This window comes from Schistocerca piceifrons, chromosome 2 (assembly GCF_021461385.2).
Source record: "Schistocerca piceifrons isolate TAMUIC-IGC-003096 chromosome 2, iqSchPice1.1, whole genome shotgun sequence".
NCBI classification, from domain to species: domain Eukaryota; kingdom Metazoa; phylum Arthropoda; class Insecta; order Orthoptera; family Acrididae; genus Schistocerca; species Schistocerca piceifrons.
The window spans coordinates 377,648,429-377,792,607 of NC_060139.1; the positions used below are offsets into that span (position 1 = coordinate 377,648,429).

A 144,179-nucleotide genomic window follows, 5' to 3' on the forward strand; every position below is an offset into this window, starting at 1 on the left:
TCAAATGGCTCTGAGCACTTAACTTCTGAGGTCATCAGTCGCCTAGAACTTAGAACTAATTAAACCTAACTAACCTAAGGACATCACACACATCCATGCTCGAGGCAGGATTCGAACCTGCGACCGTAGCGGTAGTGCGGTTCCAGACTGTAGCGCCTAGAACCGCTCAGCCAGTCCGGCCGGCTAGGAGTAGAGTCATCAAACACAATACATAGCGGTGCAGCCTAATATTTCACACAGCGTGATTATCGTCAATTGCCAGTATTGCTGCGTATTTATCGTACGACATTCAGTGCTCTTTCAGGTTCCCGATTTTACGGAAACGATCTGAGCGAGAATGAGCAGCTGATTATAATCGTGCATTGCACGTGTAGGAGGAAATGTGTCACTGTGTGCACAGTGGTTCGGGTAATACTGAGATAAAAGAAATTAATGGAGACAAAATTACACAAGGTGCGGTTTAATGTGGAGGCAGTGGGTGTCGCAGAGAACGTAGTACAATGCAGCAACGGAACTGTAGCATTGTTGACGAGGCTGATGCTTCATCGTTTTGAAAACAAAGCCATTATCTGGCAGCGATCCCGAATTTGCCCGGACAAGGACAGAGCAGTTACGGCAGTTAGCGAGCCACTAGCTGCGTGTAGCTGAGAACGACATGGCTTCCTGCCGGGAACAAAGCCACCGATCGCCATCTGCGGAAGCGCCGGGGAAACCCAGGCTGCTGCCACTGCGTCAGTCCGCTGTCCACAGTGTCCAGTCACTCTGCAGCCTACAGCAGCCCAACATGGCCAGCCACTGCCACGCCACCGTAGCCGCCGTGATTGTCGCTGCTGCCTTTGCCGCAGTGGTTGCTGAGTCTCCGCCGCATATGGTAACTACTCCCACAGTTTTTCATTTCTCTTGTGTATGCTACAACACGCTAAGGTGACGAAAGTTATGGGATAACTCCTAATATCATGTAGTATCTCCTCTTGAACAGTGTAGGGGTGCAACTCGACGTGGCATGGACTCCACAAATCGTTGGAAGCACTCTGCACAGATATTGAGCCATACTGTCTCTGTAGCCGTCCATAATTACGAAAATGTTGTTGGTGCAGTCTTTTTTGCGTGAACTGACCTCTCGATTATGTCTCATAAATTTTCGATGAGGTTCATGTCGGCCGATCTGGGTGCCTCTATCATTCGGTCGAATTGTCCAGAATGTTCTTCAATCCAGTCACGAACAATTGTGGGCCGATAACATAGCGCATTGTCACCCATAAAAACTCAATCGTTGTTTGGCAACATGAAGTCTATCAACGTCTGCAAATGGTCTCCAAGTAGCCAAACATAACTGTTTCCAGTCAATGATCGGTTCAGTTGAACTACAACACCCAGTCCATTTCATATGAACACAGCCCACAAGGGGCTTGTAGAGTGCCTTGTTGACCACTTGGGACTATGGCTTCCTGGGAGCTGCGCCACACTCGAACTGTACCATCAGCTCTTAGCGGCTGAAATCGGGACTCATCTGACTAGGTCACGGTTGTCCAGTCGTCTAGGGTCCAACCCATATGGTCACGAGCCCAGGAGAGCCGTGTCCTGCAGTTAGCAAAGGCAGTCGCGTCCGTCATCTTCTGCCATAGCCCATTAATGCCAACTTCGCCGCAATGTCCTAACGTTTACGTTACTCGTACGTACCACATTGATTTCTGCGGTCATTTAACGCTGTGTTGCTTCTCTGTTAGCACTGAGAACTCTACGGAAACGCCGCTCCTCTCTACATCTACATGATTAATCTGCTATTCACAATAAAGTGCCTGGCAGAGGGTTCAGTGAACCACCTTCAAGCTGTCTCTCTACCGTTTCACTCTCGAACGGCACGCGGGAAAACGAGCACTTAAATATTTCTGCGCGAGCCCTGATTTCTCTTGTTTTATCGTGATGATCATTTCTCTCTATGGTTCAAATGGTTCAAATGGCTCTGAGCACTATGGGACTTAACTACTGTGGTCATCAGTCCCCTAGAACTTAGAACTACTTAAACCTAACTAACCTAAGGACATCACACACATCCACGCCCGAGGCAGGATTCGAACCTGCGACCGTAGCAGTCGCGCGGTTCCGGACTGCGCGCCTAGAACCGCTAGACCACCGCGGCCGGCTTCTCTCTATGTAGGTGGGTGCCAACCGAATGGTGACTGAAATTTCGTGAGAAGAGCCCGTCGCAACGAAAAACGGGTTTGTTTTTAATGATTGCCACTCTTATTCACGTATCATGTCTGTGAAGTTATCTCCCCTATTTCTCGATAATGAAAAACGAGCTGCCCTTCTTTGTACTTTTTCGATGTCATCCGTCAGTCCCATCTGATGCGGATCCCACACCGCACAGCAATACTCCAGAATAGGGCGGACAAGCAGTCTCTTTAGTAGACCTGTTGCACCTTCTAAGTGTTCTGCCAATGAATTGCAGTCTTTGGTTTGGTCTACCCACAATATTATCTATGTGATCGTTCCAATTTAGGTTACTTGCAATTGTAATCCCTAACTATTTAGTTGAATTTACTGCCTTCTAATTTGTGTGACTTATCGCGTAATCGAAATTTAGCGGATTTCTTTTAGTACTCATGTGAATAACTTCACTCTTTTCCTTATTCATGGTCAATGGCCACTTTTCGCACCATACAGATATCATATCTAAATCATTTTGCAAATCGTTTTGATCATCTGATGACTTTACAAGATGGATAAATGACAGCATCATCCGCAAACAGTCTAAGACGGCTGCTCAGAGTGTCTCCTATGTCGTTAATATAGATCGGGAACAATAGAGGGCCTACAACACTTCCTTGGGGAACGCCGGATATTACTTCTGTTTTACTCGATGACTTTCCGTCTAGTACTACGAACTGTGACCTTTCTGACAGGAAATCACGAATCTAGTTGCACAACTGAGGCGATACTCCGTAGGCACGCAGTTTGAATAGAAGACGCATATGAGGAACGGTGTCGAAAGCCTTCTGGAAATCTAAAAATATGAAATCAATTTGACATCCCCTGTCGATAGCACTTATTACTTCATGAGTATAAAGAGCTAGTTGTGTTTCATAAGAACGATATTTTCTGAAACCGTGTTTACTGTGTGTCAATAAATCGTTTTCTTCGAGGTACTTCATAATGTTCGAATACAGTATATGTTTCAAAACCCTACTGCAAATCGACGTTACTGATATAGGCCTCTAGTTCAGCGGTTTACTCCTACTTCCCTTTTTGTGTATTGGTGTGACTTGAGTAGTTCTCCACTCTTTAGGTACGGATCTTTCTGTGAGGGAGTGGTTGTATATAACTACTAAATATGGAGTTATTTTATCTCGGTCGTCAAGTGAAGACTATCGGCCACTGCGTTGTCTGTGGTGAGAGGTAAACCTGAAATTTGGTATTCTCGGCACAATCTTGACGTTGTGGATCTCGGAATATGAAATTGCCTAACGGTTTCTGTAATGGAATGTCCCATGCGTCTAGCTCCAACTACCATTCCGTGTTCGAAGTCTGTTAACTACCGTCGTGCGGCCGTGATCAGGTCTGAAATTTTTTCACCTGAGCACAAATGACAGCTCCACCAATGCACTGCTCTTTTACACTCTGTGTACGCGATGCTACCGCCATCAGTATGTGTGCACATCGCTGCCCTATGATGTCTGTCACTTCAGTGCACAATGCGTTTGAAAAAAATATTTTCGCATTTCAAAAGCCTATGTTTTCTCTGCGAATAAAGAAAGGACCTTAGGGTGAATTTTTGCTTTTGCCCGTTCTAAGTCTCAGACCCATGTGGTTGCCGGCAGTGTTCTCATGTTATGGCTAGCTTATTATCTCAGTACAAACTTTTGTGATCACATCATGAGTTTTGCATTGACTAATGTTTCTACGCTGCGTTGCATTCGACCCCAAATTGATGGAATAGCAACTATCCCTATGAACGATCCGCCTCTGAGGCAGCTCATTGTTAATAAAAGATACGTCTGAAAACTTCGGTGAATGGTCTCATAAAGTAAATGGAGAAAGAGTTAAAACAAAATAACTTTATAGGCAGTCAAAATAATTACCATTAGTGACAACACACTTCTAACATCTGTTATAAAGTAGTTGGAAAGTGTCACTTAACCATTCTTGTGGAATCAGTCAAGTCACAGTAGTCGCTCGTTGTTGGATATCCACAACGTCTGCTTGCATGATGTTTTCGCCCAACGCAAGGTGACTGTTCTTCTATCTACACCCTACTTATTCTCCAGATTTGCTCCAGCAGATTCCCCCACCTTAATTTAGCCCTGAAAGGCTTACGCTTCGCAGACGCTGCGTGTGACCACGAAGCTTCGAGCAGTTCCACAACAATCGTTTTCTGACAATTTCCAGCAGCTTTATAATCGGTGTCGGAAGTATATTGTAGTTAATGATGATTACTTTGAAGAGCAGCAAATGCAGTTTGTGTGTAAGTCTTGGACCCCTGTTTCCTTTGTTTTGTGACATCATTCATCGAACGTTTCACACGCACTTCGTAAATGCTCTTATACGTAGATCTCAGATTGTTGCTGTCCCAGCCAGTTGAAAAATTACATTTTTGGCATATACCCTCATTTTCGGGAAATGGCATCATGCTGTCTTTCTACAAAAAAAGAATCCAGCGTAAATCTTACCACGTGAAAATGCGCCAACACATGATGCTTAGTAGAGCGTCGATGTTTCATAAGTAAAATGCCATTGTGATACTAAATGGATATTTCGGCCATAAATACGAATACCTGCAAATAATAATTTTTAATGTAAAAATTTTGATGTGAACTGTTTTCAGATCTGAAAGAACCGTCATTACGAATAAAAACAAAACTGTATTATTCCAGAGTACATCTCAAAATGCCGCATTGTACAATGCGAAATGCTTCTGGCACACAAATATAGGTTGCAGTTAGAAAAGCCATTTGAATTTATAATATGCATATTTATGTACATGTTGCGGATGATAGCCATGCCAAAAATTTTTTTAAACTTTTGATCTCACCAGCCTAAATGCTGCCTGACTGATTTTTCAACTCACACACCACAGTACTTTCGTTACCAGAGTGTAGGTCGGTTTTATTACTGAATTAACAAGTCAAAATATTAATATTATTAGGCTGTTATTCAGTTTATAAACTGACATTTTTCTTAACATCAAAAGCATTTTGGCTCTTTGTAAACAGTGGAGTTGCAAGTATTTCTTGCTCGTTTTCTGTTTTATTTCACTCATTCACAAATTTCTATTTAATTTCCTTATAGGAAACACTACAAATTTATCAGCTTCCATTGCATTCTGTTCACACCCTGATTAGAGTACACCAAATTAGGATAGCTGAAGTCGTTCAATCGATCGACTATTCTCAAAATTGAACCTGTCCTCCAAAGTGGCACCCACCAACGAACTCTGCTCGAATTTTACCTCCACAGTTGGAGGTAACTGCTGTACATTTTCAGTAAAAACGTAATTACCTTCTATTCCTGGTTGGTTGGTCATCGGTCTCATCGGATTAGGGAAGGATTGGGAAGGAAGTCGGCCGTGCCCTTTCAGAGGAACCATCCCGGCATTTGCCTGGAGTGATTTAGGGAAATCACGGAAAACCTAAATCAGGATGGCCGGACGCGGGATTGAACCGTCGTCCTCCCGAATGCGAGTCCAGTGTCTAACCACTGCACCACCCCGCTCGGTTTCTATTCCTGCTCCCTGTCTTTGTTCTGGGGTGTTAGTTTGACTTGCACCAACACTGAAACGTACCGCACCAACTCCCTACACAAGTACTAAATTATTATTAATTTCCATGCTAATAATTCTTGTAACACAAGAAAGCACCAAACGAAATATGTCGAACTGGTCCTTCGTCGTCTGTGGCAAATGCGAAGTGTCGTCACTGCGAGTCGGGAGATCATGCCGAGCGATGCTTGAAAACTGGCCTTGGCCCGCTTCGCCACGCGTCAGATCCACGCAAGCCAGGCGATCAGTTGTAAAATTTGCGGCTCCTGCCGCCTGCGGCTATGCAGTCTCATCTGTCGTGTGATTGACGTCTACCTGTGGCATCATGGTGTAGCAATCCAATTTCACCGTTCAGAACTTTTCCTCTTCTTGTTTGTCCCACGTATTTCACCCTATTTTTCACCTATTAATAAATAGTTTGGATTCCGTAGAAACACTGGAACACGTGAGGCAATACTGACCTTACGACTTATCTTAGAAGAAAGATTAAGGAAAGACAAACCTACGTTTCTAGCATTTGTAGACTTAAAGAAAGCTTTTGACAATGTTGACTGGAATACTCTCTTTCAAACTCTAAAGGTGGCAGGGACAAAATACAGGGAGCGGCAGGCTATTTACAATTTGTACAGAGACCAGATGGCAGTTATAAGAGTCGAGGGACATGAAAGGGAAGCTGTGGTTGGGAAGGGAGTAAGACAGGGTTGTAGTCTCTCCCAGGTGTTATTCAATCTGTATATTGAGCAAGCAGTAAAGGAAACAAAGGAAAAATTCGGAGTAGGTATTAAAATCCATGGAGAAGAAATAAAAACTTTGAGGTTCGCTGATGACATTGTAATTCTGTCAGAGACAGCAAAGGACTTGGGAGAGCAGTTGAATGGAATGGACAGTGTCTTGAATGGAGGATATAAGATGAACATCAACAAAAGCAAAACGAGGATAATGGAATGTAGTCGAATTAAGTCGGGTGATGCTGAGGGAATTAGATTAGGAAATGAGACACTTAAAGTAGTAAAGGAGGTTTGCTATTTGGGGAGCAAAATAACTGATGATGGTCGAAGTAGAGAGGATATAAAATGCAAACTGGCAATGGCAAGGAAAGCGTTTCTGAAGAAGAGAAATTTGTTAACATCGAGTATAGATTTAAGTGTCAGGAAGTCGTTTCTGAAAGTATTTGTATGGAGTGTAGCCATGTATGGAAGTGAAACATGGACGATAAATAGTTTGGACAAGAAGAGAATAGAAGCATTCGAAATGTGGTGCTACAGAAGAATGCTGAAGATTAGATGGGTAGATCACATAACTAATGAGGAAGTATTGAACAGGATTGGGGAGAAGAGACGTTTGTGGCACAACTTGACCAGAAGAAGGGATCGGTTGGTAGGACATGTTCTGAGGCATCAAGGGATCACCAATTTAGTATTGGAGGGCAGCGTGGAGGGTAAAAATCGTAGAGGGAGACCAAGAGATGAATACACTAAGCAGATTCAGAAGGATGTAGGTTGCAGTAGGTACTGGGAGATGAAGAGGCTTGCACAGGATAGAGTAGCATGGAGAGCTGCATCAAACCAGTCTCAGAACTGAAGACCACAACAACAACAACAACAATAAATAGTTGAGAAAAATATACGATGTTTTATAGTTTTGAATGCTCAATGCACATCATCACTTTTGCACTGTGAAAGTTCATGATAACGACTATACAGTACACCATGTTGAAACTGTACCCTCTGAAAGAAAGCCTCAATCACAGTAAAAAGTGAGGTCTACTTTACGTGACCTCTCATCACAGAGACCGACCAAGGAAATTCCTCTACAAGTACCAAAAGACGCAAAGTATCTCTTGTCTCAACACAGTAGTCAATCAGTTTCATATTGCATTTCATTTAACGTAAAAGTGTCCTCCTTTGGACTAATCCCCGCTCCGAAATCAATTTACTTCAAATAAAAAAAGAATCCAACCCCAAAAATCAGATAAATTCGAGTTGACCCCATTATTAAACGTCTGATGGACAGAGCTACGTTTTACATTTCTGAAATATCGAAAACCGCCTACTTTACAATTATAATTTGTCTCCCTTATCAAGATTACGCAGTTTGATCCCGACTCTGACTCACAGTTTCAGTGATTCATTTTTTACATATTCTCAAATCCACTTTGACAACAAAACAAATGAAAAGGTTGAAATTTCCTGGCAAATTAAAACTGTGTGCCGGGCCGAGACTCGAACTCGGGACCTTTGCCTTTCGCGGGCAAGCTCTCCTGCGAACCTTCTGTAAAGTTTTGAAGGTAGGAGACGAGTTACTGGCAGAAGTAAAGCTGTGAGGACGGAGCGTGAGTCGTGCTTGGGTAGTTCAGTTGGTAGAGCACTTGCCCGCGAAAGGCAAAGGTCCCGAGTTCGAGTGTCGGTCCGGCACACAGTTTTAATCTGCCAGGAAATTTCAAATCAGCGCACACCCCGCTGCTGAGTGAAAACTTCATTATGGAAATGAAAAGGATATCTCCGAATTTACACTCAAGCGGCAAAAAAACTGGTATAGGCATTTGTATTCAAATACATAGATATATAAAAAGACAGAACACGGCGCTGCGGTCGGCAACGCCTATATGAGACAACAAGTGTCTGGCGCAGTTGTTTGATCGGTTACTACCGCCACAATGTCGGGTTATCAAGACTTAAGTGTTACAATCGGCGCACTGGCTATAGGACACAGCACTTAATTGAGCATCAAATATATCGTTAATATTCTTCACTGCTCTACAAAATCACATCAACTTGCCGGAAAGGTATCAAGGAGAGTGATAAATTCTGTGTTTTAGGTAATTTTTTTGTGCACCGTAAGTTACTTCAGGCCAAACCTGGAATTCGTATTGTCGTAAATATTATCTTTACAAGAGGTTGTACAAAGTTACACAACTATTGGGTTATTAAAACTTTCTTTAAATTCATAGCAATTTTGCAACATTTGATGACTGTTCAGCGTATGCTCTTGAAGGGCCCGCGGAATCACATGCGAACATATGTTACTCTTAGCGCACGGAAGCATTCTCGGGGAATCATGAGTAACTGCATGTGCCATATTCCACACGGACTACTGAATGTACATTGCTGCGCCTCAGCCGACGGAGATGAAAATGTAAATAAAAATATGAAAAATTCTTGGTCAGTCTCTTGTAACCGTGTCTCGTCTTTACCGAATCAGGGTTTATTACCTACCTCCTGAACATGCGGCTTGTGCCATATACAAAATGTCTTGTATGTGAGTTTTTTCAGTGCCTATTCCACGTCATTCGACGTACGTAGTGTAGCCTGATTGCAACTGCATGTTTCTGGCGACATGATCGAATCATCTCTGCAAATACGTGTAGTACCATTACCCTTTGCTATTGCATCTGATGATACATTATGTGAGTTGCATTTCGCTAGAGTTCACCTCTTTTTGTCTTATTTCACACACACACACACACACACACACACACACACACACACACACACGTGCGCGCGCAAACACAAGCTTGCATGAGATGCAATAGCGTTGGCTGCACAGTGTTTAACACATGAACTCGTATTGGGGAAGAGCGAAGCTCATTCTACCATCCGGCCACTGAAGGCAAATACTGGAACAATACCTTAAACAACATCACGACTGACATCACTTCAATACGAAGTCGCGCTGTCCGTTTTCATCTACGCCGAACTCAATGGGACAGAGAACTCTAGTATTTCTTATTTTGGCAAATGAACAAATACATATACTCACATAAATTACATACGATTGCCCACTATTACTGTCCTGTAAAACCAAAATTAGATGTTTCACAATATCGGTAAGGGTTATGACTTGGCTCCTCTTCCTGGACTCAAGACTCTACGCCTTTTGGTGTAGTTGCGAGTGACAAATATATGTATGAAGTTGTGTTTGATCTGGTGTCGTTCAAGGGGTTGAGGGTAGGGGGGCGACCTCTGTGCCAGCGCGGCTGTCTACCCCACATCAGCAGCAGAAAGGAGGCCGCTGTCCATTGGACCGCTTGCGTGGTTTCAGTCCATAAGACACTGCGGGATTGACTGCAAGCCAATCCAGTATACGCGCGATATTCTAATGTTAAGAGGGTTATGTGCGACCACATTCCTTCACGTCACCCAAATGTACATTTCTTTCACCAACAGGATTCGAAACGACTGCACTGGAATGATGTCATGTACGTCGATCGATGGCGCAGACACGGAAACGGTAGACTAATATAAAAGAGAATGAAGGCCTTTACTGAAGTTACCACCATTTCCTAAATCATTACGTGTAAAAATTAGCACGATTCCTTCATACTTAGTATTTTATATATTATATAAGCGGAATATATATAAAGTAGTTTGAGAGTCAGGAACTGTACGTGCTAAAACTAGTATGCTTTCAGAATATACTGTTAGTTAAATACATTCGTATGAAATCGAACTGTCACAGCACCTGGAACTGAAAGGGACCATCAAATGAAATGTGCAGGAATGCTTTTTTCCTTGTCTCCTGTTTGCACATTACAGCAACCAGTTACTGCTTAAGCCATGTTCAATGCTTCATGATTCCGGAATACGGGGTAACTATTCTGTGGCGCTATACAATGGAACCTACCAATGTATGCGACTCAATCCTTCGTTATGAGAAACACAAATTGATAAGAAATATTCATGGAAATTATTATACACGTGGGCTAGATACATACTTCAGGTACTTAACTCAGGACTGCTAACTGCATAAAACTAGTGCTCTGTTCTTATCGCAGTTGACCATCTTGTTCCACATTTTGTGTTATGTGGTAGCCAATGTAATTTCGCTTTCTTAATGAAGCAACATAGTGAACTAGGTGATGGGCTGGATAAGAAACTAGATTCGCTTTCTGGGTGACCAGAATTATATCCCCATCTAACCGCCCATATTAAGGTTTTCCCACGGTGTCCCTCTATCACTCATTCGAAATATTGGGATGATTTCCTTCGCCGCTCTTGCCCTATACTACCTGTCCATCTCTAATCGTTTTTTTCTTCGATAGGACATTGAAACCCAAATAAAATTAGTGGTTCAAATTGCTCTGAGCACTATGGGACTTAACTCCTGAGGTCATCAGTCCCCTAGAACTGAGAACTACTTAAACCTTTGGTTAAGTTATAGGGGACTGATGACCTCAGATGTTAGGTCCCATAGCGCTCAGAGCCATTTGAATTTGAAATACTGCGTCCCTCCCTTAACGGGGTTAGGTTTTCGGTCTTGAATCCTTCTTGCCTACCTTGTGCCCCGAGCATTTATTTTCTGCTCAACCATTCTTATTGTTAAATTTTAGTCCTCACAAATTCACAAATAATGTACGTTACCCACCTTTCTCTCCATCGTATCAACCTTTTTTTTTTTGTTTTTTTTTTTTTTGAGGAGTTCAACCAACATGCACCATAAATTTTTACACATATTTCGTGTACCCATTTCTCTTCAACTCCAGTGAACTTGATATTGATTTCATTCCTAACTGATAAACGTTTTACTAGCTAATAAATCCGGTATTGCCCGAATATTTATTTTGCCAATTTTCTTCTACAAACGGACAGTTTCTGTATGCCTGGCGCAGCTGTTTCGCGTGTCTACAACACGTTTTCGTGAATGTCTCAAAGGCAAAGCCTGTTCGTAGCTCTGTACACGGCATTTGTTTTTGACTAAGCCATCTGCGCTTCGCAGTTGAAAGCTCACAAAAGCACTCAAAAAATGCCATGGATTTCCTTAATATGACTTCACTGAAGGACTGTCTTAGTAGCAAAGAATAAATGTATTAAGAATTCATCCATGATGCTGCATTTTTTCACGCATCTCAGTTCATGGCATCATTTCTCTTGAACTATGTGTGTTACCATGACATAATCCTGTAGGTAAATTCATCGCCATATGTGGATTCTGTGTGCAAAATGTATTGCGAGTAGAGTTAGTACCGAAGAAGTAATAAATTTAAACGTAATGCACATTGCGACAATTTTTCACGCATCTCATGCTGTATGACGTCAAACTACGTGTGGTACGGTAATATAATTTTCTAGGTGTATTTAACGGTGTATGTAGATACTGTATGCGAAATTTATTGCGAATAGAGTTAGCATCACAGAAGTAATAAACTTAAACGTCATACAATATGCGGCAGGTTTTTACTCATCTCATTGTTTAACGCCATACCTCCTGAACTATGATAGGGAGGTGATTCTTAGTGCAAGGGTGATTGTTGCCTGACAGTTACTGATATGTGTACCAAGTATGGTAGAAGTCGACTTGTCGGTTTAGGAGGATATGTGGAACGTACACATAGACGCACATACACACATACATTTTTATAATATGTTTGCATTCGTTTCGTTCCTTAAACATTATTGCGTTTCCTGCTTTCGCCCAGCTGAATTGTTTCTTATGTTACCACTCTTTTCTCTCTTCGTCTTTGTTATATATAAATTTCTCTGTTCAACACTTAAGTACTCTTGTTATCGATATTCACTACGGAATCAATCGTACCAGTTATTCTGATATATACTATCGAAATATCTACATGGCTAGGGAGCACTGAACACACTATTCCAGAACACATTGTTATACCACTTTCTTATACTTTAATTCTACCTCGTACACTTTAACCAATTCGTAATCAATTCTATGTTCTTATCAGAGTCTATATCTGTTACTGAACATCTTATCTCTAAATCTCTGTCTTACCATGACGTAATGAAGCAGGAGTAATCCGTGTCTCCTGGTCTCTTCGAATTATCCTTCCTCTTTAGTGACTATCATTCCCTGGCATTTACTGTAGAAATCGAGAAGACGAACACGTATCTTTCGTATCCTGCTACAGTGAGTCGTTTCCGCCTGACTGATAGATTTTCGTCTCCCTTGACATACTGTTACCTGCTAAAGTCCATCACACACCTTTCCCTCTCGTCTTTTGTTTGTCAAGAATGGATATTATGTCACAACTATAGCTGCTGGCGATGGTCTGGTTTCAATAGGAAAAGTGTAATTCTAACGCCAGACTCACTCTTTGGCCTTCCTTCGTATTGATAGTCTCACCCTTTTCCCATCAACACATTTGCTGTTACTCCTCATATTACCTTGTATTCTCCTGATCAGTGATTATCTCTCGCCATATTACTTCACTGTCCGCTACTACGTCGGGATACAGTCTCTGCATTTCAGGCTTCGTATTTTATAGTTTCCGTATCACATTCGTCTACTTACGGCGTTCCACGCTCCGGCTCGTTAGACTTTCATTGGTTATCTTTCTTTTTCTCATGGTCATCAAATCCTAGAAAGTCCTCTCCTGAAGATCCGAATGGCGTACTAATCCGTAGTCTTTTTAAGATGGAGTATCTTCATAACATTTTAATATCTATACCCCATATTTTCTGTGGATATACATTAAAAGTCTTTAATGTAGTGATTTCCATTAGTTTACGCAACCGTTTTCACCGTTAATCAAAGATAATTCGTCCATTTTTAGAGCCGTTTTTCCACCTGAACAGCAAGAAACTACACAGAAGCTCTATCCAGTCCTCCGCCCTCGTTGGAAAGGCAGTTGGTACAATTAGTGTGACTCGTTATACCGGAGGTATTAGCCCGACATTACCGTGATTTTTATCCAGTATGTAGGCAGTGGCAAGAAACCAGCCTGTGATCCACGACCTTTCGGTTCATAGTTTCAGATGCTGCCCTTAGAGCTTAATGATATATTCATTACATACTGACAAATTCAAGGAATGGCGGCGAATTTTATGCCACTGTGCACTCACAAGGGGAACCGCTTTATCATATTTGAAAACAATTCCCACCTCTATCTTTCTCACAGTCCTTATATTGGCTTGAGGAACTACCACGAAAGACAACCCTTACGTGTAGTCATCTCACAACGTGTACTGATGTACATTACTCGTAAATTATTACCATTGAAATAGCACCTGATGACATGCGCATTCCTAGAATATCTTTTTTGTTTCAGGCAGCTTTGAAGTTCACGAAAGAAATGGTGAGCAAATGTCAAGAGAAGTCGGAGATATCACAAGGTAAGAATATATTATTTCATGTAGTGTTATTAATGGCGAACCTATGTGAATAAAGCGATACTTCACTTAAGTCCAAAACACATACAAACTAAAAGATAAAATAATCTGCCGCGCGCTCTCTCTGTCTCTGTCTCTGTCTGTCTCTCTCTCCCTATCAATCTCTCTCTCTCTCTCTCTCTCTCTCTCTCTCTCTCTCTCTCTCTCTCACACACACACACACACACACACAGACAGACGATAGGTGAGAGAGGGCGACAGAGACGGAGAGAGGAAGAGAGAGGGAGTGACACAGGGAGAAGGAGGAAGAGTGGGAGGGGCAGTAACAGATGCTGAAGGAGACAAAGAAAAAAAGCAAGACGTACAAAACGTGGCTATAAAATAACGGGGCTATTGCTTAAAACATTTTATTTCAACAACATTCATACTTAGTTATTGTCATTCTACATATAGTCCACTCCTCTATCCCTGCAAATTTCACATTTATGGGTACAGTGTTGAATGTAATCCTCTGTGAGCCGCTTGAAAACCCGACCGTCTATCTTGCACTACTTCAACAGACTAAAATTTTCCTCTTAATGCAGATTTGATCTTGGGGAATAGATAAGCCACATAATACTAGATTAGCCGAATGTGGAGCATGGTCTAGCATTCACCACGTTTACATGCGATACATCTTCCGTAAGACGAAAATCGAATTTCGGGAACCGATTTTCGCTTTCATGTTTACATGTTAAGGTCTGAAACGGATTTCCTAGCGCAGTTAAATAGGTCGCCTGGAAAACAGCCGACACAGTTTAAGGTTTAGTCAACACAATCACTATTTCTTTTCAATTAGACGAGATGAAAACTTGTTTAGTCTAACATTTTTACTTATCCTTCACTGTAAAAAAAAGCCACTCAGTCCATATTAACCGGAAAATTTTTAATAACAAGATGAAACCTGACAGCCGAAGCACGTTTACATGAGAGCGGAAATCCATTGCGGAATTGGAAGCGGACTTGCAGAACCGATTTTGAGGTGTTTACATGACCAACCAGAAGCGGCATGGGATATCGGTTTACGAAATCCGGTTTTGGGACCCCCATGTAAACGCGGTGACTGGGAAGCTGTATTTCACTTCAAACCTCTTAAAAGGCTACGTAGTGTGAGCCGGTGCTTATCTTGATGCACAAACCATGACTTGTTCTTCCACAATTCGGGTCGTTTGTTTTCTTATTTTTTGACAGAGTTGAGCAAGAACCTCAAGATACTAATGTTAATTAATAGTTTGACCTTCAGGAACACAGTGAGGAGAGATAATTCCATTAATATCGAAGAAAACAATTGTCATCGCTTTGAACCTTGATTTGCTCATTCGGGCTTTTTTCGCTCTCGGTGAGGTAGCCACAAGTTGAAAAACAAGTTTCGTCACATGTCAGCACTCTTTCCAAAAAATTAAGATTATTTTCAATAATATTGAAAGTGTCTGTACAAATACTTTGACGATCTTCTTTTTGTACGAAAATGGGAATTTTCGGCATTAGTTTTGTACACACTTTTCTGGTGTTAAATAGATTGCGTAAGATTTTCCTCCCATTCTTTGTCAACTCCAGCAGTTTCTGCAATCGATCGAATACTCAACCGGCGGTCATATCGAATCACATTATCTACTTTTCCGATATTTTCATACGTTTTTGAATTTTGAAGAACATCCTGCGCATGAGTCCTCTTCAACGTATTTCTTGGAAACGCTTGAACCACTCACAGACTCGCGTACGTGATAAACAGTCTTCGCCATCACGTGAAAATTCATGACAATTCGTTGTTCTGTTATTACATTTATCATTATCCCGGCAAAACAAATTAACAGCTCTTATAGAAACGAAACCCTATGCTACAATGATTTCTCTACAGAAACCAGAGATGCCGCAGTCAAGCAGGCTTCACGTTTCACAGATACCGGGCGTTCATCTTTGGCACTTGCGTACTTTGTGACAGCATCAGCCCCTTTATTTTACAGCCACATCTGAGTACATTTATACCACTTATGCAACTCCTGACTGACACGAATTACCTTTTAGACAATTACTTCCTTTCCTTGCTGATCATAGTCATGATGAACATGAAGAATTGTACACTTTTACTTGAAATTGAATATAACAGGCTTTCAAAAGTTCAGGTGTGTGTGTGTGAAACACACACACCCATGCCCGAGGGAGGACTCGAACCTCCGCAGGGACCAGCCGCACAGCCCAGGACTGCAGCGCCTTAGACCGCTCGGCTAATCCCGCGCGGCAAATAACAAGCTAGAGATTTCATTTCCGTGGTTGCGCTGAGAGCATTCAGATAGTTTCTTTTTTCACTCTTCGTTATGTGAAGACAGTCCAGTTTATTCTTCGTTCTTGATTAGAATCTAAAAATATTTTTGTAACCATCAAACTCAAATGGATTATTGACGGAAGCTTTCATTGGCGATCCAATGTACTAGGCAATTACTTCTTTATTCTATGTTTACTATATTTACATACGTAAATCTCACACGTAAATCTACTGATTTTCACACAGTGAATACGTTTCGCATGACTGATGAGTTTCCCAAAACTATAGTCGTATATCATTTTAATAAATACAGAAACACCATTTTGTAAATACGGCAGTCGAATGAAAAAACAAAACAGAGGGACAAACGCTAAGTAAACGATATGTCATTACAAATGTAATTGCTCTAACACTTAATACATTTAGCTGGCCGCGGGTGGCCGAGCGGTTCTAGGCGCTTCAGTCTGGAACCGCGCGACCGCTACGGTCGCAGGTTCGAATCCTGCCTCGGGCATGGGTGTGTGTGATGTCCTTAGGTTAGTTAGGTTTAAGTAGTTCTAAGTTCTAGGGGACTGATGACCTCAGATGTTAAGTCCCATAGTGCTCAGAGCCATTTTTTGTGAATATATTTATCCCTCTGTGAGACAAGACGGTCAGTGCTTGCGTGGAAAAATGTTTTACGGTTGCCTACAGAACCACGATTGTACCCATGATTTGTACCCGAAACAAATCGACGGCAACCATTGTCTTTCTTCAGGACCCCAAACATACGGAATTCACAGGAGACGAGATCGAAGCCATGTATTGTCCACATCGTGTCGGCCACGCTGCTGAAGTTTCCCTGGAAGTCCTTACACGTCCTACATAACTCCAGATCTCTCCTCACGTGATTTCCATGTTGTTGGAGCCCTGAAGAAAGACAAAGGTAGCCGCCGATTTGTTTCGCCTACAATCATGAGTACAATCGTGGTTCTGTAGGCAACTGCAAACATTTTTCCTCGAAAGCACTGACCGTCTGGTCTCACAGTGGGGTAACTATCAAATGTTATGGTGACAACTTTTGAAATAACGAACAGTTACATTTCTACCATGTGTCTCATTTTCATCTCACTTCCTCTTATGTATGTATCTATTTCTGAAAGTCTTAATGGATGTAGCGCGAAGGGTTTTTTTTCATCAGTGTACACAGACGGTAACTTAGCACTTCTGGACAAACGAGATCTATTTGACATTGGAAAACTATTCAGTTTGTGATGCGCAAAACATGTACGTAATCCACACAAAAAATCAAATTTCGTTTCCTACTACGACGCTTCCTTGCTCCGTTCACAATAATACATTTACCATCTGTAGATCGAAATTTTGTTTCTCGAGTCACATAAAATGGAATATTAAAATACGCAAAGTAATAGAGGCAGTAGACCTATGATATAACTTTGCGTGATGTAGATTTTAATTTCTCCTTACGCAGATTATGTGCTGTTGTAACTCTACGTATCTTTCTTCGTAAATATTGTCTAAACGACGCATGTGCTGAACCATGTATAAACTAGAAATATAATTCCTCTAATTGAATATATTTACTGAGCCAGTCAAATGCTTTCACTTTCAGTAGATCCCAAGTGATAGTACTCAATTACTTATGTGCTCAGTGAACGTGGTTCAGTGGAGAGGTCCTTTCGAAATGCAGATAGTGACTGGCAAATATCTCACAATTACACAGGGGAGTGCAAACCCCTGGGTATGTTATCCTCTCAACAAGTTATCGAAATTACAAGAGTGAGACTGAAACGTACAGTGTGGCGTCTTTGGAGTCACCTTTCTTACACCGATGTCTAATTACCAAAGATTTTAATTTATCTGTACCGCATTAAAAACGTATTTATGGAATCGCCGTGTTGCACGGCCGAATAATAACTATCAGTAATCATGTGAGAACACTTTGTTTTCAGAGCCGCTATGATTTTCCTAATTTTGCTGGGAGATGTAAGAGACATTGTTGACTAAATTTTCTTTGCGTCTCTTCATCAATGTTAAGTCTTCTTTGCGTATGAGCTTTTATCACCTACTTTAAAGAATTAGTCATTAAAATATTTTTAACACAGAATTTGCCTTTAGTAATGTTCCCTGTCTCTTCAACAGCACTAGCATCATCAATAGCTTTCTCCCTTTTTTATTTGATCATCTGAGCTGCCAGTTTCAGGTAAGTTGAACTTACTCCTGAATATTTCTACATCCTTTATTAATATGTTAGAAAACTGTTTATAACACAGAGTAGTTTCAGGTCATTGCAGGTAATATCTCGGGACAAAAAATTATTTTCCATCCAAGGGTACCTACCGGCTGCCCTGTCGTGCTCCGCCAGTGACTCGTTGGATGCGGTACGGATGGGCGTGGGATCAGCAAGCCGTTTCAAAAACAGTTCATACATTCAGTTAACGTAGAACAGATTGTGTGAGCTGTTCATTATTGTCGCTAATTATTCACAAATTGTGAGCCAAACCTGTTAACTATTACGCCACTTTTGAACTCTGATATTCTATGTGAAACACTCTTCATTTTCATTCAATTTAGACTGTATATGTAATAAATGTTAATTGCATTGCTGACTCATGTCTGTATTCTACGGGGGATAATCGGAATGTAAGGAACGATCGGTCGCGAAATGGAAGCCACAGTGAAAATCCGATGAAGCTTTGTACATATATGTTGGGCAATGTAGCTAATAGGCCAGTAGATAGCGTCATGTCTCTTTGCTCAGTTCTGAGCGTACAGCGAGCGCGTAAAGACGCTTAGAAAACAATGCAATTTCGTAGGTTTCACAGAAGTACAGCCACTTCGTCGCTGGACTTCCAAGGCGTAAGGGGTGAAGGGCTAATTTTCTCTTTATTTCAGCATGAGAAGGACGTCGGGGACTAGGTTTTTTGGCCCTCCTAAGTTGTTGGTTATTCCATTAATTTTCTTAATGCTACACATTGTTCATTGGACTTTAAATTTCTATCACAAGACGTTACATTACTTTCTCTCCTTTTTTGTTTATAAACATTCTGAACCATGATTTATCTTCAAAGAATACTCTTAAGAATTATTTTATTTACTAGCGATTCATCAAGAACATTAACACATTTAATCACTCTATGTAAGCATGGAAGCAGTTGCCAGGGAGTAACTGATGAAATCATAACCAAATTCCTTTTAACAAATGGGAATTTTATTCACTTTAATAGTGCCTAAAAGCATTTTTTAAAAGAAACAGATTTAAAATTATAATCAGAATGCATCCTCTAAAAATCAAAGTTACAGTTTATTGAGAGGCAGAAACAAACAAGTTTTTATTGTATGAGCTTTCGGGCAGAGAACCTCGCCGCTCCCTTTTGACACGGCCGTAGTTAACGACCGCACACAACAGTCTCTGAAAGACTACACTGGTGCAAATCTTCAACACACCAGATAACTTTAAAGAGTTTTAACAATTTACACAAGCACACAAACTATGCACCTCCCGTAGGAGGGATGGAGATGGTACAAAACACTAACAATTAAAATATTAACCATGCCACCGAAGGTGCAACTTGATTTTAACTTCTAAGAAAAGTCTTACGCTGAAAGGGTGGCAACTTTATATACTAAAATGATCATTTAAATATAAGCCAATGAAATGCAATCTTATATAAAATTCTACAAGGTTGGCCAAACAATAGTTAAGATGCTCTACAGTATACAGATACCGCCCCTCAATATCATAGGCAATAATATCAAAGTTTCCAAAGATCAAAACATGTTTCAGGTATTAGGCCGTTACGCTCCAAGCAATAAATTCGTTAACACACCAAATCCGACAAACATGACAGAGGCAGATACTAACTTACGGTCGATTGATAGGAAGATTACCGAACAACCCGAACCGCAGGTTGCTCTAACCCGTCCCTACTCCACAAGGGAAAAACGGACTACCCAGTTTATAACCAACCACCTTCCCGTGGGTGAGCAAACGGAGAAGAATGGTGGGACGACCCCAAAGCAAAACGGCTGGTGACCTCACCAAGAAAACAAGTAGAATTTAACAAGAGTAAATCAGACAACATATCACCAATCACGTAACTTCTAATAAACTGCGATTTCTCGAGAAGACCTGGCGCAGCACCCCCAAATCGCTCTTCCGAACCGTCCGCTGCCAGGCGCTTCAACGGACGCAGGGAGGCACGCCGATCTCCCTTCTCACGGCGTCACAGCTCGCGCCGGCCAGACTGAAGTCGTGGGTTGACTCCTGTTGCTCTCGTGTCGACCGCGAAGTCACTACCCCTCGCTATACGCCGCGGCCCTCTGGACTCACGTGGCGACCTCACATGCGCCGACGCTCAAGATGGACAAGTCATCTTGTGTCTCAGTGCGTAACCGACCAACCGATCGATCCAATCGCCAATGACCGTTGCCTGAGCAAACTCGAGCAGACTCGCGGCCTAACGCGCAGACTCAGATGCAGGAACTAAGCGCCGACCGGGCGACCACTCGCTGGCGGAGTGGAAAGACTCATTTTGCCGGCTTGAAAGATTGATCCGAACGACAGACATATTAGCACTCCGAACGACCGACAGACGCTAACTGCCTAACAAATGCGGACAAGAGACAGACTAGCAAGCTGGGGACGAGATACTGGCCTAGGGTTTGCAGCAGTTTGAGATTGCTGTTACAGTTTATCCCCCAGGAGGAGCATCCATATCAGATTGACGGCGGGAGTGTTGTTAGGCAAAGGCTTTGTTTTGTCTTCACGTTCAGATATTGACACGACAGGGTACGATTGGTGAAACAGGTGCATAGTGCTGTTGCGTTTTCCCTGAACATCGTCCCTGAAGAGGAGATTCCGGCCCAGTATCACTCCCAGGCATTTCACCTGATGTATCCAAGGGAGTGCCATGTTGTGCGGTGTGAGACGGTCTCTGAGTTAGGGCCGACGTCGAATAAACACAATGGCCTGAGTCTTCTCCGAATTCAGGGTAATGCAGTTAGCTGCTGCCCTAGGAGAATAAGTCCAAGCTGACTTTGTAGGCACCTTATCGCCGCATCGACACTGCGGCAGCTGCTAAGGATCACCGTATCGTCAGCAATTTGCGCAAGGGCGACTTGTGAAGCAATAGCCGGTCATTCACGTACGAGACGAATAGAATCAAGGACAGAACGGAGCCCTGAGGGATGCCTTCCGGCTGTTTTTGAATGCTGGACCGCTGATCATGAGTTCGGATAAAGCAGCGCCTGTTCTGAAGATAGCTGTCAATCTTCGTGCAGTAGTCTGGAATGGTGGGGACGTCATGCAGTTTGGTGAGCTGCTTATTTTTCCGTACTCGACCGTATGCTTTTCCAACATCGAAAAAGGATGGTTCTCACGGTTCATATTATATGCTGTATACTCTGTAAGCCATAGGAGCTGGAGCTTGGTCGACAGGCGTGACTGGAGGGTGAACTGGTCTGGGCGTATCGCATCCCCTTCGGTGATTTCTGAGTGAAGTCGCTGGAGAATGATCCGTTCAAGTACTTTGAAGAGTGTTACCAGGAAGCTGATGGGACGATTGTATCACAGTTGGCCATGGTCCTTCAAATGTTCAAAATGTTCAAATGTGTGTGACATCTTATGGGACTTAACTGCCAAGGTTATCAGTCCCTAAGCTTACACACTACTTAACCTAAATTATCCTAAGGACAAACACACATACCCATGCCCGAGGGAGGACTTGGAGCATGGTCCTTCCTCAGCTTTGGTAGTAGTGCTAAGTGCCAATCAGATGGGAAGTATCCTAGCAGGTGGCAATTCTTAAAAATGCGAGTTATCAAGTTATCAACATCAGTGGTTCATTCCACGTCCGGTACGGTGGCTGAGTGGTTGTCGAAAATAATGTCTCTCGCCAAGTATGGGTGTTTATCCTGAGATTTCTCCTGATTTCGGGCAGCCCCACATAACGTAACTGTCATGCATTTCCTTCTTCATAAATGTTCTCAGCCACACACTTTATTGCCAACGGCTGCTACTGCAGTGTTTTCGACGGGAAATGTTTGATCACCCACCACAGAGCTCCGACTTGGCTCCCTCTGATTCTCATCTCTCGAAACTCATCAGTATGGAGAGTTCAAATAAGCTTATTATGTATTAATTAACTGTAGTTGTTATTGCTTGGTAGCGTTCGCATCCAACTGGCGAGCTCCCACGACAAATTGCTGGTACAGATACCTCGTTACTCCAGTGTCATGCAGAGGCTTGTGATTCGGAGGATGGCGACTGGGAGAGCGCGTACAGCGGGGGGTGAGTTTGGGGGAGGGGCGGGGGGGAGTAAACGAGCCCGGCGCTACGTGCCATGGGCTATCGGCTGGCGACGATGGGCTGCACAAAAGCTGCCAGCGGCCGTGGCATGGCACACAAAAGGCGTCCCCCATTAAATGGTCAACTGCCTCTACAGAGGAGCTTTAATCTAGGGTGTGCACTGACTGGAAGTAGGTGGCCCGCTGCTGAGTGCTGTGCGCCTCACGTAGCAAAGGATACGGGTCACAGTTTTCTCTGCGGCAACAAAGCGAAACGACTGCAATTGGATTTCTCGACTCGTGGCCACAAGGCATTATAAGAACTCTAAAAATAACAGTAGGATGGTAAAATATTTATCTACGTAGAAAAATATTACCGTATTTATGCTTCTTTTTACACTGACCCATGTATGAAGGCTATTCATAAGGTTTTCATTATTACCGAAAAAGAATCAAACTGCGGTCATGTAGCTGCTGACGGCGTTAGTCTCTGAAATATCCACCCTTCAACCTGACACGTTGTTCCCGAACTATGGATGAGTTGTTGAAGAATCGTTTCAACTCGAAAATCACCTCGTCGTCTTTCTGGAAATGCTTGCCATGCTATGATTTCTTCATCGAAGAAAGGGGTAGAAGTCACCGGGTATTATTTTAGAAGAATGTGGGGTATGAGGTACATTTCACAATAGTGCCTCATGTAAAAGTTCACCAGTGTGCTACAATGTGGTGCCCCGCAACCTTTTCACTTATATGGGTAGCAATCGTAACTAAATTAAATATATTAATTTTTTTAATACAAACTGAGCTCTTTAAATACATTTAAATTTATAACTAATTCCTTAACATTGAGAGGAATAGTATAAAATGAAAAGAAAAGTTAATATCAACAGGAATTGAAACCAAATTCATGAACTGACAGTCCATGTGCGCGATCGCTGTGCCATTGCGCCGTCAAGACAATGGCTCCTCAAAAATTCCTCATATTCGACACTTGCACAGTGTGCTACAAGCAGTTTCAAAGAAAAATACTGACCCGCTATGATTAATGTAGCACTCGTGGTGTTTGAAGGGACGACGACACATCAGAACATGCGCAGTCGAAAACAGACAGCTGTGTCTCCTCTCTGAGTTGACTGTAGCGAGGCTGCCCGTCATTGAAGCACGCGACACTGAATTCTAGTTATAGCGGCGAGAGTACCACGGAAGATGCTTCCGTACGTTTTACTTGCATACCAGCGCACATTTGAAGAGAAACATGTAATTTTAGCGCGATTTCTGGATCGCATTCGAAGAGAAATAGCGTAATATTGGTGCGACTTCTGACTCGCATTTGAAGATAAATGATATAGTTTTAGTGTGATATGTACAACCAGCTGTAGCACATTGGCACATGATAAGGACCACCACTGAAATTTACTAACCCAAAGAGCCAATATGCGTGAAAGTGTCCAGTGCGGAATGAATAAGGATGCTGCCGTGAAGCAAAAACGTCCCCTTGGACAGCTTTCCACAACGATGCGTCTTGTCTGCCTCCTGTAATCTCATCTGGAGATTTCGGTAATATGCTGCTATCACGATTCGACCCCTTAAAAGTGCACTACTGACCATTAAAATTGCTACACCAAGAAGAAATGCAGATGATAAACGGGTATTCATTGGACAAATATATTATACTGCAACTGACATGTGATTGCATTTACACGCAATTTGGGTGCATAGATCCTGAGAAATCAGTACACGACTGGGCATTGAGTCAAACAGAGCTTGGATGGCGTGTACAGGTACAGCTTCCCATGCAGCTTCAACCCGGTACCACAGTTCAACAAGAGTAGTGACTGGCGTATTGTGACGAGCCAGTTGCTCGTCCACCACTGACCAGACGTTTTCAATTGGTGAGAGATCTGGAGAATGTGCTGGCCAGGGCAGCAGTCGAACATTTTCTTTATCCAGAAAGGCCCGTACAGGACCTGCAACATGCGGTCGTGCATTATCCTGCTGAAATGTAGGGTTTCGCAGGGATCGATTGAAGGGTAGAGCCACGGGTCGTAACACATCTGAAATGTAACGTCCACTGTTCCAAGTGCTGTCAATGCAAAGTGACCGAGACGTGTAACCAATGGCACCCCATACCATCTAAGCTTACGAGCAGCTAAGTCACGTACTTTTTTCATTACAGATATATGAAACCGGTCACTTTCATCTTGGGCTTCAAACCATCGCAAGGCAGTATCTAAACAAGTGAACACGTCAGAAGCTGTTGGTATACTCTCATCTTCACTTCTGGAGCACTGATTGATGAGATGCTGGCGGCGTCATCTTTATCAGTGACGACGTTTACAATCTCGCTGTCCTACATGATTTGATGCCCTGGATCTGCATCATCGATATTCATCCATTCTGAACGTCTTCATCACATTCGTGACAATCTATTTCTTTTAGCATACCGAGAATTTCGGACATATCGTTCTGTTCGTCATTTTCAAACATACCTTGTGAATTTTCTTCTGTGTCCAAAATTTGATTCCAGGCTTTCTTCAAATTCTCTTCCTTTACACTATTCCATGCTGCGCTGATCATGTAGGACGCGTCTTTCAAGTCAATATTCTTATGATTTCTTAAGAGACTTTATTCTCCATCCTCTTCTCTTTCTAACAACAACTTACGCAACAATTCTTTCCTGTAATATCGTTTGAGAGTCTCTATAACGCCTTGATCCATGGGCTGTAATAAGGAGGTTACGTTAGGTGGAAGAAATATTACTTTTTTTATTTAATAAAATTGCAGCCAAATGGCCATATACAGTTACTGTGCTTAACATTTTACATTTACATTTTACATTTTTGCATATTCATTTATCGATTTCACTCTTTTACTGCACAGTTCTATGTGATATCGTTCACAGGCTTCGTTACACAGTTCACATACACATGTTGCGGTTGGGTCGTGATAAGTTTTGTTTTTGCAGATTAGATGATGAAAGCCGTGAATAGAAAGTCTAGTTACGACATGTCGCTGTTCGAAGTTTGGTGCTGTCCATGAGCGGTTCGTCATTGCTTCGGTGCTATAAAACTCCGGTCATATTTTTTCTCGTTTGTCCTTCATGATCTTCAGTTGCTTTCTGGAAGCCCTGGTGTGTGGCATCATATATCTAAGTCTGATGTCTTCAATTAGGAATGTCTCTCTCGCTAACAGGTACACTAGTCTTGATCTTGTTGTCTTTGAGAGACCTAGTGCTCTTTGGATAGGTCGATTTTACCTTTTCTAGTGTTTCTAGATTTTTTTCTGTCAGGTGGTCCCATATAACCTCCATCCCATAGGCCAGTATTGGCAATATTTTTGTGTTGAATAATTTCATGGCTGTTTCTAGACTGAGTAGGCGGATGTTTTTGATGTCCTGTATTGCTATTATTGCTTGGGCTGCACGTTCTGTTGTATGTTTTGTGAAGCATTTGGCTGTTGGTTGCAATGTCACTCCTAGGTATTTAAAGTTTGATGAGATTTTTATTTTTTGTCCTGTGATACTGATTTCCGCATTCTTGGATGTTTTGCCTCCTTTTCTGAAAATCACCATTTCTGTCTTTGTTATGTTTATGTGTAGTTCGTGTTCACTGCACCATCTGTCTATTTTCTCAATGATTCTCTGCAGCTTCGGTATATCTGTTGAACCTACGGCTATCTCGTCAGCGTATGCATATACATACACATCTTCTTCATTTTCTCCAATTCGGAGTACTTCTTCAGTTGCAAGAATGTAAAGCAAAGGGCTCATTGGGTCACCCTGTAAGACTCCGTTCGATTGCAGAATGGGGTTCGAAAAAGAGAGGTTGTCTGATATTGGAATTAAGTTGTATTCGAGGATTGACTTGATTATTCTTGCCCATACGCTATCTTCTCCCATTGTGTTTTCCAGTTTTCGGACTATGAGCTCCGTTTCCAATAGGTCAAAGGCTTTGGTAATGTCTATGAACACTGTGTAGAACATTTGTTTCTTTTGTAGCGCTTCATCGATGTTGTTTAGAAGAAGCCTGACTGCCGTAAGTGTTGATCTTCCAGATCTGAAGCCCATTTGTCGTTCTGGGAGATGACTGTCCACAGAGGCTTGGATTTTTTGTATTATCATCTTTGAAAACATCTTGAATTGAGTATTTTCCAGGGCTATGCCTCTGTACTTGTTTGGGTCCATTGGGTCTCCTCTACCTTTGTAGAGAACTTTTATTGTCGAGTGTCTCCATTGTGTCGGAATTCTTCCAAGTTCCAGGCATTTGTTAAACAGTTAGGTCCATATGTGTTGGAGGGCCTCTTTTGCATCTTTTGTATGTTCATTATATATATTATCAGGTCCTGCTGCTTTCTTGTTCTTCAGTGCTTTTATTACTTATTTATGAACTTTTATGAACTCGTCTTTTTCGTTTAAAATATCACATGACGGATGAGTTGGTGCATTGTCAAGGAGAAGTAGTGTTTTCTCCCTCTTCCCATTCTTTGGCTGATGAGCTTTTACATAGGGTACGAAAACGTCCAGAAACCTCTTCATAAAAATCGTACTATCCATCCAGACACTCTTTTCTGAGGTGTACACAACGTGCAAGGCTGACATATTAACGTGCTTCAAACAACGCGGTTTTTTACTTTTACCAATGACGAACATAGGCAGTCGGTAACTTCCAGTAGCATTAGCACACGCCAAAGCTGTAATACGGTCCTTCTACATATCTACATCTACATTTATATTCCGCAAGCCACCCAACGGTGTGTGGCGGAGGGCACTTTACGTGCCACTGTCATTAGCTCCCTTTTCTGTTCCAGTCGCGTATGGTTCGCGGGAAGAAAGACTGTCTGAAAGCCTCCGAGCGCGCTCGAATCTCTCTAATTTTACATTCGTGATCTTCTCGGGAGGTATAAGTAGGGGGAAGCAATATATTCGATACCTCATATAGAAACGCACCCTCTCGAAACCTGGACAGCAAGCTACACCGCGATGCAGAGCGCCTCTCTTGCAGAGTCTGCCACTTGAGTTTGCTAAACATCTCCGTAACGCTATCACGATTACCAAATAACCCTGTGACGAAACGCGCCGCTCTTCTTTGGATCTTCTCTATCTCCTCCGTCAACCCGATCTGGTACGGATCCCACACTGATGAGCAATACTCAAGTATAGGTCGAACGAGTGTTTTGTAAGCCACCTCCTTTGTTGATGCACTACATTTTCTAAGGACTCTCCCAATGAATCTCAATCTGGTACCCGCCTTACCAACAATTAATTTTATATGATCATTCCACATCAAATCGTTCCGCACGCATACTCCCAGATGTTTTACAGAAGTAACTGCTACCAGTGTTTGTTCCGCTATCATTTAATCATACAATAAAGGATCCTTCTTTCTATGTATTCGCAATACATTACCTTTGTCTATGTTAAGGGTCAGTTGCTACTCCCTGCACCAAGTGCCTATCCACTGCAGATCTTCCTGCATTTCGCTACAATTTTCTAATGCTGCAACTTCTCTGTATACTACAGCATCATCCGCGAAAAGCCGCATGGAACTTCCGACACTATCTACTAGGTCATTTATATATATTTTGAAAAGCAATGGTCCCATAACACTCCCCTGTGGCACGCCAGAGGTTACTTTAACGTCTGTAGACGTCTCTCTATTGATAACAACATGCTGTGTTCTGTTTGCTAAAAACTCTTCAATCCAGCCACACAGCTGGTCTGATATTCCGTAGGCTCTTACTTTGTTTATCAGGCGACAGCGCGGAACTGTATCGAACGCCTTCCGGAAGTCAAGAAAAACAGCATCTACCTGGGAGCCTGTATCTAATATTTTCTGGGTCTCATGAACAAATAAAGCGAGTTGGGTCTCACACGATCGCTGTTTCCGGAATCCATGTTGATTCCTACAGAGTAGATTCTGGGTTCTAAAATTCTACAACAGATCGACGACCCTTCTTGAAGACTGGGACTACCTGTGTTCTTTTCCAATCATTTGGAACCTTCCGTTCCTCTAGAGACTTGCGGTACACGGCTGTCAGAAGGGGGGCAAGTTCTTTCGCGTACTCTGTGTAGAAACGAATTGGTATCCCGTCAGGTCCAGTGGACTTTCCTCTGTTGAGCGAGTCCAGTTGCTTTTCTATTCCTTGGACACTTATTTCGATGTCAGCCATTCTTTCGTTTGTGCGAGGATTTAGAGAAGGAACTGCAGTGCGGTCTTCCTCTGTGAAACAGCTTTGGAAAAAGGTGTTAAGAATTTCAGCTTTACGCGTGTCATCCTCTGCTTCAATGCCATCATCATCCCGGAGTGTCTGGATATGCTGTTTCGAGCCACTTACTGATTTAACGTAAGACCAGAACGTCCTAGGATTTTCTGTTAAGTCGGTACATAGAATTTTACTTTCGAATTCACTGAACGCTTCACGCATAGCCCTCGTTACGCTGACTTTGACATCGTTTAGGTTCTGTTTGTCTGAGAGGTTTTGGCTGCGTTTACACTTGGAGTGAAGCTCTGTTTGCTTTCGCAGTAGCTTCCTAACTTTGTTGTTGAACCACGGTGGGTTTTTCCCGTCCCTCACAGTTTTACTCGGCACGTACCTGTCTAAAACACATTTTACAATTGCCTTGAACTTTTTCCATAAACACTCAACATTGTCAGTGTCGGAACAGAAATTTTCGTTTTGATCTGTTAGGTAGTCTGAAATCTGCCTTCTATTACTATTGCTAAACAGATAAACCTTCCTCCCTTTTTTTATATTCCTATTAACTTCCATATTCAGGGATGCTGCAACGGACTTATGATCACTGATTCCCTGTTCTGCACTTACAGAGTCGAAAAGTTCGGGTCTGTTTGTTATCTGCAAGTCCAAGATGTTATCTCCACGAGTCGGTTCTCTGTTTAATTGCTCGTGGTAATTTTCGGATGTGCACTCAGTATAATGTCACTCGATGCTCTGTCCCTACCACCCGTCCTAAACATCTGAGTGTCCCAGTCTATATCTAGTAAACTGAAATCTCCACCTAAGACTATAACATGCTGAGAAAACTTATGTGAAATGTATTCCAAATTTTCTCTCAGTTGTTCTGCAACTAATGCTGCTGAGTCGGGAGGTCGGTGAAAGGAGCCAATTATTAACCTAGCTCGGTTGTTGAGTGTAACCTCCACCCATAATATTTCACAGGAACTATCCACTTCTACTACACTACAGGATAAACTACTACTAACAGCGACAGCCACGCCACCACCGGTTGCATGCAATCTATCCTTTCTAAACACCGTCTGTACCTTTGTAAAAATTTCGGCAGAATTTATCTCTGGCTTCAGCCAGCTTTCTGTACCTATAACAATTTCAGCTTCGGTGCTTTCTATCAGCGCTTGAGGTTCCGGTACTTTACCAACGCAGCTTCGACAGTTTACAATTACAATACCGATTGCTGCTTGGTCCCCGCATGTCCTGACTTTGCCCCACACCCTTTGAGGCTGTTGCCCTTTCTGTACCTGCCCGAGGCCATCTAACCTAAAAAACCGCCCAGTCCACGCCACACAACCCCTGCTACCCGTGTAGCCGCTTGCTGCGTGTAGAGGACTCCTGACCTATCCAGCGGAACCCGAAACCCGACCACCCTATGGCGCAAGTCGAGGAATCTGCAGCCCACACGGTCGCAGAACCGTCTCAGCCTCTGATTCAGACCCTCCACTCGGCTCTGTACCATAGGTCCGCAGTCAGTCCTGTCGACGATGCTGCAGATGGTGAGCTCTGCTTTCATCCCGCTAGCGAGACTGGCATTCACCAAATCAAATAGCCGCCGGAAGCCAGAGGGGATTTCCTCCGATTCATAGCGACACACATCATTGGTGCCGACATGAGCGACCACCTGCAGATGGGTGCACCCTGTACCCTTCATGGCATCCAGAAGGACCCTTTCCACATCTGGAATGACTCCCCCCGGTATGCACACGGAGTGCACATTGGTTTTCTTCCCCTCTCTTGCTGCCATTTCCCTAAGGGGCCCCATTACGCGGCTGACGTTGGAGCTCCCAACTACCAGTAAGCTCACCCTCTGCGACCGCCCGGATCTTGCAGACTGAGGGGCAATCTCTGGAACAGGACAAGCAGCTATCTCCGGCCGAACATCAGTATCAGCCTGAGACAGAGCCTGAAACCGGTTCGTCAGACAAACTGGAGAGGCCTTCCGTTCAGCCCCCCGGAATGTATTTCGCCCCCTGCCACAACTCGAGATGACCTCCCACTCTACCACAAGTGCGGGATTAGCCTCAATGTGGTTGGTTGGTTGGTTGGTTGTTTGAGGTTAAAGGGACCAAACAGCAAGGTCATCAGTCCCTTGTTTCAAATAGACTCCATTCTGCTAACGGGACATCTCAGTATAGTCAGAAAAATAAAACGGATAAAGGGGAAACGTAAAAGGGCAGTCACGTTGTCATTAGTAAAAACAAATGAGGGAAGTTGGCAAGAGAACGAACCCAACACTATGCTGAAACAGCATAGGCAAGACCACCTGTGACTTAAAAGGTACAACTGCTATAATGCAGAAAGTACGTATGGGAATAGAAAAACTAACCAAGCCTTAAAAAGAAGGGGTAAAAACAGAGTAAAAGGGAAAGAAAAGAGGATTCCGGTCAGGGAGGTGAATCGGGAATCTCTGAACACTGCCTACAGTGGGAGACACCCAAACACTCACCGCCCTGCCCCAACACCAGAGGGAGATTAAAAACTTTAAAACTGAGAATAAAAACCACTCTCCCGGAGGAAACCTAGAACCAGAGAGACCATCCGGGAATCGTCAGCCAACATCAAAGGTAAAGTGCGGGGGAGTCTGTACTTAGCACGCAGAGCCAAAAGAAGGGGGCATTCAACCAAAATGTGGGCCACTGACTGGAAGGCTCCACAACCACATAGCGGGGGTGGCTCATCACGCAAAAGGAAACCATGGGTCAGCCTGGTATGGCCAATGCGGAGACGACACAGTGTGGTCGAGTCCTTGCGGGAGAGGCTAAAGGAAGAACGCCATGGGCCTGTATTCACCTTAATGGCACGAAGTTTATTAGACAGTGGAGTAGCCTCCCAAGAATTGGCCCATGACTGTGCAAAGTGGGATTTGATGTGAAGCCGTAAATCCGCTGCAGGAGGGGTTACAGAAAACGGGGGGTAATTAACTGCTCCCCCAGCCAAACGATCAGCGAGCTCATTACCCGGGATACCCACATGGCCCGGGACCCATAAGAAGTCAATGGAACAAGCAGCACGGTGAAGATCAGCGAGATGGTCATGGATGGCAGAGACCAAGGGATGGCGCGAAAAACACCGGTCAATAGCAAGAAGGCCACTCATCGAGTCCGTACATAACAAAACGCGGTTGTGTTGGGATTGTTTAATAAAGGTAAGGGCCCGGGAAATTGCCATCAATTCCGCAGTAAACACCCCACATGAGGGTGGCAGTAGATGATTTTCCGTTCCAACGAAGGACGTGAAGGCATACCCAACATGATCAGCAGATTTAGAGCCATCAGTGTAAAAAACAACAGCATCCCGAAACTCCCATAAAATTTGGCGGAAAAAGGAACGGAACACCACCGGGGGGATGGAATCTTTCGGACCGCGGCGGAGATCCATCCGAATTCGAGGCCGAGGAACTAACCAAGGAGGGGTGGAGGGGAGGGAGCGAGGAAGACAGGACAAAGAAGGAAGCCGAAAATCACGGGTAAGAGACGCAAGGCGCAGCCCAATCGGTAAACCCGCCCGAGGGCGGGAGTCAGGCGGGCGACGTCCATGGTCTGGGAATAGGATAAAATAGGAAGGATGAGCGGGAGAAGAACGGATAGTAAGGGCATAAGACACCAGAAGCTGGGACCGCCGAACAGAAAGGGGGGGGATCCCAGCTTCAACCAGGAGACTATCAACAGGGCTAGTAGGGAAGGCACCGGTGGCCAAACGGATACCACGATGGTGGACTGGATCCAGCACGTGCAGCGTGGAAGGAGCAGCTGAACCATAAACTTGACAACCATAGTCCAAACGTGACAGAACTAGAGCACGATAAAGACGGAGGAGGAGGGAACGGTCCGCACCCCAGGAGGAGTGGGCAAGGAAGCGAAGGACATTGAGTTTACGGAAACATCCTACCTTCAGGAGTCTGATATGGGGCAGCCAAGTGAGCTTGTTGTCGAAAAGAAGACCTAGGAAACGAAACTGTGGAACCACAGGCAATCTTTGTGCAGCGAGATAGAGCTCTGGATCAGGGTGGACCCTAGTACGGCGACAGAAGTGGACCACCCGCGATTTTAAAGGAGAGAATTGAAACCCGTGGGAGAGGGTCCATGCAGAGGCACGCCGTATAGCCACCTGGAGCTGCCGTTCTGCAGATGGCATCGAGGAGGAACTAACCCAAATGCAGAAATCATCCACATACAGGGCAGGGGCGACCAAGGGACCGACAGAGGCCACAAGTCCATCGATAGCAATGAGGAAAAGAAGGACACTCAAGACAGAACCCTGTGGGATGCCCGTCTCCTGGGTCCGTGGAGAACTAAAAGCAGTACCAACTCGAACTCTGAATGACCGATGGATCAGGAACTGTCGGATAAAAATCGGGAGTGGGCCCCGAAGACCCCACTGATGAAGGGTTAGTAAGATGTGATGGCGCCAGGCCGTGTCATAGGCCTTGCGAAGGTCAAAAAACACTGCAACCAAATGGCGGCGCTGGGAAAAAGCCTGCCGAACTGCGGATTCCAAGCGAAGCAAATGATCGATTGGAGATCGTCCCTCTCGAAAGCCACACTGGTAAGGGGACAATAGATCCCGAGATTCGAGGACCCAAGTGAGCCGACGGGCTACCAGCCGTTCAAGTAACTTACAACCAACATTGGTCAAACTAATTGGCCGATAGCTGTCAACAGATAGGGGGTTCTGACCAGGCTTAAGGACAGGAACCACAATGCTATCCCTCCACTGAGAAGGGAAGTCACCCTGGAGCCAGATACGGTTAAACACCCGAAGAAGATGGTGCCGTTGTGGAGCACTGAGATGTTGAAGCAGCTGGTTATGAATGGAATCTGGGCCAGGAGCCTTATCATGAGAAGCAGATAGAGCAGAAAGAAATTCCCATTCAGTGAAAGGTTCGTTGTAAGATTCTGACTCACAAGTGGTGAAACATAAGGTGACAGCTTCAGCCTGCTGTTTTTGATGAAGGAAAGCAGCTGGATAGGAGGCCGACGCTGATGCCACTGCAAAATGGGTCGCAAGATGTTCTGCAAGAACTAATGGGTCCGTACAAATGCCATCTGGGAGGTGAAGGCCTGGGAGGGTGGACTGCCGATGGCAACCTTGGAGAGAGCGAAGTGTAGCCCATACCCGTGACAGAGGGACAGTGGAACCAAGGGAAGAAACGAATCGTTCCCAACATATCCGCTTGCTCTGTTTGATTAAATAACGGGCTTTAGCGCGAAGGCGCTTAAAGGTAGAAAGGCTGGCTACAGATGGGTGCCTCTTAAAGTGTTGCAAAGCTCGACGGCGATCACGGATGGCAATGGCAATGGCCGTACTCCACCACGGGACTTGCCGACGACGAAATTGTCCAGATGAGCGCGGGACAGCAAGGTTAGCAGCGCGAACAATCGCGTCAGACACGTCACGTAGGACGTCATCAATACAACCCGACAAAGAGGGAGAAAACTCGACCTGTGCAGTAAATAGAGGCCAATCGGCGCGGTGGAAAGACCAACGAGGTAACCTCTCCATCGGGGAGCGGGAAGGGAGCGTGATAATCAACGGGAAATGGTCACTATCACAAAGGTCGTCGTGTGGCGACCAGTGTAATGAAGGGAGGAGAGAGGGAGAAGAAAGAGAAAGATCAATGGCAGAAAAGGTACCATGACCAGCACTGAAATGAGTAGGGGAGCCATCATTAAGAAGGCACAGGTCGTGGTCTGCAATAAATTGGTCGATAAGAAGACCTCGTCTAGATGGAAAGGCACTGCCCCACAAAGGATGATGAGCTTTAAAATCCCCAAGGAGGAGGAAGGGAGGAGGAAGTTGCTGAAGAAGGGTGGTTAAGGCAGCAGGTGTAAGAGTCCTGTCAGGAGGGAGATAAAGATTGCATACTGTGACTGCAGAGTCTAAGTGGACCCTAACAGCAACTGCTTCCAATGTAGTTTGGAGAGGAATCCACGTGCTAGCAATGTCTGTACGGACCAACGTACAAACGCCACCAGAAGCCCGCAAGGGTCCGACCCGATTTCGACAGAAAACACAGAACCCACGGAGGGTCGGTGAGTGAGCATCAGTAAAATGGGATTCCTGGAGAACCACACAAGCTGCTGAGTAGGACGAAAGAAGGGATTTCAATTCCGGAAGGTGACGATAGTAGCCATTACAATTCCATTGGAGAACCACAGAACGATGGTTTAAATGAGGGCTGAACACGCTAAATCCAGTCATACCGCCGGGTCCCCACCCGTCACCGAGAAGGAGGGGGCGACATCCATAAACGACAGGTCAGAATCCGGTTGTGAAGCCGGGGAAGGGACCTCCGGTGACACCAGAGGCTCTTTGTCCCGGGACTTATGTTTCTTCTTCTTTTCAGGCTGAGATCGAGGAGGGCTGTGTGGCATAATGGAGCCAGCTGCAGCAAGATCAGGAACAGAAAGAGACCGGGCGACCTGGGGGCCGATAGACCGCGGCTCTCGCGGTCGCCGCGCTGCAGCAGACCTTTGACCTGGAAGGTGCCGGGAAGGGGCATCCCGGGAGAGGCGCCCTTGACCGGCAGACGCCGAAGGAGTGGGACACTTCTCCGGCTGGGGAGGGGGAGCGGCGCCCAGAGGAGAAGGTGTGGGAGCCGCAGGGGAGGGGGGAAGGAGAGGGGTCCGGGACGGGGGTAAGGAAGGGGGAGGAAGGGATGAAGATGTAACCAAGGCGTAACTAGATGTCATGGACACAGGGTGCAATCGTGCATATTTCTTACGGGCCTCTGTGTAGCTTAAACGATCAAGAGACTTATACTCCTGTATCTTTTTTTCTTTCTTATAGACTGGGCAATCTGCTGAACGTGGAGAATGACTACCATGACAATTTACACATACAGGAGGGGGAACACAGGGACTCCCCTCATGGAGTGGACGTCCACAGTCACCACAGAGAGGGTCCTGGGTACAGCGAGAAGACATGTGGCCAAAACGCAAGCACTTAAAACACCGCATAGGAGGTGGGATGTACGGCTTCACATCACAGCGATAGACCATAATCTTAACTTTCTCAGGAAGGGTATCCCCTTCAAAGGCCAGGATAAAGGCACCAGTATCAATACGATTATCTTTAGGACCCTTCTGAACACGCCGAACAAAGTGAACACCCCGCCGTCCGAGATTGTCCCGAAGTTCCTCATCAGTTTGAAGGATGAGGTCTCTGTGAAAAATCACACCTTGTACCATATTTAGAGACTGGTGAGGGGTAATGGACACGGGAATTGTGCCAAGATGGGTACAGGCACGAAGGGCCACAGATTGGGCAGCCGAAGCAGTTTTTATCAGTAACGAACCCGACCGCATCTTGCTCAGGGAGTCCACTTCGCCGAACTTGTCTTCAATGTGTTCCACAAAGAATAAAGGTTTGACACTGGTGAAAGTATCTCCATCAGTCCTGGTGCAAACTAGATAACGGGGGAAAGGTTTTGCCCCTAGACGACGGGCCTGACCCTCCTCCCAGGGGGTAGCCACGGAAGGGAAGGCCGAAGGGGCAAGAGAAGCAGCACTTGAGGAATCAGTACCACGCAGAGAGACGGCCGCAGAAGAGCGGCCAGAGGTTTGGACCCGTATGCGCTTCATCTGCATAGCGTCCGCCCTGATACCACCCACTCCGATCAGGGGCTCTCCTCACGGGCGCCACCCAGCCACAGCAAGGGCCATCTGGCACGGCGGCCATTGTCGGGAGTTCCGATGCTCCAGGATGACGAGCAACCACTCCAAGGCATGCATGAGGAGGTCACAGCTCAGGTATCAGAAGTGTGATCCCTGTGTGTTCAGGGGGCTCAACCAAAAGGGTACATAGCGACCCCACCACACGGGCTGGCTACCGTGCTGGCTATGCACCCTAGCATCAGACAACGATGTAGAAGAAAAGGTGGAATATACTAGGAGGGCACACGTCGGAGACACTAGGTAAGGTGCTCTTCCCCAAATGGCTCACACTACGGAAGAGAAATTTTGGAATGGAGGTCAAACCCCAGAGGGGGACCAAGGAATGCCAAAAGGAGGAGATGATTACGCAACAAAGCCAGAGTGTAAAACCAACAGAACCAGGAGGATAGCGGGGGCCAACATACGCAAGGACACCAATAGAGGGAGAGGAGAGGGCGAGGGGAAAGGGGTATGGAGGGGAAAGGAGGGGAAGGGAAAGGAAATGCAGCCCGGGAGAGAAAGAAGGCTGCAATGGCTCGGGGCCCCGTGCTCGCCACGCACGTATCCACGAAAGAGTTGTCGACCCCCTGGGGGGAGCCTCAATGTGGGCAGTATCCCGGGCAGCCACAGTCTTAGTCCGATCGGGGAATGCGTGGGACGAGCTGGCCGTCCCCAACACACCCCCATCCGGACCCCCACATAGATGCCCATTGGCAACAGCTTCAAGCTGTGTGACCGAAGCCAACACTGCCTGAAGCTGGGAGCGAAGGGATGCCAACTCAGCCTGCATCCGAACACAGCAGTTGCATTCCCTATCCATGCTAAAAACTGTTGTGCAAAGAACGTCTGAACTAATCTACAGAGAGCACAAACAAATCAACACAAAATTTAAACGGTTATTAAAATACAAGATTGCCTAATAAATGCAGTAATGCTGCTACTTGCGCACTGCTGACACACTGCTTGGCGGCGGAACGAGACTACGCGATTTTACACTATTCGGGTACTAAAACGCGATGCTACAACTCTCAAATACTATAATAAGCCCGAAATTTATGAATTTAAACAATGCAAGTACCAAAAACACGCAAAGAAATCAAGAATTAAACTATTTAACAAATGAGTGATCCAGGAGTATACGACTTTCTGCTGGAAGCTGCTTATCCAACGGCGGCAGGGAGCACACCTTGCTTGTTTTAGGACCAAGTGCTGCTAATTCATGACGTGAAACAAGAGTTTTTCTCGGTAAAGCTTTGGAGTTAAGTCCAGTTTAGTCAGCATTGTAAACGTTTTCGAGAACATAATCTTCTTCTCTTAATACGTCCCTTAGTTTCACTTTGCAAGAATCAGCTGCTGAAGAATCAGCCGACAGTTTTTCTCCCTGTATTGTAAGCTCACGAATGCCGTGTCTTGACCTGAAGCGTTTTAACTAGCCCGTGCTCGCTTTAAAGTTCGAAGGCCCTCTAAGTTTTTCGTTGAAGTGCATTGCCTTCTCACACAGAATGGGACCTGAGATAGGTTCTCCTTCCGATCTCTTTTGTGTAAACCACTTGTAAACAGCATCATCTAGATCTGTGTTAGTGGCGAGCTTCATAGTTTTACGGCTTGTTGATCCATCAGTAGAATCAAGCATAGCTATAAAATTTGCTATTCTCGTCTTTTGTTTTTTGTATCCGTAATTGCCGACTTCCCCACCTTGTACTCATTGGATAAAGTGGTTGCAGATTCACCTTCTTCTAACCTTTTAATAATCTCGTACTTGTCCCTCATAGAAAGGACAACACGTTTACGTTTAAATATTTTGTATCGTCAAGTTCACTTCTTCACGCAGCAGCACACAAGTGGTCGTAACAGAGAACAGAAGGTGACTGTTCGCACCGTGAGAAGCTCTTCTTGGTGGCGCGCAATCCTTCAAACTGCGCGGAGCGGCACGCCTCAACTCCAAGCTGGCGCAGCTGTTGCTGTGAACAGCTTTGATACTGCCGCTACTTATACTGCCAGTGCCAAGCCGACAGAAGTGTGCTGATTGTTGAAACACAGCGACTGGCGGCTTGGCCGGTCAGCAGCGCCTTGTGAAGGCCCTATTAGAAGCAATGTTCCGCCAGCTGTGGCACAGTGCGGCGACTACTGTGGGAACCTTGGTTTGGAAGTGAGGGGGATGATGGACGGTAGGGTGGGAGAGTAACAGGTGCGAGCGAGTACACAGTTCGGTTAAGCGGTCGTTCGGTTGACCGACGTTTGGATAATCGACGCTCTACTATGTATATATATTCTCGAAAAAAGAAAACAAACAGAAAGCAATTATTGTCGAAACAAAAGATTTAGACCTGAATGTCAAAGAAATAAGATATACCTTTCGGTAAAGTGTGTTTCTGAATGTAATATTGTTGTATGATCAACGGAGAACTGATACAAATCCAAAAATAGATGATGAGTTCTTACATATGTTGACTGAATTAATTAAGGTAACCAAAGTCCAATGCCTGTTGCTGATGTGTACGTAAAGGGTGAGGGACTGTGTAACTATAGATTGATAAAAATGGTCATCACTTTCGAACACCTTCCGTAAATGGACATTCATGCCACCTTTTTGACCTTCGTTGACCTTCAAACACTTTACCGTTACACAGAATTGAATTCGTCTCGATAGCCGCTATCAGAAAATAAGTAACAAACTGTAGCATCCCATTTAAAAAAAATAAAGTTGACCTTCATATCTCCAACGCGACCCCACCAAGCAACAAAAAGCCAACGTCGTATAAAGCCCCCCGTTGTCCCATGCAACATGTGTCCGACAAACGTTTCAGCTAATATCATACTTTCTGAGTTATTCTAGGTGGCACTAGTTAGTGACTCACCGTGTATGTTGAATGATCAAAGCTGCAGTGGCCGCCTGGCTAGGAACCAACCAAGTAAAGCGCGAAACTGCATCCTCTAAAACAAGAATATACGTACTTCCATTTCTGGTACTGGGCAGATGTCCGACACAATCGATATAGGGTTAGTCCATAGAATGATCTTCACGAATGGAATGCAAAATGCCTTTTCGATAGTGTGTGTTGGATTTGGCTATTTTACATTTCTCGCACTCCCCCACCAAGCGCCGGACGTCCTTGTACAGGGAAGGCCACGTAAGATGTTCCCTAATTTTAGGAAGGGTTTTGTGAAGTCCCGACTACCCCCAACTACAGAATTGTGAAAAAATGGAATACAGTAGGTATCAGAGTCTAGGAAGGCCAATTTTTAACCCACGACCCCGACCATCCATAAAGCCCCTTGCTCAAGGTATAATCATCGAGTTCTTCACCCATTTGTAAATCACACGTAATCGAGTAAATACTTGGGTCTTCATGTTGCTTATGTTGTAAATCAGAAAATAACTCTGAGACTACAGTCTGCACCTATGAAGCAAAAACCCCTCCTCAGAGCTAGTCATCCTTTTGAAACATTCGATTGAGGGCGCCGGCAACTTGGTTGTCAGTAACTTTAATTTTTCCAACATTAACTTGAATGTAGATATACGGACCACCCAAAGGGCAATTCTTCCTGTTTTCCTTGGGCGCCCTAGAACCCACTCAAAGCTTAATCGACCATCTCGAGCTGAAACTCCCTATGCTCCAAATAAAATTTGAACTTTTCTAATGTAAAGAGCATGGCAAGGATTTCCCACTCGTACACAGAGTATTTTAGTTTGGCTAGAGATAACCTCCTCGTGGAGGGTTTGGTTATAGGACGTCTTTGGCCCTCAGGCTCTTGCAGAGGGACTGCAGTAATTTCTGAATTAGAGGCGGCCGTTTGCACAAAAAACGGAAGTTCAGAATTAGCGATTCCCAAAACGGGACGGTTAGCTAGTGCTTCCTTAAGAACTTCAAAGGCCGCTTGTTGGCTCTCACCCTAGTTAAAGGACTCCACATTTTTGGCAACTTATTACGAGAAGCTGCTAACTGCGCAATATTCGATACGAGTTTGCTGAAAAAAGTTTGCCATAAGCCTGGCCACCCGTTTCTTCTCCTTTCGTGGGGTGAAACCTTCACAAATCAACATACGTTCGTGATCAATTCTAACCCTATCAGCTTACACCAAATGGCGAGGAAATCTGAGTGCCATACCAGTAAAGAATGGCCACCCCTTTCTTGTGCTTGGGAGGGGGAAACCAATGCAAATCACACGTACGTTCTTGATCAATTCTAAATGTATCAGCTAGCACTGAATGGCCCAAAGAGGAAATCTGAGTGCGGAATAAGTTAATTTTAGATGGTTTAACCGTCAATCCAGCGGATCTAAAGCGAAGCAAAACTTGTTCGAGATGACTCAAGTGCTCGTCAAACGTTCTGCTATAAGCGACAACATCATCCAAATTTGATGTCTCCATGAACATTACCGCAACCCTGTAGAAAGGCCGAAAGGAACTTTCTTAATGTAATAAAGGTTCCAATGGGTACAGAAGGCAGTAAGATATTTGCAATCCTCTATCGAAGATAACAAGCTTGCGATCTAGGACCGTAAAGTAACAAGCTCCAGAAAACTACGTAAAACAGATTCTAAGATAATCTCATTCAAGTCCCTGTAGTCAATAACCGCTTGCTAATCTCCTCCCTGCATTTTAGGAACCAAGAAAACTGGAGAGACACAGTGAGAGGTGGGCGCCTAACAAAATTACTTTGCCCCCCCACCCCCCCCCCGCCCCACCATACTGAACAGGAACAGGGAGCAATAAGTATACTCGGAAAGAAAGTGTTACCTCCATAGTTTAGAACAAGATCTGTATATCATACTAACTCACAGTCCAGCAATAATTTAACAGTAAGATCCTCAACCACCAACAAATTAATCGGCCATAAAAACCCTAGGATCCTCAATTTGCCACACACTTCACCCATCAGAGGCCAACTATGCCCATTCTCCGCACGTCATCTCTGATCGGAAGCACGTAAGGAAAGAGATGAGCAACTGACGAAAATCCCAAAATTCAAGGTACCATTGATAATCAAGAAGTGAAAACATACTACCTGAATCAAGTGGTGCACAGACAGGCTCCTGATTCAGCTGTGGACAAGCGTAAGGCGGTGTCCCATCTACGGCAGGTCTAATATGAGCACAACGTCTAGATGGTTTCGAAGCACTACCCACACTACTCCTATCCCGACGTCAGCTGTTCAGACGGGGACCTCGCTTCATTGGGCTAGCTGGCATCACATGCCCTCCAAAATGGTTAAAATGGCCCTAAGCACTATGGGGCTTAACATCTGAGGTCATTAGTCCCCTAGACTTAGAATTACTTAAACCTAACTAACCTGAGGATATCACACACATACATGGCCGAGGCAGGATTTGAATCTGCGATTGTAGCAGCAGCGTGGTTCTGGACTGAAGCGCCTGGAACCGCTCGGCCTCAGCGGACGGCAAATGCCCTCCATCACAACAGCGATAATATCGCCTAGCTTTAGGCTGAAAGGGCGGGACACATGCTGAATGCCTGACATCCTCATAAGCATGAGGGACAGGATTATTGGTTTCCTTATGGCTTTCATCGGCAATTCTCAGCACCGCATTATAAATTACTAGTTCATCCAGTTCCACCATGTAAGTAGGCTTATTAGAAAATAGGACGTTCGTATCATGCCCCCTAAAATATTCTGAACAACATCTAAGTGACCTGAAGCTCCGGGGCAGCCACAGCAGCGTGAAACCTCTCAATATAGTCAACAAAACTTTCGCAGGTCGATTTTATAAGCCAAAAATGCTTGTGCTGAAGCTCCCATTTAATTCGAGAAGGCAATTTAAGCTGTATTAATCGCTTCCACCAGTCACTCAGGAACCTTGATTGAACAATACTTCCAAAAAATCCTATTTAACAATTGGGGGGGGGGGGGGCAGGTAATAGGTGTCGTAATTCCATAATGACTCTTTGCGAAATCCGTAATGCGTCTGCATGATATTCAGAGCGAACTGTTAACCACAAAAAGCTTTCGACTTGGGGCAGCTCGTTCAACAGAAATATCAGAAACTTCACGCAATAAAGAAACTAGGCGGTTAGGCAGTTCAGCATACTCTTCGCCAACAACCCTACTTGCCGAGAACTTTCCCACTTCAATGGTGTTTTTCGAAATCTATCTAGTAACTCCAACCTCATACTGAATAATAGCTCTACCCTGTTCCAACCCACCGACACTAACACTGACACTAACAACTTTTTGACTTGATTAAGAAACCGTCAACCAAACTAAAGTGATTCACAATTAACTGTAGTGATTTTAAATAAGAGACTCGGTTTCCCCAATGCGCAAGTTGCTCTTGCACGCAACACAGCTGCCACGGGCAGGCTGACTATCCTTAAAAAATGTCATATGTTGAGTCAGTTCTACAAGAGCTGAAGAGTAACGATTGATTGCCGGACTTACCTCACCAGTACTGTCAGGGACGGCGTTAACAAGACGCTCAACAGCAAAACATAAGCCAATTGCCAATAACACACATTTTCCTCGGTTGATTTACCATGAACTTTCATATTCCAGCTGATCATGGCGAAGAATCGCTATTCCTGGGCACGTCCAAGCCTCCATGGTAGAAGTGTGTTTACCTGCTACAGCACAATTCTTAACAGCTAATATTGGGAAGCAGCCACCAATGAATAAAGGTATCTGGACTCAAAATAAAATCATCTCCATCACCAGAGCACACCACGCTCCGCTATCAGCTTAAATGGGAAACTGCACCCTCTTAAGCGGCCAGAACGGTTTATAGGTACCACTGGGCCCAAAGGATTTCAAGTGCTTCGACTTAATACACATAATTTATGAAACAATCTTCGTTACAAATTACATAAACTTCGTCTTAATATTTAATGTAAGGAGAGAAATACACTGTCACAAACAAAGCAAGTACCCCAAGTAACAAGCTACTTTTGAAAAAAAAATTATAAGCACTTATGATATTAATGATTAACAATTTTAACAAGGAAACTGAAGGAAAAATATAACAGAAAACGTGAAGCGTAGAATAGGCTTACCAACAGTAGCAAAATGGAGAATGCATTGCGCGGAATCAGCACTTTGATTGGTTACGTACAAAATATGCGTTCCCGCACTCCTTGAATATGGAATGCAAATGTCTTAAGGTTCCCTTTTAAACTAACAATAACTAATAATATCATGATGCTACGAATAGCTGGAGACCGTGTTTACGACTTTCCTACTACCTTGTTACATGAAAGTAATCGTTACAAAGAAAATACAGAATAGACTCAAGGAGATAAGGGCTCAGAAGATTAAAATAACCCGTATCTAAGAAGTCTCTCGTACATTTGTCGAATTATTGGTCGTACTGACATACCCTGTTAACACGATTGTTTGCAAGCTTGCTAACAGTAGCATACAAATTGAGATATTCGTTTGTGCGACGCCTTCAGCTGTGTGATAGAACCTCCCCTACCGCCCAGTGGCCGTTTACAACGGCATCTCCACCACCATCACTGTTCCCACCCCTAGAGCCTCAAGCGCACAGGTATAGGCCAAGTTACTTTGGGCACTCTCTACCTCGTGTAGTGGGAAATAGCAAAGTATAATTAAATACTTTCTGGCAGTTACTCATTTGCAAGAAAAGTATGTTTCAAGTTTTAAGAAATTACTGTTTCCGTTGTAACGGAAAATTTAATGACAGAAAATGAATGACCGTTTATCTTACAGAAAACATTTAGGCCGAACTGCAAGCTCGTCACCTTTTTCGAATATTCGAATTGTATGTACCATGAGAAAACTGAGTCTGAACGGAGTGCATGACATGTAGTTCCCTGACCTGAATGTGGGAATCGCACGCCGAGGAAAGTTGCTCGCAGACAACAAAATTCGTGAGAAGTTGAAGCTCCAACTGCGCTTCTGCCCGAGGGAGGACGTGTCCCAAGTTTCCCTCACCCCTGCACAGTACGCGATGGAGGGGTGCTGACATGGAAGCACGAATCTGGGTCACACCAGCTATGGCGAAGAAGAACGTCCTTCCCACGCTGATAAAGACTCGTCCTCACAAATAGGTCGCAGTAGGTTTGTCGTTCGCATTGAAGACGACATGATCAAGTCCCATTCACATTTATCAGCCGGACACCGAGTGCAGCATATATTGAAAGGAAAGTTGTGCAGAATATTTGTATTCTATTCAAGAATGCTACCTGGTGAAGCTACTGACTGCTCCTTTCTGTTTGTGCTCATTCTTTCTCATTTCTGTACTTGTGTGATGTGTGTGATGCGGAAAGTAACTCTTTTTGTAATCATCTGATAGCAGACCTACTCGAGATTTTAAATGACAAAATCCTCTAAGTTGTTTGACTGCGTGATATTACCCCAGAAACTTCACTGATCGACGTTTCGATTCCACTTCTGGGACGTCCTTCAGTGCTCTACTGGGGTTCGCTGGCCGGAGTGGCCGTGCGGTTCTAGGCGCTACAGTGTGGAGCCGAGCGACCGATACGGTCGCAGGTTCGAATCCTGCCTCGGGCAGGGATGTGTGTGATGTCCTTAGGTTAGTTAGGTTTAATTAGTTCTAAGTTCTAGGCGACTGATGACCTCATAAGTCGCATAGTGCTCAGAGCCTTTTGAACCATCTACTGGGGTTCAAAATCATGTAGATGAATGAACCATTAGAGACTGAGCGGAAGTCGGACTACACACGTATGGATAGACATCGAACATGCCCTTGCCCGAGGATTCACTCCGGAATTCGCATTAAGCAATTTAGGAGAGCTATAGTAAATGTTAATCTCGATGGTCGGACGTGGACTTAGATCACTCACCTCGTAACTCCACAAGATCTTCCAGGAGGAATGATCAGTATTCAGGGATTATTAGTCGAAGCAAAGGGATCTAGTTTACATAGTCTCTAAAACGAATATCAGATTACTTATGAGCATTTGTTCAGCAGATGAGATGTGTTTCGCGGTAGCGAAGGTGAACAAATAGTTAACGTTCTTAAGATATGAACATTAGAGCCAACGTTTACGGTAATTTTTTCCTTGTTTTGAGTTAAACTACCACCTCAAAATGTGGAAAGCGAACAACTTTCAGCAGAAAAGATTTTTTTCACTGTATCGGAGATTGAAAAGTGCTCATAGCTCATAAGTTATGCGTTTTTAAGCCCATGTTACTAACTGTTTTGCTTCGAATCACGGAATACATAGCATACCTCTAGGACATCCTGTATCGCTCAAACAGACGTTAACCACAACACTGTATTCGTCGGTTCTCTGGTGCCATAGTTTGACAGATGACGATTTTCGATGGCTTATCAAAATACACTGCATATCACTATTGTAAGACTATCCACTCCATGACATTTTTCATTATGTTTTTTTAGTTCATTTTCTCTTGTTTCCTAATGTAATAATGCAGTTCAACAAAACGAAATGGGATGTAGACGGAAAAGTAAGTTGACAAATTTTTCCTCGTCTTGTTCAGTCACGTAAGCACTCAAAATACAAGCTTAACTTTGAGAAACTGTCTAAAAAAATGTGGGTTTCATAAATTCATAAGATTTATTTCCACCTAGATCAAATATGATTCTGTTTCGTACAGTGGTTGTTGTGGAGGCCAATGAAATAGCCCTCCCCAACAGCTTTTCGTAATGCACATAAAACACGCATTAAATTGCTCTAGACGCCGACAAAAATATCGCAGCACCAAATAATTAATGTAGAGTAATTAAATTTCCGGAAAAATTGGTCTGTGTAACATACCTAAGTATTTAAAATTACAAGATCACATGTTAATGTAAACTCGAGATAAGCCGGAGGAAATGTTAAGTGCTGGTACACTAAAAACCGGTGTAACCGATAGACTGTTGAATGTAAGTACGCAAACTTCCATACATTGTGTTGTACAGGTGTCGGATGTCACTTTGTGGGATGGAGCTCCATGCCCGTTGCACTTGGTCTGTCAATACAGGGGCGGTTAACGCTGTTTCTGGATGATACTGGGGTTGTCGTCCGATGATGTTCCATATGTGCACAATCGGAGATGAATCTGTTGACTGAACAAACCAAGGCAACATGTCGACAGTCTGTAGAGCGTGTTGGGCTACAATAATGGCAGACGGGTGAGCGTTATCCTGTTGGAAAACACCCCCTGGAATGCTGTTCATGAATGGCAGTACAACAGATCTAATCACCAAATTTTGCTGTCAGAGTGCGAGGGATAACCACGAGAGTGCTGCTGCTGTCATAGGAAATCGCACACCACACGATAACTGTAAGTGTAGGTTCAGTTTGTCTAACATGCAGACGTGTTGGGTCCAGGTCCTCAACTAGCCTCTTTCTAACCAACACACGGCCATCACTGGCATAGAGGTAGAACCAGCTTTCATTAGAAAGCACAGCAGACCATCATGTCCTCCAGTGGGCTATCACTTGGCACCACCGAAGTCGAAAATGGTTGTGGTTTAGTGTCAGTGGAATACAAGCTCGAAGCTTAATTTGTAACAGTTGTATCATTGTACCAAGCACTGCTCAGATTGCTGCTGTACGATGCACCAGAACCATTCGCAGGACACGGGGGGTCTCCCCTCTCGATAGTGCCACGTGGCCGTTCGGCGCCCGATCTTATGACCGTACATTCCTGTGACCCACGCTGCCAGCGATCATGGACAGTGGCTACATTCCTGCCGAGCTTTTCTGCATTATCGCAGAAGGAACATCCAACTTCTCGTATTCCTGCTACATATTCTCTCTCAAGCACACTGAGGTGCCGATAATGGCGTCTTATTCATCTTAAAGCCCTCCATCACTAACACCAACTCCCTTGTCCAATATCAAAGCTAATTAACGCTCAAGACCGTTAAAGCGTATGTTTTAAGCAAACTTTGTTTGCGTCTTCATAGTGGAACTACTAGCTCCACCCTTATGCGACTGGAGTCAAACATGAATAGACATCGTCTTTCAGATGTAGAAGCACGCATACCGACTTTCGTTTATGTCGCTGTTTCCTTTTCCGTCGGCGAATAATAAATAACGACTACTGCCATAAGAAGTCTCAAAAAGCGTCACACTTCCACCTTCTCAGACACTTAATTCTGCTTCCAATCGCACCCAAGTGGAATAAAAGAATGTAAACAGAGAAACAGTTTGATATACTGTTCAGACGTCTCTAAATAAACTTTATATGATATACTAATATGTAAAAATAGCAGACGATTATGTGTACATGTAAAGTGAAGATAGGTGTAGCAAAACGAAAACAAAGAAACAGGAAGTTTAAGCACCAAGATGTAGGTGTTACCAGTCAGTGAGTGGTAACTTCACCATACGGCTCACTGCACGCCTGACATCCTTACACTTTTATAATACATATATTGAAACACAGTAATCACCAATGGCGTCACCTCTGATCTGTCTAGGAGCTCAAGACGCTGCTTTTTTATGTGCATTATGGCTGCTTTGACTAGCATAATTTGTGAGGTACTGTTGCAGAAATTTTCATCGTAATGAATACCGACTGGTACGTGAAAATAACGTATGTCTTGCAGCATGATTCTCCATTTCCATCTACATATAAGAGTATACGCCACAGGGCAAAGTGGAGAGTAGTTCTTGCTAATGTTATCAATGTCATGTCCGATTGCTATCGTATATCGGGCGAGGGAATAATGATTATCTGTATAGCTCTAGAATCGACATAACGTAATGTATATTCGTCTCGTGAACTCTCGCAGGGTATTTGTGTACGGTGGTGGCAGCATAACGGTTGCACGATTTTATTCGAATGCAGGTTCTCTGAATTTACCCTAGCTGGTATCGCGAGAGCTACATTGTCTGTCTGCCAAAGATTATCAGTTAAGTTCCCCGAGCATTTCTGCTACACTTTCGCAAATTCTGGCCCGGCTTATTACGATCCGAGCAGCAGGCCTCTGTACTCGTGATATGTCTGTTGTCACTCCTAATTTATAAGGATTCCAAACATTGCAACAATAAAATTATGCGTATCAGCTTGTTGTAAGATATTTACTATACACATGTAATACAGTTTCCCATATGCCTTTCAACAAGTCTGCCTCCTGTGTTTCATGTGATCCTCCCATTTGATATATTTTGTTAGTACTATACTGTACACTTACACAATGTGATGTGCTAAAGGTTTCCACCTCTCATCTTGTAGTCAGATACTACCCAGTATTTTCTGTTCGTAATAGGAGTTGTCTTACATTTACTAACGTTTAAAGAGAGCGTTCAAGTGGATATTTTGTCCAAGTCGCTGTGCAATTTCTTATGATCGTTCAGCACGATTGTTAGCTCTACATAATAGAATAGTCAGCAAGACTGGTTGTAAGGGTACAGCCGGTCTTTTAAAGCGGGGGTGTGTAAACTGGTCCTATAATCTGACAAAAATTAGACGCTCTAATTGGTGAGACGATCTAATTGGTCATTCTACTCTTATTTTATATACGTTATGAAACAGTTTTGGAAAAAGTAGTCACCTAACATGGCCCCATCTGATAAATCGTTGAAAACATTAAAGCTCCTATCCTTGGGACACACCAAAAATATTTTCCCATTTCTGTTTAACATCCGCTGTCCATTATAATATCCTGCAGTCTACTAGTCAAACATTCTTTGAGTCAGTCACATATCTGCAAAGACACTCCATTCGATCATATCTTGATTAGTAGCCGATGAAGTGTTGCATTGCAGAATGCCCTTTGGAAACCTGGGAAGGTGGAAGCTACCTGTCCACCAGTTGTTTGCAAGATGTCGAACATTAAAAAGGCGCCCGCATCTCGTGGTCGTGCGGTAGCGTTCTCGCTTCCCACGCCCGGGTTCCCGGGTTCGATTCCCGGCGGGGTCAGGGATTTTCTCTGCCTCGTGATGGCTGGGTGTTGTGTGGTGTCCTTAGGTTAGTTAGGTTTAAGTAGTTCTAAGTTCTAGGGGACTGATGACCATAGATGTTAAGTCCCATAGTGCTCAGAGCCATTTGAACCATTAAAAAGGCAAGCTGTGTTTCGTACAGGTGTTTTTCCTGAATTCCTCTGATTCTTGGAGAGAATGCTGCTTCAATCCAGGAACGTCAAAGTTTGAGCTCAGAATGAGCTCTAGGATAAAGTAACTGACACAGGTTACCAGTAATGCTCAGTAATTCTGTGCAACCGAATTTTAGCCCTTTTGTAAAAAAGAATGTCCTGCGCTCTTTACGCGTCACATGTGATTTCCATTACGGAAGAGACTCTCGATGTACACTCCTGGAAATTGAAATAAGAACACCGTGAATTCATTGTCCCAGGAAGGGGAAACTTTATTGACACATTCCTGGGGTCAGATACATCACATGATCACACTGACAGAACCACAGGCACATAGACACAGGCAACAGAGCATGCACAATGTCGGCACTAGTACAGTGTATATCCACCTTTCGCAGCAATGCAGGCTGCTATTCTCCCATGGAGACGATCGTAGAGATGCTGGATGTAGTCCTGTGGAACGGCTTGCCGTGCCATTTCCACCTGGCGCCTCAGTTGGACCAGCGTTCGTGCTGGACGTGCAGACCGCGTGAGACGACGCTTCATCCAGTCCCAAACATGCTCAATGGGGGACAGATCCGGAGATCTTGCTGGCCAGGGTAGTTGACTTACACCTTCTAGAGCACGTTGGGTGGCACGGGATACATGCGGACGTGCATTGTCCTGTTGGAACAGCAAGTTCCCTTGCCGGTCTAGGAATGGTAGAACGATGGGTTCGATGACGGTTTGGATGTACCGTGCACTATTCAGTGTCCCCTCGACGATCACCAGTGGCGTACGGCCAGTGTAGGAGATCGCTCCCCACACCATGATGCCGGGTGTTGGCCCTGTGTGCCTCGGTCGTATGCAGTCCTGATTGTGGCGCTCACCTGCACGGCGCCAAACACGCATACGACCATCATTGGCACCAAGGCAGAAGCGACTCTCATCCCTGAAGACGACGCGTCTCCATTCGTCCCTCCATTCACGCCTGTCGCGACACCACTGGAGGCGGGCTGCGCGATGTTGGGGCGTGAGCTGAAGACGGCCTAACGGTGTGCGGGACCGTAGCCCAGCTTCATGGAGACGGTTGCGAATGGTCCTCGCCGATACCCCAGGAGCAACAGTGTCCCTAATTTGCTGGGAAGTGGCGGTGCGGTCCCCTACGGCACTGCGTAGGATCCTACGGTCTTGGCGTGCATCCGTGCGTCGCTGCGGTCCGGTCCCAGGTCGACGGGCACGTGCACCTTCCGCCGACCACTGGCGACAACATCAATGTACTGTGGAGACCTCACGCCCCACGTGTTGAGCAATTCGGCGGTACGTCCACCCGGCCTCCCGCATGCCCACTATACGCCCTCGCTCAAAGTCCGTCAACTGCACATACGGTTCACGTCCACGCTGTCGCGGCATGCTACCAGTGTTAAAGGCTGCGATGGAGCTCCGTATGCCACGGCAAACTGGCTGACACTGACGGCGGCGGTGCACAAATGCTGCGCAGCTAGCGCCATTCGACGGCCAACACCGCGGTTCCTGGTGTGTCCACTGTGCCGTGCGTGTGATCATTGCTTGTACAGCCCTCTCGCAGTGTCCGGAGCAAGTATGGTGGGTCTGACACACCGGTGTCAATGTGTTCTTTTTTCCATTTCCAGGAGTGTATGTATTCTAAGATAGGAGCTAATTTCGCGAAGTATTCAACATAAAATCCTACTGAAATCCGTCTGGTTCTGGTGCCTTGTTCACTATAAGTATTACTACTGTTTTTCAATCCCAGAGAGGCTAATATCGGCATGTCTCATTTGTGAGTCCTTGCATCGATTCCAAACATGGGGATAGAATAGAATACTCTTGCGGCATTACATTCTTAAATGTAACTACTGTGACTTACGTAATTTTGAACGAGTGTCTAGAGTTATGTTAGGTTTGGTGTAAAAGTGATACTGAAGATGAATCCCTGGTCGTTTTTACAGCAAATTAATATGGAAGCAATGGATGGCGATAATTCTCACGAAAATCGTGAAGTCGACTTTTGGAAGTCCACAAATACTTACCTTCTATGTGAAGCAAATATCTTGTTCGATGTGGCATAATATTTCGCGTTACCTGTTGTTCGAGAACATGTTATGGTATTAGTGTAAAATTAACACATTTCGAAACAGGTGTCACACTGTCATCATAGTAGTACACAGGTAGGTAAAATCATTTCACCTTTACTGTATAATACATTGTAGCTTATGAGTAACTAGTGCAGTAATGACTTGTATTGGCACACTTCCATGGGCACAAGGACTAAATTGTTTAAATTTGTAACTCTTCTATATTCCTTTCTGTCAAATTTGATGGCGTATCAATATAAAACAGATCCTCATCAGTGTTTCGTGTTCCGTACCTCTATTATTAAAAAGGGAACCCTTATAGGATCACTTTCTTGTCTATTAAGGTTCCTTGTTCTCAGGAACGGGAGAGGTATTAAGTTGAAATTTATCGAAGTAAAATAATTAAGCTTCTAAATCAATGCAATAAAAAGATGCGGTTTAGTGTGTTACAGATTTCGATACCCGATAAACCACTCGTCAAACCCTGCAGATGAATTACGTGTACACAAAATTAAGTTGTGCACAACTGTCAGGGCTCGACTCCTGCTCGCATTTTTTTCCGGTTTTTGTGTTTTACTGCCTTGAAATGTTGTACAGGTAAACGTTCTCTACAGATTGTTCCGAAACTACCCTTCCACATTAATGCAGGAGGTAGAGAGCATCAAAACAAATATACAGGGTGAAACGAAATTCGCGCACTCTGGCTTCGCAGTGCAACTCCTCACATGCCAGCAACACAAAAATGTCTTTCACAAAATTTCGTCCTTCGAGTACATCCGACAGAAAAAGGAAGTTAAAGAGTGGCAATCTGGCAACACTGCAACCACATGTAAGGTAACTACCTGTGTCAGCACCTACGACTGGTGCTGTACGGTTGGTGCAGTGGCTGTAGTTTTGGGTTAGCATGCAGCAGGCCGATAGTTCGATCCTGGGTTGAGGCTTATGTTTTTTATTTGGTAAATGTAGTGCAAGTGGTACGGTATCTGGCATCTTAATCGCCAACAGGGGTTGCAGCGGGTCCTCTAGGAAACACTTGCAGTTACATACTGCAATCGTAGAAATGGAAAGTTGGTCAGCTTTGAAAGAAGCCCTTTTCATGTCATGGAATTTCACAATTACCTCATCCACTAGATGCGATATCTGTTTTATTTGTATCCTCCTCCAATGGTCCCAGAGATCAGTAGCAACTATTATTCTTGCCTCTTTCAGGTCCGTACATTTCGTTAGGACCAGACGTTACCAGTAGGACTACCAACGTGCTTTGCGAATAATGTCCAAATTCGATTACTATTTGTATGCCTTTCTAGACTGAGTCTGGTAATTGCATGCTGTTTAGTACGTATTTCAATGCATTATTATTATTATTATTATTATTATTATTATTATTATTATTCTATCGATGGGATTGTGGAAACATCACGTTTATTACCGTTAGGGACACAGTGTAATGCGGAACGGAACATTTCACAAATAGCGATGTCGGTGTGAATCATGCAGAACAATGTCTCTCAAAGGGGTAATGCGCATTACATGGAACAGGAGCATCTTTAGCATCTCAAACTGATTGTTTTTGTAGTAATTCTGTCCTATGACAGATCATTTGCTTCAACTATCTATTTCTTATTTGTCTAACCACATATTTGTTACGTTCAGAGCTACAAAATGTTTTAAATTTAGGATACATATGACGTATGGAACGGCGTATATTACAGTATGAAATGTCGGAATGAAATTAGCAAATAAAAAAAAGCCATAACCCACGATCGAACCCACGACCTCCTGCATGCTAACCCAAAACTATCCTCTGCACCAGAATTAACAACTGCTAACAAAGTTAATTACCAGATATGTGGTTACAGTGTTGCAGATTGCCACTCTTTAACATCCTTTTTCTGCCGGATGCAGTCACAGGACGTAATTTTGCGACAGATTTTTTTATCGTTGGCATATCAGGAGTCGCGCTGCGAAGCCCGAGTGCACGAATTTCTCTTCACCCTGTATTTAGTTATGGTACCAATGGTCCCTGACAGCTGTTTCTGATGATAGGAACGATTTGCGCGGGAGGCAGTTGGGCACGCTACTTACAGCAGCGGCATTCATATGAACTGCCTTGTACGCACGCCGTACACCGTCGAACCACTGTCGCGCCCATTCGGATACCCCCCGCATGTCCACAATGATATCAGTTGCGACGCCAGTTCCAGCTGCGAAGTCTTCCTCTGTTCCCACAACGGTTTCTTACACCATCTGCTTCGAAGGCCTCCAGAGGAAGAAATCCAGTCACGTGAGGTCAGGCGACCTGTGTATCCAGACCACAGGGCCACCTCGGCTGATCCATCAATTCCCAAAAGTGGCTCTCAGATGATTCCTCTCAGAAATGCTGAAATGAGCTGGTGCTCTGTCGACCTGGAAATCTTTATCAAACATAAAACGGTACGTCCTCCAGCAGTTCTAGCAACAGAGGTCCACGAAGATACGATATCTCAGAATGGAAGAATGTATTGTTCAATCAGTCTATCACCGTTGTTTTTATGCGGCGGTGATGTGTATGAATCGGTGTGTTTCCAATAAGATCTCAGAGTCAATCATCCGGAAAGAGAGCAGTCCTGAATGTAGGCACACGTCCCCAGTCAGCGACAACACAACAGCTTACGCCAGCACCGTTAACAAAATGTTCCGCAACATTGCAAACTGGCTTCAGAGACCATGTGTTCCTCATCGAAAAATATTGGTTTGGACGTCCTCTACCTCCTGTATTAAGCTGAACGAATAGTTTCGGAACACCCTGTAGATTTGCCATTACAACAAAATTTATTACAGCCACGGTAATACGTCGAAAGTATGTTTTACGGAGACAGCAGAATATGTATGAAGCGCAATGGCTGCAAACCTTAACGGCGAATGTGTTGTATGGCAGCTATAATTTCGCACCTTACAAGCACTCATCCACATACTTTGCCGTGATCTACAGCCACATTAGGTATTATTTAATACATGGTACAACTTATATATGAATATTTAAAGGAGACTGACATTGTCACATTCACCTTGTAAATAATAGTTAACGCTTATTGCATGAAAAGTGACGGAGTGTCTTATTATCATACTAGTAGAGGTTGGAACGACAATGGAAATGAAACGGCAGACGGAACTCAAGCCCTGGGCCGAAGGCTCACACAGGTGTGTTGGTCCTGCTTAAACGCAGGAAATAGCAGTACGGACGTTGTAGCACCTAAGCGCTGGAGCCGAACCGGACGGATTGTAAGTCGGAAACTACGAAAATATTGGACGCAGGTCAGAGGAACGAAGGACCGGCACCTCAGAAACCATGCAGGCTGGGTTATTTCCTACAATTTTTACTCAGAAGCGTACCATTGTACGAGTATAGGTTTTTCCTCATAAGCTTTCCGCGCTGGACGACAATAGACTAAAATATGGGTGGTCGGCGTTCGGAAGAATCTGTAGACAGGGAGAATACTCCGTGGTTTCGGGAATATGATTCGTTTTCGGAATTACGATGGTGGGGAGCCGAGCCTTACTGGTAGGCTAGGGGTGGAGAGAAGAGAGCATACGTTGTGAGCGCTCGTGTGTGATGGTTGCTCGACATCAGCTTCTGTTGGTACAGACGGACTTGCTGTCTTGCTCTCAGGAGAGTTTATAGTTAGAAAGGTTAGGAATTGTGCTGTTGCGAACCTATACGATTCTCGACTTCACCTCCGAGTTGGAAGCCGTCGTTGAGTACGCTGCGTTCAGTAATCGAGAGCACTTCCTCTGCCTATACTTACGTTGAGACGTCATCTGAACTTCGTCCTTGTGGTAAGGAATTCGCGTTTCTCGTCTGTAGAACACAGACAGGAGAAGAGAGTATTAGAGTATATTAGCCAGAGGACGCCTTGTGCCGTCCTAGTTTTTGAAAGTTTAATTGTGGCTGGAGTTCTTCCATCGTCGCAGACGAGTGCGAGAGCCATCACTTCGACGCACCGGACGCAGTACATACTGTGATATCGAAAATTGCTTCGGCTTATTAGGGCTCTAAAAGCTAAACAGCTGTGATCATTTTAGTTTATTTCCACTGAGGTTCCACACCACCGTAGATCACCTCTGAAAGTAGTCTCTCCTAGAGTTTGGTATATAGATGATGTCAGTTATTTCGTATTATTGATATTAGACTGTGCAGTCATAATAAGGGGCAGAGTTAGGCAATTGATTAATAATTTCTCTTAGGATATGTGATCTTTGTAATCTATTTTTTTTAATCTGAAGTAAATATATAAGCAGGAACAACGTTTATCATTTAGCGGGATTACTTGCCTTCATTATTCATTCATGTTTTGACTGTAATTTATAGAATTAACAGATCATAAGATCTGCTTCAGGGGGTAGTCAGACAGGGCAAAATCTTCATTTTAGCGTTATTATTTTCCGTTGCTCGCATTCATTTTACACATGCTTGGAATGTAACGTGGAGTGTAGACTGTAAAAATAACCTGGCACAACCTCTTACTACAGCTCAAATGTGAAGCAGTAAAACTGCACTGAATGTAAGAATTAAAATATCAACAATTGTCCACCCCTCTAACGAGAGTATGCGAACAGGAAGTCGCTACGGAATTATATAACTTGTGATACAAAGGGTAATAGTTAACAGCCTGAGATCTGCGTCTGAACGAAAGCCCAGAGAGGGGTAATAGTAACCGATTTGACGCATAGCATGGATAAATCAGCCATGCACGTCGATCGAGACGTGGTTGAATGTATCGCTCTGAAATCGTGATCGAAATAACCTCTAGTGGCTCAGACTAAGAAATGCAATCGCATGACGGGTTGAGAGTCTCTTCCAACTTTTGTTGATTCGGACGCCTCGCCACACCAGACGTTTGCCGGCAGAAGAGGGTCTTACAGCCAATGTAACTGGGGTGGTGGCTACAATCTGTTACGGTCAGCGATAGCCAGCGTACCCGCTTAGGGGTTGGGAACACTGAAGATACGCGAATTTTGCGAACGCGGGAAGTCTGGTATCCGAGGTACCGTAGTTTTATGTTCTAAGAAACAAGTCGGAACCGGTACAGAATTTCGCCGTCTTGCACCTTATTAGCACTAATTAATTCTCAGTCCAGAATAGTTTCTCCACCCCTACCAATCAACAGTTGTCTATTCAGGCCTCGGTCGACGAATACACGCTTCCAATGTGCGTTCACCGCGATGTCGCCAAACACGGATGCGACCATCATGATGCTGTAAACAGAACCTATATTCATCCGAAAAAATTACGTCGTTTAGCCATTCGTGCACCCAGGTTCGTCGTTGAGTACACCATCGCAGGCGCACTTTTCTGTGATGCAGCGTCAAGGGTAACCGCAGCCATGCTCTCCGAGCTGATAGTCCATGCTGCTGCAAACGTCGTCGAACTGTTCGTGCAGGTGGTTGTTGTCTCGCAAACGTCCCCATCTGTTGACTCGGAGACCGAGACGTGGCTGCACGATCCGTTACAGCCATACGGATAAGATGCCTGCCACCTCGACTGTTAGCGATACGAGGCCGTTGGGATCCAGCACGGCGTTCCCTATTACCCTCCTGAACCCACCGATTCCATATTCTGGTAACAGTCGTTGGATCTCGCCCAACGAGACCAGAAATGTCGCGATACGATAAACCGCAATCGCGATAGGCTACAATCCGACCTTTATCAATGTCGGAAACGTGATGGTATGCATTTCTCCTCCTTACACGAGGCATCACAACTACGTTTCACCAGACAACGCCCGTCAACTGCTGTTTGGGTATAAGAAATCGATTGGAAACTTTCCTCATGTCAACTCGTTGTAGGTGTCACCACCGGCGCCAACCTTGTGTGAATGCTCTGAAAAGCTGTTTATTTGCATATCACAGCATCTTCCTGTCGGTTAAATTTCGCGTCTGTAGCACGCCATCTTCGTGGTGTAACAATTTTAATGGCCAATAGTATATATCTGTTGCTGCTTGGAATGCAGGTTTTCTCTGCGAATTTCATTGCTGAAATCTTCTCGGGTTATCAGTCGAGCCGAAGCATCATGTTCTCGCAACGCCTCGACGAGTTTCCTGGCCTTTATCTTCAGGCGAGTCTTCTCCCTTAGGTTAATGTTCAGCGGAGCCGACTGCCATTCGGAAAAGCCGGGTTCGATTCTCGGTGCTGTTATGAATTTTTTGGGGTGGGCGGACTGCAACGTAGCGCACTCAGGTTCTCCATGCCATTTGAGGTGCTACTTGACCGTGTGGTGGCGGCATCAAGCTTTCTATCTCGACATTGGCCGAGATTGTGATGTTCGGCCTCCACACCGCATCCGCATAATACGAGGGGCGTTTGAAAAGTCCGTGCAAAGTCCGAGGGATGGCACCACCGGCGCGTATCGAGGTCATGTTCAGTTAGCAGCATCTTCAGAAAGAACGCACACCCCGTTTGTCATATTGGTCTGTTTCTTTGTGTTTGGCATTCGTGTGAATCAAGGAAGTCGAGTGATTGTGAAAAAATGGACGAAAAAGAATTTATTGTGGGTACTAAACATTACTTTATGAAAGACAAAACGCCTCAGGAGACGAAAGAGAAACTTGATAAACATAGTGACTCTGCACCTTCCATTAGAACAGTTTATTAGTGGTTTCAAAATTTTCGGACTGGCCATATGGGCACAAGTGAACTTTAACGTTCTGGACGCCCTGTGGAGCTTACGACTCCAGAAATCGTTGATAACATCTATGATCTGGTGATGGAGGACAGAAGAGTTAAGGTGCGTGAGATTGCTAGTGCTTTGGGCATCTCGAATGATCGGGTACGGTACATTATAATTTGCATAAACATTTGGACATGAGAAAGCTACCTTTAAGATGGGTTCCGCAATTGCTCACACTTGACCGTAAGCTGAATCGTGTGAAGTGTTTGCAGCTGTTCAGGAAGAATCTGCAGGACTTTAAGGGTCTTTTCGTCAATGTGGATGAATTATGGGTACAATACTGTTCTTCTGAGACCAAACAACAATCAGAAGTATAGGTTACCATGGGAGAATCTGCACCAAAGAAGGCAAAGACCATTCCTTCGGTCGGAAAGGTTATGGCAACTGTCTTATGGGATTCGCAAGAGATTATCCTGATTGGCTAGCTGGAAAAGCGTAAAACTATTACAGGTGACTTATTAATCGTTATTGGGCCGTTTGAAAACCGAGATACAAGGAAAACACCGGCGATTGGACCACAAAAAGTCCTTATCCATCACAACAATGCACCAGCACACACCTCAGCAGTTGTGGTCGCAAAATTAATGGAAATATGATTCCAACTCATTTCACATCTCATCTATTCTCCAGACTTGGCTCCCACAGACAACTGTTTGTTCCCCAATTTGAAGAAATGGCTGGCAGGACAAAGGTTTTATTCAAACGAGGAGCTGATTGCAGCAACTAATGGGCTTTTTTGCAGACTTGGACAATTCCTATTATTCAGAACTGATCAACAACAGCGTTGCATGAAGTGTGTAAGTCTAAAATGAGACAATGTCGAAAAATAAAGGATTACCCCAAACAGGTATGTAGTTTTTATTTTTGCATGGACTTTTCAAACGCCCCTCGTACCATTGGCTGATGGAGGACACGGCAGTTGGTCGGACGTGCTTGGCCTGTTTGTGGTCAGAACAGTGGTGCTTGTCTTCAAGTGAAGCGTCGATTTCACATTCAGTTCGTTCCTTTTTAGCCTCTGGACAGCAGACTCCTGTCAAGGTTAAGATGGATGGGTCAGTCTCTTGGCTATGTAAGAACAGTGTTGCAAGATGTTTACAACATGTGAAAAGCATTCTCTTCGGTCAAACTGAGAAGTCTGTAGTGACTCAGCACAGTATCAACGGAGGACACAAAGATGCCGTGCCGCAGCACGGATTCTGGGACTGGATCGTAAAACTATCAGTAAAAATAAGAATATACGACGATCTTGTCAGCACTTTCCATCTGAGGTCAGCAAAAATTAGTCAGCAGCGCTTTGATGTGAAAGCAGTGGAAGGAATAAGTAGACAGCAACAGGACTTGGCACCTGGTCCTCCCACCACCCTTTCAGGGTCCCTCCCACCACTGCCTACTTGTTGGGCCCTCTGAAGACATTTATGTGGTTCAGCAGCTATAAAGGAACTACGTGGGTGTGAAACCGATACTTTGCCTGAAGTCGATAGGTAAAAAACACATCTAAACGTAGTGACTATACGACACCACAACTCTGCTGAAAACTCAAGAAAAGTTCATCAGTATCTTTCGTTTATTTTGAAAGTAAGTTTTGTCCCTCTTCCTAAGATTCATTCAATATCTAATGTCGTTTTTATCGATTGTTTCTTATTTCCTTTTGACAGTTAACATAAACTTTGCAAATTATATTAATAATAATATATTTCTAAACTTTACAGCTGAAAGCGATTGATGAAACGCATTAAAATCAAATGTTATGTTTTAGCAGAATAGTTCTCTTACCATCTGTTCTAAATATGATAGAAAAATATACTCAAATATGCTCTGTAAGTCATCATTACCGAATTAATTTATGAATTCTTATGAATTGTTTGTAGAAGAATGTACAACAAACAGTAAAATCGTATGTACCTTATTTTCAACAGTAATTTTCTCTCACTTTTCCAGAAATCGTTGACGAAATGCAGAAGAACAAAGGCTTATTACCTGATGAGAGTTCAGTTGCGCAAAGGGTAAGTGTATTTAACAATTCCACAAGACTAAACATGCATTATTCTATTAAAAAGATTGTGGAAATCACTAAAGATGCTATCAAAATTAGAGCCGAATTTTTAAAGTTTAACTAGAGGTAGCCATAGATTTCGATATTGTGGTTGCATTTACAAACAGTTTTAATACTTAAGAGTCCAAGTATTAACTAATTCACGAAACTAGAAGCTCAATAAAATAAATTTGTTCGACACAATATTGAAATACTTACCTGTTTTACTGTTAAATGACTTTGCAGTATATAGAGTTAATGTTCACAATTGATGAGTTGCAATTAATCATCACACATCACAAGACTTTGTACCTCTAAAGATGAAAATGTGTTCATGTTTGATGCCTACCATTAAAGAACCAATTATAATGGAAAACATTTGTATTCTCAGTAGTAATGTCTGCTCTCAATTACTTAAACACCATATGCAAAAGTATTCTCAGTAATGTACTTCTTGAATTATATCGATAAAACATCAGTACATTGGGAGGTTGCAGCTTCTTGATGGCAGGTTCAAACATTTTTATGGCTGTTTCATATGTACTTTATATAGTCCTGTGGACTCTTAATGGCATGTGTATCTTCTCACAGTTAGTCGTTTATGTGTATCTTCATTTCATTATCAGTTTCTTTGTGTGGATGAGGTTCTATTTGCTCATAATTTTATTTCCAATTCCTGAAAAATAAGCGAAAAGCTCTAGTTTTACATAACCCAAACCATGCAGTTATTTCACCCCAAACCACCCGATGGTTCAGAATGTGTGTGTCCACATTTCACTTTCCTCTATGTTCTACTAAAAGCTGACTTCAATGACATGTTACTTGTAAATCATTTGCATTTGCAGCTCATCTTGAGTCATGGCGATAAAATTAGGAAGCAATGACACATGAAAAATCAATAATCGTTAGTGATGGTAGGTAACATTAACTTGTCTGTTGCAAAAGTGAACTTCATATTACTGTCAGGTTGCAAGACAAGACGTTAAAATGAATGCGATAAAAGCAAGCCACGCTATATGAGTAATTCGATCTGTGATAAGACTTCTAACTTCAAGAATTGGCAATACTTGTGAAATTCTCGATCAACTGTAAAAAATTCAGGCCTACCGCAATGAGAGAAAGAAAAGTGAGATAGCAGTGTCACGATTTCAAGACATTGCGTTAAAATTTTCACGATGGGCAGAAAATTTGTATACCTAATGTTCGGATTGATCATATCGTTGCGGGTGTAAATGCAGAACTGGAATAGAATCATCAATAAGGTAAGAAGTATTTACCTATAGTTTCCATAAATTTATATGTTTCCATTTACCTGGGACTCTTAACTGACACACCAAGCTTTCACTTATATTCTCGATGGATGCCTCAGCTGTACTTTTGCATGCACCTGCAAGCGCCACAAATGCAGTTACAATATTTGGGTGGGAGATATTTATCATATCCGTTATGTTAATATTGTGTTCTCTGATTTCTGTTTTCCTTGAAATCTCAGACTGAAGTGAGTCTAAACAATATCAGGAACGTGGGAAACTTGAAATCACGCTGAAAAACTAAGCCCCTAATAAAATTTATATAGAAGGTTTACATAAACGTTTTGAGGAATCTTGTGTTACCATGTAAGAAAAGTTAATTGTTTAATCACTATAGTTACGCAATCCATGTATTCAGAATCGTCAAAGCAATTTCGGCATGGAATGCAGGGTTTTTCAGAAAGATGGATCCCGTTGGATTAATTTTAGTTTCATAGTTTTTAAATTAGACGTTAATAACTTATGTACAGTGTCCATCGGTAGACCAGAATTGTTTCAATAGGTTGAACGTAAATTGGCTCTTTTGCCAGCCGCACAAACGTCATATGACGTGTGGTCAACAGATAATGGTGACCAGATAGTAAAAGCCAAGTCTCTTCCTATGCAACTTATGTAACTATTGCCATCCAAAAAATCAGGGCCAAATTGATAAAACGCACATGAGGACAGAACACCATGTCACAATAACGTTGACCGGTCAGTGTCGTGTTTAAAGATTTAGAGGTAAATACGTCCATATAACGTCATACCTCTACACCATAATACCCAGATCACTAGAACGATCATGTTCGACAGTGTTCTTGGGTGCATTGGGTACGCTCATGTGGCGAGAGATGTGTACATGTAATGCTGAAACTGCCTCGAGGCCTACCTCTTGGTGTTCTGTATGAAGGTATGAGTGTGTGTGAGTATTCCAGGGTTGCTGAGTATAACTTTTATATTTTCCCTTTGGTGCATACTTTTCACGCATTCATATGTAACTAGTTGAGTAAGGGTGTTAATAACCTTGCTTTGGAATGCCTTTACATACCATTGCCACCAGCATTCATTTATCCCAAAGAGAAGAATTTTCTTTATACATTATTTATCCTTCCCTTTCACTTGACTGCAAAAACAGAAATCGTTTTGTTTGTGTATAACTTTTCTTTCTTTGGTTTGTACTAAACTATGTAATTGATAGTGCGAGTCATAAAAACTAGTATTTCATCTAACTTCTCGTGAGTTTTCTGAGACACGTTTTTTGTTTCAGTGTTTTCAAGAATGCATGGCTAAAGAGATGGGACTGGTAAGTTAACACAGAGCACGCACTGTTTAAGTAATTCATATAAAAGGTTCACACAACAAGCTGCAGAGGATGGTTAATTGATAGACCAAGTCTGTAGGTTAATTTTGTTAATACATTATATAATGGTGACAACAAGCTGAACTGAAACATATCAGTGGAGAAATTCATATACAGCAACTGAAAACACAAAACTGAAAAGTGATCCAAAACAAAAACATATCAAATGTTCATCTTTAACTCGAAAATGATCACGTGGAACTAAAATTTTAATTTTTGCTGTTTGTTATTAGAATAAAAAGAACTATATATTACAAAATTTCATTGAAAGGTAGTATGCCATATTAAATTTAATGTTTTCCTTGTCATAGGAAATTAAGGTCATACTCATCTACACGAAAATTGCAGTACCTAACAAAGGTACTTATGTTCACAGTGAATTATGTTGCATGTATGAAGAGAAAAGGTGTGGTAAGAATGAAGGAAACAGTAACAGGAACGTGGTAGAAGACGCCGACTTAAACTAAAATTATTTGTGAACATTTTCAGTTGGATAAGTGAGAGTACATTGGATATTTTGAAGACAGACTATTAAAACAACAAAATCATAAATAAAATGAAAGAGATTTATGTTTGATTAACACCACACTTAATTCAACATCAGTTGCCATGGTTACTAACAACCAATTTTACAATCATTTCCCATTACTTTCAAAATTTTGCACTGTACAAGAAGTTGATCAGAAACACATATCCTCAATGAAAATAACAGCGTTCCAAAAGTAAAGCCAAGAGAGACAGGTAAAGCTATTCCAATAGAGAGATAGGAAATTGCCTATGGGGATAATTGTCTGGCAGTAGAGATGACAAAATGGAGGAAGCTACAAAGAAGGATTACACAATAGTAGTTTCAGAATACTTGCGAAAGTAGAAAAATCCACAAAAGTTGAATAGTTGAGTAACCATTCCCCTTAATAATAAAGCAGACAGGCTATATTTAATAAACTATGATTACATAAACAACACCTCTAATGTTCATGGCATTCACTTAAATTCCAACCAACTGCGAAGAAAAATCAAGCTTTTAATGAAACATATGAAAAGGCTTTAGTGCACACTGTATAGTGACCCATTTGCAAATCGTGAATGAAGTCATAAATTAGAGCCATTGTTGAGTATTAGTGCTGTGACTAGGTCAGAAAGCATTTAGGTAGAGCTTTGAAATCAGTTTCAACTGAGTTTGTTCTAACAGCCCTTTAGTGACAACATTGATTTAACCTATATTAGTAACTGATAATATAAACGTAACAGTGTCACAGATTTCATTAGACTTCATAAGCATAGCGATATTGAGTAACAAAAGAGGAGTAATTTACGCGAGGAGATCTCATTTCAATAAAAATATCCTCTGCAATTCATCAGGATGACTTTAGATATTTAAAGGTAGGCAAACTTGAGCAAACAAAGGAATAATCGAATCAGTGAGAACCCACCTCCCTTTTCGGGTAACATTACACAGTTTGAGTCTAGTGTAGGTAGATTTAAGCAAGGAAGTAATACAGCAACTTAATACAGCCAGCTTGAACGTGGGGCTGAACATGAATTACAATAAAACTAAATCAGTTTTCAGTGAACGCATTGGAAACATAGCATAAACTACCAATTATATCATAGTGCTAATTTGTAAGTTTTTTATATTTGAGACAGCTGAAGACAACAACAGAACGAACATTGAGAGTAATAAAAATAGGAGTAAAATCGGCATTTAGTGCTTGTAGTAAACAACAGTGTTTACAGAATTAGTTTATGATGTGACTTAAAAGTAAAGTTTATTACCTGTGACTTATCAATTACAACTACTGGCACTGAGAGACTTTTTATGTGAAAACAAATTATAAACTGAGGTTTACAATGTAGCTAACAAAGAGACATACGTTGGAAATTTCTAGGAGGGTTAGGAAAACATTCATATGGTCTGGGAGTTGGAATGGTAGGTATAATTATGACTGTGATGAAATGAAGTGCAGGTGGGAGGGACATTTAACCATGTGAATCAGGGTGTATGGTGAAATGTAGCTCTGTGGGAAATCAACAGATAAGAGCAGCCAGAACACCAACTTAACCCGAAGTGGGTAGATGTCATGAAACAGCAACAGTGGTGCCAATAACTGAAGCAGTTCTTCATACTTCAGTAAATATGAAGTGAATGATAATAATGATGAAAACAACAAAGATATATTTGTCAACACACCTCTTATATTGATATTTAACTATTTTCACATATTTCTTAGATATTTGTCTCATAGATCTGAATATTCCCATGGATACATACGTAAACTTCCTTATGAGTTCTGTTGTCATATAACCGAATTTTCATCATTTTCATTGGTTTTCCATCTTGATATTATTGGTTAAATCGGATATAATTTGTTTCACATTGTGAGATACGGTAACAAAAATCGTAGAAAACGCCAGAAGGCAAATGTAGAGCAGTGTTTATTTAAAATACAGCTGTAATCACTGTGAAGAAAGAAGGTATGGGGTAAGTGGATGACGACAGTATGTGTAGAATTTAAGTACAATGGAGATTTTATTTGCGGACCATTGAAATTTGAACACTAGAAATTTTTGATTTCATGAACTTCGCGTGGTTTCACATCATGGGTGTAAAGTATATCTGTAAAAGGAGAGACCCAAAAGCACGAAAACAATTTTCGCCAGATAATGTTTCAGGCAAGTTCCCCCATTCCCCGTCTCCCCCAAACTTATACTTGTATGGAAGTAAACACTCATTTATTGACCTTCAAGCTGCCATTTTTCTATGGTGGAACCATAGCTCTGCTCAGGAACCAGAAAATTTGCAAGCGTATTCAACACTGAGATCTATATTCTGAGAGAGACATTGAAACGTAACAACGAACTGGAATGTTCCTAGCTACAGTATTCTTTGGTACCTTTTGCAGGACTCAAAACCAGAGTTGGCCAATCAAACAAAATAGCATGCCCACCGAAAATTTTACCGTTTGCCATGGAAGATAACTGGTTCCAAAATAAACTCTGTCTGCTCCTACTTCTAAAGTTGGACACTTCAGAATTTGCTATTTTTAGATTTTGATCATCAACATAACTAATGATAATTTGTCAGTTCTGCAAGATACCTGGTCCATTCCATGCTCGATGCAACTTCTGCTGGCTGTCGATGCTGGCTTCTTCCACCCTCAGTCTTAATGCCACATGTCACCAAATGCACCAAGCACCAATCGTCGCCCAGTAATGTTATACACTAAAGTACCGCGGTAAACGCTCACATGTCATTGTTCAGTGTGGCACTAATCACTAACACTCAAGGTGGTGACCTTGATACAATGATTCAAACAATGCGTACTTTATATTCTTTTTAATATTAGTTTGTGACATAAAAATGGAAATTCTTTTTGTTAAAATACTTCAGAGTAAAGTATTAACACTGTTAAGAGTAAGCTATTAATTTAGCTGTTGACAAAAATGGGCTACTCATAAGGAAATAAAAGCAGTTATGGTTTACTGTAATTACGTTACTGCAGCTGCCGCATTAAATCTATTTTTGCCACAACGTTTTCAGTATTTTGGTTGGAGTCACTTCAGACCGTAACGCTTGAAATCTCTTGTATCAAATAACTGATGAAAGTTGTGAAAATTAGCTCCATGATGTGAAAAAGTATAACGAATCCACCCTGGTATAAATAACTTGACCAGAATCGCTAATTAACGTACGTGACAAGATCTCTCGCACAGTGTGCACATCACCCCATTTGCAGTTAATTTGTATAACTTCCTGTCCCCTCAAAACGCTATGTACTTTTACATGCTGGTTACGTTTAACGTACCACTGCTATAGTACACCACAACACGAATGGCTTTCGACTCAGTTTCCCAGCCTGGGATTACTATTTCACTGATTCATTTCTCTCTCTTCTTCAACGCTGAATTCCCTTGGAGTGCGATCAATTCATTTCCACTTTTTCTTCTGGGCCTCCTTTTTGGCCTCTAGTCGACGATCCCTCAAAGATGCTATGCGGAAATGGTCAGCCACCGTAATCCATCAATGCTGATCATGCATTTGCTGAAGATGATCTGTTAATTGCTTACGTTTTACGACCGACATCATCTGTGATGTATTGGTTCTGCATCGCTGCCACAGATCAGATCCGTGCTACTGTGATTAATTTGAGTACATTTTCAGGCTACTCGGAATTGTCTGAATGCGTCCTTCGTCCTGTGAACACGTCTCCGATCACCTTAAGCTCCAAAATATGGTTTGAAGCATTTGTTCACGTAACAGATCACTTTAACGTGATTTGCCAGCAAAACATAATTCGGAATGTACCACGTTGATTCGTTATTTCGTTTTTAACTATTTAGTTTCGGTCTGGTAGCGTGAAGCTCCGCATTGTGCATTCTTCCGCTTTTTTTTAGGCGGCGGTTACTTGACCTGAAAAGTGATAAGGAAGGCTGCAATGGATGTATGTGATTCTTCACAGTAACTTCCAATGCTTTCAGAAGTTACTGTGAAGAATCACATGATATCCATTGCTGCCTTCCTTATCAATAGGAACAACAGTGTTTAAAATAGCATGTGTATGTTCACATCTACATACCCCTACACACGTGGTCAGACATTACACGGTGCGTAGTGTCACTACTTGTCATCTCCTTTCCGCTTCCAATCACAGAAAAAGAAAACGGCGGTCCATATGCTTTCATACGAGCCTTGATTTCTCTAATCTTGTCTTCGTGGACTATGCTAGACGTATTTTGGTAGTTGCAGGATCGTTCTGAAATCAGACGCAGATGCACGTTCTCGAAACTATCTCAACACTGTTTCGGAAAAGATGGTCACCTTCTCACCAGGTATTACCGTAGTCGAACTTTCGGCTACCCTACAACCGACCTTACGTGCTCGTTTTATTTCGTATCACTTAGCAACGCCGTGACAGTCAAGCTGCACGCCACTAATACTGTTTTCGAACAATGCAGAACGCTTTTCCTGTTTATTGTATTAACTTATATTTTTCGATATTTAGAACAAGGCGCCCCTCACCATGCCAAATAGAAATTTCATCGCTGTCACCCTGCGTTGTGATACAATGCCGTGAACTTCAGCGTCGTTTGCAAACACCTCCATAAATCGACGGGGGGGGGGGGGGGGGGTATGGGGCAATCGCGCCTTCACACGGGAAGGAAGGTGGTTGAGGGCGAAAGAATCTGGAATTTTAATTCCAAAAGGATAAACTAAACAAGTCAACGTAAGTTGTGCACCCATGAAGGGAGAGAATAAGACAAAGAAAGAAATCATTCACTAAATCTGGTTTCTTACTGGAAATTGTTTACGGTGTTGTGAAACAATTGACAAGTTAAGTAATGGAGCTGGTCACCTTGGGTGAGTCAATATAGCAAAACTTGCTAGTGACAATGTTGCCAACTCAGCTAACATGCACCTACAAAACACTTGAAATTTAGCTACGTCAGCATGAAAGCCCCTACAGCAGCACTTAACCTTATAGTAAATACATAGAAATAAATGGGAGAATAGAATGGCCTAACTTTTCCTATACCGCAAGCTTGAACACCTATAGCAACATCCCCGAGAAAAACACTGTTTAGCAAATAAAGAATAAGCAAGACAGGCACTGCCTTTCAGATGCTATAATCTTTTGAATCCAAACATTGCACGTGTACACGTGGAAAATTACATGAAATCCTTCCCCCAATACTCCCTGTCCCTAGGATCTGTCATTAATACAATTCATATTCCCCTTCTTGCCACGCTCCTGTAAATTTTTTTTCTGCTTCGTCTGTAACGTCTTTTAAGTTTTCTCTCACCCCCTTTCCTTTCTCGGTTTGACGACAAACATTTTTTTCAATCAGACTGAAAAAACGTACCAAATCTCACTTTGGAAGTGAAGCAAGTTATCAACACTGCACACGCTGATTATCCAGTTTCGTCGTATTTCGCTCTGCGTGTCAGCATCTCTATTTTTGATTTAACTGTTACTTTTCACTACAACAAATGACTGCTTTCAAAACTGCTTTTATTGAGGAATAAATCGTGGTCGTGGCTTATGGGATAGGATAATATCACCTTCTCGATATCCGACCATAGCCGGTTTTCCTTTATATACTACAAAATCAAATGGCTCTGAGCACTATGGGACTTAACTTCTAAGGTCATCAGTCCCCTAGAACTTAGAACTACTTAAACCTAACTAACCTAAGGACATCACACACATCTATGCCCGAGGCAGGATTCGAACCTGCGACCGTAGCGGTCGCGCGGTTCCAGAATGTAGCGCCTTTAACCGCTTGGCCACCCCGGCCAGCTTATATACTAGAGACACACCGGCTGATACACAGCTATTGTCAATAATTAAAGCATTTGTATGTAATCAATGGTCCTACGATTTCCACTTTTTTTTCCAACAGAAGTTCCGACTACACCGTCAAGACATTGCTGAGCTGTGCTAGCTGTTGGGGGTCTCTCCCCGTACGCTCTCCTCTCCTCGGATAACGAGAAGTGGACAGATTTTAGTTATGCGCTCTGTTTGACATACATTTTGGAGTTATAACTCAGACTGTATTACATTGTTAACCTTAAAGACGTTTCCACGTCAAAAAGATGTATGTGTAAGTGTGAGATGTGAAAATAAGATGTCATTGATGAACGACATAGTGAGAAAAGGCTGACTACGTCCGAAAATGCATGGAAGTGGTGGGGCTGGGAGTGGGGGGAGTGAGGGTCCGGTGCGAGAAATTTTCGTGTCAAACGCTTGTCGGAAATCTATAAATACTGGACCGACCTGTTGCCTTTCACCCACGATTTGCAGAATGTCGCACCAGAAACAGAAAAGTTGTGTTTCTAACGAGCGATAATTTATACATCCATGCTGATTTGCGGGCGGAAACTGTCTTTCTCAAAGGCATTTTTTACTTCGAACTTAAAATTTGCTCAAGACTTTGCAGCAGTCTGGTGATACTGATGTCACGGATGTTCCTATTCTGTATAATTATCTTCTCCAGGATTACGAAGGGTCTCATTGCCTCCCCATACTTGGCTTCTGTTAGTGGAACAGAACGGATTTTCAGAATCCACAAACTCATCTCCCTATGTTTAAAAACCAAACTAATTTGATTAGGTTTTAAATTACTCTTATAGTGTCAGTTCTCCCAACTGGATCGAACAGATTTTAATCACGGTTTCGGAACGGTGAAATAAAAGACTGTTGAACTGAAAATTTGAGTCTCACAATGAAGTTTCCTTTGATGGATCAATTGAGAACACGAAGGTTCAAGCTTGAAGCTAGTACCACCACATTATTTTAATCTGTCGTTGGTGCTACTCTTAGCGGATATTCCATAAAAAAGTTGCAGTTCAGAGATACATCACGTTAGGAAAATCTTTCTGTCGTATCTGTGTGTAACAACCACACGAACAAGCAAAAACACTGGCACATGCACATAATATATTTGGGTAACTTACAAAACCAAACGAAGGTTTCCGGGTGGAAAACGTGCAGACAAATGATTTGGGATGTGAAATGAAGAACGTCCTGAGGGCTGTTCTGGGAACTAGAATTACTGGTCAGATTTCCTATATCTCAATTCGTTAATGACACTTGTCATAAATAATGTACACTCCTGGAAATTGAAATAAGAACACCGTGAATTCATTGTCCCAGGAAGGGGAAACTTTATTGACACATTCCTGGGGTCAGATACATCACATGATCACACTGACAGAACCACAGGCACATAGACACAGGCAACAGAGCATGCACAATGTCGGCACTAGTACAGTGTATATCCACCTTTCGCAGCAATGCAGGCTGCTATTCTCCCATGGAGACGATCGTAGAGATGCTGGATGTAGTCCTGTGGAACGGCTTGCCATGCCATTTCCACCTGGCGCCTCAGTTGGACCAGCGTTCGTGCTGGACGTGCAGACCGCGTGAGACGACGCTTCATCCAGTCCCAAACATGCTCAATGGGGGACAGATCCGGAGATCTTGCTGGCCAGGGTAGTTGACTTACACCTTCTAGAGAACGTTGGGTGGCACGGGATACATGCGGACGTGCATTGTCCTGTTGGAACAGCAAGTTCCCTTGCCGGTCTAGGAATGGTAGAACGATGGGTTCGATGACGGTTTGGATGTACCGTGCACTATTCAGTGTCCCCTCGACGATCACCAGTGGTGTACGGCCAGTGTAGGAGATCGCTCCCCACACCATGATGCCGGGTGTTGGCCCTGTGTGCCTCGGTCGTATGCAGTCCTGATTGTGGCGCTCACCTGCACGGCGCCAAACACGCATACGACCATAATTGGCACCAAGGCAGAAGCGACTCTCATCGCTGAAGACGACACGTCTCCATTCGTCCCTCCATTCACGCCTGTCGCGACACCACTGGAGGCGGGCTGCACGATGTTGGGGCGTGAGCGGAAGACGGCCTAACGGTGTGCGGGACCGTAGCCCAGCTTCATGGAGACGGTTGCGAATGGTCCTCGCCGATACCCCAGGAGCAACAGTGTCCCTAATTTGCTGGGAAGTGGCGGTGCGGTCCCCTACGGCACTGCGTAGGATCCTACGGTCTTGGCGTGCATCCGTGCGTCGCTGCGGTCCGGTCCCAGGTCGACGGGCACGTGCACCTTCCGCCGACCACTGGCGACAACATCGATGTACTGTGGAGACCTCACGCCCCACGTGTTGAGCAATTCGGGGGTACGTCCACCCGGCCTCCCGCATGCCCACTATACGCCCTCGCTCAAAGTCCGTCAACTGCACATACGGTTCACGTCCACGCTGTCGCGGCATGCTACCAGTGTTAAAGACTGTGATGGAGCTCCGTATGCCACGGCAAACTGGCTGACACTGACGGCGGCGGTGCACAAATGCTGCGCAGCTAGCGCCATTCGACGGCCAACACCGCGGTTCCTGGTGTGTACGCTGTGCCGTGCGTGTGATCATTGCTTGTACAGCCCTCTCGCAGTGTCCGGAGCAAGTATGGTGGGTCTGACACACCGGTGTCAATGTGTTCTTTTTTCCATTTCCAGGAGTGTATTTCTGTTTAGAACCAGTTACTAAAGTTCATATTAATAAGAGCCTAAGGATTTGTTAGAGGCAAACTCCTTCTCCATTAAAGAATTTCGTAGGAGAACTAATTGTTGTGTATGTTTTTAGTAAAATCAAGTAACGTGAGTCTTTTTCAAAAATTGGCTTCTACACATTTTCAGTGTAGCAAAGTGCTCAGTGCAAATGAACGTTGTACGTTGCTTATACGCTTGATAATGAGTGTCTCCGATGCCTTAAAAATCATCATATGCTCCTCAGACAATACATGTGTGTGTTTTGTGTCAAATATGTTCTTATTGTTTAAGCGAAATTTTTCGCAGATTTCTCCCACGTTCATGAGACCATTCAACTTAGAATCTGTGGAAGGAACATTACTACAGCGCTTTTCTTGCAAACATATATTATGTGTGACACACTGTGGTTACGGTTACTACAAGCCACACCACAAATTGGGAAACGGGGCCAAATTTCTAGTAGTTTACTGTCGAGTTGAGATTTTAACAAATGTCTTATTCGTATCTTACAGAAGCTAGCAGTACGGCAATAAACAACCTTTTAAAACACGCCGCTAACGCCAATCAAAGTAATTTATAGCAATACAACAATTTGAAAATATTTGGAGAACATTAGTAAACAGGCTAATAACGTAAATACAGAACTTTGTTAATAAAGTACGGTGAGGTAGTGAAGCTTCCAACACCGCCATTAAAAGAAAATTGAACAGGTCTCAAACACACGATTAATGGCAATAAAAAAATTTACAAACTTGGAGGAATTTAAAAATTTTTTTCAAACAAAAGTGTCCTGGAATATCTTTAGAACATAACTGATATTACGAACCTGTGTAAGGCGGCCACAGATCACCCACTCAGGGATGCTCAGGCTAGACAGAATACTGACTAATTTAAATGCGCCCATAAACACAATTGCCACTCTCAGGCTAGTCACTGCACCTACTTTTAGCCAGCGAAAACTTGTTATAAGATGGCTTACCTTGCTGACAGAATTAGAGCTAACCTCGTGCAAGGAAACATTACACCACACAGTCCTTAACGAGCGACCACATGATCAACCAACAAGAAGCATGACTTTACTCATAACCCATGACAAAATAGCGAAAAAATTAAACTGCCAAAACTACACCTCCCATCTGACAGTAGCGAGAGGAGGAGGAGGAAGTATCACTGTCTTCAATTACACCAGTGTCAGGGACAGGAAACCAGGTCACCGTGGGCCACAAGGCAGAAGAGATGCTGGTTACACAAAATTATAACTTAATTATTAAACCTTCCACCAACTTAACTTGCAATTATGCTCTAACAGGCAATACACGACCTCCGATGGCAAGGATCCACACATCAGACCGCGCACGCATCGCCAGCGTATCCAACACACCACGGTCGCGCGAGAACACGCTCTGTCACCGGAGTTCACGTCTTCTCTGCAACGTTGACGGGTAGTGACCGCTCCTTCATGCTAAGTGTCTCCTTTTAAACTCCAGTGTTGAAACGGAGGAAGCTTGTTAACGTCCAACCAAGGCGAAATGAACAGCAACTAATCGTTGGGCGATTCTGTATACAACCAACACGCGGGGGAGCTCTTCCGCCAACTCGACCCGCTCGTTACACACAACCGACATACATCACGTGGCGACTCGGTACAACCGACCACGCCTGCTTAGCGCTGGAGAGCCACACTGCCCTACCGTGTCCACCACACTCTCTCTGCGCGCAACGCCCCTACTTCCGCACCACCACACCAGGTTACAACCGGTCAAAGATCTCACTTCCTCCATAGCAGTTTCCCGGAAGCAAAAACGCAGATATCGATAGCAGAGGGAAAAGACAACCAAACAGTCACTTAATGACAGACAACATATCAAACAAACATGTCAGGGGAAGAAAACGAAAACCAATGGAATCTAAACACAAGGTGTAGCACGAGTCGATACACGGCTCCGTGTTCTTCTCTCATGACAAGATTTACTTTCTTGGGGATCTTCTCAAATTGCGAACAGATTCATTGTTAGGAAATTAGACGTCCCAGTGACTTCAGTCAAGTTGAAGGTAAAGAGATGAAATAAACTAGTACTAAACAAACAAATAATGTAAGAAAATAGGGAGAATTTCGTTACAGATTAGCTCCAGTCTTATCGCTAAAATAACAAGTAAATTTGCAAACACGTATGTGTTCCTTTTGTTGTGTTCGTAGATCTGTGAAGTAGGCTAAGAGTTGTAATTAGGAAAAGAGAAAAAAGTGAAAATATCGTATAACAGCAATGCAAATAGTCAATGAGTAGATCTTAACATTAAGTTAACCTTAAGACATAATTTACTACGTATATTAAATACTACAGCTCTGTCGCTTACACTCTCAGTGACTAGTTAATGGCCTATGTGGCTGTCTATTTAACAGCTTAAAGACGGTGGCGGAGTTGCGGTGGAAAATATCGTGACGGTGCTGAAAGCGACGCTTCAGATGGCTTCGGAAGGGTCCGAGGACAGATACACGATCGACACGGATGCAGTGACGCGGGATCTCGAGGGCTGCGAATTCGAAGGTACGTACTGTATGTCGATCCGCGCCACACGTTTAAGCTGTAAGGACCGAAAACCACAGACTGACTCAAACTGATCCTTATTATGTGTCCGTCTCTGGATGTTGTTGTTGTTGTTGTGGTCTTCAGTCCTGAGACTGGTTTGATGCAGCTTTCCATGCTACTTTATCCTGTGCAAGCTGCTTCATCTCCCAGTACCTACTGCAACCTGCATCCTTCTGAATCTGCTTGATGTATTCATCTCTTGGTCTCCCCCTACGATTTTTACCCTCCACGCTGCCCTCCAATGCTAAATTGGTGATCCCTTGATGCCTCAGAACCTGTACTACCAATCGATCCCTTCTTCTAGTCAAGCTGTGCCACAAACCCCTCTTCTCCCCAATTCTATTCAATACCTCCTCATTAGTTATGTGATCCACCCATCTAATCTTCAGCATTCTTCTGTAGCACCACATTTCAAAAGCTTCTATTCTTTTCTTGTCGAAACTATTTATCATCCATGTTTCACTTCCACATATGGCTACACTCCATACAAATACTTTTAAAAACGACTTCCTGACACTTAAAATCAATACTCGATCATAACAAATTTCTCTTCTTCAGAAACGCTTTCCTTGCCATTGCCAGTCTCCATTTTATATCCTCTCTACTTCGACCATCATCAGTTATTTTGCTCCCCAAATAGCAAAACTCCTTTACCACTTTAAGTGTCTCATTTCCTAATCTAATTCCCTCTGCATCACCCGAGTTAACTTGATTACATTCCATTATCCTCGTTTTGCTTTTGTTGATATTCATCTTATATCCTCCTTTCAGGACACTGTCCATTCCGTTCAACTGCTCTTACAAGTCCTTTGCTATCTCTGACAGAATTACATTGTCATCGGCGAACCTTAAAGTTTTTATTTCTTCTCCATGGATTTTAATACCTACTCCGAATTTTTCTTTTGTTTCCTTTACTGCTTGCTCAATATACAGATTGAATAACATCGTGGATAGGCTACAACCCTGTCTCACTCCTTTCCCAACCACTACTTCCCTTTCATGCCCCTCTACTCTTATAACTGCCATCTGGTTTCTGTACAAATTGTAAATAGCCTTTCGCTCCCTGTATTTTACCCCTGCCACCATTAGAATTTGAAAGAGAGTGTTCCAGTCAACATTGTCAAAAGCTTTCTCTAAGGCCACAAATGCTAGAAATGTAGATTTGCCTTTCCTTAATCTATTTTCTAAGATAAGTCGTAGGGTCAGTATCGCCTCACGTGTCCCAACTTTTCTGCGAAATCCAAACTGATCTTCGTCGAGGTCGGCTTCTACCAGTTTTTCCATTCGTCTGTTAAGAATTCGTGTTAGTATTTTGCAGCTGTGACTTATTAAACTAATAGTTCAGTAATTTTTATATCTGTCAACAGCTGCTTTCTTTGGGATTGGAATTATTATATTCTTCTTGAAGTATGAGGGTATTTCGCCTGTCTCATACATTTTGCTCACCAGATGGTAGAGTTTTGTCAGGACTGGCTGTCCCAAGGGTGTCAGGAGTTCTAATGGAATGTTGTCTACTCTCTGGGTCTTGTTTCGACTTAGGTCTCGATATATCATTAGAAAACAAGAATTAGAGGTAATGAGGTATTAACTACCGAGTATGATGGTATTAGCGAAGAATGTGATGGAGTTTTGACACAACATAAATGAGATAACATGACACAAAGGTTTATGATGCAATTGAAGTCGCTCAAAACGCTTGTATTTATCTCATTAAGTGTACTGCTGCGAGATGCAGTGGTGTGCAAAACGTAAGTACGAAAGTAGCTGTCGCATGAGTGTCGACGCCAAGTATCGCAGCTGGATGAAACTTGGACGATACATTTTAAGAACTGCAAGGGAATTGAAAGAAATTCACAATAAGACGAACAGAAAAGGCATTTTTATTCAAAAGCAATAATTACATTGAAAACACCGTGGTACATGATGGTTTCCTCGAAATCACTGTTGACAACTATTGGATGGTCGTCAGTGCACGTGGACGAGCCGCAATACGCCTCCACGACGCGCCACACGCGCACGATGGGATTTAAGTGGGGGAACCGACAGGCAAACCCGTTCGACGAATACCCTCCTTTGCAAGGGCTTGTCCACCTGCACAGTTCGATGCCGTCTCGTATTGCCACCCATAAAAATGCACCCCTGAAAAGACACAAATGGGAAAGGAGTATAGCACTGCAATAATGTTGCCACAGTAGCGTTGACAGGTGTGGTAGATTTTTGAAGTGCTCAACAGAGGTGAGCAACTGGCACAGACGGTGCTGCCGAACTGAGATGTCTTAGAGGGACTCTCTGTCATCTTTTTCACTCATGTCCCAATGTCGCACCGCTCCCCGCACCCCAATTTTCATGTCACAGGAGTGTGTGACACACGAGTGCTGGAAAAGCATACGCACCCTTTGCCGCTTCGGACCACGTACAGATTTTTCGAATGGTTTTGAGCGGTCCGCAGTGGTTTCACCCAACCTACCAGAGGCAAAATTGTGGTCGGGCTACACTCCAAACTATTGTGATGATGTTCGATGGACTTGAAGGCACAAGATATCCTTGGAGAAGGGTTGAATCTTCCTGGGGGTGTTGGCAGTGATAAAGGTTACGTCGTCCTACTGTTCATCGCACAGCCAACTGTCGTTTTCGATCGCGAATTGGGTGTGACTGTTGCCCTAAGGGAAGGAGTGGGTTCATTGACTCCTGTATGCGCGTCGATACTGAGCCACAATGTGCTCGAAATGCTTTCCTCGGCCGCGCATAAGAAAAACGAGTGATGTTAACTGTGCATCGCGGTTCTGACCTCCATCACACCGGAGTCAAAAGAAGAGGTGAAATTTTGGTAAGAGGTGGAGTGGTGGCCTTCCCATCACGTGACGGGTCGGCGCTGGAAGAAGGCAGTCTTTCTGAGGCTGTAAATAAGCTGCAAAATGTCTCTCGTGCTTATGTATGCTGTGTATCCGGCCTCTTGTAGACATAATTTTCGGCAGTATCTGTAAAGTAATCACGAAAAATCTTTCTAACTACAAGAGGCTCGAGAATGGCATTATTATTCGCAGTTAATTCGACATTATTTAAATTAGCTTCTGTTGTGTTGATTCTGATTTCGTTTACAGTTGACCAGCGGGAAATTGACACGTTATCTGACCTTCGTGTCTGTTGAATAATTCTTTCTCCTTTTAATATCCTCACTTCTTTGTGGTTCTGATTGTGTACTGCTTCTAGACTTCTTTATGAAACTCGGAGTTTGTCTGTGCAAGATAAACGTTTTTTCCATTCTTTCTTTCAGGTCTTTAGTTTTAATATGTAACGGCATAGTTTATGATTTTATAGGTGTATGTTTAAAGCACTCACCTATTTTAGTTGGATGGTACAAGTGCTATTTATTGGCTTAGTCAAAGTTCTAAGAAAATGTTCCATTTATTGTTGACACCAATGCTAATAATAACTGACTACCAAGATTCCTAAGTTGAACTATGTCCTAGCTTAACAATGTCGTTTGCGGATGTTATTCTCACGTTCTCGACCACTTTTCTGGGTTTGAACTTGGTATTACATTTTAGCACTAGTGTCTGACCTATATGATGTGAGAAGTGACGATTTATGGTGTTTGCTCAGATGATGTGCTCATAATTTGTTTTAATATGATCTACTGGACGGCTGTGTGTTTTCTATTTTAGTGTGTACTAGTCCAGCTAGGTCCTTAATCTCGTGGAATACAGTCTGCAAAATCTTAGCTTCTCTGACAGTTATGTAAAACGTTGATTTTCTGATTCCAGGTGTGATGAAATTTACATTTCTACGACCTGACATTAATTCATTCAGAACTCCATCAAGTGCTTTCAGGAAAGCATAAAAATTTCCACAAGGAGATTTGTATATACCTACAACAAGGAAACGGGCAGTGCAAAACGTGAATTTAACAATTCCAGTTTCGAAATCTTTATAAACGCAGAACTTCAAACTTCCTGCACGATCATCACTGTGAGCCAGACCAAGACTCGAACTCGGGACCTTTGCTTTTATGACCAAGTGCTCTATCGACTCAAGAACGGCTCAGAGGCCGTCCTCGAATCTATACTGTCTCCAATACCTCATTTCTTATCATACAAACTTCGCTGAAGTTCTCCTGCGAAACTTGCAGGTCTAGCACTGTTCGAAGGAAGGATAAATAAAACTTCTTTATACAAAGCAATTTTTCTTGAGTAAATGGCAACACCACTACCTTTAGTGTGGCTTCTACGGTAGACTGTTGATAGGTTATAGCCTTTTGATTTTAAATGTTTTACTTTATCTTTAGAAATCTGATGTTGTGTAAGAGCAACAACATGTGGAGCCATTACTTTGGTAACCGATTCAAAAACATCTGTTTTGTTTCCTAGATCCTGTACATCATGTTGAAGAAATGATAGATTATTCTCGTGTAAGTTTCAGTCTGCGTAAAGTATACTCCTATGCGAATCACTTGTGAACTCAGTACTTGTTCTGGATTGTTACTATTGGGCGAGATCCCGTTGGAATTGGCCCCTTTCGCTAGTTCCCCTGCTTGTAAGTGTTTAGGGCGATGGTTTGTTTGTTTCCACAACTGCTTTCGCGCATTATTTCATCAAGAATTTGTTGCATTGTGAAACTAGATTTTTCGTAACTGTTGACTTCAAAAATCCCTTCCTCTTTAAACTTCGAGTGGGAGTGTCTTGATTTTTTATGCGTTTGTCGAATTTCATTATTAATACAAATCAGATCTCAGAGGTACATTCCTAGCTATCACATGTGTAGTCGCAACTACAAGATAATGGCCAATTTCTTACAAATGCACTTATTTCATTATAACAAATACCGTTTGATTCCGCTATGAGAACAACAGATTCACTTTTAGTAGAATTGTCACATTCTTTAGCTATAGTAGAATTGGCACATTCTTTTACTATATTGCTGATCACGTTTCCGAAATTCGCTCCAAGCTTGACAACAGCTGACACATTCACCGTTTCTTCCGTAGAGTTTGGTATAGTTTGAAAGATTACATGTTCTTTGCAGGTTTCATGTTTGTTTTCGACGGTCCACTTTTACATATGTTTGTTAATAATGAAATGAAATGAAATGTCGTGTGACGAGCGCCTCCCGTCGGGTAGACCGCTCGCCTGGTGCAAGTCTTTCGATTTGACGCCACTTTGGCGACTTGCGCGTCGATGGGGATGAAATGATGATGATTAGGACGATACAACACCCAGTCCCTGAGCGGAGAAAATCTCCGACCCAGCCGGGAATCGAACCCGGGCCCTTTGGATTGACAGTCTGTCGCGCTGACCACTCAGCTACCAGGGGCGGACGTTGTTAATAATGCGTTGCTATTTTCTACATTGTTACAAGCACATTTTTTTATCGGTTACAGTTTCGGATGTTTTTAGAACTCTGTGCCTCCCCTGTTATTGTTCCACTGATTTTCCGAATTTTCTTTTGGATTTTTCTCAGATGCAACACATTTCTTGGTTAAACTTGAGCTAAAGGTTTCGAAATACTTATTTTCGTAGAATTTTTAAGTTATTGCTGTTCCCCAGAATTTTGCATCTGTCTCCTAAGACAGCACTCACATTTTCAGGAGAAAAAACACGCGCAAAATATCAGCCGCAGGAAACGACCCCTGGCGAAATTTTGGACCACATTTCTGATAGTACGCAGTTATGACTTTTTGAAAGAACAGCTCTTAAACTTTTGAGCGAACTATTTGTTTGCCCCCGCTTCAACCACCTCATGCCCGAGAGCGAAGTTTTGTAAATACGTGCGACAACCAGGGCCATCATATTCTCGGCTTTTTGAACACTATGGAAGAGTAGGTGGGAAAGTGGACACATCTGCCCAACGTGTTTTGAAATCTTGTTCGAGAGCACATTTTATTATAAGTGGAAAACAATAAATAATATGGGCACTTAATATGTTAACCTCACACATACACAGACAGAAAAAAATCGCAGCACTAAGAGACACGATTCTACATATGAAAGATGACGTCTATTCCAATTACACTACTGGCCATTAAAACTGCTACACCACGAAGATGACGTGCTACAGACGCAAAATTTAACCGACAGGTAGAAGATGCTGTGATATGAAAATGATTAGCTTTTCTGAGCATTCACACAAGGTTGGCGCCGGTGGCGACACCTACAGCGTGCTGACATGAGGAAAGTTTCCAGCCGATTTCTCATACACAAACAGCAGTTGACCGGCGTTGCCTGGTGAAACGTTGTTGCGGTACCTCGTGATGGAGGAGAAATACATACCATCACGTTTCCGACTTTGACAAAGGTCGGATTGTAGCCTATCGCGATTGCGGTTTATCGTATCGCGACATTGCTGCTCGTGTTGGTCGAGATCCGATGACTGTTCGCAGAATATGGAATCGGTAGGTTCAGGAGGGTAATACGGAACGCCGTGCTGGATCTCAACGGCCTCGTATCACTAGCAGTCGAGATGACAGGCATCTTATCCGCATGGCTGTAACTGATCGTGCAGCCACGTCTCGGTCTCCGAGTCAACAGATGGAGACGTTTGCAAGACAACAACCATCTGCACGAACAGTTCGACGACGTTTGCAGCAGTATGGACTATGAGCTCGGAGACCATGACTGCGGTTACCCTTGACGCTGCATCACAGGCAGGAGCGCCTGCGATGGTGTACTCAACGACGAACCTGGGTGCACGAATGGCAAAACGTCATATTTTTGGATGAATCTAGGTTCTGTTTACAGCATCATGATGGTTGCATCCGAGTTTGACGCCATTGCGGTGAACGCACATTGGAAGCGTGTATCCGTCATCGCCATATTGGCGTATCACCCGGCGTGATGGTATGGGGTGCCATTGGTTAAACGTCTCGGTCACCTCTTGTTCGCATTGACGGCACTTTGAACAGTGGACGTTACATTTCAGATGTGTTACGACCCGTGGCTCTACCCGTTATTCGATCCCTGCGAAACCCTACATTTCAGCAGGATAATGGACGACCATATGTTGCAGTTCCTGTACGGGCCTTTCTGGATACAGAAAATGTTCAACTGCTGCCCTGCCCAGCACATTATCCAGATCTCTCACCAATTGAAAACGTCTGGTCAATGGTGGCCGAGCAAATGGCTCGTCACAATACGCCAGCTACTACTCTTGATAATCTGTGGTATTGTGTTCAGGCTGCATGGGCAGCTGTACCTGTACACGCCATCCAAGTTCTGTCTGACTCAATGCCCAGGCGTATAAAGGCCGTTATTACGGCCAGAGGTGGTTGTTCTGGGTACTGATTTCTCAGGATCTGTGCTCCCAAATTGCTTGAAAATGTAATCACATGTCAGTTCTAGTATAATATATTTGTCCAATAAATACCCGTTTATCATCTGTATTTCTTCTTGGTGTAGCAATTTTAATGGCCAGTAGTGTAGTATATGGGTGGCGCTAGTAGCATGATAATGAGAATGCAAATCTGGTTTTCTTTTAATACACGCTGTAACGGTCGTGAGTGTTAGTTACCTTTGAGACTGGACATGGTGAGTCGATGTTAGGCAAGGATGCCTTTAAGGGGACAAATACGCCACACTGAGTGTAATAGGCTTACGTGAAAGTGGATGTTCCTTCTGCGACACTGCAGCAAGACTTGGCTGGAATTTAGTCACCGTACAGCTGTCGTCACGTGAATGTACGGTCGCAAGAAGACCGGGCTCCGGACAGTCACACGGTGCTACCAAGAGGGACGATCACTATGTACGACGTATGTCATTGACGCATCGTACTGCATGTGTATCAGCAATTTGAACAGCAGTTGTCACGACAGTGAAACAACGAACTGCTGCTAATTGGTTACTCGAAGGACAGCTCCGAGCCAGACGCCCTGTAGCGTGAATTCCACTGATCCCAAACCACCGCCGTTTGCGACTTCAATTATGCCGAGTGAGAGCACATTGGATGGCACGGTGGAGGTCTGTTGTGGTTTCCGATGAAAGTTGTCCCTGCGTTGGTGCCAGTGATGGTCGTTTGTTGGTTAGAAAGAGGCTAGTTGACGGCCTGCAATCAATCTATCTTCGTGCTAGACACACTGGATACACACCTGGAGTGTGATTTCAGATGACAGCAGGAGCACTCTCGTGGTTATCACGCGTAGATTGCAAATTTGTACGTGAGTAAGGTGATTCGACGTCTTCATGAATAGCAATCCAGGTGGTATTCTCCAACAGGATAACGCTCACCCACCTACCGTTGTTGTAGCCCAACGTGCTCTTCAGAGTGACGACATTTTGCCTTGGCCTGCTCGATCGCCAAATCCGTCTGTAATCGAGCATATACGAGACATCATCGGAGGACAACTCCAGCGTCATCCACAAACAGCTTTTACAGCCCCTGTATTGACCGACCAAGTGCAACAGGCATGAAACTCCCTCCCAGAAAGTGACGCACGCACGTCTGCATGTTTCCATCCAAAAGTCTGGCGGTTACACCGGTTATTAGCGTAACAGCATTTCAAATTTGCAACGGCTTGTCTCGCGCTCACATTAACCTCTGATCTTCAATGTTAATCAACTTAATTCGATACCTAGAAAAATTTATTCCAGAGATTTCCTTGCTCTACATTAATTACTTTTTGGTGTTGCGATTTTTCCCTTCAATGTATATAGAGTCAATGCTATTTTAACAGTATTCCTATATCGACATTTAGCAGATATGACTGTGCCTTAAAATCAAAATGAATAAATCTAAGCAACTGAAGAATTATTATGAAGTGAAAATAGTGATTCCCGATTTATAGTTTAACCATGCCAACCACGTTGACGAATTGCCGATCTCCTTGGACTCAGTTAGGTGATGATTTTCTCACTGAAAACGCATATAGGAATTTACTTGAGAAAGTGATACCAGAAATTATACTGTAGGCTGTACTGACAACGTTGAACGGCTTTACGTTTGGCTCTCGTTCGTTACAAAAGAGATTTTTCTCTCGTACGTCAGTATTTTTTTATTCAATCATGATCTAGTGGAAGGAGTTTCGTCAGTGAAAGGATTCCAAATTTGAGAGAAAACTGTAGCACGCTAATGCAAAAAGACGCAAAAATACTAAATATTTGATATTACCTCGTTGGCGATGCCTGAATAAATAATCAATGAACAAAACAAACCAATAATAATTAAATGGCGTTGTCACAAGAGAGACTTCATCTAAAACCAAGCTGCGCAATTATTCCTGAGACTGACACGTTTGTTTGTCATCTTTTCCAGGTGAAGACGATGAATGCATCAACTCCCATGATGCCATGAAATGCTTGCGGAGTTTAGGAAATCCGGTAAGCTACTTTCATGAATATAAAGCTGCTTTTCGATGCACTGTTTTTTCTCTATGGTGTACGACTGTCAGTTCGTTTGTACTGCACGATGTCGACGGCTACAGAGATAAGTGTTTTATGATGCCTAGGACGTATTAAAGCCGGCCGGTGTCGCCGTGCGGTTCTAGGCGTTTCAGTCTGGAACCACGTGACCGCTACGGCCGCGGGTTCGAATCCTGCCTCGGACATGGATGTGTGTGATGTCCTTAGGCTAGTTAGGTTTAAGTAGTTCTAAGTTCTGCTGACCATAGATGTTAAGTCCCATAGTGCTCAGAGCCATTTGAACAACGTATTAAACCCGTAGCGTACAAGTAGATCTATTATGATATCTATGATCGCCTTGCTTTACTGAAGCCTGAAGGCATTGTATCATGAGTTCTTCATGTAATTAAATGTAGATATGTAATGTTCTGGTAGATTCTCTCGTATATCAGTTATATGCTAATGTATCTGTTTGTTTACTTGCAGGATAATATGAAGCGCTACATAACAAAGGAATCATAATATCTTTGACTGACAACAGCGGTTTTCATGGAACTGATAACGCCATGAGTGTTCAATATAATGATCAATCCTAGAACGAAGGAACAGCTGAGAAGGTGTTTCACATGTTTGGCCATCAATAACTGCAGCTTATTAAAACTATACTTAATGTAAAATGCTATATTTTTCATTAAATTATTACAGAAATCCTTCATTACCTCTCACTCTCCATTTCAATGAACGTAAGAGACCACTAAAGGCGATATTTGCATGTTTCTTAACCTTATAGTTACATACAAGAAAATGCCGTTACAGAAAGCAGAGAACGGATTGTGTAAGTCAGTCTTGAGTGAACAAATGCAATATAAATTTTCGGTATGCTTTTGTAACAGAGACTGTTGGTGAAATCATTAGCCACCCAGTTAGTACAAAGTCAGATATAACGTAAGAACAGAAATATTAATATTCTTTAGCAAGCGTGTAAATTCCATGGAATTTTAAGTTCTTACGCTCAACTGTCTCACAGCGGATTCGATTGTTCGGCATGTGCGGCATCTGTGCACAGTCAACAGCAAAGATCACGATGCTACGTTAAATTTTCAAGTACTAAAAAGATGGAAACAATTACCGGTTCATAAGATGACGCTTCCTTATTATAACATCGGGAAATAACTTTCTTCATAACCAACCGCGGGAACTGGTATGGTCGTACCCTCGTCACTGGTAAGTAATATAGCCTACCATTAAACTCAAACAAATTTCAATATCTGTTAACTCATGTTTTAAGTAAGACAACGGGGCACCTCCTATCTGTTTTCCGCTGCGTAACTCCGAACTTATAGTGGAGATTATGGTTACGGGAAATATTAATATCCAGGCTTAATCAGAAGCGCTATTAACAATGTGCAGACCAGTAATAGGTTAATGTAGTGGGGACATAATTATCGTCATCATTAACAGTTTCCAGGCTCAAGCCGGGTCTGTCTGAAACATTGCATTCTCCATTCCTATGCTTCCTACTATTTAAAATATAGTTTTAAGATGGAAGCAAGCTGTATGTTATAGACATACTCTTAGGAGATGTCTTTCACCAAATTAATCACGTACATTACCTAACATATATGGAACGAAAATACTCGGACTGAGGATTATTCAGTACTAATAGTCGGCTTTGACTGTTGACGTTGGAAACACGTGATAAACATCGTAAACAACATGGCGACTATGGCGTGATGTTATTGGTGATTTTATGAAACTGGTTTAACTACAGAACGGCCTGTCACCACAGTCTGGTTTTTTGCTTTCACATTCGTTGGCTTCGCCAACTGACAATCAAACTTTGAATATTTATAGCAAAAGGTGACATCACAGCAGCCATTAACATTACGTCATTAGTGAAAGACGACGACTTGTGTCGAATATTTCTTTTTACTCAATTACTCGTAAGGAGTGTTTCTGTTAATGGAAATATACTGTCTGAATATGGGCAGAGCTGAAAGCTGCCTTAACGTTTTCAAATATGAGAACCAATCAGAGAGTAATATGTGCCCTCCTGACACCTACCAAAGCACTTGATGTAACGCAGAAAAAACTATGGTAATATGTCCTAAAGCAGAACAACAGTCCGCTGCACGAAATGAACAATAACAAAGTAGTAACAAACGCTGTCACATCCCGTCTCGTTCACAGACCCAAGATAACTAAATACTCGATATCTGTGCTATCAGAAATTTATGGTACCTGACTACCAAGGAATGTTAATAAAATTTTAATAAAATTTAAATTTTAGTACATTTTTTAAAACGTAGTCCAACTAATGACTCGCCAGCAAAGAAAAAAAAATCCATATGTCATGTGGCTAGAGCCTCCCGTCAGGTAGACCGGTCGACTGGTACAAGTCTTTGTAGGTGACGCCGCTTCGGCGATAGGGATGATATGATGATGAAACCAGCACAACACCCAGTCCCTGAGCAGTGAAAATCTCTGACCCAGTAGGGAATCGAACCCGGGCTCTTTGCATAGCATTCTACCGTGCTGACAACTTTTTTTCTTTAATCTCATTTTGTTCGCTTTCGTCCGTTGCGTCTGCTCTGGGCGGACGTCGTAAGACACCCGTTTTAGTTCGTTGTTAATCGGTGAACTCAGTTTTTTTTTATTACAGAGGGTAGCAAACCCTCTGACCGAACACGCTGAGCAACCGTGCCGGCATCACTCAGCTATCGAGGCGGAATATTTCAAGAACCGATAACAACATACCCTCTTTACGAGTTTGTACGGTAGTTTTAATTCTTTTCACTATAGTATGTAATTTATTTGTGGAATTTCACAAAAAGCGATATTAACATTAGCAGACTGCTTATTATTGGCTACTGCTCAGGCGTCTGATGCCATCGCTATTTAAAACAGTTACATTTTTAAACATTTGTCTCTGAATGCAGTCGTTACACAAGTATTCTAAAACCTCCAACAATTTAGCCATGAAAGAAGGGACGGGATGGGGGAAAGGCAGAACTTTATGCAGAACGGGAGAGGCCTTATGTGTAATTCCTCGGCCGATGATGCTCATGACATTTTCCAGGATTTCTCTGCAGCGTTACAAACGTTTACATCGTGCACGCTCTTTGAAATCCACTAGTAACGACGTCGATGTCAGCTGGTTTTAACCCTAAACCGATGCATTTTTGCTACCGACAAATTAAATAGAGTTGGTGTCTTTAAATTGACTTTCAAATGAGACAAAACCTGAGTGTTAATAGATGTATTAATTGTTCTTGATTTCCTATTGGAACATTTTAATGAAAGGAAAACATTGTGTACAAGCACTAAAGGTCGGTCAGTAATATACCAGATACGTGTTCAAATACTTAAACCACGGCTAGTGATATAAAAATTTAATTAATTTAATAATTTAATTAACTACAATATGAAGAATTGCTAGGAATTTTAATGTCTGAAAGTAATCGAAGTAAATATTAAAATTTAAATGTCATTGCACAGTAAGGAGCATAGACCATAATCCTGTTTCATAGTTAACGTGTTTGATTTAAATCTTTCACGATAATATGATATTGTTATGCTTCAGTTATTGTTCTCATTTGTATTCAGATTCACTGAACGGAAGATGGCATCCAACATATCCTACTAGACGTTCGTTGACAAGTATTCTCTGCGAATGTTCTTTCTTTAAACACGGTGCGTCCATTGCCAGATACATTATTCGTTATTTTTTATTTGATAGATACAAATGCAGTTCGGATGCAGCACATGTGCGCTTTGATTTACACCGAATACTTTTATCACTAAAATTTACCCGTTATTCAAGAGTTATGATAAATACTGTCCTTACAGATTTCCTTTCGCGATGCTGCTAATATTAGTCTGTTCTTCCAAGCTAATGAAACAAAGTGGTAGCTCTCAGTCACTGTCATTAATTATTTCCTCAAATGATAAGCGCATAGTCTTACATACATCACAGAAAATCCTTTCTTATTTATGAGGAAAGCTTTTTTCCGACAATGATATGAATTTATCATGGAATATGTTAGATTTTGTGTCTACCTTTGAGTCACTATGAATTTCACCCCGGGCCGTAAATTATAAACTATTTTTTGAAGTTTTGGCGTGGAGTCATTAAGTATTCTTACCGATTTCCACGGCTGTAATCTATAGCTTAGTGCACTATCATGTTTATCCTAACTGTGTCTCATGATCAGAAAGAAATCTTTGCTACTAGGTATACGTATATTTTCGTGCTTTGAGCTTCATCAAAGAGAATATTATCAGTCATTCTGCTGTCTTTATCCATTCATGTCGCAACGTTAGTTACTGATTTAAAACTGTATGAGATAAATAAACGTTAGAGATAATATTATCTATCAAAATCCCTTAGAAAATATACACCGAAATCACCACAGACTGTTTATTGCTTCTTGTTGTCTGACTGACAGCATAGTAAGTAATTCACAAGCCTCATTAACAGTTCTAATTTTCCCAGAGAGTATCTATGAACAGCTACAATTAAAAATGAAATACTTTTAATATTGATTCACTAGCATACGTTTGTATGTTCTCATCTCTACCAAATCACCTTCTTACAATGTATCTGAAGTAGTGTTCTGTCTTTATACATGATGAGTCAAGAGAAAAGGTACATGCTTTGAGGGTTGACAACATTGGTGATTCCGAATGGTTTCCGATAAAGAACACCCTCAATGTACATTGTTATCTATTTTCTGTATTATTCTATCATTGTCATCGATTAAAACGTAGCACACTAGTGTAGGGGAGTGAGAGACGAACAATTTGATATGGGACACTTGCGGACTATGATATCCGGCAACTACCTCAAATTGGTCTACGAAACTACCTAAGCTACTGCGCATGCTAGTCGCATGAGGCTTTCAGTCTTCTCACGCTCTCTTCGCGCAGACTATTTCCTCTAGAGAAAAAAATGAATAGGATTTTTTTGGGAAGTTAATATAGTTTAATTTTATACTGCGATACGTTTCTGCTGTAGCGGTTTTCAAGTTATTCGAGAAAAATTTACAAAACTGACATTAAATGTGTTGTGCTTGGGAAGTCATTCGGAATAGGGTATATGTCCACATGAAATTTCTTGTTCAGAATCAGCGGTACTATCACCTCTTAAAGCATGTGCACCCCCTGACAAACTCTGTATATGAAATGACTTCCATTTTTATTCTACGTGGTTAATGTGCTTTATTGTAACCCTTTATATTTAACCTCTTTAATCCTGTGGTTATGTGCTGTTCAAAATGGCGAAGGATGTCAATCATTTCACAACAGGATGTTAGTACCGTGTCTCAAAACTAAAAAAGATACGTGTCTGACAACAGTAATCACAGAAATTTTGCTTTGCGTGATGTTGGCTCGCCGTACGTTGCTTGATTTTTTCTTCTCTTATTCAAGTGTAGGCCATGTATAGCGCATCCCCTTTGTCAGTTGTCCTAATATGTATTGCACTCATGACAGATTTAGTCAGAAGTACACTCACAGCAGTGTCTGACTCATGGCTGATCTGGTGCTGCCAAAGACCACCACAACACTCACCCTAATATGTGCAGTTGCTACTTCTACGCCATCCAAGTCAGCATTAATGCTGTAACTCTGTTTATAGCCAGGCTGCTCATTGCTCCATCCACTATGCCTAGCGAATGCTTTTTGTTAAAATCCTTATAGAAATTTCATATGTCCTCTGTCACGTGGCTAAGGATAACACTCGCATACACAAGAATTGCTATGTGGCACCCTTTTCCTCATTTTCCTGATGCCATCTGGCCTAGACCCATGCAATAAATTTATTTTTTCTCGATTTCGGTTCAGTTTTTCCTCATCAGTAATTCGAGTTCTCCAAATATTCATTGTTTCCTGTAATATCGGACTCAGTAAGTGCTGTCCTTATCCGAAATTTTTATTGTTCATGTTTCAGTTCTGTAAAATGCTACCCTCCAGTCAGATATCTTCAGAAATAAATTCCTAAGATTTAAATTTGTAATGAATGTTAAGAAATCCTTCTTCCTCTTAAAATCATTTATTACCAGTCGGCCTATTATATCCTCTCTGCTTCGGCTACAGTCACTGATTTTGCTGCTCAAATAAAAAAAAACTAGTCTAAATTTAGGGGCTTATCTGATGTAATTCGATTACATCACATTAACTTCACATTATGTTTGTTGTTATTCATCTTACACTTCCTTTAAATACACCAATTATTCCAGATATCTGATTTGTAAGTTCTTTGATGTTGCTGCATTATAACAGTGTCATCAATAAACGTCTTTCATTTCTGTTGTTAATATTTGCAGCCTTTTCCCCGAGTCAGTATTATTTTTATCATTTATTTAAGAAAGAAATCTCGTATGTAGCACCTAAATACCTTATTTGTGTGTATCAGGTATGTTTGACTAATGCATGCTAAGTATATTCAGTGGTCTATAACACATGAAAAGTTATTTAATTATACGTATTTTCATGGGCAAGCAATAGTGATTCTTGGCAATTGATTTAAATTAGCTGTTTACATATATATGTTCGTGATTTCTTTATACTTATATTCATTTTATGTCATCACGTATCCATATATTCTTCTACGTATACTAGATACACAAATCACAGGTTTCTTTGAGCCTACCTCCCTGCATCCCTACTCCCACACTTCACTCTACTCTCATTCGATATAGTTCCCATCTCTGTCAGGCCTACAACATGTGAGCAAAACCATGTGCTGTGTGCTATGCCACAGTTATGTGCGGTGAAATGTTGAAATGTGAAATTTCAACTGCAAGAAACTTGCACTATGCGCATCTACTAGATACAGACTAACGCATGGATACCTGAAAAGGACACAAAAATCTCCTATCAAAATATGTATAATTCAATAACATCGTCTATATTGTAGATCACCGAAGATGCCTAGCATGAATAGAAGAGACGTGTTTGATACACACAAATAAAGTATTGACTTGAAAAAGATGGATCTTTTTTCTTAACTATATGATAGAACAATTATTTTATTTTTCTCGTTGAAAATTTGTTTCCTTTCCATATATTTCCTTGGTTTCTGACACACCTTGCTCTGCGTATAACGTTTAAATTCTATGTTCCAGTCAACGATCTAAAAAGGTTTCTCTAATTCTACAAATGCTGTAACGTAGGTTTACCTTCCTGCAGTGTATCTTCTAAGAGAAGCAGTAGGTTCAGTATTGCTTCGAGGACTCCTACATATATTCCAAAGCCATTCATTTTACGTAATGTTTTGCAACTATAATATTATTAATTAGGTGGATCTCTAATGCTCACACCTGTCTGCAACTGCCTACTTTGCCATTTGTGTTATTACATTCGTCTTGGAGTTTGAGGTTATTCTTACTATTTCCAATTTCTCATATAACAGTTTCGTTAACATAGGTTTTCCCGTGCATCTTAATAGCTCTACTCCAGATATTTTACTTCGACTACGTACCTCCGTGCTATTTCTAATACATCTCACAGTTTTACAGCGTCCATTTCACTTCATCCACTTTCTCTTTGCTTTACATACCATTCTCTTCAAGTTTCATTCCTTTATACAGACTTCCACCTTTCGGTCTTCACTTCTTTGCTTGCCATCTGGGCCTTTAATATGCAGACAACCTGTCCTCTCTTCTCTAAAGTTTTCAGTAATTTTCCGGTACCCTTCTTGCTTCTACAGCTTCACGTTTCCCCTTTAGCCGCCCCTGTCACTATCATTTGTAGATGTCTGTATTCCCATTAGTTTGCTACATTGCTGCATTTTCTCCTTTATTCCATTATACAGGGTGCTACAAAAAGGTACGGCCAAACTTTCAGGAAACATTCCTCACACACAAATAAAGAAAATATGTTATGTGGACATGTGTCCGGAAACGCATAATTTCCATGTCAGAGCTCATTTTAGTTTCGTCAGTATGTACTGTACTTCCTCGATTCACCGCCAGTTGGCCCAATTGAAGGAAGGTAATGTTGACTTCGGTGCTTGTGTTGACATGCGACTCATTGCTCTACAGTACTAGCATCAAGCACATCAGTACGTAGGATCAACAGGTTAGTGTTCATCACGAACGTGGTTTTGCAGTCAGTGCAATGTTTACAAATGCGGAGTTGGCAGATGCCCATTTGATGTATGGATTAGCACGGGGCAATAGCCGTGGCGCGGTACGTTTGTATCGAGACAGATTTCCAGAACGAAGGTGTCCCGACAGGAAGACGTTCGAAGCAATTGATTGGCGTCTTAGGGAGCACGGAACATTTCAGCCTATGACTCGCGACTGGGGAAGACCTAGAACGACGAGGACACCTGTAATGGACGAGGCAATTCTTCGTGCAGTTGACGATAACCCTAATGTCAGCATCAGAGAAGTTGCTGCTGTACAAGGTACGTTGACCACGTCACTGTATGGAGAGTGCTACGGGAGAACCAGTTGTTTCCGTACCATGTACAGCGTGTGCAGGCACTATCAGAAGCTGATTGGCCTCCACGGGTACACTTCTGCGAATGGTTCATCCAACAATGCGTCAATCCTCATTTCAGTGCAAATGTTCTCTTTACGGATGAGGATTCATTCCAACGTGTTCAAATTGTAAATTTTCACAATCAACATGTGTGGGCTGACGAGAATCCGCACGCAATTGTGCAATCACGTCATCAACACTGATTTTCTGTGAATGTTTGGGCAGGCATTGTTGGTGATGTCTTGATTGGGCCCCATGTTCTTCCACCTACGCTCAATGGAGCACGTTATCATGATTTAATACGGGATACTCTGCCTGTGCTACTAGAACATGTACCTTTACGAGTACGACACAACATGTGGTTCATGCACGATGGAGCTCCTGCACATTTCAGTCGAAGTGTTCGTACGCTTCTCAACAACAGATTCGGTGACCGATGGATTGGTAGAGGCGGACCAATTCCATGGCCTCCACGCTCTCCTGACCTCAACCCTCTTGACTTTCATTTATGGGGGCATTTGAAAGCTCTTGTCTACGCAACCCCGGTACCAAATGTAGAGACTCTTCGTGCTCGTATTGTGGACGGCTGTGATACAATACGCCATTCTCCAGGGCTGCATGAGCGCATCAGGGATTCCATGCGACGGAGGGTGGATGCATGTATCCTCGCTAACGGAGGACATTTTGAACATTTCCTGTAACAAATTGTTTGAAGTCACGCTGGTACGTTCTGTTGCTGTGTGTTTCCATTCCATGATTAATGATTCGTATTTATACATAATTTCTCATCTGTTGTCTCTACTACTTAATCTCTGAAAGCTATACTTCCATCTCTTGTGTTCTTTCTATTTCAGTGAGGCATAACTAATGCTCCTCAACAACTACTGGTTCTCTGACCTTATTCAGATCTCGTCTCTTCAGTTTCCTAACTTTCTGGAACTCATTCAGTCTTTATCTGTATTTAACAACTAATATATTATGATCATGGCTAACATCTGCCCATGGAAATGTTTTTCGGTGTGAAATCTGATTTCAAAAGTCACTGACTCCATTCTATGTCTACAAATCTCTTCAACATGTACAGCCCTCTGAAACGATTACCGGGGGAATGTTTACAGTGATTAAATTGTGCTTTGCACAAGAAACTACCAGGCGGATTTTTCTTCAATTCTCATTCGCAATTACTGTTCACATACTGCTTCCCCCTTCTCTTCCTCCCCCCTGCGGGTTCGGGGGTTAGAATAGGCCCGCGGTATTCCTGCCTGTCGTAAGAGGCGACTAAAAGGAGTCTCACATGTTTCGGCCTTATGTGATGGTCCCCTCTCGGGTTTGACCTCCATCTTTCTAAATTATTCCGAAGAGCGAGCCAATTGGGGAAGGGCGCCTTACATGGTGCACTGTATCCATCGTGCAATTAGACCTTTAGCCGTCTTTCTCGTCGTTGCAAGGGTGTCCCGCTCGTTTTCAATCTCTTGGGCGATTACCACATTGCACTCTGCAGTGTTTCTTTTAACTGCGACGACGACCTTGGCCATTTTTGCACCTAAGATCCAGCACGGTAGCCAGTCCGTTGTGGTGGGGCCGCCATGTACCCTCTTGGTTGTAGCCCCCTGACAACACAGGGATCGCTCTACTGATGCCTGCGCTGTTAACTCCCCACGTATGCCAAGGAGTAGATGCCCATCGCCCTGGGGCATCGGGACTCCCGGCAATGGCCATCCTGCCAGGTGGCCTTTGCTGTGGCTGGGTGGCGCCCGTGGGGAGGGCCCTTGGTCGGAGTAGGTGGCATGAGGGCGGATGACCCGCAATGAAGCGTGGTACATCATCTATCGCTGGCGGCCAGCCGTCAGCAGTCTCTAAGCGTTCGAAAGTCCATTTTAAAGGTAACGTTTATGACCCCAAATCGTTCCCCTCCCTTGCCACACCATGGGAGGAACGACAGGCATTGCGTGACAGTGAGACGTATTCGCCCAGATATCTTGTCTGTACCAGAGCTGATGGGGAATCTTTTCTATCCGTGAAGCCTCAGTTCTTTGTAGAGCATTTAGAGGACAAGTTCGGTGAGGTGGAGGGCTTGTCCAAGATGCGGTCTGGATCGGTGTTGATAAAAACGGTATCCTCTGCCCAGTCACGGAGGTTGCTCAATTGTGACAAGTTGGGGGATGTTTCCGTTAGCATCACGCCGCATAAGAGTCTGAACATGGTCCAGGGTATTATATTCCACCGGGATCTTCTTCTGCAGTCCGACGATGAATTACGCGCCAACCTCGAACGACGAGGTGTTCACTTCGTCCGGCGCGTCCATCGGGGTCCGAGGGATAATCAGGTCGCCACCGGTGCCTTCATCTTGGCCTTTGAGGGTGATGTCTTACCCGAAAAGGTTAAGGTGATGGTTTACCGTTGTGATGTGAAACCATATATCCCTCCTCCGATGCGGTGTTTTAAATGCTGGAAGTTCGGGCACATGTCATCTCGCTGTACTTCCAGCATGACGTGCCGGGATTGCGGACGTCCTTTGCATCCCGATACTCCATGTGCCCTGCCTCCTATCTGTGTTAACTGCGGAGAACACCATTCCCCCTGCTCGCCGGACTGTAGGATATTGCAGAAAGAACGGAAGATAATGGAATATAAGACCTTGGACCGGCTGACCTACCCCGAGGCTAGACGGAAATATGAGAGGCTCCATCCTGTGGCAATGCCGTCCACCTACGCCGCTGCTGCAACGACGGTTCTCCCGTCATCACGAATCGGCTCTAAGATCGGTCAGCATCCACCGGCCCCCTTGCTTGTGGGGGGCACTTCACACCCTGTTGCTCCTGCTCCATCTTCTTCAGGAGCAACACCCTCCCAACCTTCGGGGACATCAGCTCCCCCTTCCCAGCCGGAGAAGCGTAAGACTTCTTCGGCTGCTCTCGCCAGGAAGGGATCCCTTGGGGACCTCCCTTCGCAAGTTCCGACCAGTGGAAAAGCGGACGCCCGCAAGTGGTTGAAACAACCGCCAGTCCCTGGTCGTCGGGCCTCGCGGTCGTCGTCTGTCCCTGAGACTGACCCAGTGAAGCCCATGCAGCCTGAAGCGCCGAAGGCACAGCGTGACAAGCACAAAAAGAAGAAAGTCCCCAAGACCAACGGTAATGCGGTGGCACCGATCCCGCCGCTTCCTACAAGCTCTGCCTCTGAGGACGAGGTGGAGATTCTGGCGTCCGCTGAGGACCTCGCTCTTGCCGGTCCCGCGGACGCAATGGATGGCATTTGCACGGATGCTCCATCGGAGGCAGCAGGTGCCCCAGTGGCGTAATCTGCCTTCCCAGTCCCGTCACGCCTTTCCAAGCCATGGACAACACCATCCTCTAGTGGAACTGCAGCGGTTTCTTCCGCCATCTAGCTGAGCTCCGCCAACTTATCAGCCTTCACCCTTTCTTCTGCATTGCTCTCCAGGAAACTTGGTTTCCAGCAATGCGAACCCCCGCCCTCCGTGGCTATCGGGGTTATTATAAGAACCGAGCAGCTTATGAAAGGGTGTCTGGTGGCGTCTGCATATATGTCCTTCACACTCTGCACAGCGAGTCTGTCCCTCTCCAGACGCCTTTAGAGGCTGTCGCTGTACGCGTGTGGACGCCACAGGCTGTTACCGTCTGCAGTCTTTACATTCCACCGGATGGTGATGTCTCGCAGCATGTCCTGGCTGCACTGGTCGCCCAATTGCCGCCACCTTTCTTGCTATTGGGCGACTTCAACGCTCACAACCCTCTGTGGGGTGGGTCAGTGGCAACAGGTCGAGGCGCCATCGTTGAGCATTTATTGTCGCAGCTCGATCTCTCGCTGTTAAATGATGGTGCCTTCACACACTTCAGTGTGGCGCATGGCACCTACTCCGCCATTGACCTTTCCATCTGTAGCCATAGCCTCTTACCGTCTGTCCAATGGAGTGTGCATGACGACCTGTGTGGTAGTGACCATTTTCCGATCATTTTGTCACTACCACAGCGCCACTCTTCTGGGCGCCCTAGCAGATGGGCTATGAATAAGGCTGACTGGGACTTGTTCTCCTCCACTGCCGCTTTTGAGCCTCTCTCTACCGATGACATTGATGCGGTGGTTCAATCGGTCACCACCGGCATCGTTACTGCCGCCGAATCTGCCATTCCCCATTCCTGTGGGTCCCCTCGCCGGAAGGCTGTGCCTTGGTGGTCGCCTGAGATCGCTGAAGCGATTAAAGATCGCCGGCGGGCGCTCCAGCGTCACAAGCGACATCCCTCCCTCGACCACCTTATCGCCTTCAAACGACTGCGTGCGCGGGCCCGCCTCCTTATCCGCCAAGGCAAGAAGGAGTGCTGGGAGCGGTATGTGTCCACAATTGGCCTCCATGTCACTGCATCGCAGGTCTGGGCCAGGATTCGACGCGTCTACGGCTATCGGCCACCTGTCAGCGTCCCTGCGCTCTCACTGAATGGAGCAGTTTGTACTGACTCCGACGTCATTGCAAATCGCTTAGCAGAGCATTTTGCTATGAGTTCCGCTTCTGCGAATTACCCCCAGGCCTTCCGCTCCATTAAAGAGCGGATGGAACGTCGGAGCCTTTCGTTTCGCACCAACCACCCAGAATCTTACAATGCTCCATTTAGTGAGTGGGAATTTCGCAGTGCCCTCGCTGCTTGCCCTGATACCGCTCCTGGGCCAGATGGCATCCACTGTCAGATGCTGAAACACCTTTCCGTGGACTGCCAGCGGCGCCTTCTCGATCTTTACAACCGTCTTTGGGTCGAGGGGGAGTTTCCGTCGCAATGGCGGGAAGGCATTGTCATCCCCGTTTTGAAGCCTGGAAAGAACCCTCTGGAGGTGGACAGCTACCGTCCCATTAGCCTCACCAACGTTCTTTGCAAGTTGCTTGAACGGATGGTGAGCCGGCGCTTGAATTGGGTACTGGAGTCTCGGGGCCTTCTGGCTCCATCTCAGGGTGGGTTCCGTAAAGGCCGCTCCGCCGCCGACAATCTGGTGAGCCTGGAGTCGGCCATCCGTACTGCCTTTTCCCGCCGTCAGCACCTGGTCGCTGTCTTTTTCGACATGCGGAAGGCGTACGATACGACGTGGCGTCATCACATTCTTTCTACGCTTCATGGATGGGGTCTTCGGGGTCCTCTGCCGATTTTTATCCGCAATTTTCTGTCGTGTCGTACCTTCCGCGTGCAAGTCGCGGCCTCGTATAGTTCCTCCCACGTCCAGGAGAACGGTGTGCCACAGGGTTCCGTTTTAAGTGTCTGTCTGTTTTTAATAGCCATTAACGGGCTTGCTGCGGCCGTGGGAAATTCTGTCTCCGCTTCCCTGTATGCTGACGACTTCTGCCTTTATTACAGCTCTACTGGCATTGCAGCTGTTGAACGTCAGCTACAGGGCGCTATCCGTAAGGCGCAGTCTTGGGCTGTAGCCCATGGGTTTCAGTTTTCGGCAGCCAAGACCCGCGTTATGCATTTCTGCCGGCGCCGAACAGTCCATCCTGAGCCGTGGCTTTATCTTACCGACGAACTCCTTGCTGTGGTGGAGACCCACAGGTTTTTGGGGGTGGTTTTCGATGCCCGGTTGACTTGGCTGCCTCATATCCGGCAGCTTAAACAGACGTGTTGGCGGCATCTAAACGCTCTGAGATGCTTGAGCCACACCCGCTGGGGCGCCGACCGCTTTACCCTGTTGCGGCTCTACCAGGCGTTAATCCAGTCCCGTCTGGATTATGGGAGCCTGGCTTATGGCTCAGCATCCCCATCTGCGTTACAGGTGCTGGACCCAATTCTCCACAGCGGGATACGCCTTGCCACTGGTGCTTTCCGCACCAGCCCCGTGGACAGCGTACTAGTGGAGGCAGGTGTACCTCCCCTGCGGTTCCGACGCCAACGTTTGCTGGCCGCTTATGCTGCCCATGTTCTAAGCTCGCCCGGGCATCCAAATTATCGTCTCCTGTTCCCGCGATCGGTCGTCCATCTGCCAGATCGTCGGCCCCGGTCTGGTTGTACAATAGCGGTCCGCGTCAAAGAGCTTCTCTCTGGGCTTCAGGTTTTCACTGTTCCACCTACTTTCCGGGCTACTTTGCATACACCCCCATGGTGTGTTCGTCGCCCTTGCCTTCGGCTGGATCTGGCACAGGGCCCGAAGGACTCAGTCCCTCCAGAGGCCTTCCGCCGCCGCTTTTATTCTATCCTGGCCACGTATCAGGGCTCTGGTATTGTCTACACTGACGGTTCGATGGTTGCTGGTCGTGTCGGGTATGCGCTCACTCTAGGGGACCGTTCCGAACAACGTTCCTTGCAGGATGGCTGCAGCGTTTACACTGCTGAATTGGTCGCCATCTTTCGTGCCCTAGAGTATATCCGCTCCTGCTCAGGTGAGTCCTTCGTTATCTGTAGCGATTCCCTGAGCGGTTTACGAGCTCTCGACCAGTGTTTCCCTCGTTCTCGTCTGATGATGGCTATCCACGAGTCTCTGCATACTCTTGCCTGTTGCGGCCGCTCTGTGGTCTTTGTGTGGACCCCCGGTCATGTCGGTATCCCGGGTAACGAACGTGTTGACCGCCTGGCGAAAGAGGCCACCAGCAAGCCATCTCTGGACCTTGGCCTCCCAGAGACTGATTTGCGGGCAGTCTTCCGCCGCAAAATCTTGGCGCTATGGGACGATGAATGGCGCGAACTGACAATGTCCAATAAACTCCGTGCTGTCAAGGAGACGACGGCTGTGTGGCGGTGATCCCTGCGAGCCACTCGCAGGGACTCAGTAGTTCTTTGCCGGCTCCGCATTGGCCACTCCCGGCTGACACACGGTTATTTACTGCGCCGGGAGGACCCTCCTCTATGTCGCTGTGGGGCAGCTTTGACAGTGGCCCACATTTTGCTGGCCTGCCCCCTTTTAGCTGTGGTCAGGCAGACATTTGCGCTGCCTGCTACGCTCCCTGCCCTTTTAACAGACGACTCCTCTATGGCTGACTTAGTTTTACGTTTTATTCGGGCAGGGGGATTTTATCATTTACTCTGAGTGTTTCTGTTTTATTTTATCGTTTTGTGTTGATTCTGGCCTTTGGCCTATGATTTTACACTGATTTTTTAATGTGTTTCTAAGTGGTTGGCTTTTCCTTATTTGTATCTATGGTCGGCCAACCACCGTCACACTCTGTGTGGTTTTAGTTCGTTTTGTCTTGTCCTTGTCTCAGTTTCTCTTGTTCTGTATCGTCTGTGATCTCTTCTGTTCCTCTTTTTTATTCTCTGTGGCTGTTCTTTGTATTTGGAACAAGGGACCGATGACCGTAGCAGTCTGGTCCCTTTAATCCCTCCAAACCAACCAACCTTCTCTTCCTTATCCTGCTACGAAGTTCTAGTTTCCATTAAAAGTATACTTTCGACTTGTTTAACGTTCTGAATAATTTCTTTTAATTATTTCTGTAGTGGCCGTGGATATGTGTCTTATCTTCGCTGCTTTAATCCGTTCACTATGCTATTCATTTTAGTTCATCCTGATCCCTCTTCTCTAGTTAATTATTAAACCTACTGCTGCATTATCCCTATCTGACTCTGTATTTGTAAACCTCTGCTCACCTAATCAAACATTCTGTGCTTCCTGCCACAGCACTTCGTTAATTCCCACTGTAACGTTATCCTTTCCACATATCTTATCAAATTTTTAACCCCACCTTAATGTAACATTCTATGAGAGTGTTCCTAGGGAAATATACCGTCTGTTATTTCTCTTGCTTCAGACGTGCCAAAATATCAGCTTAGATAGCCAAGTTACCTTTTATTACAAGGCCATATTAGTCACACAGTCTGTAGTCCTTACAGCTATAGAAAAGGATACTGAATCTATACTGGAGCCATATGTTAATTTGATCTGTCTAGAGACATCTCTCCAATGTGGTTGCATCTACGGTCCAGTTCTCTGTGATGTTCAGACAATCAAGCCATACAATTGCACCGAGTTCCATAGTTCGGGCCGGAGGGAACTACAGATACAAAGATGTCATTCGTAATTTTATATCGTTTGGACAAAACTGCTTTGTGGTTTGTACCCTTCGTTTCCAGTATATACCAGGTATGCATCCTTCGTCTGTTTCCTAGGTTACCTCTTTATATAGACCTGAACTGCTTATCAACACCTGGAGTTTTATAGTCAGCATATTAGATCTAGTGCTCATAACATAATGACCTATCCCCAACAAATGTCATCCATCGCAATCATCTCAGTTTTTTAATCGAAGAATATTCGAGACAAAATTTTCAGTCTTTAAAAGTGATTGTAGAGACATCCAGGTCAATTGTATATTTCTTGTCCATCTAAAAGCTTCCTGTGCAGAGAAGACCTTCACTCGTCATAGACGATACACAGCTTATGGGAGTATTTTCCAGTCAGGACGTAGCGCTGCATCAAACCCTAGCAAAGTTAGACAACAAAGCAGGTGTTAACATGACTTCACGTCGATCATTGAGTTGTACTCTTATAATTTCAAGTGAGTACATAATTAATCATTACGAAAGGCTGTTCAAGGAAAACTGTATAAATTACGTCAGCTAAGTTCAAATGGTTCAAATGACTGAGCACGATGAGATCAGCTAAGTAAAATTTTGGCTTTATCCAAGGCTTGTCGCTACTTGCATGAAAACAGTATGTTGACAACTATTCTGAACGATAAAGCAAGTGGCCTATTTCGGCTACAGGGTACATGAGTAGCAACTTAAATCAGTAAGACAGCTACTTAGCAGTTAGAACGAATGCTTAATATGACATGAATCAGTGTCCAAGGCTTTCCTGCTAGTGCAATACAGTAGTAAACTGCAATTACTCGTTTACGAAAGTAATATCTATAAAAACACTAGGCGTAGGAATTGAGAAACGTGGTAAGAATCTAAGTTAATTTCTCTAGCTACGAGAAAGGACTGGAACATCTAAGCTGTAACAGTCTTGAGTAATGTGTTTAGAATTTTAAAGAATTTTCTTTAAGCAGACTCGAAGGAACATTCCGGGTGCTAGTTGGGTCTGTTCTCGCAGTGACTGTGACTCTTAATTACAACTCACTCACTGGCTCATAAGCAACCATTATTCATAAACTCTTAATGCGCCAAAGATTGGAAGAGTAATAAATACGTTGCAAGTGAAAACATCTTAAAGCTACACTGTAGAATGTAGAGCATAGAGTCGAGTGCTTATAGTGAAGAACAAGCATGGTAGCACAAAAGCACAGAATGCCTTTTTGAGTCACTCTTAAGTTCCAGGGTGCAGAACAAACAGATCACTGCGCTAACGGCATAAAATTGACTCCGTTCTCCGATAGCGAACGAGGAGGCTTAAAAGTAAACTGTCTCAGGAATCGTGTATAATGTAATATGTATACCTCGCGGAATAGAGAAAAATTGTGGGATTAGTTAGAAATTTAAATAAACAAGGGAGGTAATATTTTAAACATGAGGACAGAATAGTAACCATCCCAACAACACTATAACTGTTGGACATAAATCTCTGTATAAGCGACATGAGTCATCTACAAATTTTCCTATTTTTTTATTTCTTCACAAATAAATCAGTGACTAAGTACAGTAGCATTAAAAGTTTTGAGCGAGTTTTTTTATGGAACGTGAAAAACTCCACAGCAGCCGTAGAAGCAGTGCCTCACAGCACGGTAATGTACCCTGTCAGTCCAGAAACTTTTGAGACAGAGAAAAGTCCAGATATTAGTTTTAATGTTTCAGGTGCTCTGCATAGTCTCCATCCCCCCCTCCCCCCCCCCCTCCCCCACACACACACACCCTACTCCACCCACAGACACTAGACAGTGCCCAGAATGTTGATACCGTCATGTGGAACTTCCAGATAAGTCCTTTCGGATGTCCGCGTTTTGCATTTTAATCAGGTCACAGCAGGCGTCCACGAGTCGTCGTTTTTCTTCGAGAGTCGAGGTGTGCTGGATAAAATCTTCTTCAAGTCATTCTGGCGAATGTCTTGAACACTTGTTTTCCACAATTTTCTGGACTGCAATTTGTGACACAACAACGCTGACACTCTACGGCTGCACATCCGCTACTTTTTAACACTGCTTGTTCACAATTGACTCGTCGAATGCACGTCTGTTGCTGACTGTAGTTAGTTCAAGCAGCCACGGTAGCTACAGCTATGACTCTGCTTACACTCCAGGACCAAAATTAGTCTTAGAATTTTTGGTCGGACAGTGTATCTTTTTTCTTCCTTCTCCGGCGCTTTTCGATGTTTTGTTCAAATTCTTCCTATTGTAAGTCGAATATTTCTTAGCAACTTTCGTTTGCTATTGAAAAACGTCTCTTCCCACCTTGGAAAAACACAAGCACTTAAGAATACCCAGAACAAGGTCCACAAAGTTTAAGATAAAATGGGACTCAAAACTTGAAGATACTGACAAACAACACTGTTAATTCTGAAATATTTCACAATTAACGTCTTGTTTGACAGTATCTTCAAGCTTTGTGTCCTATTCTATCTTAAACTTTGTGGACCTTGTTCTGGGTTCCCCGCTATTTACCATCGTCCCGACTTGCGTACGAAACAAATTAAGGTCCCTCCCGAAAGTTCAGCGGCGTTCGAGAAGAGCATGTGGTTTTATTGTAAGGTGGCTATAATTTCGCACCTTTCAAGCACTCATCCACATACTTTGCCGTATTTACAACCATATTAGGTATTCTTTGATAGGTAGTAAATATGAGTATTTAAATGAGACTGACATTGTCACATAGGCCTTGTAAATAATTATTAACGCTTATTGCATGAAAGGTGACGGAGTGTCTTTATTATCATACTAGTAGAGTTTGGAACGACAGTGGAAATGAAACGGCAGACGGAACACAAGCCCTGGGTGGAAGGCCCACACAGGTGTGTTGGTCCTGCTTAAACACAGGAAGTAGGAGACGGACGTCGTAGCACCCAAGCGCTGGAGCACAATAGAGTCGAAATCAGCCGGTCTTGTAGCCAAACCGAAGGATTATAATTCGGAAACTACGGAAATCTTGGACGCAGGTGAGAGGAACGAGGAAGCGGCACCTCGGAAACCACGCAGGCTGGGTTATTTCCAAGGATTTTTACTCAGAAGTGTAAAATTGTACGAGTATAGGTTCTCCCTCGCAAACTTTCCGCACTGGACGACAAAAGACTAAAATATGGTTGGTCGGCGTTCGGAAGAATCTGTAGAGAGGGAAAATATTCCGTGGTTTTGGGAAGATGATTCGTTTTCGGAATTACGATGGAGGGGAGCTGAGCCCCTGCTGGGAGGCTGGCGGTGGAGAGACGAGGTTTTCCGTTGTGAGCACCCCGTGTGAGACGGTCGTGCAGTATCAGCTTTGTTGGTACAGACGGACTTGCTGTCTTTGCTCTCAGGAGAGTTTATAGTTAGAACAGTTAGGCACTGTACTGTTTCGAACATATACGATTCTGGACTTCACCTCCGGGTTGGAAGTCGTCGTTGAGTACGCAGCGTTCAGTAATTGAGAGCACTTCCTCTGCCTATACTTACATTGAGACGTTATCTGAACTCCGTCCTTGTGGCCAGCAGTTCGTATTTCTCGTCTGTAGAGCACAGAGAGGAGAAAATAGTACTGGAGTACATTAGTCAGAGGACCGTCTTCTGCGTCCTAGAGTGTGAAGGAGTTTATATGTGGCTGGAGTTCTTCCATCGTCGCAGACGAGTACGAGAACCATCACTTCGACGTACCGGTCGCAGCAATTACGGTGGTATCGCAAACTGCTGCGGCTTTTTAGAGCTATAACGTTAAGCAGCTGTGATCACGTTAGTTTATTTCCACTGAGGTTCCACACCACCGTAGATCATCTTTGCAAGTAGTGTCTTCTAGTGTTTGGTACGTAGGTGATGTCAGTCATTTCGCGTTGTTATTACACTCCTGGAAATGGAAAAAAGAACACATTGACACCGGTGTGTCAGACCCACCATACTTGCTCCGGACACTGCGAGAGAGCTGTACAAGCAATGATCACCCGCACGGCACAGCGGACACACCAGGAACCGCGGTGTTGGCCGTCGAATGGCGCTAGCTGCGCAGCATTTGTGCACCGCCGCCGTCAGTGTCAGCCAGTTTGCCGTGGCATACGGAGCTCCATCGCAGTCTTTAACACTGGTAGCATGCCGCGACAGCGTGGACGTGAACCGTATGTGCAGTTGACGGACTTTGAGCGAGGGCGTATAGTGGGCATGCGGGAGGCCGGGTGGACGTACCGCCGAATTGCTCAACACGTGGGGCGTGAGGTCTCCACAGTACATCGATGTTGTCGCCAGTGGTCGGCGGAAGGTGCACGTGCCCGTCGACCTGGGACCGGACCGCAGCGACGCACGGATGCACGCCAAGACCGTAGGATCCTACGCAGTGCCGTAGGGGACCGCACCGCCACTTCCCAGCAAATTAGGGACACTGTTGCTCCTGGGGTATCGGCGAGGACCATTCGCAACCGTCTCCATGAAGCTGGGCTACGGTCCCGCACACCGTTAGGCCGTCTTCCGCTCACGCCCCAACATCGTGCAGCCCGCCTCCAGTGGTGTCGCGACAGGCGTGAATGGAGGGACGAATGGAGACGTGTCGTCTTCAGCGATGAGAGTCGCTTCTGCCTTGGTGCCAATGATGGTCGTATGCGTGTTTGGCGCCGTGCAGGTGAGCGCCACAATCAGGACTGCATACGACCGAGGCACACAGGGCCAACACCCGGCATCATGGTGTGGGGAGCGATCTCCTACACTGGCCGTACACCACTGGTGATCGTCGAGGGGACACTGAATAGTGCACGGTACATCCAAACCGTCATCGAACCCATCGTTCTACCATTCCTAGACCGGCAAGGGAACTTGCTGTTCCAACAGGACAATGCACGTCCGCATGTATCCCGTGCCACCCAACGTGCTCTAGAAGGTGTAAGTCAACTACCCTGGCCAGCAAGATCTCCGGATCTGTCCCCCAGTGAGCATGTTTGGGACTGGATGAAGCGTCGTCTCACGCGGTCTGCACGTCCAGCACGAACGCTGGTCCAACTGAGGCGCCAGGTGGAAATGGCATGGCAAGCCGTTCCACAGGACTACATCCAGCATCTCTACGATCGTCTCCATGGGAGAATAGCAGCCTGCATTGCTGCGAAAGGTGGATATACACTGTACTAGTGCCGACATTGTGCATGCTCTGTTGCCTGTTTCTATGTGCCTGTGGTTCTGTCAGTGTGATCATGTGATGTATCTGACCCCAGGAATGTGTCAATAAAGTTTCCCCTTCCTGGGACAATGAATTCACGGTGTTCTTATTTCAATTTCCAGGAGTGTAGATCGCGCAGTCATAATAAGGGGCAGAGATGGGCAATTGATTAGTAATTTTACTTCGGAAATGCAAACTTTGTGACATAAAGGTTTTTTTTTTTAACCTACAGTAAATATATAAGCAGGAACACCGTTTATCATTTAGTAGAATTAGTTGCCTTCATCATTCATTTATGTTTAGATTGTAATTTATAGAATTGAGAGATACTAAGATCTGCTTCAGGGGATAGTCAGACAGGACCAAATCTTCATTCTAGCGTTTATTATTTCCGTTGGGCATATAAATTTTACACCCGCCTGGGGTAGCATCTTGGATGATGATTCGGTGAAATGTTTTATTTGCTGTATATTCTGACTCGTCACATACAGGCTCATTATAATGCTTCTTCCGATTTTTAATGACTTTTAATAGTTTAGAAATCATAATTTTGCTCTGAAGTAGATAATAGTCAGGGCCTACATTTGGAACTCTGATATATGTACGTCATGTGCCATATTTCTTAACTTTTGATTGACAGTTATGCCGTCGATAACACTGTTTCTGTGCGAAAAAACGGGATGATCGGTAATAAGCCCTCGACCAAGTCACTGCCGGAATCCCCAGTCTGTCTCCACTGCATATGCCTTAGGACTTCTGCGAAGACCTACTGCGGAAGGCACTGTTGTGAGTGCCCCTAGCACTGGCCGCAAAGCATACGGTGTCATTAAATAAACTTTGTAGTAGAACCCACAATTTATAATCAACGTATTTTTCCCCGACCTTTAATTAGAATGTCGATTTACTACGTACAATGAGAATCATTTAATTCTGAATTATTACAATAGATAATGAAACCTGTTGCCTACTTATCTACCTCACTGTACGAAAGTGGAACGGAGACGTGCTAGTGAGAGCTCCAGGCAGTTGTGATCATTCGTTGCTCCAATAATATGAAGTGAGACTACAGTTAGCAGCTCAATAAGAAGCTACTGGATGCCGGGCATAATAATGCGATTGAATTACATCATCAATGTATACTACGTGTTCTTTTGAAATTTATATCAAATTTATCTACTTCTTCTTTGAACTAATTTTCATAAACTTAAGAGATGTTTCGCAGATACATGGAGAAATTTGTTCAGTGATCGAACACGCATTTACAGGTTCTGTTTTGGCACCAAATTCAGTATGGCGCACATAGCGCGTACAATTTCTTTTTTAACACACTCCTTTGCTTAGGAGAAACGAATAAATACATAAGCATGTTTACATCGTAGCCAGATACATCGAAAATCTAAAACAAGGTGGTACGTTAGTACCACTGTTAACGTAAGCTGAAGAGTAGATAGCCCCTACGTAGCTTGGTCCTTCTCAGAACTCAGAGAAACATTTTTTATTCTCCTTGAGCGTTTCTATTACTCGCAATCTATGAAGACTGTACCACAACAAGAATAGGGTATAAAACAGTTACGCAGTTAAACCGTATTAACATTCACAAGTTCCGGCATACCATGGACCAAACTCGATATAAAATACCTCGGTACGCTCATTGCTAAGAGCATAAGCCCAGACTGAAAGATAGGAGCCACCAATATCCAACAAAACAATTTTGTGCATCAGATGGCACTGTCGAACACTCCATCAAAGCATCAGGATAGATGACAAACTCTTAGTGCATCCTTACATGTCGATAAGCCATACATTTAATTGTGTTATTAACGGTTGTTGTAATGCACAGTTACAATCATTCGGTGGCCAAACTCCTGAAAGGGACCCAGGCATGTACAGGGTGTCCAAAATAAAGGGAGCTCCGTGTCTTATAAACAAATACAGACAATTCACTCGTTTACTCTAAACACAGAATACAAAGTAGAAAATAATTATTATAGAAAATAGCGTACTCAGCGTTCAGTAGATCAATAGTTTACGGGAGGTACTGTTAATGTTCACCACAAACTTCAATACACAATTCACCACGTCTCAAAATGTTTCTTGAACCTTTCCTTAATTCACATAGTGTGGTTTCCGCAATAACACTGCGAATGTTTGTTTTCAACTCTTCAACTGTATGTGGGGTGTTACTGTAGGCTTAACCCTTTGAATAACCCCACAAATTAAAATCACAGGTAGACAAATCGGGTGATATGGGAGGCCATAAACCTACGAAACTGTACGTTCTTCTCAGCAAGCTTCATGGACGTATGACACTGAAAACTGTGAAATATGTGCCGTAGCATCATCTTACTGAAAAAACACATACTCTCGTCTTTCCTTCGTTAGCTTCGCTATTAATGGTTCCAAGAATTCCGTTACAGGTGCCTAAGAGTTCACGGTGTTGTTAAGGAAAGTGAGGCCTACAATCCGTTGGCTTGAAAATGCATAACAAATACCTACTTTCAGATCATACAGAGGCACGTCAAAGTGTTCTCTCGGTTTGTCTGTTGGCCAACAGCGTCCGTTTTGATGGTTCATGTACCCACTAAGGTGAAATCACGCGTAGTCTGAGTTGAAGAAAGAATTTGGATCCAGACAACCATCAGTGACATTCGTAACCATTCGCAATAGTGTTGTCGTTGTGCCTAATCTGTAGCTTTTAATGCTTGCAATACTCTTATTTTGTATGCTCGCATATGAAACAACTTCAACATGTTCCGCCACGCGGACGCGAGTCTAGTTAATTTCCGCGCACTTTTACTACAATTTCATCAACATGTCCATTATTTTCCGGCGAACAAACTTATTTTGTAGTTGCATTTGGCGTTAGCAACTGAACCTGTTGCTCTAAATTTAGTAATCAGTTTCTGCACAACACTTTTTGCAGCAGCAGTTGACTCTGGATATTTTATCGTCAACTTTTCATTTAACGTTTTAAACGATTTGCATCCAAAAAACGTTTCAAGAGTAAACACTCATAGATAAACTGAAAAACACATTCTCCAGAACTATATTCACAACAAGCTTCAAAAACGACGACTGACGACGCACCACTGATAACAAAATCGCCGCTCAACATTATCGAGAGCCGCTCTAGCATTAAAGAAATAGCTTCAGATATCATGTTCGGTGTAACACTGGGCCTCTTTTATCTTGATCACAACGTAGTACTGAGCAATAAACCAACTAACCTATTAAAATAAGTCAGTCATATCGAATCCATCCAATACAGTGTCTAATGCGTATGTCCACCAGCAAGTTACGAAAAATGTTTCCTTGTACACGTACTACGTTCGAAAAAGTTCTAACACCATTTGTGTGACAGCGCCGGCTACCATTTGGAATTTGTCAGCCTCGATATCACAAAGATTATTTCTGTGTGGCCGTTTTATTATATGAAAGAAAAACACCTCATGGTTTAGTGATTAACAAATATGTTGTGTTCCGTTGAAAAAATCCCAAAGATCGACTTACCCAAGTACAGTCTGTAGCAATTGCATGATGTAAACATTAACATTCGATTATTGGTAACCCACTCCTTCTGTAATAATTTGGAAATCATTTTTGCATGTGACGAGTGCATCCGCATAACCTGGACCACCGACATACTCTCTTTCCATTATAAAGTGGTATAGTCTGATCATCTTGCAGTGGTACATATTTCATTATTCAATCATGTTAACAACGCTTTGGGGGAGGGGCGTTACTGATACAGCAATACCACCCTATAAAGCTCCCCTTTACCAGGATTTCAAATAGATCGTGATCGTGTGCTAATGGAAAGGTGATCGGACTTTATTTCGTTTCCTGCGTGAGCTCTCTATTGAAAGAAAGAAAAAATATTCTAATGGAATTCCAACCAAAGATTTGTTATCACTGAGTATAAGTTTGTGGTAATGCAAACTAAAGTCGGTCGCCACCCTACAAAGTGCAAAAGTAATTCCAGCCAAAGGTATAGCAAAAGTTGAAACAACTGCTGCATTAAGCTTTTCTTCAATAAGGATTTTGTTTAGTAATAGGACACGAGAGATGGTAGCATGCATCAACAAGTAACCAGTCATGAATTAATTATAGCAGCGCATATCAACACAATGTGTAACAAGAGCATGATGCCCGCACTGTGCCACTTAGCAAGGAAACAGTACTAATTACTTTGACGTGGGTTGGCCATGAAACTTCACTACTAGTAAACAGTAATTTTGAAATCGTTAGAAAGCTCTTATTTTAACTAACATGAACGCAATTTATTTTGACTGTTTGTAAGCCTTTCCATTGCACAAGTCATGTATTTTGTATGGAGGCCGTGAATCTGATATAGCTTGATTCAGATACTGCAACTCATAATTTTAAGAGCACAAATATTTCACGAACAATTAACTGAACTTTGCATCAACTTCCACTGTAGAATTACTGAAAGAATGACTAGAGCATGGAGGGAACCGAAACTGTTCTGTCTTACAACGAGCTCTGGCTGACATTGTAAGTATGTCACCCTATTAACTAACTGTTCGCGTAAAACCTATTTTGTGATGGTGTTTTGTTTCAACGTACTAGTTTCGGGAGTTACCCGTCATCAGTGGTACCTATACTATACAAAAGAGACACATTCATTTAATAAGTTACTTTCAGGGTGTATTGTAGGGTTTAATGTATTTGTGATTTTTCATTTCATTTTAATTCGATTTTCCTTATACGTAATGTTTTCTAGAGTATCCCAGTGACAATATTTCGTAATGATCCTATAATAATACAATTACATTATATATATATATATATATATATATATATATATATATATATATATACATGTAAACGGAATACTGAGTTTTTACGAAATATATGCGGCTGTCAATGGCTGTTCCTGTACTTGGAATGATTACTCTTGGTACAAATCAAAGAAATATCACCTCCAATTCGTATTAACTCTGTTAGCAGAACAAAAAACTGAGTTTTTATTAAAATATACTGGCTAATTTTTCACTATTTTTTGTGCTTTTGTTTTTAGATCGGTTTGTTCGTTTAAAATAAGTGAACATTTCTGTTTTTTCCTAAATATGTGGTAAACTGCCTATTTCTGCAACATTTAGGACTGATAGAAATTGTCATGTCACTCGCTGTGTTGTTTCACTCTTTTGAGTGTATACTAAACGAAGACTGTTTCGCGCCAGTTAGTTTCTGATGTTCTTTAAAGCTTGTTCTGAAATTTTATGTAGTTTGCTCTAAGTACATTTGCCCATAGCTATGGTATTTTAACTCGAAAACACCTGAACATGTAAATTTGTAGGATTGTTCTATGTTGCAACAAATCTGTGATCGTGATGTATTTTGTACTCTGAAACCTATTTTCGGTTGCTTTTCTGCTTATGAGTCCTACATATTGACGAAAGAGGAAGTTCTAAATATTTTGGAAGCAACAGAAATTTGCACATACGTAACAGAACGTCCTTACATTATGTTAAACCAACAGACCGATCTTCAAAACAAAAAAGTTAGTCGAAAATTTCGGAAGTATACTTTAATAAAAATATATTTCTTTGCTCCGCCAACACAGATAATACATATTAGAAGTAGCATTATACTGGGTGTGTTTCCTAAGAGTAGTAAGGCAAATTTTCTCATGTGTTTCGGCAAACACCTGCCATTTTGATTTTAAATTGTGTAGTTGGAGTCAACTCAAACAATTAATGCTTGTCACGGCTCTCATCCGACGACCATTGTCAACAGAGTCCGTCTGTTTCTTTCCTTGGAGAATTTTGTGAGCCTATTCAACTGAATGTTCCAGAATTAATCTAGTACCATATTCGTTTTACCGCTGTGTACTAATAGGGGCAGTAAAACAAGAGTAAAATATAACTGTCCAGCAGCGACTGAGTAAAGCTGCATGCTTGGCGGTAACAGTCACCGCGGGCTATAGTAGTTCTGCCTCTGCTGGAGATTTGGTTATTCTTGGCGTTTTACTGCCGCTGTAGTACATAGCGATAAAACAAATATCGCGCTAGACCAATCTGGTAATGCTCTATCGAATGGGCACGTAAAATTCCGCTTCAAAAATCATTTCCTTTGTTGCGGGAAACAAGCCAAAGTTTTCCATCGACACTGGACGTCGCCTTTGACGCGATGTGCAATAATTGTTTGGTCTGACTCCAGCTACACAACGCAAAGGCGAAATTGTAAATATCTGCTGAAAGAACAGAGAAAATGCACTTGACGATTCTTATGAGAAATACACACTACATATTCTACGATGTACAACAAAAGTAATCTTTGCATTTAAGCAATATGCAATGACAGCTGCGTATACTTCGTAAAAAAATGCTTACGCTGATTATATATATGTACCTATAATTCATGTAATCGTATTATTACATTGTTGTTGTTGTGCTCTTCAGTCCAGAGACTGGTTTGATGCAGCTCTTCATGCTACTCTATCCTGTGCAAGATTGTTCATCACCCAGTACCTACCGCAACCTACATCCTTCTAAATCTGTTTATTATATTCATCTCTTTGTCCCCCTCTACGATTTTTACCCTCCACGCTGCTCTCCAATACAAAATTGGTGATCCCTTGATGTCTCAGAATATGTCCTACCAACCGATCCCTTATTCTAGTCAAGTTGTACCACAAATTTCTCTTCCCTACAATTCTATTCAATACCTCCTCATTAGTTATGTGATCTACCAATCTAATCTTCAGCATTCTTCTGTAGTACCACATTTCGAAAGCTTTTATTCTCTTCTTGTCTAAACTATTTATCGTCCACGTTTTACTAACATACATGGCTACACTCCATACAAATACTTTCAGAAACGACTTCTTGACACTTAAATCTATACTCGATGTCAACAAATTTCTCTTCGTCAGGACCGCTTTCCTTGCCATTGTCAGTCTACATTTTATATCCTATCTACTTCGACCATCATCAGTTATTTTGCTCCTTAAATAGCAAAACTGATTTACTGCTTTAAGCGTCTGGTTTCCTAATCTAATTCCCACAGCATCATCCGATTTAATTCGACTACATTCCATTATCCTCGTTTTGCAATTGTTGATGTTCATCTTATATCCTCCTTTCAAGACACTGTCCATTTAGTTCAGCTGCTCTTCCAGGTCCTTTGCTCTCTGACAGAATTACAATATCATCGGCGAATCTCAAAGTTTTTATTTCTTCTCCATGGATTTTAATTCCCACTCCGAATTTTTCTTAATTTCCTTTACTGCTTGCTCAATATACAGATTGAATAACATCGGGGATAGGCTTCAACCCTGTATAACTCCCCTCCCGACCACTACTTCCCTACCATGCCTCTCGACTCTTATAACTGCCATCTGGTTTCTGTACAAATTGTAAATAGCCTTTCGCTCCCTGTATTTTACCCCTACCACCTTCAGAATTTTAAAGAGAGTATTCCAGTCGACATTGTCAAAAGCTTTCTCTAAGTCTACAAATGCTAGAAACGTAGGTTTGTCTTTCAATATACTATTTTCTAAGATAAGTCGTAGGGTCAGTATTGCCTCACGTGTTCCAACATTTCTACGGAATCCAAACTGATCTTCCCCGAGGTCAGCTTCAACCAGTTTTTCCATTCGTCTGTAAAGAATTCGTGTTAGTATTTTGCAGCCGTGGCTTATTAAACTGATAGATAGTTCGATAATTTTCACATCTGTCAGCACCTGCTTTCTTTGGGAGGTCTGAGGGTATTTTGCCTGTCTCATACATCTTGCTCACTAGATGGCAGAGTTTTGTTGAGCCTGGCTCTCCCAAAGCTGTCAGTAGTTTTAATGGAATGTTGTCTACTCCGGGGTTTTGTTTCTACTTAGGTCTCTCAGTGCTCTGTCAAACTCTTCACGCAGTATCATATCTCCTATTTCATCTTCATCTACATCCTCTTCCATTTCCACAATATTGTCCTTAAGAACATCGCCCTTGTATAGACCCTCTATATAGTCCTTCCACCTTTCTGCTTTCCTTTCTTTGCTTAGAACTGGGTTTCTATCTTCATTTTCATGCAAGTGGTTCTCTTTTCTCCAAAGGTCTCTTTGATTTTCCTATAGGCAGTATCTATCTTACCCCTAGTGATATGCACCTCCACATCCTTACATTTGTCCTCTAGCCATCCATGCTTAGCCATTTTGCACTTTCTGTCGATCTCATTTTTGAGACGTTTGTATCGCTTTTTGCCTGTTTCATTTACTGCATTTTTGTATTTTCTCCTTTCATCAATTAAGTTCAATATCTCTTCTGTTACCCAAGGTTTTCTATTAACCCTCGTCTTTTTACCTACTTGACCCTCTGCTGCCTTCACTATTTCATCTCTCAAAGCTACCCATTCTTCTTCTACTATATTTCCTTCCCCCATTCTTGTCCATCGTTCCCTAATGCTCTCCCTGAAGCTCTCTACAACCTCTGGTTCTTTTAGTTTATCTAGGTCTCATCTCAAATTCCCACCTTTTTGCAGTCTCTTCAGTTTTAATCTACAGTTAATAACTAATAGATTGTGATCAGAGTCCACATATGCCCCTGGAGATGTCTTACAATTTAAAACCTGGTTCCTGAATCTCTGTCTTACCATTACATAATCTATCTGAGACCTTCCAGTATCTCCAGGCTTCTTCCATATATACAATCTTCTTTTATAATTCTTGAACCATGTGTTAGCTATGATTACGTTATGCTCTGTGCAAAATTCTACCAGGTGCCTCCCTCTTTCAATCCTTACTCCCATTCCATATTCGCCTACTACGTTTCCTTCTCTTCCTTTTCCTACTCTCGAGTTCCAATCAGCCATGACTATTAGATTTTCGTCTCCCTTCACTCTCTGAATAATTTCTTTGATCTCATCATACATATCATCAATCTTCGTCAACTGCGGAGGTAGTTGGCGTATAAACTTGTACTACTGTGGTAGGCGTGGGCTTCGTATCTATCTTGGCCACAATAATGCGTTCACTATGCTGTTTGTAGTAGCTTACCCGTATTTCAATTTTCCTGTTCATTATTAAACCTAGTCCTGCATTACCCTTATCTAATTTTGTATTTATAACCCTGTATTCACCTGACCAGAAGTCTTGTTCCTCCTGCCACCGTACTTCACTCATTCCCACAGTATCTAACTTTAACCTATCCATTACCCTTTTTAAATTTTCTAACCTACCTGCTCGATTAAGGGCTGTGACATTCCACGTTTCGATCCGTAGATCCCAAGAGGACGCCATCATCATTTAACCATACAGTAAAGCTGCATGCCTCGGGAAAAAGTTTCCCCTTGCTTTCAGCCGTTCGCAGTACCAGCACAGCAAGGCTGTTTTGCTTAGTATTACAAGGCCAGATCAGTCAATCATCCAGACTGTTGCCCCTGCAGCTACTGTAAAGGCTGCTGCCCCTCTTCAGGAACCACACTTTTTTCTGGCCTCTCAACATATACCCCTCGTTGTGGTTGCACCTACGGTACGGGTATCTGTATCCCTGAGGCACGGAAGCCTCCCCACCAAGGGCAAGGTCCATGGTTCATGGGAAGAGGGGGGGGGGGGGTAGGATTATTACATTAATATCACGAAATATTTTCATTGGGATACGCAAGAGAAGTAGAATTACAATGAACTGAAAAATCACAGATGCATAAAACTCTACAATATATCTGTAATAACTTATTGTAAGAAACAGATACAGCTGATGATGGGCAACGCCAGAAACTAGTACGGTAAAATAAAATACTACCAGAAGGCAGTTTTGTCGGACGATTAATTGATAAGATGATGTATTTACGATTTCTAAAAGCTGCAGGCCACGAAACATACAAGACATACATGACTAACACTTTCACCATAAAACAATAACAACAAAAACACATAAGTATAAATACAAAAAAGCACTTTTACAAACCTGTTACATAATGAGGTACGTCGAATGCCTGTGATCTTTTATGGCCTAGTATGTAGTTAATAATCACTACCACGTTGAGAACTTCACACGAAAGCCTGCTTTCTATTCCGAAAACTATTGCTCCATGGACCTTAACAATGCTTTTAAATAATTTATGTAATTTAGTGCGACTCTTTTACTATGTTTTTAAAACTGCAAATATTTTGGAATAGAAATAAGATCTTATCAGATATAGGATAAATCAAGGTAAGTGGCACACAATTAAGATTAACCACTTACAGTGTGAAAACTTCATTCCAATACTAGTCCATGCAGCAATTGTTTGGGCTGACTATTATCTGAAAGTGGATGGGGAGACAAACTCTCATGACGATATAATAATGCCGCATGACGCTCTGAATATTTCTTCTTGTCGTCCGAAATGAAAATTTCAGAGTAATCCAATAACTGCTATGATGCAACGACTAATAATAATTCACATCGGAGGGATGTTTATTCAGTTTTCTAGAAATACACGCTTCTCTCAGCATGGTTATTCTTCGAAGGCTAAACACAGACCCCTTGCCACAGAAAGACGAGGCACACTAACTCGTGCTTTTCCACATCTTCACTTCCGCCTAAACCTTTTCGCTATGGGTTGACTTCCCTCCATCTTTTCTGTTACATAAATACTAAATTTCCTTTGCGTGAGCGAGTTACATACGTTACAGTTTAGCACATAGATAACCTATCATGATGAATATTGGTAAAAGACGTTTACGGAGTATTTCAAGATAACGTAATGTTACAGAATGAGAAAAATTATGTACATGCATCGTAAGTCAAAGAATTTAAATACTACTGAGGTTACAATATTGATAGTCGACATAAGAATCTCTTCTGAGTTAAGAAACAGCTCACGTTAAAGTCTTTCCACTCATTTAGAACACTGAGTACAACAGAATACGTTTGTTTGCATGACCATCTTCCGCAGCAGCTGTTAAAATCAGTTATTGCTGATTTTCCGTCTTGAGCTTACTGGAGTTTAATTAACGAGAATTACACCAGATGCGTTGGCTTTTATTTATAAAGCATCTTCCGTGGTTATTCTGCAAATTGGATACATATATTTGTAAATTTCTGTTTGTTGTAGGTTAAATACAGCGTTTTGTTTCTAAAGATTGTGTGCAAGTTACGTACTTACTGTGTTTCTTTCCATATTCTGCTACTTTCGTCCTTGATGGGAAAGGTGACGTCGAACGACTTCGATTCACATATACAGTTGGCAGTTTTTGCCATTCTGCAGTAATTCATGTGCTGCATTATATACACTTCACTTTTGTAAATTGAACTGTGTTTCTCACTCTGCACAATAAAAGTGTTTAAGTCTGTTCGTTTGTTTTCGTTCATGTTGTGACTTTGAAAGTTAGTGTAAATTAGTGAAAAAGTCTTGTACGTTAGGGAGAAATCTGGCACTAGTTAGGGGAGGGGAACGGTTGACTGCAAGATTTTTTTGTTTTTTGGGGGGAGGGGGGCGGGGGGCGGGGATGGGTCTGGATGTTGATTATAGGGCAGAACCAGGGAGTGGATGGTAGTGGGAAATGGATCCCGTCGTTATACATGTGTATTTAATGTTATATTAAGTGGTCCGTCAGTTTAAAGAGTGTGTGGTTTACCAAGGTGGTTGTTTCTTTTCCCTTAATAATTTTTTGACTGTGGTACTTTTTTTGTAAGGTGAGGAGGTATTTAATGTTGTTTATATCCTTGTGATTTTCATGTCTGTGTATCTGATGGTAATTTTTGTGTCGGTGTTGGTATAAGTGGTCTACAAAAGTTGAATGATTTGTCCTATACCTCTACGCTCTTACGTGTCCTTTGTATCTGGTGTCAAATGTCCTCCTGGTTTGACCGATGTACCTTCCATCACATGTATTGCATTTCAGTTGGTATACTCCTGATTTCTGATATATATCAGTTTTTCCTGTTATTTTTGGGAAATATTCCTGAATTGAATTATTGGTTTGGTAGGCTATCTTTATGTCTTGGCTTTTCAAAATACTGGATATTCTGGGTGGTTGTATGCATGTATGTAACTGTGTACCGTATTTTGTTTTGTATTTCTTTCACATTTTGTGTTGTTTGTGTTCTTGTATTTTGTGTGTTTGTTTGTGTGTGATTTTGTCCTTGTGTTCGTGACAGCTGGGTGTTTGTTCTTTTATTTTCTGTTTCTTGGTTTTATTGTTCAGCATTGTTACTAAGTTTGCTTTGTATCCAGTGTTTGTTGCCATTTGTGTTACGATATTTGTTTTATGGTACTCGTTTCTTTTTTGTGATTGCCTGTATCTAATGGTATTGTGTTTACTCTGTGGAGCATGTATCTAAGTGGTGTCTGCTTTTGAGAACTGGGGTGTTGTGATGTCTGACGTATAATTTCGGCTGTTGTTCTAGGTTTTCGGTGTATGTTAAATTTGTGTTGTTTGTTTTCAACCTTTATGGTGTTGTCCAAGACATTTAACTCTCTGCTTTGCTTCTTCTGTATTGTAAAATGAAGCGTCTATCAGGTACAAGACGTCATCTATATACCTAATCCAGTATAGGAAAACGTGGTAAGAGCATGGAAGTATGGGACAAATCATTCAACTTTTGCAGATCACTTATACCAGCACCAACATAACATTACCACCAGAGACGTTGACACGGAAATCATAAGGATAAACAACAACAAAAAACATCTCCTAATCATACAAGAAAAATATCACAGAAAAGAAACAACTCATAAATCATCAGACTGGTAAACCACACACTCTTTTGACTGGTTGACCACTTAATATGTCATTAAATGTATACGTGTAGCCATAGGCTCCATTTACCACCACCATCTCCTCCTAGATCCTGTTTAATCACCATACAGGCCCGTCCTTGGCTCCCACTATCTTGCACTCAACCCCCCACACACCCCTCATCTCGTCTCACTTACTCAAAGAAAAAAAAAGTAGTTTTAATTGTTGGCAACACTCATAACGTGATCCAAAACAAACGACCAGACACAAACACTATTACTGTGCTGAGTGAGAATGACACATAACCTCAGTTCAGTTTACAAAAGTGAAGTGTATGTAACGCACCGCAAGAAATATTGCATAATGGCAAATAATGCCAATTCGATACGGGAATCAAAGTCATTTGACTTCAACCGCTGCTAGCAATGAGGGAAGAAGCATAATATGTAAAAAAACACCGTAAGTAACTTGCACAGCAAATTTACAAACAAAAAGCTGTATTTAACCCACAACAGCCAGAAATGTACAAACGTGTGTACCTAATTTGCACAACAATCACGAGAGATGCTTTAAAAATAAAAGCGAAATGTTTCAGGTGTAATTCTCTTTAATTAAGTTGCAGTAAGCTCAAGACGGAAAACTAGTAGTAACTGACGACAGCAGAACTCTCTGCTCAAGTCGAAGGATACAGACTGAAAGTCTTTCAAATAAGGAAATTGATTAATTACTTATTACTACCTGTACAAAAAACTGTCTTACTCCCGCCATCTATCAATTTTCATGATTATAACATTACCATCAAAAAGTTATCCTTGTGTTAAATTGGTATAACAACTGTTGTAGCATACCTTACAGAAAATTATTAGTATCAATGGTAAAGCTTCATAAATTTATAAAAACTTAGCAACATCACCACTTTCCCAAATCTTAACCACAATTACATCTATAAAATAACTATATTACTGATTACATTTTTAATAGACATTTATTAACACGACTATTGTATTGTTTTAATGTGCATTTGTTGGAGCGAACAAAATAGTAAGTAGAACATGAGAGGACGGAACTAAACGAATAGCCTTGTTATGTATTCTTTGACTCTTAAGTTTCAAGTATTTATGTATGCTGTTGGTATATGCTATGAGAATCTCTAACTAATGGAAGTAAATGTCAGATTGAAAGACACCGATATTCCATTCGAAATGTGTAGTGCTGTACTCACTATTTTCAGAAAAGATGAGAGTAACAATGGAAAACTATTCACTGGATAATGTGGGCATAGAGTTGATACAAAGCTCACAAAACCGTGGAGACGAAAATGAATACTGCGTTTCAAGCGTTTTTGAGGACATCAGTGAGTTAGAAACTATTCTGGAAACACAAGGAGAACAGAGCTGCCTTGCGTCAGGGATCTCAGCGAATATCAACAGCAGACAACCACAAGGTAGTAACTGAATTAAGCTTAAACACATCTATCAGTTTGTAAATTCTGACACTTCCGGCCTTTTAACGTGAAGTTATACTTGCGTTTCTCTTTGCAGATGTAACTTTGGGACGATCCTTACCACGACAGACTGGTATCAGGAGCAGAACAGAGACAAAAGGTGCGAGTGCGTTAACGAGCAACAGAGACAGCCTAGCCGTGCAATCTGACGACAGCAGCGTATACCTGAGCGCCTCGTTAGACGACGTCGATGCGGTGCCTAATAGCGTGACCTGCTGTCCGGAACACAACGAGAGCGCTAAGGAAGGGGAGGGCGCCCTTCAGAAGACAGACGACACTAAGGAAGCGCAGAGCTCTACATCAAAGTGCAGTGTAACGATTAACTTTCGCCTCACTGAGGAACAGTTCTGCTGCAGCTCACGTGAGTCCTGTGTTCACTTAAAAGTAGAAATTGAAAAATTTGAGGGCACGAAGAACAGGAACGCTTTTGCTCCACAGGTGAGTTGCCAGCAGCAAACGCGGAAGACAGCGCATGAGGCAGTTCTCTCGGTCACCTCCACACTGGTGACCAGCGGCGGCAGCGCGCGAGAAGACGTTGTTAATCTACATCGGCCGTCGCGTTCGGATAGGCGCGCTGAGATGGATGACCCAGACGAGTTTCCGGGAAACTCAACTGTCGAAGGGCCCGAAACTCCCGAGTACAGTCCCACGGATAGCGAATCGTCTGAGACTTCGGACGAAGCAGACGCTACGGAATGTGCCACGAAAAAGTCACGTAGCCACACCGATTTAGACAGTCAGTTCGCAACACCGACAGCGGAAGAAAGTGATACATTGGGATTTAAGGAAGCAGTTAAAGATAAAATTGAAGAAAGTTGCGCTGGTCAGCTAGAAGATAAATCTGACTCTCCTCAATCCTGCGTTAGTGAACGGCATTATTTTGAAGAAAATATGACAAACATAGATGCAGAGGGAGTAGAGATATGTAAACAAAGTCTCAAGGAAGATTTGGACCGAAATTCTATGCTAAGTGAGATAACTCTTGATAGTGAAGATAATAGTAAGACGTCAGTAGTTTGCAAGGATGTATCGGACACAACACATCCCGATAAGAATTCTACGCTCAAGGACTCTGGGAATCATAAAACAGCCGCCGAAATGAATCCCAGTGTAGAATTTACTGAAGATGGGAAGGTGAGACCAAACAGCCAGCAGAAAGGGGATGTGCATTCTCAAGGAAATAACTGTAAAAACGAAGAGAATAGTCGCTCCGGTTTTCCCTTGCAAATAACTCTAGATGAGGACAGTGTGAGCTCTGACGTCCGCTCGGAGTCTCTTGACGAGCGAGTGCTTAGTACCGAAATGCTGAGTGATTCAGATGAGCTAGATTTCACATTTCACGGGAAGGACGATTCGGGTACCGCGGAAAGAGCAAAGGTAACAGCAAAAGGACTAGACGATTTGCCACAAGCAGAGCTCATCGGAACGCCCGTGGGTGGTGAAACACAAGGACAAGGAGACATTTCGCATTCGGACTCTGATGTCACATCAAGTAGCGGCACAGACCATCAACTGAAGACACCAGTCACACAAGAACTATCTGAAGGAATGAAAGATGAGCTTACTGTATCTAACGAAGAAGAAGCTAAGTTGAAATTGCCCAAGACGTTGCAGCATGTGAGTGAAGTCCCTAGGGGAATATTCGAGAGTATCCTGTATAAACTTTATAATCGGATGAATCAGAGGTCACCGCGAACATGGAGGGATATATCAAGAGGACCGTGCGTGAAGCAGCTGGTGAAAGCATTTTCCAAGGAAGCAATGGATTGTCCAAAGTTTCCGAAAAGCCAGTCAGTTCCGGTACAGAAAACTAAAAAACAAATACCGAAACCAGAGTTATTTGAATCGTTTAGCGACATGGACGACTCTCCCAGGAGCCAGTCTGTAAAGGTACAGAAAACTCCGGAAAAAATTCGAGAATCGCCATTATCTGAGTCGTTTAGCGACGTAGGTGATGAAGGATTTAAATGCAGATTAGAAAGTAGTACCGATGACGAACGTTTATCAAGCGACGATGTTCCAATACGGTCTTCGACACCTTCTCAAGAAGTAGTGGTGATGGAAATAAGAGATGAATTGCAAAAGCCTGATTGCTCGAGTAAGAAAGTAATACAACTGATTAAGAAGTTTGGTGGCAAAGGCAGCTTTAAGAAACACAAGAAAGATGAAGGTAATATCGACAAGGCAGAAGAGCTTGGTGAAACGCAGCTTGCACCGAAAAATCCAGATGAAGGTAATGCAATTAAGGATGGTACGACTGACGACAAGGCTAAAAGCGAGGCTCTTCGTGAAAAGGAGGCTGCCTGCTCTAGAAAAGGAAGCTCCGCATGGCTAACGAATGTCTCTGTAAAAAATCTAGTAGCCATCTTTTCTGAAATATCTAAGTCACCTGTGCCGTCTCGAAGGAGCGCCTCCCGATCTTCAAAAAAAAGCACCACTTGGCAGAGCAGAGAGGCACTGACTAAGGCTTCTCGGACGATGGAGACGCAGACGCCAGGTTCTGAAGCTATCGGAAGCTGCAGCAACGTGGTGCTGTTGGTGCAGCCGGAGTACAGCGGAACCAATGTGAGTAGCGCCAATTCCTCCTGTACACCCTCTTCAAGCACTTCAGGAGTGTAGCCGTACAATAAAGTTGATGCACTGTTTAGCAAGATTTAGTCCTTGGAAACTGTTAATCAATGTGGGTTTGAGGCTCTCCATTTATGCTGCACTTAGACTGACCACCAGAGGAACTGCCCACAGTTCCTGCTACACCCATCTCACTACGCTGTGAAAACTTCGTCTTGTTAGTAACGCACATGTGTCTGTGAGTTACCTGTAAATCTGCGAATTGGTGACTTACAGTTTCGTTTCCTTAAGTGTAACACACTGTTGAATAAATTTAATGCTGCCACCCCAGGATTCTTCCCAGTGCACAGCATTCCTCCATCAAGCACACATTACACTCGTGTCGTAAGACTAATGGGAAATTCAAATTAATAGTTATCTGATGAGAGAACTGATGGTGTGGCTCTGATTTCCTTCAACAATTACATTACTTCCGGTGGCACCACCTCTTTTGCCGATAATGTCACTCCGTGTGAAATGACGGTAATAGTCAAAGATGGTGAGAAATGACGAATTAACGTACGCAAACTTTTGGGATGATGAAACTAACTCACTTGTGGTCGGTAAAAAGGGCGGGTAACTTCCATGATATTACAATGAACCAATTTTCCTCTTGTAAAAAAGAAGGCCAAAATAATCACACAGTGTTAATATACCATTAATACTACTGTCTTGGTGTTAACCACCTCCTCATAATGCGGCAGGCTATTGTTTGACTAATACCACACTCTCTTAATATGATTGCTATAAGCACTATAGCTGTGTTATCGACTAACTACTTCATCATATACGAGGATATTCCTTCACTGTTACTCCACCCTATCATCAGGTTACCTCTACCCCTACACTCTTTGTACTGAACATCATTATGTACCAAGCTATAACTTTATTGTTAGCCGATGTAGGAATGAGTGAGTATTCAAGATAGAACTAAAATTTTAATTCTGAGGTTCCCTCCATTCAAGGGTAATCGCTAACGCATGACATCATTGCGTCTCACCCATCTCCCTACCCACGAACACATCGTGAGCCAGACACCTCCTCTTCCTTTATTGAGCTACATAAATTCGTTGGAAGTAGGACAGTCAGAGGGTTTCTGAGCCAAAACAAATTTAGCTCTCCCAGAACCGACTCCCTATTTTGTGCCATAGAAATGAAACAACCAATCACCTCCTCCTTAAGCCAAGCCCTTTTCTTGAAAATAAGCAAATAAGAGAGCTTCTGAGCCAAGATATCCTGATCGCAGCTCAGTATTTTACTTGTCAATAATATTTCTCAACCACAACAGCCTTTACTGGAAAGAGGCCAGCTAGAGAACTAAGCCAACACACATATTTAGACCATACGCAGTATTTTGTCGTCCAATTAACTACATAGCTACCTACGGCTAGGAAAGCCGGTGCATGATATTATTCTCGCCCAGCACTCTTGGCCATTGCACAACCTAAGCATTGCATCGGACACACTCACGCCATACCAATCTTATTCGATTTCCGTACCCTGGGGGCCTAAAACGGTGAATCATTATATTATGAGCAGTTTGAAGTATATTATTGGCTTCATTTGATAGATTTTCCGTTTTCACTTTAGCTACTAAGAGCAGTATGCACCAAATACACTGAAGCGCCAAAGAAACTGGTATAGGCATGCATGTTCAAATACAGACATATGTAATCAGGCAGAATACGGCGCTGCGGTCGGCAACGCCTATATAAGGAAAGTGTCTGACGCAGTTGTTAGATCGTTACTGCTGTTACAGTCGCACGTTACCAAGATTTAAGTGAGTTTGAACGTGCTGTTATAGCCGGCGGACGTTCGATGGTACACAGCATCTCCGATGTAGCCATGAGGTGGCAGTTCTCCCGCACGACCATTTCAAGAGTGTGTCATGAACATCAGGAATTCGGTAAAACATCAGATTTCCCACATCGCTGCGGCGGAAAAAGATCTTGCAAGAATGGGACCAACGACGACTGATAAGAATCGTTCAGCGAGACAGAAGTGAAACCCTTCCACAAATTGCTGCAGATTTCAGTGCTGGGCAGTCAACAAGTGTCAGCGTGCGAACCATTCAACGAAACATCATCGATATGGGCTTTCGGAGCCGAAGACCCACTCGTGTACCCCTGATGACTGCACGACACAAAACTTTAAACCTCGCTTGTTGATGACTGGAAACATATTGCCTCGTAGGACGAGTGTCTTTTCAAATTGTATCGAGCGGATGAACGTGTACGGGTATGGAGAAAACCCCATGAATCCATGGACCCTGCATGTCAGCAGAGGACTGTTCAAGCTGGTGGAGGCTCTGTAATGGTGTGGGGCCTTTGCAATTGGAGTGATATGGGACCCGTGATACGTCTAGATAGCGCCCTGACAGGTGACACGTACGTAAGCATCCTGTCTGATCACCTGCATCCATTCATGTCCATTGTGCATTCTGACGGACTTGGGCAATCCCAGCAGGACCATGCGACATCCCACACGTCCATAATTTCTACAGAGTGGCTACAGGAACCCTCTTCTGAGTTTAAGAACTTCCGCTGGGCACCAAACTTCCCAGACATGAACATTATTGAGAATATTTTGGATGCCTTGCAACATGCTGTTGTTCAGAAGAGATCTCCACCCCTTCGTACACATACGGATTTATGAACATCCCTGCAGGTTTCATGGTGTCAATTCTCTCCAGCACTGCTTGAGACATCAATCGAGTGCATGTTACGTAGTGTTGTGGCACTTGCGTGCTCGTGGGGGCCCTACATGATATTAGGCAGGTGTACTAATTTCTTTGGCTCTTCATCGTATATATGTGTTAACCTTGTAACAAACGGATGATAGCTTTATTTCTAGTATCAAAGTTTTGGGAGAAAAACTTGTATTCCCATTGAAATGCCCTGAATTTTGTTGATAGTGTTATCTGTGATCTGGAAGAAAGCGTCCCTTATTGTAAATAATGTTAAGGAATGATGGTTACAATAATCAGCGGACGTTTTTAGAAGTTTTTCAGTAATGGTTCACTGCGACAAACACCATTTTCAGGAAGACCATGATAATCCGTAATATTCCATAACACAATTTTCGTCACTGACTGGCTAATATAACTTTTCATTAGCTCCGATATAGGCCTAGTCAAGGGTACATTCCACTGTCGCGGATAAAATTTTTTCTTATATACTTGATGAACACAACTGAAGTCTCATTTGATCAAGAATGGTTGCCAAATTCGTTATACTATTACTCCCTGCCAAGCATTTCCATCGCCGACCTAAAACACATACAAGAAAACCATCATTCAACTCCATAGGACGAGAATCAATATCAAATTCAATAAAAATGTTGTATACTTTGTTAATACATGTATGTGGTTCCACAACCTCCAAAAACTTTATCAAAGAAAACATTGTTCGTAGTAGGCTGTACAAATATATCCTTCATTCGTCGTGTGTTTACCAATTTCGACCCTCAGACGTTTTAAAGCACCTGCAAAAGAGTACATCAACGTAGACAAGTGTTACATCAAATATGTACATTGTGGAAAACCACTGAACGTAACTACAGTTGTGTTTAAATTCTACAGAAGCAGTCCTCCTTACTTTACATAAGTATTACGCAGTATGGTGTACATAAGATCAATATGCAACTTTTGGCACGCTAAGGAAGCATGTAATATACAGTGGTGTACGTTATCGAAAGTCATATTCTTTACCTTTGAATGTATCTTTGCTAGAATTAGAGCACCTGACCTCGGCTTCAATCTGTACATGGAAGTTGTATGGTTCACACATGATGTGACGTAGTTACACGCTTTTAGGATGATATTTCCGTTGTTAGATCGTAATGTAGAAGAATCATTTAACATAAGGCTTCACTTATGGAATGACTTCTCTATTGTATGCCCCAAAAAATACGACATATTGCATAATGCTTCACATATAAGGAAGTAAGACTGCTTCTGTAACATCTAAACCGAACTGATATGTTCAATGGTTTTCCACAGTGTGTATCTATAATATAATACTCATCCACGTTGCAAGTGCTTGAAAATGAGAGAGAGAGAGAGAGAATCAAGATTCCCAACACAAGACACAATTTTATAAAATAATATTGGATCTCGCTGACCGGCCGGAGTGGCCGAGCGGTTCTAGGCGCTACAGCCTGGAACCGCGTGACCGCTATGGTCGCAGGTTCGAATCCTGCCTCGGGCATGGACGTGTGTGTGATGTCCTTAGGTTGGTTAGGTTTAAGTAGTTCTAAGTTCTAGGGGACTGATGACCTCAGAAGTTAAGTCCCATAGTGCTCAGAGCCATCTGAAGCATTTTTTTTAAATCTCGCTGACGTAAAACCGAATAAAGCGGAAACATAAGCGTTAAAGAAGGCGTTAGGTACAGCATAATAGAAACAGAATGTATTGTAGCTCAAGAAAGAAAAACAATTCCATAAATACAATTCCAGTCAGTGAACTGTTAGTAAAACATCTATATGACTACATCAAAAACAAGCAATATAATAGAAACAAAGAGAAAAATAACAAAGAAGCACTAACAATGAAGTCAATAAATGGAAAGCTGTAGGATAGGGGGCAGAGGGTCAGTAGAACCTTGCTAGTACTTTGCACGGTCAAAATACCGCGGCTCTTTAAAAATCCGCTCAGTGAGCAGGCCAGACCTCAAAATATTTGCAAGAGGACATGTTTTTGATAAACAGGTGGAAATCAATTTTGCCTTGTTTCTCATACTATATGCATGTTGACTGCACATGTATATTAAGGGAATCCTTGTGCGTTATTTCATGTGTATGCTGAATAATTTCCAAGCGTGGCATGTTGCTTATTGCTTGGTCATTGAAAATATTTCCATCTTTCTTTATGCACTTCTGTGTGAAACACTCTTCCTGGAGACTGAGTATTCTCTTTCCTTTGTGATTACAATATGACATTTCCATGCTTGTGTTTATCTCAGTGTCGTACACGAGTTCCCTTCTTTAGATGTTCTGCATATGTAGAATACGTACATTTGCTCTTCAGTAGCGTTATAAGTTCTTTGTACTGATGATTAAAACATATTGTAGTCACCGCAACAGATCTAAAATTGCAGCTATTACATTTTAATTCATATATTCCTAAACTACTGTAATGTATTTATCTTTATATTATTTCATGGTTTTTAATCTTTTTAAGTTGTACAATTTGTTCCTACGTTTTTTGAAGATGTTACCAAATTTGTGTGTGACTGGTTATGGTATGTTTTGGTGTGCTGTTTTGTGTTTAGGTTGTGGGATGATTTTCTTGGCGTGAGTCTGCGTTGCCTGTTGTAGTTACGTGTTTATGTACCTGAATTATTCTTTGTTCTGTAGAGGCAAGAGAAAATCAATTTCGAACCTGGAAAAACTTATTTTAGTTGTATTAGGAATTGCCTGGTAGTTAACCGTTAGACACCAACAAATGTATTGTTACCAGAAACTGCAAAAATGCCCAACGTCTTTCAATGGAAATTAATGACAGACACAAAATGTTCAAATGTGTGTGAAATCTTATGGGACTTAACTGCTAAGGTCATCAGTCCCTAAGCTTACACACTACTTAACATAAATTATCCTAAGAACAAACATACACACCCATGCAAGAGGGAGGACGCACAGTCTATGACTGTAGCGCCTAAGAACGCTCGTCTAATCCCGCGCGGCTGACACACACATTTCCGCTAAAAAGGCTTTCTGAAATTGACCACCCACTGAGACAGATACTTGACAGATTGTATCAAGAAGACTATGAATAAACACTGCACCTAAAACAAAATTAAATACAAACTTCATAAATGTAAATAACTTTCTACCTAATCTCCGAAGAACGCCAAATTACCTAATTCAGACTGTCATTGCAACGAAACAATTTCAGCAGCTGATGTCTTCTACTTCCCAGCAAAAGCACGTACAAGAACAGAACAATAATTTGGGGTTGTTGTGTTGTTTTGGGGGAGGAGACCCGACAGCGAGGTCATCGGTCTCATCGGATTAGGGAGGACCGGGAAGGAAGTCGGCCGTGCCCTTTCAAAGAAACCATCCCGGCATTTGCCTGGAGCGATTTAGGGAAATCACGGAAAATCTAAATCAGGATGGCCAGACGTGCGGTTGAACCGTCGTCCTCCCGAATGCGAGTCCAGTGTGTTAGCCACTGCGCCACCTCGCTCGGTCAGAACAATATGTAAAAACCATTCTTGCTAATAAATTCGCAGAATATTTCCATATTTATAGAGGCGGCTTCAATACCCAGATAATGGTAGAGTGGTTGTGCGTTCTGTCCAAGCACAGGTTACAAAGAATTGATTTCGCTTCACAGTGAAACTTCTAGTATCTCTGTAAAAGCTACAGGCTGAAGTTCGTTTCGGCCTCACATTCTTGAAGGAAAATTATGTTGTAACCTTTGCTGTGGCGGTGGTTTCCGCAATGTCCTGGAGCCGACGCGGATTTGAACCTTTACAGAACATTGCCGAAGAGTCTCCAAACCATTCTTGCACGCCTCCTTGTATAGTATGTTATATACAGTAGCTGCAGAAAAAGGATAAGTCGAGCATGAGAGGACACGGAGGCCCACTCCAACACGCATGACACTCTCCTCTTTCCTTAGATTTGGCTGTAGCGTACCTGACCGCAATGTGTCCCTAATTACTAAAAAGGTACTCCCGTCACCCCCTGCACCAGTTACTCATTACAAAAGTACACGTTACTTCCGGGCTAAATCAGTACATGTGGCTGCTTGCTGGGACTAAAAATGGTTCAAATGACTCTAAACACTATGGGACTTAACATCTGAGGTCATCAGTCCCCTATACTTAGAACTACTTAAACCTAACTAACCTAAGAACATCACACACATCCATGCCCGAGGCAGGATTCGCACCTGCGACCGTAGCTGCAGCGCGGTTCCGGACTGAAGCGCCCAGAACCGCTCGGCTACAGCGGCTGGCTGCTGAGACTACATTCAGCTTAACATGCCAGAGCGATTGTAGCAGACTCTGAAGATCATTTCTATGATACACAATGTGTGTTCATCTGTGCTTCATCTATGGTCCCAGATGAATAATCGTAAAGACGAAACACATTTTCTTGCGGGAGAAGCGAAATGCAAAAAAATGTCGAATATAAACGTCGGAAAGGTGTCATCAAACGATGTTGGCACCTTTTCGATCTCTATGGGTTAGTTATAGCATTAAAAATTCTTCTATTCGGTCGACATACCTGCGCAAGAACGCGTCAGACTAGGAAGACAAGGAGCAATCAGACCTTCTTTACAAATGAATTTATTCGAATACAGAAGATAAGTTACACGTTACACAAACAACACGAAAATGTAGCTTTGAAAACAAGGTCGGTCACTTTAATTATGTCAATCAACACAAAAAACAGAAGACAGGAAAACACTACAGCACGGCCGTCAACATGATGAGCTGTAAAGTTTAGTAAGCAAAAGTACTAAAACTGAATAACCAATATTTAAATTTTATTTCACGTTTTTACACTATTTCGAATGCATGATAAACACTACAATTTATTACTACTTAATTCTGTTGATATCTTGCAGAATTTTCTCAGTCCGTCATTGTTCTGATTTTCAGTACCACTTTAACGTTACGAGATACGAATTAATATCTTTCCTGTCTATAAGTTGTAGATTTATTTCATAATGGATTAAATTAAGCAGCTTTTCTTATTTCTTGTACTCATTCCAAGAACAACGCTTTTGGTTCGAAAAAAATGTATGTATTATGTATAAAAAATTTCAGAGTGAGGCAGCTAAGACAGGCCACCCCAGATATATACAGAATGAATAAATATATGGAGATGTCTAGTTATAGAATAGAATATGGTGGATTTTCCGACGTTTGCAAGTAATTATTCATGTTTATAGTCTCTGAATTAGGACATTGAATTTTTTTAATGAAACTACACTCCTGGAAATTGAAATAAGAACACCGTGAATTCATTGTCCCAGGAAGGGGAAACTTTATTGACACATTCCTGGGGTCAGATACATCACATGATCACACTGACAGAACCACAGGCACATAGACACAGGCAACAGAGCATGCACAATGTCGGCACTAGTACAGTGTATATCCACCTTTCGCAGCAATGCAGGCTGCTATTCTCCCATGGAGACGATCGTAGAGATGCTGGATGTAGTCCTGTGGAACGGCTTGCCATGCCATTTCCACCTGGCGCCTCAGTTGGACCAGCGTTTGTGCTGGACGTGCAGACCGCGTGAGACGACGCTTCATCCAGTCCCAAACATGCTCAATGGGGGACAGATCCGGAGATCTTGCTGGCCAGGGTAGTTGACTTACACCTTCTAGAGAACGTTGGGTGGCACGGGATACATGCGGACGTGCATTGTCCTGTTGGAACAGCAAGTTCCCTTGCCGGTCTAGGAATGGTAGAACGATGGGTTCGATGACGGTTTGGATGTACCGTGCACTATTCAGTGTCCCCTCGACGATCACCAGTGGTGTACGGCCAGTGTAGGAGATCGCTCCCCACACCATGATGCCGGGTGTTGGCCCTGTGTGCCTCGGTCGTATGCAGTCCTGATTGTGGCGCTCACCTGCACGGCGCCAAACACGCATACGACCATCATTGGCACCAAGGCAGAAGCGACTCTCATCGCTGAAGACGACATGTCTCCATTCGTCCCTCCATTCACGCCTGTCGCGACACCACTGGAGGCGGGCTGCACGATGTCGGGGCGTGAGCGGAAGACGGCCTAACGGTGTGCGGGACCGTAGCCCAGCTTCATGGAGACGGTTGCGAATGGTCCTCGCCGATACTCCAGGAGCAACAGTGTCCCTAATTGCTGGGAAGTGGCGGTGCGGTCCCCTACGGCACTGCGTAGGATCCTACGGTCTTGGCGTGCATCCGTGCGTCGCTGCGGTCCGGTCCCAGGTCGACGGGCACGTGCACCTTCCGCCGACCACTGGCGACAACATCGATGTACTGTGGAGACCTCACGCCCCACGTGTGGAGCAATTCGGCGGTACGTCCACCCGGCCTCCCGCATGTCCACTATACGCCCTCGCTCAAAGTCCGTCAACTGCACATACGGTTCACGTCCACACTGTTGCGGCATGCTACCAGTGTTAAAGACTGCGATGGAGCTCCGTATGCCACGGCAAACTGGCTGACACTGAAGGCGGCGGTGCACAAATGCTGCGCAGCTAGCGCCATTCGACGGCCAACACCGCGGTTCCTGGTGTGTCCGCTGTGCCGTGCGTGTGATCATTGCTTGTACAGCCCTCTCGCAGTGTCCGGAGCAAGTATGGTGGGTCTGACACACCGGTGTCAATGTGTTCTTTTTTCCATTTCCAGGAGTGTATATACTTTTTTCCTGTATTACTCGAAAGAAGCTTCTAAGAGAACTTGGCGATATAACATGATCAAATAGTATAAAGATAACAGCGCCGCAAGCAACTGTCCCGCCGTCAAGGGAGAGGTTACACAAAGAAGTGGTTCAAATGGCTCTAAGCTCTATGGGACTTGACATCTGCGGTCATCAGTCCCCTAGGCTTAGAACTAGTTAAACCTAACTAAGCTAAGGACATTACACACGTCCATGCCCGAGGCAGGATTCGAACCTGCGACCGTAGCGGCAGCACGGTTCCGGACTGAAGCGCCTAGAACCGCTCGGCCATAGCGGCCGGCGTTACACAAACGCCTCTCCTATTGTACCAGATGTAAGCAAACATGTCACTCCGCTACTGTTCGTGTTTTTACTATCACTAATGTCATACCAAGTGCTCAGAATGTTGACCTTGAGCCTTGCTACACGCTGTAAACTGATTCTGGAGAAACAGTACCGTACGTTAGATTTGATCTCGAGTTAACGGCAGCACAGGCCCGTGCTGTAAGGCATTTCATGCTTTCGCGAGTCGTTGGTGTTTCCTAATAGACGTCTTGTTTTAATCTTCGCCACAGATAAAAGTTCAAACGTTTTAAGCTCAGTTAATGTGTTTCCTGAACGATTGTTTCAGTGCTCTCCAAATATTTTCTTATGATGGTCTATAATTACATGTGAAAAATAGGAGGGACATACGTCATGTTGGTAGCACACTTATTACCTTATATCCAGTGGGATAACCGCCAGTAACTGCGGTACCAGCATATCTTAATAACTCGAACTCGATATACGTGAGTGTGATTCGATCCACCTCAATAAACTGGGACGAATGTTGCAGGTCTTGAAAAAAACGCACGAAATGTTGATAGACCAAGAGTGTTGTTTCTATCCACATCTTTGAGTCACCATGAAGTTTCAGCTGAGGTGAACATTGCGAAGATTACCTAGCCCAAGGTTTGTAAACGTTGTTTCTTCCTTACACAAAGTTTTACATCGACAAGCTACATCACTTTTTGCTTTTCGTAGATACCATTCTGTAACCAATTTTGGAAATTATCGTCACGAAGCTGCAGATGCAGAAAAATGTAAAGAGGATGAAATGCGACGGAATGCACTGCTCACAGAACACACGTTTCGTTGACCCATCTCGTACTTCCGAGATGGCTTGTAGCGACATTTGCATTTTGTGTTACTACATCTAAGTTTCATTTCTTTCACTTGTAGCTCTTCGTTATCCGTGGCGTACTTTATTCTCCACAATTCCAGTTTTTAGAACCTTTTCTATAATGTTTGCAAAGAAGGGTCGTGAGTGCTTTAGAGAACACAGACCTATGGTCTTCAAGCCTACAGGTTTCAGTAGCAAAAAAACACAGTCGGTGTCGTAATTCGAAGACCACAAATATAACAATTACTTGTGAACGTCACTAAATTCGCCAATTGTCCGTTATAGCTTGGTGAAAACCGCAACTCGATGTATTTACTCATTCCGAATATGTTTGGTGTGTACTTTCGTAGCTAGGAGTTGGTGTGCCCAGTTGCTTGAAATGAGCTCTGTAGGAAGTTCTTATGTTCATACAAAAAATAATTTAGCAAGCAGCTTGTTTTGAAGAGATATCAAAAAATGGTATGAAAGTAGCCGAAGCATGCCTACATTTTATTCTTATTTCCTCTGTATTTGACAGTATCCGTAAGATAAAAAATATTTGCATATGCGTTTTAAGAGTTCTGAGGCACGATGTCCGAAATCAGTTCATTTTCAACATATAATCCCAAGAAAATAACACTTTCGAACTCTTCTCTTTGCTGTCACATTTTAGATATACATGAAGTCGGAATCTTCTTAGAGTTTCTGAGTTGCTTGTAGTGTTTCCATTTAAAGTTTAGTGACAAGGAAATGGCTATGATGAAGTCATCATCGAGTGGTTTTATCAGAGTATGGCATACCAATAGGAACTTCCGTACTGTCTTCCTAGTTGACCCGAGGGCATTATCAAGGCAAGAAATATGGTTGCGAGCTCTGGGCCAGGCTTTGAAGCCCCAATGAATGTCTACCGGCCGCCATGTTATTCTCTGCCTTGCGGCAACATCTAGACGTGGTATGGAGAGGCATGTGGTCAGCATTTCGCTCTCCCGCCCATTTTGGAGACTTTCCATGTCGTGTGAGCGGTACTACTATCTCTTCTCCATCCATGACACAAGGCGATTCTTAACAATAATTAATTAGTATATCGTCATATCAAAGAATAATTACCGTTTTTATAGTTACGTCGCTCATTTTAAAAACCCGCTGGCGCTCTTTGGGGTTTCTCACTCGCTCAGAGATGTCACTCTCGTCGACAGCTCATATTCTCTACATCGCGTCCTCCTTAATCCACACAGATGAAATTCTCTTCTTTGTCACAGACGTGTCTCTCACTGTCTCTCCATCCTTTGCGGTATGAATAACGAAATAAAAACCTTTTAACCATTACTTCCTCTTTACCTTCATCATTCAACACGTTTTACTTAAATTATACTCAATTTATGTGCGCCGAGAAATTATATGCATTCCATGAAAAAAAAAAAAAAAAAAAAGCTTTGAGCTTTGTGAACGAAATTCATGTGAAAGTATTTGCGCCAAAAACTGATACCTTCTTTTCTTACCAAATGCAGAAAATTTCTTAGCACACATGAAGTGAAAGGAATTCGTATTACTTTATTATGTGACTCTGTGAAACAATTACCCATATTAAAAGGAAAAAATTCCTCCTTTTCACTTATTCAATAACATTTTCCCGTGTAAAATTTTACTATATATCACAGCCGTTATAATTTTTGTGTGTTTCAGTCCACATGTCAAAGCAGAGGGTATGAATTCTTATGATCAATAGTAAATATATTTCCAGTTAGCTGTTTTCGTGTCAACATGGAGCAGTTGGTGTGTTACTGTGGCATTTAATTGAGAGTATGTGACACTATACTTTTTCATTCGTACTACCATTCATATTTAGCGCAACCTTAAACACCATTTTTTTAACAGAATAGTTTTTCGCCTTATTCCTCAAGCCTTCAGTTCACTCCATCCAAAACTAATCACTAAATAGCCTCTTCATTATTCCTAAATCACCTATTCTGGGCTCCAAAAATAACTCAAAACTAATTTCTTCACTTTTCTCTGCGTAACATAACAATCCATTCTGCATAAATAAATGAATAGTAGTCTTCCTTCGCTGAATGACGGTTACCTTACACTCTGTTAACAACACTTACAAACAACAGTCACACTCCACTACTGAACATGCACTCATGCACTCACAACACTGAAATATTACCTTCACATAAAATGGAGTTAAAAATGGTCCTACTCACATAGTTGCTAATATTGTCACGTGTCAATAAAACTTGTTTTCTGCCACCCCTTTTTCTTTCATGGAATTCTTTAGCATTCAATAACCTGATCTTTGTTTAAAGTCTTCCTCCTTCAAATTTTCTGGTTTACTTATTTAAATAAAGTTCTTCAGTATTGCAACCGTTTATTTATTTATTCCCACTACCCTCAGTCCTAAGTGTGTGGCATACAGAATTCACTGTATGAAGAAATTTTTAGAAAATCATCTTTCATTACTGTACAACATAAAAAAGTTACCTAATACTAAAATTAAATATAATAGGACACTACTGAACAAATTCACCGTGAATATTTTCTGCGTCTAAGCTCTTTCTTCCACTGTACTATAGCACACCTGTTCTTGAACTCTGGAAGGACAACAATCTCATTACCTTAACTTTTTTCCTTCCTTCTTCCCATATCCAAGTTTGCATAAACCACACACCTTTACTAGAAAATTTCATTAATACTTCAATCTTTTCTTAACTTGCTCCTTCCTTCTCCCTATATTGAGGGTTCTCGTTTCTTCAAATGAACAAAACATTTACTCTCACCGGAATAGTCATACCCAGTGTTAATATATATTATTACAGAAACCGTATGTTCAGCAAGCGTGACTTTCTCTCACAATAGGGTTTTCCTGTACTTCTAACATCCTTCTTACCTGCTGTCTAATACTTAGTGACTAGTTTATCGAGATTTGTAAAGCATTGTATTCTCTTTCGTCTTTTGTTTCATTCATACTCCGGTATAATTCCAGGGCTTTTTGGAAAAAAATACCTTATCCATATTAGTTTAACACTTCCTCTAGTTGCACTTTCTGTACTTTATTTATATTTTTTCTTAATGCCTTTAACTCCTTATGAGGAGCATAGGTCCGCAACAAAAGATCGCCAGCTTGTTCTACTTTCTGCTAGTGTTTTCACTTCTTCGCATTGTATTCCTTGCTGTTGACCTTCTGCTTCAGCTGATCGTCTCCACGTCATTTTGGGCCTGCCTCGTCTCCGTCGTCCCTGTGGGGTCCAATAAAGCGCTTCCTTCGCAGTATCTTCATTTGGTTTCCTAAGTATATACCTTAACCATCTCCACTTTCCGCTTCTTATCTGCAGCACTATTGGCTTCTAGTTGGTTGTTTCTCATGGTGTTTTGTTAATGCAAAAGTTGCTTTGTCACTTTCCATGTTTCACATCCATATAGAAGCACAGATTTTACATTACTTTCAAATATCCGCAATTTGGTCCTCAACGTCATTTCCTTCCATATCCAGACAGAGCAGCGAGTTGAAAAAGCGTTGTTCGCTTTGTTCATGCGGCTGTTAATGTGTTCTGTTGCACCACCATATGATGATGCAATCATGCCGCCAGTGTAGCAGAACTTACCCACCCTTTCGATTACCTGGTTCCCTAGTTTCTCTTTCATGTCGTTGGGGTATGGGACAGAAGGCATAGGACATCTGCAAAATCTGGGTCTTCTAGTTGTGTTCCATTGCACCATTTCATTCCTCTCGCTTTATCCATTGCTTGCGTCTTTACAAGATTCACTATTGCGTTAAATAATATTGGTGAGAGCATGCAGCCGTGCTTAATTCCTGTTTTCGCTGCTACTGGATCTGAAAGCCGATCCTGATGTTGAACCAGGCACGTGTAGTTTCCATACATGCACATGACAAGAGCAATTACATTCTTGGGAATTCCAAAAGTTTGTAGTGAGATCCATAATTTTGTTCTAATTACGGTGTCGAAGGCCCTTTCAAAGTCTAAAAACAGCATGTAGAGCGGCAACTGGTATTCATATGAACTTTCAGCTATTATTCTCAAGGTGTTTATCTGGTCAATGCAAGAGCGACCTTCCCTGAATTCTGCTCATCCTCTTCTTATTTTCTTGTCTATATATGATTTTATCCTATTGAGGATTATTTGTGAGAAGATCTTGCTTGGGATTGACAGTAGGGTAATGTCCCTCCAATTGTTACAAACGGATAGGTCTCCTTTCTCAGGGAGCTTGATGAGCAACCCTCTGTTGCAATCATTCGGTACTTTTTCATTCCTCCATGTTGCTGTCAGGAGTGGATGTAAAATTTCTGCTGTTATAGAGAGATCTACTTTAAATAACCCTGGCCTGATGTTGTCCAGGCCCGGAGCTTTTCCATTTTTTATTTGTTTGGCTGCTTTAGCGATTTCTTCTTTGGATGGCAGTTCTAGATTAATTGACATATCTTGTGCGAGTCATTTCCCATCTACATTCAGATTAGTTATATTGTCATCTGTTCAGAATGTTCTCAAAATGTTGTTTCCACCTCTGCACCTGGTCTTCTCGATTTGTGAGTAATTTCCCTTGCTTGTCCTTGATTGGCAAATCACCGCCAAATTTCTTACTCGACATTTTCTTTGTGATGTTATGTAGTGTCTTGTTATCGCCTACAGTTTCTGTACTGGTTCTAAGTTTTTACATCCTTCAAGGTTGATTCACAAATCGTCTTCCGTATTTACCTCATTTACAAGCTGTTCATCCTTCCTATTTACTACATCATTTTGCTACTCAAATGCTACTACAGTGACCTTCCACACATTTTCCTCCGAAGCCTGCTCTTCCAACACTTATTAATCACCAAAACTATCTTACTTTCCTTCTCTCTCCCTCATAAGATACGCTCATATTCCATTCCCCAATAAAGACATTGACTTTTTTTTTTTAGGACAGTCAATTCCTGCTACTACATACATTGTTTGCTCGAAATTCATTTCCTCAATACAAAATTTTATTTTAGCGTCCTCCTTTACCATCCTACTGCTAACTCCAGTCACCTGATGCAAAATCGTCTGTATCGGTAAGATAACTGCCTCCACATGCTTCTTAATAACCGCCCAACACGTTATGTCAATTAAAAATTTGTCGCTTCTGAAGTCGATCATTAATGTCAGCTTTGTGTCATTGACACGTCCTGTTAGCAATGGTTTTGATAAGTCGTCCTCCTTCAAATTGTTTCTTTAATAATTATTATTATTTTAATTTTACTCCTTCTTGACATCTTACAAAACCTGACTCCTGCATTATTGTATTGGGTATGGTGTTATCAGCAGATCTACTTTCCTGCCTCAGGCGTACACTCACTAATTCTCATACCTTCGGTACAACCGGTTCTCTTCAAGGCCTATTATTGCCTCTTAGCGCTTGACATATTCTTTCCTCGGGTTGGACTGACTCTTCCATATCTCCTTCCTTCACTGCTATTACTACAATTATTATAGTTCTGGTTTTGATATCCATCATGTATGTGTATTTCCTCTCTTACTTTGGTTAGCATTTTGTTGGTTGTACACAACCCGTCCACAGCTGTCTTGACAGGTACGTACCTCCTGGGTATTCTCCCTTTTTAACCAGTTATTTTATGACCACTCTGCACTCCCTTGTTATTATAACTATGCCTTGACGAATTTAAATAATCGCATTGACCAATAAATTGTAGCAATTGTTGGGAACTGTGCCAAGTTCTTCCTATCAGGTTTCTCTAACGGCTGTCGTTAACCTACTGATAAGCAACTCAGTCAGTTGTGGTTCATAAATATCTAAATATTCCATGCAATTCATATAACCACCCTATATCTCTCTGTATGCGCCTGAGCACATCAACTGCTACTTTAAGCTTTTCTATTCATCCTTTGACTAGTCTTTCAGATCTCTCATAGGACTTAAATATGTCTACATTTAACAGTTCCCACTGCAAAGCAGTTACCACCGAATGAACTATCACAAAACATATCTCTCTTCGGTAGTCCGAAGCTGCAGGGAAGGTTAGTGAAACGCCTTCAGAACAATACCTGGGTCGGTTCCTTCCTCTGGGTCAAAGGTCGGAAATTTCTGATTTAGCCATCTGCCCATTCTTCCCAAAACTGATTATCACTGTCGCTGACTTCTGCTTGAGAAGAACAACATTGTTAACATTTACTCTTCCTTGTTTTCCGCCAGCCGTGTGGCTGAGCGGTTCTAGACGCTTCAGCCTGGAACCGCGTCACCGCTATGGTCGCAGGTTTGAATCCTGCCTCGGGCATGGACGTGTGTGATGTCCTTAGGTTGGTTAAGTTGAAGTAGTTCTACGTTCTAGGGGACTGATGACCTCATATGTTGAGTCCCATAGTGCTCAGAGCCATTTGAACTTTGTTTTCCGTCTAAACGTCCCACGTAATTTTCAGAATGTTTCCTTAGTTGTCTAATTCTCGCTTTTAGCAGGTTTTCATTGTCTCCGGCCCAGTACGGAGAGAGTGTCTCATCATTACGCTGACCTTTGTTCCTTTGCTACTACGGGCATAACCCTCCACGCTTGCCACACTCACATTATCCACTTGGACACGTCGACCTTTCACTCTCAAGTTACTTAGCCTCATGTGCATTTTTTTACTTTTTTCGTACACTTTACTTCCTCCATTATTCGTTCCGATACCATCTCAGTCAAATGGATGACTTGGTTATTGATTTAATCCATCTGTACCATAAAACGATCTTGCAAAGTTAGCTTAAACTCTTCCTGACCTTTCTGCAGTTCAATAGCTAGTTCATTTTCCTCATAATCTACCAACGTTTTGTTCTTTTCCTCTACTTCGTGTAACAATGTTTTATTACTTGCTATCAAACGACTAAAAACTACTCTTTATCGTGGCCAATAGGTCCTTATGTTCAACCTGAAAAACAGCTTTCACGTACCTACCTGCGGTAGGGGTCAGCACTTGAAGACGCCTGTGTTTTGGAAGGGAACGTTGACCCCAAGAGGCACTGTTAGATTTCGTGTCGAAGCTCAGTACTAGCAGCGCCCTATAATGTGCTGTTGTCGGAAGGCAGTCAGTTGCTCCATCAGTCGATGATAGGCGGCGACCAGCATAAAGTTCATCAGGTGAATGTCAACATCTTGAATACAACTTCGGCTAGTTCTTAGACTGTGTTGCAGCATCTAGTACACGGATTCACTACATTATGATAATGATGGAATCGTGTGCTATTACTGTGAATGCCGTCGATCCCAATAACGAGAACTGGAGGGCCGGAGTATTTAAAGCGAGTTAGTGTTAGGTTAGGATGTAAGGCTCGGTTCGTAATGCCCACAAGTTTCCAACCTTATGCTGTTATATTCAATTAACGGGCTGAAAAAGGTACGAAAATGGCTAAGTTTGTAATGAAAAATAGTGGTCTTAAAGATTTTGCGTTTGGTGCATATTAACTATATGTTGGTATGTATGAAATTTAGCTAGCATATTGAACTTTTCTTTCGAGTTGGAATAAGGTTTCTGTTTGTCTCCAGTCTCGATCAAATGGATTTTACGTAGCCCGTTCATTTCTGATCACAGACACGTGATAACGAAATATTCATAACGTCCCTAATATCTCCTAAACCAGTCGAGATAACGAAAAGACCTGTTCACGAATGACAGTACACAAGGAAGGGAGTATATTGCCATATGTTTAACACATAGATCTTTCTTATCTACGGCAATATAGCAAAAGATATAGATTTTATTTCATTTTTTCAATGCATTACTGTAACTTTTTAAGAGTAAACCCAGCTGCTAAAAGAAAATTTTCTAGTTTTAAAACAAACATGTTTTTTTTCTCTTACATTACTGAAAACCAACACAATGAGGTGTTCCGTAAGCTACTGACCTCTCTGATTGTCAACTGCTTGTTTAATGAGGCACTCTGTTGCTACTGCAAGGAGAGTTTGAGCAAATTACACTCTCTTTTGGCAGAAGAAACTCAATTGAACCTCTCAACAAGATAAATGTAGCCGTCACTCATGGATGTTATATGCTTTTTCAAATGTGAAAAGGTTAAAAATCCACACAAAGTAAATTGCCAGTTCTGTTTCATTCTTGGCGGAATCTCAGTAACCCATCGTATTTTTAATACTGAACGACTGGAAATTAGATTTACCAAAGGCTTTTCTTCCTGTTCCTCATATGAGAAATATGAAAATAATGACGCATGTGCCGTCATGCAGAGCGATGCACACATGCTAGACGCAACTTATCAACCTAAGACTTGCCAAACTGACACTCTGTATTTCGTGAATGACAGAGTTATTATTGAGAAAAGAAAGTAATCCACTAAACGACAAGATGGTCAGTGCACTGCCAGCAGCGGTGAATAATGCGTGCGACCCGTAAGTAGAAGCCTTGTGCCTTGCGAGCAATACAGGTGAGGGAAAGGGGAGGGAAAGGATCAACCTTGGTACAACAAACATATTAGGAAGTTTCTGAGAAAGCAGAGAATTTTGCACAGTCGTTTTAAACGTAGTCTCTGAGCCGCTGGCAAACAGATGGTTCAAAATGGCTCTGAGCACTATGGGACTTAACATCTAAGGTCATCAGTTCCCTAGAACTTAGTACTACTTAAACGTAACTAACCTAAGGACATCACACATATCCATGCCCGAGGCAGGATTTGAACCTGCGACCGTAGCGGTCACTTGGTTCCGGTTATGCAAAATGAAAGCAGCTGTCTAAAGGTCAATGAGAGATTCTTTTAACGAATTTGAAAGCAATATTTTATCTGCAGAGTATAAAAATAACCCCAAAAAATTTTAGTCGTACGTAAAATCTATGAACGCAACAAATAATTCAATACCTTCTCTTGCTGACACAACGGGTAATGTAACGGATGATGATAAACAGAAGGCCGAAATTCTAAACCTAGCTTTCAAAAACTCGTTTACGGTAGAAGACTGCAGCATCATTCCCCCTTTCAATTATCGAACAAACGCAAGAACGGCTAAGTAGTGTTTAGTGTATCTGGGATTGTAAAACAGTTAAGATCCTTAGAGGCCAGGCAGGCATCTCGCCCAGACGGTAACCCTGTAAGATTATATGTTGACTATGCTACAAATATAGCACCATTCTTAACCATCATCTATTAGAGATCATTGCAACAGCGGAAAGTGCCACGGGACTGGAAGAAGGCCCAGGTCATAACAATCTATAAAAAGGGTAGAAAATCGGACGCACATAATTACCGACCTTTCTAGATTCTGAGAAGCTCATCTGCAGAAACCAGCACAGTCTTAGAAAACAGCGGTCATGCGAAACACAGCTGCCCCTCGTTGTGCATGATATACAACAGGCTCTAGATACCGGCTCCCAGGTTTATGCCATATTTCTCGACTTTCGAAAGGCGTTCGACTCAGTTCCGCACAGTCGCTTGCTCCAAAAAGTGCGCGCTTACGGTCTATCCGATGACATATGCGGTTGGATAGTAAGTTTTCTAACAGACAGAGAGCAGTATGTCGCTCTGAATGGGGAGACTTCAACACCAACAAGCGTAACTTCAGGTGTGTCCCAGGGCAGCGTAGTAGTCTGCTGCTTTTTACGATTTACATAAACGATCTGGTTGATTGTATTGACAGCGGCATTAGACTGTTTGCCAATGATGCTATAGTCTACAGGAAAGTAGTATCACACGAAAATTGTGAACGAATGAATGAGGATTTCTAGAAAATAAATGCGTGGTGTAATGATTGGCCGGCCGAAGTGGCCGTGCGGTTAAAGGCGCTGCAGTCTGGAACCGCAAGACCGCTACGGTCGCAGGTTCGAATCCTGCCTCGGGAATGGATGTTTGTGATGTCCTTAGGTTAGTTAGGTTTAACTAGTTCTAAGATCTAGGGGACTAATGACCTCAGCAGTTGAGTCCCATAGTGCTCAGATCCATTTGAACCATTTGTAATGATTGGCAGTTATCTCTCGATATTAGTAAGTGTAACCTACTGCGTATAACAAGACGAAAATCCCCATTAATGTACGAGTACAAAATAAATGCCCAGTCAAGCATCTGGGTGTTACTATTCGAAATGATCTCAAATAGAATGATCAGATTATAAAAGCAACGGGAAAGGCGAACTCTAGATGCGGTTTATTTGTAGAATCCTGAAGCGATGCAGTCATTCAACAAAGGAAATTGTTTACAATACGTTAGTTCGTCCAGTATTAGAGTACTGTTCGCCTGTATACGACCCGTACCAGTTGGGTCTGATTCAAGAGATTGAGGTGGTCCAAAGAAGAGCGGCAAGATTCATGACTGGCACATTTTGCCATCGCGAGAGAGTTACAAATCTCATTGAAAGTTTGAAGTGGGACACACTTACAGATAGACGCCGTGCTAAACGGAAGGGGCTGCTCACTACATTCCAAAATACGATATTCACCGATGATGTAGAGCATATATTACTACCACTAACTTTCAAATCGCGCAATGATCACCATTCAAAGATAAGGGAAATTACCGCCCGTACTGAGGCGTTCAGACAATCGTTTTCCCCTCGCGCGATCCGTGAGTGGAACAGGGGGGGGGGGGGGGGGGTTAAAATGACTTTGGCGCGGTTTGTGTCCTCCGCCACACACCGCTTGGTGGCTAGCGGAGTATATATGTAGATGTAGAAAGCAGTGTGATACGGAAGTACAAGGGAATACAGACAGACGCTTGAAGTTTTCTGAGGCTCAAAAGGATAAACACAGAAGTTGGAAAGAAAAATATTGGTACAAAGAAGGTAACTGTAAAGAAACCGTAAGTAACAGAAGAAATACTTCAGTTGATAGACGAAAGAAGTAGGCAGAAAAATATTCCAGGAAGTTTAGGAGTCCAGAACTACGAGTCACTAAGGAATGAAATAAATAGGAAATCCAGGGAAGCTAAGACGATATGGCTGCATGAAATATCTGAACAAATACGATGCACTGACTCAACGTATAGAAAAGTGAAAACAACCTTCGGTGAAATTAAAACGAAGGGTAGTAAGATTAAGAGTATAAATGGGAATTCCACCTTTAAATGCAGAGCAGAGGGCGGATAGGTGCAAAGAGTAACTCGAATTCCTCTGTGAGGAGGAAGACTTGTTTGATTACGTGATAGAAGAAGAATCAGGAGTCGACATCTACATCTACATCCATACCTCGCAAGCCACCTGTGGCGGAGGGTACCCTGAGTACCTCTATCGGTTCTCTCTTCTATTCCAGTCTCGTTCGTGGAAAGAAGGATTGTCGGTATGCTTCTGTGTGGGCTCTAATCTCTCTGATTTTATCCACATGGTCTCTTCGCGAGATATACGTAGGAGCTAGCAATATACTGCTTGACTCTTCGGTGAAGGTAAGTTCTCGAAACTTTAACAAAAGCCCGTACCGAGCTACTGAGCGTCTCTCATGCAGAGTCTTCCACTGGAGTTTATCTATCATCTCCGTAACG

At 42.9% G+C, this 144,179-nt stretch overlaps 1 protein-coding gene across 1 annotated transcript; it reads left to right on the plus strand.

The window, feature by feature from the left end:
- The first annotated feature begins 714 nt into the window (after window positions 1-714).
- Window positions 715-84,468, plus strand: LOC124777492. The gene is made up of 7 exons (XM_047252930.1): window positions 715-871; window positions 13,764-13,827; window positions 60,032-60,096; window positions 62,685-62,720; window positions 74,238-74,382; window positions 83,665-83,729; window positions 84,237-84,468. The coding sequence occupies exons 1-7, from the start codon at window positions 785-787 to the stop codon at window positions 84,270-84,272; spliced, it is 498 nt and encodes a 165-aa protein (XP_047108886.1). The 5' UTR covers window positions 715-784; the 3' UTR covers window positions 84,273-84,468.
- The last annotated feature ends 59,711 nt before the right edge of the window (window positions 84,469-144,179 follow it).

What these genes read in the sequence shown, in the direction of transcription:
- LOC124777492 (XM_047252930.1), top strand. Translation starts at nt 785, where the DNA reads ATGGCCAGCCACTGCCACGCCACCGTAGCCGCCGTGATTGTCGCTGCT. An exon ending in AGAGTTCAGTTGCGCAAAGG is followed by an intron (nt 60,097 to 62,684) that starts GTAAGTGTATTT and finishes TTTTTGTTTCAG; the next exon opens with TGTTTTCAAGAATGCATGGC. An exon ending in CGAGGGCTGCGAATTCGAAG is followed by an intron (nt 74,383 to 83,664) that starts GTACGTACTGTA and finishes CATCTTTTCCAG; the next exon opens with GTGAAGACGATGAATGCATC.